Source organism: Acomys minous, assembly GCF_964271855.1.
Source record: "Acomys minous genome assembly, chromosome: 3".
In the NCBI taxonomy this organism is placed as follows: domain Eukaryota; kingdom Metazoa; phylum Chordata; class Mammalia; order Rodentia; family Muridae; genus Acomys; species Acomys minous.
The window spans coordinates 25,429,795-25,573,973 of record NC_140485.1 but is presented as its reverse complement, the minus strand read 5'-3'; the positions used below and the strand labels follow the sequence as shown (position 1 = coordinate 25,573,973).

Here is a 144,179-nt window from a genome sequence, read left to right as displayed (position 1 = left end):
ATTTTTGAGACAGGGTTTCTCTTTGTTAAGCTTGGCTGTCCTGGACTCACTTTGTAGGCCAGGCTGGCCTCAAACTGACAGAGATGCCCCTGCCTCTGCCTCCCAAGTGCGGGCATTAAAGGCGTGCACCACCCTGCCTGCCCCCATCAAAAAGTTATAAACAGGGAAGAACTCCGTCATTTTACCATTACACTGGCTGCTAGGGTAGAGGATGCAGGGCAGGGTGTGTGGGGACAAAAGACCTGAAGTAAGAGAGGCCAGCAAGAAGTCTGAATTTTGTGCTGGTAAAAGGTGTCTAAGACCATATGTCATTAGATGACAGTGGCTCCACAGCCAGATTACAGGGAAAGGTAGAGAGAATTTTGCCTGAAGACACCTGTCCACTGTTTCTACAGTCTTCATGTCGTTTTCCACTTTTCAAAGCAACATTGCAATACTCAAGTGTTTCGACTTATAATCCGTCTGTTATGCCATATGAATGGAAATCATCAAACCCTGCATTATGCAAACATTTTGAATGATATCAAATGTCATCCATCCTACATGCTGTCAGCATTTGTACTGCTGAGTTTTCAGCCTTCCATGCAACCTTAGAAGAGTGTTGAGGTCATATTCCAGGAGAAAAACAAATCACTCTCCGTTTCTCCATATTAAATTTATGCTGTAGTAACAGCAGCTTCAGAATGGGGCTGCAATTTCAAGCTTCACATTGTCTGGAAAACTGAACGTACACCTGCAGAAAACTGCCTGCAGGCAAGATGTCAATTACACGTGGAAGAAATCTTTCGGCCGGGATAGACTGGCCTTTGCCAGCATCATGTCTTAAGCATTCCTTTCACACTGCTGACTCACTCTTCTCTCTGATCCTAGCCAGTGGGAACAGAGAGGTTGGAGGAATATATATATATTTCCCTCTAGCTTTACAGTGTGTTAAGGAAAAAAGGTTTAGGTGAGTTAACTGAGGGAAGTGCAAGTCCTCAATAGGCAGAGCTAATTCACCACATCTCCCCATGCTGAGAGACTCACTAGGCTCCTGCTCTGTCTTTATTTGAGTAATAACTCACTCACACCTACAGGCATGGGGGGGGGGCGGGTCAGAATGAGCTGGAGAGATTCCCATTGGACCGCTCCTTCTGCTGCCAAGTAACCGAGTGCTTTCTTTCCCCCTGCAAGGCAGTGCGTCATTTCTCATCCGGAATATCTGAACCTCATTCAGGGAACTCAAGCATTTTGGTTTTTAACAAATTCTTGTTGGTTCCTACTCTGTACAGAATACTGTTATGTAATGGAAGGTGGTTGCGTTTACAATCAGTAGTTTTGCCAGCCCTATACTGGAAAGATCCCTGTCTCAAGAAAGACTGAATCCATAGCAAGGTCTAAAAGGTCAGGGGTGAAAGGTAAGCCAGATGGTGCAAGCAGCCTCTGGGTTGGAATACCTCCTGTGACATCTGGGTTGAACACAAGTTTGTTGTACACTTGAATGTCGATGGGTGGGATGTGCCTACTTGCTAATGTTTTTTTTTTTTGTCCTCTCAGAAACCCTACAATGTTGTTACTCTTATGACATCACTTCCTGTCATAAGCTTTTGTATAGCACAACAAATAGATTCTCTTTCTTACACCAGTCCCGCTCATATATTTTGAGGTAGGTGTTTTTCATTGGGATGACATCTGTCTTCAAGTTTGAAAGTCCTTTAATTTTTCATGAGGTATAATATGGCCCATATTCCTGGATTTGAAGTGGTGTTTCTCCCTCATAAGGAGTGGGTCTTTGCATTGAAGATTACTCTCAGGTATAGCTAATCTATAGGGGCATAGCTGAATGAGTTTTGGAAAACTATATGTTTTATCTACTCTTTAATTTTGTTGTTTCTGAAACAAGAAAAAAACATAATGTTGCATAAGAATAGAATTATCTGGTGGCACAAAGTTATGTCATATTATATGTAGCCATTCACCATGTGTCTTGACTAGTTTTTATGTCAACTTACTACAAGCTAGTCTCATCTGAGGGAAGGAACTTCTTTAGCGTTAGCTGTAGCGAGTGTGCAGGGGATTTTCTTGATGAGTAATTGATATGGGAGGACCCAATTTTGGATGAGGCCACTTCTAGGCTGGCAGTCCTTGGATCTGTAAGAAAGAAGACTGTACAAGCAATGTTCAGTAAGCTAGTAAGCAGCACGCCTCCGTCTATCTTATATTACATTATGGCCACAGGCCTATTAGGGGCAGGGAGTGGACGGTGGCATTTTAGATGAGAATGATCTCCATATGCTTGTATATTTGAATTCTAGATCCCCAGTTGGTGGAACAATTTGGGAAGGATTAGGAGATGTGGACTTGTAGGAGGAGGTATGTCACTGGGTCTTGAGCTTTAAGGTTCCAAAAGCCCATATAATTCCCAATTAGCTCTCCCTGTCTCTCTGCTTCCTGTTTGTGGGTCAATAGGGATGTACCCTCTCAGCTAAAACAGGAATTATGTCTATTGATTACTGCCATGCTCTTTACCATAATGACCATGGACTCTAACCCTTTACATAGGCCCTCATTAAATGTTTTCTTTTATAAATTGCCTTGGTCTTGGTGCCTCTTCATAGTAACATAAAAGTAACTAATATCCTGGCCCACCATCTAGCTATAACTAAAATTTATAGGACACGGTGTCAAAAAAATAACCAAATAAATATTTTTTTGTGTTCTGTGATTTTTACCTAAATGAACCTTATTCTTGTCTATAAAACAAGCCTCAGTTAGCTAAAAATACTCAAATTATATCAACTCTACTCTCTGACTACAAAGAAACTTAAATTAAGAATAAGTATAAAATATGTTGATAACACAAATGTTATAGCTAGGGTCTTATTGATGTGAAGGGACATCACGGCCATGGAAACTCTTCTAAAGGAGAACATTTACTTGGGGTTGGCTTACAGTTTCAGAGGCTTAGTCCATTAGCATCATGGCGGGAAGAATGGCAGTGAGAGGCAGACATGGTGATGGAGAAGGAGCTGCACTTTCTATATCTGAATCTTCAGGCAGCAGGCAGAGAGCTATCCTAAGCTTCTGCAACCTCAAAGTTAACCCCTTACTAATGCATTTACTTCAGCAAAACCACATTTACTGCAAGAAGGCCACACCTCCTCTAACATGAGCTTATAGAGGTCATTTTTATTCAAACTGTCACAATGAAACTATTTGAAAATTAAGTAAAACTCTTCTAAATATCTTGGTTCAAGTAAGAAATTAAAGGAGCAACTAGAAAATATTTTGAATGAAAAGTGAAGACATATCTACTTATGATACTCAAGCAGTACAGACATTTCTAGCACTAAATATCTATGTAGAGAAAGGAAAAGTGATCAAGTCAGCAACCTCAGTAGGTACCTGAGCAAAATAGAGGAGGAAATTAAACAGTTATACAAAGGAAAAGAAATAGTACTAGTAAGAGTAGAAATCAATCAAACCAACAACCAGAACAGCGAGTAACAGTCAAACGAACAAAAACAGTACAATCCTAACTCTTTAGCAACACATATTAGGGAAGATAGATGGGGAGAGGTGAGAAAGTAGGAGGGGAGAGGGAGAGGGTGCCATGATTAGGAGTAAGAATAAAAGTTTTATAGACTTGAAAGAAATAGCAAGGGGAAACTGTGGACACACAGGTGCCAATAAATTAATTTTAATGAAATCAGTTTCACGGAAGGTCAAACTATTAAAGTATATTTGTTATGAAACAGATTCCCTGAGATTTGGGGATGTAGCTCAGCGGTAGAGCACTTCCCTAGTAGACACAGGGCTCTGAGTCTGATGCCTAACATACATACCTATATATGACCGTAACTGAATTTATGACTAAACACTTCCTACCAATTTCAGATTGTGTACTACTGAATTCACAGACATTGCAGGAAGAATTTGTGTAAAATCTATTCCAACTATCTCACAAAACTAAAGAGGACAGCAAGTTACTAATTCTTTTGTTTTTGTTTTTAACAAAAAGGTAACTTTAATGCAATAATAACCATAATCTGAGGACAAATAAATCCACAACAGACGCTAAAGTTTGATTTTTTTTCTTCTTTGTAGAGAATGGTTTTCTGAAAGCAATAGGACTGTAGATGCTAAAACTTAATTTCTGAACGTCCAGGTGGAACCAGTGTGGAGCAGGCATGGTACCTTCCTGCTGCCTTCTTCACACTCGCCAGGCCAAGGTGAGAGTTCTGTTACCTCAGGATAAGCGTTAGTTTCAGGAGTAGCTGGAAGGCTTGTTTTTTTGAGTCATCTTCTTGTGAGCCCGTAGTATTTTGAACAAACTGGCGATTCACTGTGATCTCCTGGTCCATGGCTTTCAGCCTCCCGTCCAGCTCTATGCATTTTAGCATCTCTCGATTAATGTTATGAAGTGTGGCTGGGTTATTAGATTTTTCAGGGTTATCATGGAAACTGAACATACCATCCTTCTGGTTAATACTTGCAAAATTTTCTCCGTCTTCTATCATGGGTAGAACATATTTTTCTGCCTCCTAAGGTTCAGATAACTGCACACAACTTGCCATATCTTATAACAATAATGTAAAGAAGTTTTGCAAGAATTTTATTTAGTATTTTTGCATCGATGTTCATCAGAGAAATTGGTCTGAAATTCTTTTTCTTTGTTGAAGATTTGGGCACAGGGGTCCCGCTCAAACTAAGGCACCAGCCAAGGACAATACAGGCGGTAAACCTTAAACCCCTACCCAGATCTAGCCAATGGACAGAACATTCTCCACAGTAGAGTGGAGAGTGGGATATTACTTTCTCACATACTCTGGTGCCTCACCTTTGACCATGTCCCTTGGAGGGGGAGACCTGGTGGCACTCAGAGGAAGGACAGCAGGTTACGAAGAAGAGACTTGATACCCTATGAGCATATACAGGGGGAGGTAATCCCCTTCAGGAACAGTCATAGGGGAGGGGAATAAGGGGAAAATGGGAGGGAGGGAAGAATGGGAGGATACAAGGGATGGGATAACCATTGAGATGTAACAAGAATAAATTAATAAAGGAGAAAAAAAATAATGTAAAGAAGGTCTATGTTAGCCCAGGAATGTTCTTCTTATAATGAAATGCCACACATTGCTTCACCAGGCGCATGTTGTTACCTCAAGAGAGCGTTTCCCTATGCTTGTTCACCAGGTTCTGGAGTTCCAGTGGGCTATTGGTTGAATAAAACTGTGCTAATTCACGGCAAGCATTGCTGAGAGGCTTCATAAATCTACCCACAATTTGAGACATGTACCTAGGCAGCTGTTGTACTTTGCCAAGTAATATCAAAGACACTAAAATATACTTTTTTTTAAATAAGATTCCAACATGATATGACTGACTTCCATGACAGGAGTAGTTATAGCCTGCTCATAAAAGTAGAGTGTCCTTTCAAAGTTCTTCAGGCCCATATAGATCATCCCCCCCCCATAATAATAGTAGCACAGGAAGTTTTTTGTATCACAGGCTCTGTTCTCTTTATAGATACCCATCGTGTCTATATCAAGATGTGGAAGGGCAGGTTTAAAGCACTTCGCTAGTAAACGAAGCCGGCGGAGATTATCAGGTGCTGAGGTCAGCTGATTTGTATTCATCTGCATCTTGTCTATGGCTTGCTTAAGGATGCCAATTCCCTGAAGGGGCTGTTTTCTTTACACAAGCGCATTTGGTAGCTGATGGCAAAGCCCAGCAAATGTATCTGTTGCGTATCGAACGAACATGCTCACCATTACAAGTACTGATGGGGGAGGGGAGTAAGGGGAAAATGGGAGGGAGGGAGGAATGGGAGGATACAAGGGATGGGATAACCACTGAGATGTAATATGAATAAATTAATAAAATATATTTTAAAAAAAGAAAAGCTGAACCTGTGAAAATAGTCTTTCGAAGACAGGAACACTGGGCATTGAAAACTTCGCAAACAGAACAGCAAGGATGCCCAAAGAATGTTCTTGAAAATCTAGAGCCCTAAGCACAGTATACAAATAGGACAAGTTCTTTGCAGGGAGTTCTTCTTTCTTGTTGGTCAGTTCACAGAGCTGTGTCATTTGCTCTTGAGCTGAAAGCTATTGGACACTATTCATGAACTGCTCCAGGGCAGATGCCATGTTTCCCTGCTGGTAGCCCAAGCAACAGAGGTAGCTCGCTTCGCTTGGGAAAAGCCTGATGTTCTAGGAGGAGGGTCCCAGTGACCCCAAGCTACTAATTCTTAAGAGCTGATAACCCATAATGATAACCCACATTCTGGAAGAAGAGGAGGTTATTGCACAAGAAAGAAGCCATGAACAATATCTATTGTGAAGATAAATGCAAATTTTATTAAGCATGCTTTAGCAAATCACACCTTGTAATGCCCAGAATAATAATACATCATAATTAAAAAGGCTTTATTCATGAAATGCAAGATTGTTTCACCATTCAGAAATAAATCATGGGAACTTTTATTTCTGTCTCTGACATTTTCATTACGGTCCTTTTGACTAGAAAAAGCTGAACAAACTGAAAAATCAATGGCTTTTCTTGGACTCATCAGAAAACTAAGATTTCATGGCAAACTGCTCCCTTGATATCTGGAGAGACAGGTGAATACAGAGGACCACAGCTGAGAGCACCCTAAATGGAACAGAGGCAGATGGTGCCAGGAGCCAACTGAAACACCACTGAAGTGTCCTGGAAGCTAAAAGCTATTTTGGTTTAGATAGGATGCTTCGGGAGAGATAACTCCAGTGTATTAACTGTCTTGGCTAGGGGAGGGGAAAGGCAGCGTTTTTGGAATGTGACTAGAATATTCTGCACACAGGTCAGTTCAGCAAGGGAGAAGATGTCATTAGAGCCTCACTGGAGATGCAGATATGGACATTGCTCAGTTCCAGTTTCCTTAGCCTTTGATACATATTTGAAGTGTGTGTGTGTGTGTGTGTGTGTGTGTGTGTGTGGAGAGAGAGAGAGAGAGAGAGAGAGAGAGAGAGAGAGAGAGAGAGAGAGAGAGAGAGTTGTGTAGGGGGAGTTCTGTGTGTCTATATATCTGGAGCTAGCCTTATATGCAGTTGGGAACTGCCCAGTGTGGGTGCTGGGTTCTGTGTTCCGGTTCTCCTGAAAAATCAAGCAGTAAGTGCTCTTAAGCTCTGAATCATCACTATAGTCCCCTCTTTGACCCTTTAATTTTATCAAAGAAAGAAAGAAAGAAAAAAATAAAGACAGAAAGAGATGAGAAACACTTTTGAAGGTCAGATTCAGCGGCACAGGCCCTTTTAATGCTAAAACTATATGCTTCTCCTTTCTTCACACACTCTCCAGTGTCTTCTCACAGGTTCAGTTCATGGAACAAGAACCAGGCTCAGCTTCTACTTAAGAAGAGTTTCCAGCGGGAACTGAAGACAGAAGGAGGTCATGTATCCTGACACTGAAACCATAGCAAAAACCAGACAAGGTTTAGGTCAGGGTAACATAAAACCCCATGATAAAGGCCCGTTCACATTTCCATAGGTAATGACAAAGTGCGCTAACGGGCCAGAATAAACACAGTGTGAAGAAACGTCAAATTAGCAAAGATGTTGGTATCATCTAACAGAATCACAAAAAGTAACCATAGCCATAACCATAATATGATAAAAATTCTAATGACTATCATAGGACATAATAATAACAGGTGGGCAATCTAAGGAGAGGTGAAAAGTCTGAGAAAGGATCAGAGGACAAACTCAAAATGAAAGTTTTCAATGGATCCTCAGTTAATTGGGTATAGTAACTGAAAAAAAAAAGCCAGCCATCTTGAAGACAGCCAGGAAAACTCAAGTGCACAAAACACAAAGAAGCACCAAACCCAACCATCCTACACATAGACCTGAAACGTGAAGAAGCAGAAGATAGAGTCCTTTAGGTACAGAGGGGCAGAGGAGAGCAGGCTACCTGTCAGAAACCAGGCAAGCCAAAGTCCTGTCCAGCATCAGCATGCCTCACAAGGAAAAGAACAACCCATCATGGACCAATCAAAGTGGGGACTTCACAGTCAACTGAGCTGTCAACTGGGATCTGCATGACGAGAGAAGAACATCTGAGAAAGAGCAGATAGAATTAAACAGTTTGGCTTCTCTTATCCTATTTTATCTAAGACATATTAATAATAGCAAGGGCATATTGAATAGTTTTAGCACGTGGATAAGTGATTTGGGTTGGGGAATGGCCCAGGAAAGGTACTGTGATTTCAGTGACAGGACCACACCCAAGGCTTACTGGTGACAGCTTGGCAGGATTTCTTTGGGAGAAGCCTTAGTCCAGAGGCTAAAAGGGTCTCTAACTACATGAGGAATGGAGGGGCAGAGGGTGAGGGACAGGGTGACTGTTGTAAGAAGCTTATTCTTGCCTAGGCATTATCAGTTTTAGCCAACAAAGAGTCTCAGAGCCAGGATCCTGGGGGAAAAAAGCCCCATAGCTTGAGTCCTTACAACCACAAGGCTCTGTTTTGCCAACATCTGGCAAACACAGGGCGACGTTTCATGTAATATGCAAAGCAAGTTTCTTTAAGTAGCTAAAAATATACTTGTTTTCAGTATTTATTAAGTAATTGGATGTGTGTTTTTGACCCTGGTGGGCTTTTGAGCAGATGGGTCTCAGCATGCAGTGAACAGTCTGAAGACCGATATGCAAATGCTGCCTTTGACTCACTTATATCACAGTAAGGGATGGAAAGGAGAGCTGGGAGGTCTTTGTCATAATGTGCTCGTACCACCTGTGACGCTGTGTGGTGTTACTGAGTGGACTTAAATAATTTATTAATGTATATAGCAAACATTGAGGCAAACATAATGAAACAGCTTTTATATCAGCATCACTAATATAAACATAATTGACATGCTGAGATAATAGAAAAATAAGTTCTTAGAATATGTTCAATTAAAACCAGGGAAGGCAGAAAAGCAGATGATGAAAGGTAGAAAGATGAAAGGGTGTGCCGGTTACTATTGCATTGCTGAGAGCAAAGATTGATTCTAGGTCATGACTCAGTGAGTTAAATCCTCCATGTCTGGGAGTGTCTGGAGAGACAGCTCTTATCCTAAAAGACATGGGGTGGGGGGTGGAGGCACACACACACACACACACACACACACACACACACACACACACACACACAGAGAGAGAGAGAGAGAGAGAGAGAGAGAGAGGGAGAGAGAGAGAGAGAGACAGAGAGAGAGACAGAGAGAGAGACAGAGAGACAGAGACAGAGACAGAGACAGAGACAGAGACAGAGACAGAGACACAGAAACAGAGACACAGAGAGGCAGAGAGGCAGAAAGATAGAGACAGAGAGTGAGACAGAGAGACAGAGACAGATTGATTGATCCATTGAACCAGGTCTTCAGGTGCAGCCTTCAAAACTATCTCTCATTACTTACTTTCCCCAAATAGGTCCCACTTCTCAAAGTTTCCAGAGTCCCTATGAAGAGTAAAACCAGCTGGGAGCCAAATATGCAAAAATATGAGTTTATGGGGGTGTATTTTAAGTTCTCATCACTGCAAAGCACAACAAATAGAAAGTAGTTACAGATACAGCAGGTGCAGTACCAACCACACTAAGTACTATACATAAGAGAAGTTTATAGTATAAGGGTTTGAAGTATAATTTTGAATAACAAAGTCCTGAATGTTGAAAATACCAAAAATCCAAAGCCTTAATATCTATAATTTCCAAATACTCAAATCCTGAAAACGTAATCCTTCCCCCCTCTCTCTTCCCTCCCTCCCTCCCTCCCTCCCTCCCTCCCTCCTTCCTTTCTTCCCTTTAAATCTCAATCATAGCCCCTCCCACCTCTCCTACTGGGTCTCCCCCTCCTCTCTCTTCCCCTGTTACTCCTCTCCTACTCATTGAAAAAGGGGAGCCTCCCCCACCAACCCACTTGAGCACATCAAGTCACATCAGCACCTAGTGCATCCTTTTCACCTGTATTCTGACAAGGCAGCACTGCAAGGGGGGGAAGTGATCAAAAAGCAGGCAACAGAGTCCATGTCACAGTCAGAACCTTTCCACTTACTTAGGGTACCCACATGAAGACCAAGCTGCCATTGGCTACATCTGTGTTTTGGTCTCTGTACCCTGGTTAGTTGGCTCTGTTGGTCTAATCATGGAGCTCCTGTCCCCTCCCTTCTACCCTTCCATAAGACTTCTACAAGTCTCCTGAGCTCAGCCCAAAGTTTCACTGAGAGCCTCAGCATCTATTTCCAGTCAGCTATGGTGGTGGAACCTCTCAGAGAACGGCTACGGTAGGCTCCTGTTTGCAAGCATAGCAGTGTATCATTAATAGTGTTAGGGGTTAGCCTTCTCTCATGCGGTGGGTCTCAGGTTGGGACAGGCACTAGTTGGGCGTTCCCCCAGTCTCTGCTCTATTTTTATCCATGCACATCTTGTTGGCAGGGTAAATTATAGGCTGAAGTTTTTGTGGGTGGGTTGGCATTCCTCTCCCTCCACTAGGAGTCCTGGTTAGTTAGAGGCTGTCCTCTTCAGTCTCCATGACCCCTGCTACTAGGAGTCTCAGCTAGAGTCACCCCCACATCCTCACAGGAGCCTACCTTGCCATGGGTCTCCAGCTTGTCACAGAGATGCCCTCACCTACAGTTTCTCTTCTCCCTGCAAGCCCTCTGCTCTCCCCTACCCATGCTCTCGTCAGGTCGGGTCTCCACCACTTTGATTTCTCTTTGCGCTCCCTCTCCTACTTGTTCCCTCTCTTTAACTGCTTCTGCTACCTATTTTATTTCTCCTTCTGAATGAAATTTCAGCATCCTCCCTTGGGTCCTCCTTGTTACTTATCTCCTTTGGGTCTGCAAATTGTAGTATAGTTATCTTGTAATATATGGCTAATATCCACTTATAAGTGAGTACATACCATTGTGTCTTTCTAGGTCTTATAATGTTAATAAATAATTCTTGGTATTTGTTTCCACTAGTACTATATTTATTTTAGGAACATAAAAATATGGCAGAACACTGCATAGACTATTTTATATAATTAAGTAATACTAATACTCACATTTTACAATTATATATAAAATAAACAATATATACATACATACATATATATATATATATATATATATATATATATATATATATATATAAACAAAACTCATATAAGTGCTTTCAAATGGATTCAGAAAGAAATAGGTCAAAGTGTAATAGATAAACAGGTGTTACAATTGTTTATGATTGTAATTTAGAACTGCGGTTCTTTGAACAGCCCACCTTATGAAAAAGTGCTCAACAATAATTGATCACATCTGATTAAGCTGACTAACAATAACTGAGATTTTTAAGAAATTTTATCTTTCAAAAACCCAGATATTAAATAGGATATCTATTCACTTACTGAGAAAATTTTCACATCCGTATGTACACAAACAATGCTTGCACATCTATAAAAATGATTATTCACCCTTATGGAGTCTAACTTTTGAAAACTGAATAAAATGAATTAGAATATTTTTAAAGTTCTTACATGATTTATGCCTCTGTTTTGGTAATGATTCCAAGATAAACCGAAAGTATAAACAAGCTGAAAGAGAAATTTAAAAAAGGAACTATTTATTTAAAAAAATGTGTCAGTGAAACTAAAAATTTATTAAAGTTACATAAAATCATCACAGAGCTAGCTTATGGACAATTTCAGGGAGTCAGTGTGTGACCACAGCCTGGACTTCATGACTATTGACTATATTTTGGAGTCTTGCATAAAGATGCGTAGCTATTATCTGTTTTGGGCATGACACTTTGCAGAGACCATGTTCACATTCATTTTCTGCCTGGCATGGCTCTTCCTGGAACTCTTCTACAATTTGCTACACAGCAACATAAACGTTTCCCATTAGAGTTTTTTTTTTTATCTTGTGTGCCATGCTTCCACAATGTTTTGGTCTATGGAAATCCATTTGCAATGCACAAATATCCAGGCTACACATCTGATGGAAACAGTGCCTGTTATTGAAATAGAACACTGTTGAGTGTCTCCTTGCTGCAGTGTCCACATAACTTGTTTTGAAGCAGCCAGAAACCCGGGCAACTTTCTCAGGGCCGTTTATTTGTAGTTAGTTACTCTTCTAAAAATCTTACTGTTTTGTGTTTCACATTTAAAACTGATATATAAAAAATTAAACGCTATACTCATAAAAGGGTTTCCATTACTATTTTGATGTGCACAAGTCCTATATAGTTACGTTAGATACACTGCTAGGCATATTCAAACATTTACCATGACTTTATGGTGTAAATATTGGATTATTTTCTTCCACCTTTGTGAGAATCACATTATACAATTGGCTATATTTCGGAGTCATCATCCATAGTTACCTGTCCAGTGCCACAACAAATCCTCCTGCTCTTACATGCACTCGATGCTCACAATGGTCTTTACACAGTTATGTCTCCCACACCTGAAAACCATCATTCACCTCTCAACGTCTAGATATTAACTATTATGTTCCACAGGTGACTGAAACCATGCAGGACTTGTGTTTCTATGATGTGTTCTGCCAGTGTCCAGAGAAGTTGGGTATAGTTTAGCAGAAAGATAATGGACATTTTGTTTGGTGGAGGTTCGAAAGCAGGCAAGGTTTGAGAGTATATATGGCTGTTAAAGAGATTAACACCTCAGACAATAGGAAAGATGTTCTGAGAGCAAGAGCCTGCCCATCAAGGAAAATTCATTTGAAAGTAAAGAACGTCATTTGAGAATGCCATTGAAGGGATTTTCTGTTCCTGAAAGCAGCTGCCTATGGAAGTGTTTGCCCAGGGTCAGCACACAGAGGTAGATGTCGTCCAAAAGATACAGACACCAAGCTAGCAATAGATCTTGACATCATCATCTACATAGAACAGGCATTAAAGAAGCAAGCTTGAGAGTGTTATAGTTGGTTTCCTATATTGCTATAATAAAACATGGACCAAAGCAACTGGGGAAGGAAAGGGTTTATTTTAGCTTCTAGGAGATAGTCTATTATCATAGGGATCCAGCACTAAATCTCAAGGTATGAGCTTGGAGGTAGGGAACAAAGCAAAAAACACAGAGGAATGCTGTTCACTGGCTACCTTCCAGAGTCATCATCAGCTACCTTTTCCCTCTATGGGGCCATTGGAATAATTAATGAGAACATTAGGAACCCCCTGCTTTGAGTCTTGACCTTGTCCTTTATTCACAGACCTCACCAATAAGCCTCTTCATCTGAAAAGAAATGATCCTGGAGTTAAGTAGGTCTGGTTGGTGGGGTAATGTTAAGACAACTTAATTCAGTGCCTTCATCTTTATCTCCCTTCTTTCGTTCTCTTTCCCTTTCCCCTTGATGGTACAGTCTGTCAAAAAAGAAAGGCGTGAAGACAGTAGCATGACGCAGCCTGTCACATCTCAGCATCCACAGTCAGGAAGCAGTGTGCAGCCGGAAAGCAACGACTACTCATGCTCAGCTCATTTTCTCCCTTTCAATCAGATGGGAACCCCAGATCATAGAATAGTGATACCCACATTTTGGACAGACTTTCCTACCTCAGTTAACTTAATCTAGAATCTCCCTCCTAGGAAGCAGAGGGGTTTGTCTTTCAGATGATTTTAGATCCTGTTTAGGTGGCAATCCGTGTTAGCCATCAAAACACAAATTTTATGTTTGGCAGCTATAGAGATGTATGGTCACTAATTAGGTTAAGTAATTGATATTTGTCTACGGCGTGCAGACAAATCATGTGCAATAACCTAATTCAATGAAGAACACTGACACGAATATAAAGTACATTTGGAAATATAATCCACTTGGGAGGTTTAAATCAGCACGTAGGAAACTATCTGCTGCTCCTGGTTAGATAAGCAGTTTATCCACAGACACAGGTCCCAGAAGAGCTTCATTAGCTGGAGAAGTAGGACAGTGGTGGATAGCCTGACTCCCCAGGAAGAAGAGACTTTTCTGGGAGATTTGCTATTGGATTCGTGTCATGCTCTGAGGTTATTTTCCTGTAGCCATTAGTCCCTGAAACAAAATGATGCCATTTTCATAACAAGAGCAAGATCTGGTGGGGGTGGGGGGAGTAATTCTGTCACTAAGGTAACCTTAAACATGGAAACAAAACTGAAATGAACACTCGTAAAGGAGATGTGTTTGCATTTCACAAGGAATTCTACATTTCCCATGGGTCCCCTAAGCTCAGAAAAGATCTTTAGAGGGAAAAGAAAAGCACTTAATTTTGTTATCCAGTACAAAGACTATATATAATAAAGTAAATCAGTGGGAAAAGGAAGACAAGGTCACTTAAAAGTACATTGGTGATTAAACAGTTTGTATTCAAACAAAAGTGTGACATACTCCTCTACTGATACCCAGAACGAATATTTTTTTTCTGTCAAACTTTTATTCAAAGATAGAATTCAATAATGCATTTTGTGGTCTCATCCTGCATCCTACTACATACTGGAAGATGAGAAAAGAAGCAGTGTTAGAGAATGTTTAGTTCAGCCTTCCTGTTTCACAAATGAAGAAACAGGCCTAGAGATCAGTCTGTGATTGACATGGAAGAAGGATGAGTCTGGCAGTGTGGACGTGACACTGAGCTTACAGTTTCAGGACTGGTCTGGACAGGCTAGGTCACGCTGGGTTGTTTTCTCATAGGATCCAAAGGGCATATCATCAAGATCACTGACTCCACCCTTGAGGTAAGACAGAAGGGACAGAAGAGCCTGGCAAAGGAGCAACAGAAAAGGGAGCAAGCAGTTAAGATGAGCAATGTTCCTGGAAACAGACTCCAAAGCTGGAGGCTATCACAGGATGACAGCCAGTGCCTACAAACAAGAAGGTCAAACACATTGTGGGACTTGGTCCGTGATGTGGAAAGAAGGTTAGCATTGAAGGTTCATATGGGATGCAAAGGACTGTTGCAACAAGACTCATCAACAGCCATTGGACCACTCAGATCTTCCTTTTCTGATATGTAGAACACAACTTCTTGTGGCTGTCACTTTCCACTGGGCGCCTTTTGATGTTAGCATCATCAGATAATGTGATGCTAACCATGTGATAACCAGAGCTGGAAGGTGTGATGGCTTAGTAGACCACAAAGAGAGATTTGTCACCTATCAGACAAATGACCTTAGCCAAAGTACAAAACTTCATAAAATTTATTTTGTTTTTGATTGTTTGTAAAAAATTAAGATGGCAGCATCCCCTATTCAGAGGAGTTGACATGTGAATAATTCCCGTGAGAGTCTCAGACACCCAGAGTGTGTCTTCAGTGAGTAGTGTCTAGTTTAATGCTAGAGTTGCTTCACATGAGTACCCTTTTGTGACTATGTTCTATTTTTGTCTCTTAAGGGGCATTCTGATGCATTTACTAAATATTGAACTTACAGTTTTACTCTGGGAGGGAGGCACTACCTACAAGTCCTAGGGACCTTTACTATATCCGCCTCCATTCAAGGTAATACATTGTAGAAATGTCAGTCTAATCCTAGAGTTGGCATTATCAGCATTGATGGTATTTCTTCTCCAAGAACTGATCTAAGAAGTTCAAAGAATGTAAAAAAAAAAAAAATAATAATACAAGAAAACCCCAACAACAACAACAAGAAGTCAGAAGCTGCTTCCCAGTGAAACATACAAGATACAGCCAACTTCTCACATAAAAACCTCACCAACCCCTGGATAAGAACACATTTATTCCTGGAATAAACAAACATGAAAAAGAGGATTATTGTTCTCTCAGTATGCCAGCCCACATTTTGAAAGCAGGAAACTTAATTAGAAGGTTATTTGCTGATTATCCTAAAACACACCAAACATTTTCAGTTTTCTTGCCTCTATCTCCTTCATCTCAAATTTCTAGACCTGCAGCTTGAGTTGAGAACACAGACACTAATGGTATTTATGAATACCACAGAAGAAATTATTGGATTACAGGAGTCAGACGATATCATTTAAATGGTAATGTACAGGCTTGGTGTAGTATTAAATTAGAGTTGTAAAGTGTTAGATTATTTAATCCAGCTTTTCCCCTTTGAAAGATGAAATCAGAGCAATAAACTTTTTCACTGTAATGGCTTAGGAATTCTTGATATAGAGATAATATTTGTTATATTATAATGTTAGTGCATTTTAAATTTGTTTGTTAGTTTTTTATTACATATTTTTTACATATAAATTTAGTCTATTACACATATATACAATAAGCTACCTGCAGCAAGAAGAACCATGAAACAATAAAAAATTATATAAATGTTACATTCATAGTGTTTTGGCTATTTATATTTGGCAGCCTTGAAGTAAACATCTTTCCTATCTTGGTGAGTTTAAAATTCTGAATGTAAATTAATATCTGTCATATGTCATCTCTATCACTTAAAATATCTATCTAGACCTAAAACCATCTTAAATTTAACCCTTAATCAACTAAGCTTAATTGTAAAACTAAACTATCTGGTCTTCAATGCCCATCAGAGACTTGAGAAGGAATATACAGGGAGTACAGCAGAGCAGCTTCCCAAATGAGAAGATGACAGAGACAGTTCACTGCCTAAACAGTCACCCAAAATTCCCTATAACATTGGAGCATCATCTTCAACCTTTTGGCCCAATATATCTGACAGACATATTTGTGAATCAGGAAATATTGAGGACTTGCTGACCCTGTCTTGGCAGAGATTGGCTGTCGACTCTGTCTGTATCCAAGCTTTCCTGTTTTTAGGCACAACTCTGTTTGTGGTAGAAATGAAGACATTTTGCTCAGTGGCTTGTTTGCCACATTTGAATCCATCTCCATAAAGAGGGTATAAGGTACATGCATGGTTTCTTTGTTGATTGATGTAATGTCTGCAGTAATCACCTGGCTACAACACATCTTCATTTGAGGTGGCCAATGACTGTTGGTTGGGTGTTCAGAAACCATGGCTCTTGTCATGGAATAACAAGTAACAACAGGAAGCATTCTTCAGGCTGTTGGAGTGCATCGGGGGACATCTTTAAACTTCATCCTAACACAAGCTTAAACAGAGATGGATATCTCACAGCAGGCTTCCCCAACCCCAAGGAGAGCAATCTCTGCTAAAAGGAATATTTAGATAAGATCCTGAGGACTTCAAGGCATAGTTGTGTGGCTGTGACCATGAGCTTAGACGAATAATACAAACTCTTTGTACCTAATTTCTATTGTATATAATATAATGTTAAAAATAAAAAACCCTTCCTACAGATAAAAAATTTGAACTGTGAAAACTATGACTCTGGAGAGTGAAAAGGCGAGGCAGGTTCTGAAAGTGCCAGTGACACTGGAAGAAAGAAATGGCATGGTGTGAGTTGCCTGTCCTTTGCTACCTTTAGCTCAAGTGTGGGATGTAATGAACATATATCAGGAAGTTAAAGGGACTGTGGAAAACTGGTTTCCCTAACATCAATAACTAACAGACAGAATTGGAGCAAACACAGTCATTAGAAAGAGTGGGAAGAGTTCTGAAAGAAAAAGAGCCCAAAGAGTTAATGAGAATGTTTCACGTATGCCGCACAGACTGGATTCAGCTTGCAAGGGGACAGCCACTAATAGAACTGATATGATATTTTATTAACCAGGAGAGAATTTTAGTGTGCGTCAGGCCAAAGTTCCTATTAAAGTAACAACAAAAACCTAGATAATATTTGCAGGGCCATGGTATAACCCAGACTTTCTGCAATAGCAATCTTGATATCTAGATTTAAAACAAAATTTTAAAATAAGGAAAAGGCTACCCAGTTACATATTTTGAAGGAAGAAAATAGGGAACAAAGATTTAGACCGTCACATCTAGTAGCTCAGATGCCAGAATTTGTTGACGAAACTTTAAAGCAGCTGCGGCTATCCTCATTGATGTAAAGGAATAGACACTCATACATATTAGAATTATGTAATGTGATGGTACCATTCCAGACCATCTGAGGCTATGTTTTTCAGTGTTTTCTGTGTAGAGAGAGTTTTTGTTCCTCCTAGTGTTTGTAGAATAATTGATAAGCTATAATACCACTTAAGCTATACTTTCTGCTAAATAAATATAGGGTTCCAAGAGTGGGGACTAAGGTTGAATAAATAACACATATCAAAACAGCCTTGCCTTGTACAACAGGAACGCGACTGCATTAGAGCAGGTGATACTGATCTAGGCAGAGTTTTTATAGACATTGTCCACAGGGGCAACTAACTGATAAGGCTGTGTCCTGACGCTTGTTAGGTTATCCTCCTCTTCCTCCTTCTCCTCCTCATCCTCCGGCTCCTCTCTTCTCCTTCCTCCCCATGTATCTCCTCCTCCTACTCCTCTTCCTCAACATAACAATAACTGATAATAATGTTTGTGTGGCCTGCACATTTTGTTATAAAGTTTGGGACAGGTATTCACACGCTGAAGGATCATCCACAGGGGGCCTACATTCACATGAACATTTTCTCTTTGCAGACAGACATAGATTAAAATTGTACACATTTACCACTGTCTCTCCCTAGTCATTTTTCAGCAGCAATCACAATTTTTCAGTAGGAAAACAAGCTTTAGGTTCTGTGAAAGTAACAATGAGCTTTAGGGAGTCCCAGAGCGTTCTCTAGACTGCCTTCTCTGGAAACGTTTCTCAAGAACCAGTTGCTTAGTGATAATTAGTGACTGGGGTGCACCCCGCCTCACATGTCGGTGCTCCATCCTAGTTAGAATGACAGCAGTGTGAACATGAAACTATGTAATTGTGAGGAAGAATAGATCTAATTTCCTCAATGTCATTGCAATATCACCTTTCAGGACTAACAGCACCGAATGATTACACTTATCATTTGGTAATTGTGTTTTTATCCATTCCACACTGGGAGCTGATTTTTAAAAGTGGACATGCAATTAGATTATAAATGAACACACATCAGAAGGCAGCAATATGTCAGCATTAACCCAGCTGCATTTTTAACTAGCGTTAGTGACAGTTTCTGTGGCTTGTCAACACGCATCAATGATGAACATAATCCGGGGCACAGAGCATAGTTTTTGATAATAAAAAAAGAGAGAAACATGACTGAAAATTTCTAAACTCAAGAAGAATGACCTTCCAAAACCAATAGCTTTGCTAGCATTGGGATGTGACTTAAAATCTAGCCATGATAGGGAATAGAGATAAAGTGTCCAGCATTGCTGCGAGAAGCTACTCTGAGAAAGGAAGAGGAGATTGTGTTATCAGAGGAGAGCCTGGCATTCTGGGAAAAAATGGGCACTCCAAAGTACAAATCAGTCATGTCCTATGCTGCTAGAAATATTTCAGGTTAGGAGTGGAAATTTATAAAGCCATCTGCATTTAAACAGCAGTTTCTAAAAGTTAAATATATAGACATGGTGAGATTGGGACGAGAAGTTATAGCAGGAAGACCTCCTGTATACTACTGAACTCTATCCTGTAACAGTAAATTTTAATAAAGACAATTATTTGGTGTCCAGTTGAAGTATTAGCATAGTAACTAAAGGTAAATTTGTAGAGCAGTTCTCTTCCTTGGACTCGGTTGGGAACAACCACAGGATATTTAATTGCGGGTACTTTTTCACATGGGAAAATGATGGGCTGTAATTCTGATTTTTCCTACGCAATGACACATTACTTATCAATCACACCCCTCCTCATTATAATGGTGTGTGCACTCCATGGACTAGAAGGATCTGTCAATAGCTCCCTTTTCATTCCCAGTTTTGTTAATGGAGGCTGATCAAGTGTTCTGTGCTTACATCAGCCTTTGCCAAACACCAACGTCTATGTCGAGTCTTACAGGCTTTTATGAATTCGGCCAGAAAGTTTCAAACAGCCTGTTATTTCATCTCATATGCCAAGTAGATGCTTTGAAGTATAAAGTAAGAATGCTGTACTAGCTACTTTCATGTCAACATGACATGTGGCCAGAGCCATTTGGGAAGAGGAAACCTGAATGGGGACATTGTCCCCATCAGAATGGCCTGTGGCCAAGGCTGTGGTGCATTTCCTTGAGTGATGATTGATGTGAGAGGGCCAATCTTACTGTGGGCATTGCTGTCCCAGGGTTGATGGTCCTGGGTACTACAAGAAAGCAGCTGAATAAGCCATGGGGAGAAAGCAAATACATTCCTCCATGCTCTCTGCTTCAGGTTTTGCCTCTCTGATCCTGCCCTGAGTTCCTGCCCTGGATACCCTGAGTGATGGACTTGTATGCTGAAAGGTGAAATGGACCCTGTCCCCCTCACTTTACTTTTAGTCATGGTTTTCATCACAGAAGTAGAAACCCAGGTAAGACAAATGTCTTCTCTTCCCACAGAACATAGTCTATGGTCCTGGATTGTGTAACCTTGGTACTGCTTGAGGTCAAGGGATGTCAGTCAAAAGGCCATAGTGGGAAGAACAGAGAATGAAGCCTGGAAAGAGCATCCACCCAGATCACACAAGTAGAAACCCCCAAAGAAAATAAAAAGGAAAGCACAAAATGGCAGTTTAAAGAAGTGGTAAAACTAAACGACAGAGATTTAAATGAAAGCTTGAAGCCTTATAGACACTTAAAGTAGATAGAATGAGTCAAGGCACTTATTGAACTTCTGAACACTCTTTCCTTCCTATTAACTTGCTTTAGCACCCAAATGACTGCATTCCAGCTGATTGTATTAATATGGAAAGATTGTAAGATCCAGAGGTTATCACCAAGATATCTAATTTGAAATGGTGTCAGCTCTGTAGGCAAGTTTCACCCATGAAATCTCAACAATACGGGTGCCCAAACAAAACCCAAACAATGACTTCAGTTCAAGTAGGAAGGTGGACAGGGGAAACATCCCATAGTCCCACTTGTAGATGAAGAACTACAATTTATACCTGCTGAGAGGGGGAAAAATAAGACCTCTAGTAGTTATCCAATACCAATGGTTAGCCCTACACACACACACACACACACACACACACAGAGAGAGAGAGAGAGAGAGAGAGAGAGAGAGAGAGAGAGAGAGAGAGAGAGAGAAGCACACATATATATTTACCTCTATCTCTATATACCTACCTATCATCTATCTATGCACTCTATTCTCAATTATCTATCTATCTTTCTATCTATCTATCTATCTATCTATCTATCTATCAATCATCTATCTACTTATCTATCTATCTGAGTAACACTGTAGAAGGAAGGCTAGGAAGTAAGAGATAGAAACTGAGGGAAGGAAAGGAGGATAAGATAATACTGGATTGAAAAGGATCAAAGTATATTATAAATACAAATGGAATCCATTAGTTTATACACTTAATTAGCACTGAGAAAAATACAAAAGAATGGCTTGCTTAATAGATCACTTATTTCTAAAGGATTACATCAATGTTTTTATGGACATGTTAAACAAAAATAGAGACAATAAATATTTACAAGTCATCTTTTAACAACAGATAATGATTTATAAGGTATCCAGGATATGAGATATGATCTTTTTTTTTTTACCATAAACAATGATGTGAGTCTTTCCCACCTCCTAATATTATAGTAAGTTGACATCATCTAGTTTAGCCTATATGCACCAATTAAAAAAGCTTTTTCTTTTCAGTTTCCTAAGTATTCCAAACTCTTTACATACATGCTATGTCTTTATCACAACCTCCATTTTCTTTATATGGCTAATATTGTTTTTGCTAGTTTGTTCCTATCTTTCAGTTTGCAGCTTAAATAATACCTCTTCAGCAGAAAGGCTTCTGGCTTATGCAATGTAAAGTGTGTACTATAAGTCACTGTCTTTTGCAGAATTTAGGTTTTACTTTTCTAGAATGATCAAATATCCTTGTTTTCCCACCTTGAACAGTATTGGATGGACTAGTTTAGTCAGTTTCTCATCTGCTAGAATTTAGCAATGCATGCTTCTGTTTGATTTCTTCTGGAATATCTCTCTCCCATATTAAATCACTTAGGGATGAAGTTGCTGTATTCTTTTTGTTCACATTGCATAGCCTCCATTAAGGTATGTTACTTTCTAGGCATACAGTATGTATTAAAAGAAGGAATAATGAACAAATCAGAAAACTAGCTGCTAGGAGTCAAAAGAAACCTGTATTTGGAACTAGCAATACAAGTATATGAAATTGAAGTTGTGGGTGTGGAGAGCTTCTGGAATTCCAAGGACACATGAAAGCTAACACCGGGTTTTGTTCTTGTCTGTAGGTGGTAGAGAGACTGGACATTGCCAAGAAGGAGCTCAGTGATCACAGATATGAGAATGAGGCTACTTCTAAGTTCATATTATTTTTATTCAAAGGTTCAGGAAATATTTAAAAGGCATTCTTTTGATTATCAATTGTTGGTTTATGAAATCACAATACTCATGTAGCATAGCTAGTTGATATATTCTTCAGAAATACAGACCTGCTAATCCAATTAAATAAGGAAGTTATTTATATAAGAAACTGGAGACTAATGCTTAAATAGTTACCATAAAGAAAACTTACTCATCAATCATCCAGACACACAAATAGTCAATGATTTAGTAATAATATTACATATGAAAGGTATAGGGGAACCATGACTATAACTATCTTGTTATTTGCTCCACCAATTACACTTCTAAATATACAAGAGTTAGAGGTTAATTATATGTGAGAAAATGCTGAATGCAAGAAAACATGAGAGGCTGTGAGTGAAATACAGCCCTTTAAGTTTACAATGAATTACATATCAGACTTTGATTCTTTCCACAGAGCACCGGATGCTAGTGAGTATTTAGTAAGGCTCTAAGAAACCTCAAACATCCCCTGGATATGCAAAGTGTAGCCAACGAAAACAAGATATCCATGCAAAGTGTCTCAAAGCCAAGGTCATTGGGACAATGCTGTGTTGCATTTGAGAACCCAAAGTATTCATGCTAAAAATGTCTGCTGAGGGACTTAGTTGCCATCTTCCTGTGCCATGGTTTCCTATGTTTATAGTTTAAAGAATACCTCTTTAGAAAGGCTTAGCATTTCAGCATCCCAGAAAGGATCGGGAAGGTTGAAAGGGAAATTACCTAGACGGGGAAGTTGAGAGTTATTGTCCAGATGTGATAGGAAACTAAATTCCCTGTGGATTCTGGGAGGTTAAAGATGGTAAAACTTTGTCATGCTAGGCACTCTGGAGTTGAGAGGTCTCAGACGAAAGCAAACCAATGCTTGGCCTCCCAAATAGAAACGTTGAAATGCTAAGAACTCAAAGAAGGAATGCATCTGATGTATCTAAGGAGATCAAGCCATCCATCCCCCACCTTGTGATGTTTCCTGTGCAAATATTTGTGAAGTATTTATGCTCCATAATGGAGTATTTATGAGGACCAGAGCTTGGACAACTCCAGCCAGTAAGACAATCTATGCCACTCTGCTCTTTGTGTATACACCACAAGTTCCCTTTTACAGTTTTAAAATGGCTTTTAAAAAAAATAAATACAAAATACAAAACAAAAACCTTTTATGTATTACCCATTACGTATGTATACCTTTATAATAATAGCACTGAGTATTGCCAAAGAAGTGTAGTTTCAATAGAGTCGAAGTGACCTACAAAGTCTACATTATTTTACATTCTACCCCTTACAGATAACAAAACTTACTGTTCTTTAACACAGATAGTCTTAGCAATAAACACTGTGGTCTCACCCCTATCTTCAGCCCTTGAAGAGTCTAAAACTACAGCCTCAGCATTACTGAACTGAGTACTCAATGTTTTTAAGATGCAGACCAGAAAGAATGGTGAATTCATCCATTAAAATTATTTTATTTCTTTATGTGTCTGGGTGCTTTGCCCGCATGCATGCCTGTGCACGAACTGTGTGCCTAATGCCCGTGGAGGCCGGAAGAGGGTGCTGGATCCCTTGGAACTGGAGTTACAGATGGTTGAGAACTGCCATGTCGATGCTGGGAACTGAAGCCGGATTCCCGGGAAGGGCAGCTCTTAACCACGGAGACTTCTCTCCTGCACAGTTACTCTTACCTTACACCTACATTTGTGGCTAAGATTCATATAACTTCATCATAGTAAAATTACCAAAGCTATGGGTTAGAACTGCCTTAAGTAACTTAAAATATTCAGTGTTTTCCAAAGTTATTTAAACATGGCACATTCATTCTAGCTACTTGTAGCTTATGAAAATACTCCCACAAGGAATGTAGTTGTAAAATGCTGTGATGGTCCAACTTCCTCATCTCAAAGGAAGGAAGTCTGGGTATTGGATGATGTCATATAATTAGTTCACTGTAGATCTTGGAACTTCTAACCCCAGTGCTTCAGTGCTTCCTGTGAAAATCGTTTAACCCTCTACAAATCATTTTGATTTAATCAATCAAAAGCTCCTCAAAGTTAGGTCATTGAAAGATGCACTAGGGGCTTGTAGAGCAATTTGACTGAGCTTACGACTGGTTAATCAAAGCTAAGTGGATTTCTCTGTGAAACACATCAAAATCCACCAGCAGCAGGATTGAAAGTGATTCCATATTTTGTGTCTGGTTTAGAACAACAACAAGAGAAACCCATTCTGAGTAAACTGATTGGCCAATCCTAAGTGGAGCAAAGCTGTGCTGGACCATCCGTGGGATTGCATTTTGACAGCACTGACCATCTGTTTCCATGCTGGGCCAATTCATGTTGTGTCTCGAGATGAGGCCAAAATAAGTTCTGAAAGTGAACACAAACTTTTTTAAAAGCAAGAGGAAAATTAAATTTTCTGATCAGCTGGAGAGACATAGACTTAGTGAAGCTCCACCTGCAAAGCTGTCCTCTGCTGAAATTGAAAAATTGGTTACTTTCATCCTTTCCAGACTGACAATTTCAACAGACAGGAGTAGTCACATAAGCACATCAATTTCAGCCCCCAGAAGCGTGTCTTCTTTGAAACTGACAGAAACTAAAATGACAGAAAGCAGAGTGTCAGCTTCTCCAGAGGCTTCAGGGGGTGACAATATTGACTGGCCTCCTTAGGAGGACTGCCGCTCAGGGACTCTTCTGCCACTGGATGGATGCTTTGGTACCACATCAAACTTATTTCCCTTGGATCCTCAGATGAAGAGTATTTCAGAGGGGCCATGGATGTTCAAGCACAAGCCTTAGAGTCAACTGCTGTAGCTTGCAGTTAATTGGGCGAGCACGAAGTGTGGTGACCACTTCTGAATCACATATAAGAGCTCTGGGACTCCTGTTTAAGCAGGTTGTGAATCATTTAGGATTCTTGGGCCCTTTTGATAAGATGTAAAGTGTTTCTAACTGTGTCTGTCTGTACTACTGAATAACCAAAATACAGTGGCTAGTACCAGTGTAGCTAGGATTTTTCTATGACTCAAAAAGATGTAATCCATTATATTCATTGGGAGCTTTTTCCCCCAAGGATAATTTTTAATTAATTTATTCATATTACATCTCAATTGTTATCCCATCCCTTGTATCCTCCCATTCCTCCCTCCCTCCCATTTTCCCCTTACTCCCCTCCCCTATGACTGTGGCTGAGGGGGACCTCCTCCCCCTGTATATACTCATAGTGTATCAAATCTCTTCTTGATAGACTACTATCCTTCCTCTGAGTGCCACCAGGCCTCCCTATGAAGGGGATGTGGTCAAATATGGGGCACCAGAGTTTGTATGAAAGTCAGTCCCCACTCTCCACTCAACTGTGAAGAACATCCTGCCCATTGGGTAGATCTGGCTAGGGGTTCGAAGATTACTGCATGTATTGTCCTTGGCGGGTGTCATTCATTAGGAGTTTTATTTTGTAGCATATAATATCTAGTTGAAGGATTGTCTTATTTGTTATATGGTTATTCAATATATATATATGTATATATATATATATGTGCCTGTGTATATGTATTAGTATAATTATAGAATTTTCATGTTTTAAAAAAAGGACTTTAGTTTTACTTTTCTTTTCCCTCATCCTTTTCTTTACTCAGCCATCTCATCACTTTCTCCATTTAATCCTCCTGTAATAGTTTCTCCTGTATCATTTTATAACACAAAGTTCTATTTCCTCTTCTTCAGAAGATCTCCTCCCACCTGTACCTTACTAGCTACTTAACCTCTACGGCTATTCTGAATGAAACACATGTATCTAAAGCTTAAAATCTAACATTCTCAAGTCAGAGAGTACATGCAGTGTTTGTCTTTCTGGGTCTGGATTACCTCATTCAGGATGATTATTTCTAGATCCATCCACTAATCTGTGAGTTTCATAATTTCATTTTTCTTAACAGCTGGGAATGCTTATGTTTCTGTTATCAATTTATCAGTTGATGGACATCCTAGCAGTTTCAAGTTTCTGGCTACTATGACTACAGCAACCGTGAACATGGGTGAGCAAGCATCTCTGTAGTAAGATGTAAAGCCCTTTGAGTACATTCCCAAGAGTGGTGTAGGTAGATCTTATGGTGAATCTTCTTTCAGCTTTCTGAAAACCTCTACATTGAATTCCCATCGTGCTTGTACAAGTTTGCACTCCCACCAACAATGAGTAAGTATTACCTTTCCCCTGTATTCTCACCAGCATCTGCTGTCATCTGATTTATTAATTTGGCCATTCTGACTGGGGTGAGGTAAAAATCTCAATGTAGTTTCAATTTATATTTCCCTGATAGCTAAGAATGTTGACTATTTTAAAGATGTTTCTCAGTCATTTGTATTTCATCTTTTGGGAGCTCTTCGTTTAGTTCTGTACCCCATCTATTAATTATATTGTTGATTTTCTTTGTCTTCAGTTTTTGAGTTTTGTATATTCCAATCCTCTGTCTGATGTACCCAGTGTAGAATTTTTTTAGGCATAACAGAAAATATGATGTTTTTTTTTAGAGGGTTCTACCATTGAAAACCCAACTCATATTAAAGGGAGTGAGTCCAGAGATTTGGAAAAATATGAGTGACCACAGTCTGGGAATGGGAATTCAATTTTGTTACTAAATAAAATCTTGTAACATGGAAGTTATCACATGAATTTTTATAGACACAAATGTGTTAAATCAAGACTTTTCAGCATATTGGCGGGAACACTAGGTAGGTATAATTGATCAAAGAAAAAATGTTTTAAATATTACTTGGTGGCCTCCTTCTATTTTAGTTTGGCAGACCCAACAATCTGTTAATACTTACCAAGGCTTTTATCTGATAGTGAAAGAACATTTGGTCAGACACAGGTAGGTGAGGCACAGCTATCAAGGGTATTAAAGACAGCCCAAGATAATCTGTAACTTTCCAATACTCTACACAAACAGTTTTATCAACTAATTAGCCTTGAATAATTTTTACATGGGGATATTTTGTTTTTGTTTGTTTCTCTTAAAACTTCACAATTCTAAAGAAGAGATAAATGAACAGAGAAGTGCTGAAGGTTATTTCCCATATTTTGGATCTTTCTCTTGGTTTTTCTCCCTCTTCTGTATACATTTTATCTCTTTTATTCCTTTATCTTTATTGTCTCATGTAATTGTTTTGTATCTGCAGATGTACTTGTGGGGTGTGCGTGTGCATGTGCGTGTGCGTGTGTGTGTGCGTGTGTGTGCGTGTGTGTGTGTGTGTGTGTGTGTCTAGGCTATAGGTCAATGTCAGGTAGCTTCCTTGATTGCTCTTCACTTTATTTACAGAAACAATCTCTCTACCTCTTGATGAACCCAGAACTTTGTGATTGTCTCATTCTAAATTGCTAGTTCAAGAGAGGGAACCTGTCCACGTCTCCTTAGTGATGCTATTACTGATGACCACCATGTCTGCCTCACTCTTATGTGGATACTGGAGATCTGAACTCTGATCTTCTAACTTCCATGACAAGTGCTTTATCTACTCAGCAATCTCTCAAACCCATCTTGCCTGAAAGATGTACTGACCTACCATGTGAGAAGTATTTTGCTATATGCTTAAGATACAATAGTAACTATGATATACTTACCTATTTCCTCATCTCTTCCATCTCTTTATACTTTAGTCAAAATTTTAGATGCTAAATAAAAATTATTCATAAATGCATTGAAAATCAATATGCATAAAAACATGAAGACCTTTTTGAGACAGAACAACATGTCCTTTGCCTAGATTAGGGGATTAAGACAGCTAGAACTGACTGTTGAACCTGTTAACATGTGTGAACATGAGCTTGATTTACAAGGCTTTAGCATAAATGTCATCTTATCTTAACCTTCTATCCTTTAATGAGAGCTAGCCTTAATTGTTTTAGGTTAGGTGTAAAAAAAAAAAAAAAAAAGAAAATCAACCCAGCCATTTCTTTATCATGGCCTAAGTCAGTAACTAGTCCAGCAGTCTGATTAATTAGTAAAGATCTGGAAAGAGCAAATCTTAGCAATTAAAAAAACTTTTTATTTTGGTTTTTAATTATGTATGGGTATGTATGTTTGAATGTGTACATTTGATTGCAGGTGCCTCAAAGGTCATAGGAAGACGCCAGATAGATCCTCAAGAAGTAAAACAATTGTGAGATCCTCTAGATGCGTGCTTGGAACCAAACTGGCAACTGAAATTAATTTAAGATGTCACTCTATTATAATTTGTTTCTCTTTTGCTGTGATAAAGACAATGGCCAATAAGCAACTCGGAGAGGAAAGGGTTTATTTCATCTTATAGCTTACCTCGTGAATGAGGGTCTGAGTGGGAGCTCAAGACAGGAACCTGGAGTCAGCAACTGAAGCAGAGACCATGCGGATCACTGTTCATGACTTTCTCTCTGTTTTGCTCAACCTGCTTTCTTATGTAACAAAGGACAACCTGACCAGAGTGGTGCTGCCCATGGTGGACAGGGCCCTCCAACATAAGTCATTAGTCAAGAGAATGCTCCCATAGACTTGACTTCAGGCTAATCTGATGGTAGAATTTTCTTTTTTTTATTATTAATTTATTCTTGTTACATCTCAATGGTTATCCCCTCCCTTGTATCCTCCCATTCTTCCCTCCCTCCCATTTTCCCCTATTCCCCTCCCCTATGACTGTTCCTGAGGGGGATTACCTCCCCCTGTATATGCTCATAGGGTATCAAGTCTCTTCTTGGTAACCTGTTGTCCTTCCTCTGAGTGCCATCAGGTCTCCCCCTCCAGGGGACATGGTCAAAGGTGAGGCACCAGAGTATGTGAGAAAGTAATATCCCGCTCTCCACTCTAATGTGGAGAGTGTTCCGTCCATTGTCTAGATCTGGGTAGGGGTTTAAGGTTTACCGCCTGTATTGTCCTTGGCTGGTGCCTTAGTTTGAGCGGGACCCCTGTGCCCAAATCTGCCTGCCATTCACACAAGTGAAGAATTTTCTTAATTGAAGTTCCTTACTCCCAGATGACCTTAGCTCGTGTAAAGTAGACAACCCACTCACCCCCAATAAAAATCTCACCAGCACAGGCAGGTTAATATTAGAGAACTGATATGCAAAACATTTCAACATAGAAAAAGGAGGAGGAGAGAAGAAGAAGGAGGAGGAGGAGGAGAAAGTAAAAGAAGAAAGGAGGAAATAGGGAATGTAAGAGGAGAGAGAGAAGGACAAAAAGGAAAAAGAGGAAACAAAATAAAAGCAAAAAGGAAGAGAAGGGCTGTGAGGTGAGTTAGAAGGGGACGCAGCTGACAGGTGACAAGGCCTGGAGCATATTGCTTGCCATCCTGGATGCTGCCTAAGCTGGCCCACAGATTCGTGCTTTGGCTTCACTCTTTGGCATGCTTTCTTCTAGTGAAGAGGGAAGACTGTATTCTCATGGTGTTTCTGAGACTCTCATTTGTTTGAGAGCTAATTTGTTACCTTGAGAATTATCTTCATCGGTGTCCTCTTCCATCCCCCACACCGAGACCCCATGGCCCTTGGTCGTCTTAATGCATTCACAGCATCTGTAGCCAAATAATTTATTCATGGAATGAAATCACACATCCCAGTGTGGGGCAAAGAAATGTTTACTTGGTCACTCACATTCTGTTAAGCCAAGGTATTGTAGGAAGCACCACTGACAGCTGTGTTTCCCCACCCAACTTTCGGAGTTGTATACTGTAAGCCATTTTATCAGAAAGCCACGGGCAGCAGTCTGTGAGGACGTACAGGGAATCATCTAATGGACAGAAAGTACCTGCTCCGACACATTAATTCCCTTTGCTGTCAGCCTGCATCATTGTAGAGCATGCATGATGGGAAGCAAGGTCCCGTCACACCACAGCACCTGCTGCTCTCCAGCTGCCGCGTGCAATGGCTCCTTTGATTGCCCATTTTTCAGCCTAATGGCTTATTCCTTTCCTCTTTGTAAAGTTTTTACATTTTTTATTGTGATTTTAATCATCATTTAAAAAATGTTCTCATCTCTGTCAGGCAAACAGAGTATACTGATAAAAAAAAGAATGGCGTTATAAATAGTATTCTAATCCCTGTCCAAATTGAGATCACTCCAAAAGCTGCATTTCAGTATTTAGTCTGATAAAGTTGTCATGGCAATAATGTCTCCTGAGAGTCAAAGAGCCATGTGCTTGTCTGATGAAAGGAAATAGCTCAGACAATAAACAAACTGGTAAATATTGGACTTGGGGACTGTAATACTGGCCATATTGTTGTTTTGCTTGGTCTTTGTGTGTGTGTGTGTGTGTGTGTGTGTGTGTGTGTGTGTGTGTGTGTTGCTATGCTTGTTTGGTTATTGGAAATAGCCTGATGATACACACACACACACACACACACACACACACACACACACACACACACACATTTTTATTTTTACTCGAAGATTTATATTGTTAAACATCTCTTGGAATAGATATTGGCAATGTTCCTAAACTGGCCCTTGGATTCTGTCTGAAGCTGTGTTGATTCCGCTGCATTAGTCAGAGCAGTAGATCATTATTGCATATTGAACAGCTGTCAAAATGGCACTAACAATTATCAGAAACATTGCCTTTCATGAAGTTTTAGATTTTGAGCACTTGAGGAGAATTTTCTACAAATCTAAGTCAATAGTGGCATTTTTCCTCAAGTCAAAAAAACAAAATGAGAGCCTTTAATTAACATGAGGGAAATGATAGGTGGGATATATACTCAAATATTTTAAATGAGGAAAGTTACTGTTTTGAAAGCTCAGTCAGAGCCAATCCAACTCCCTAAGACTTAGGCCAAAGGGAGAGCCAGAGTGCACTCTGCTAGAAAATGACTCATAGTATTAGATGGACTCTGGATGTATTCGTTGTTAGTGGTGTGATAAATTATCTCTAGGAAGGAATCCCTATGATCTGTATTTTCATATGTGACATTGAATTAATTGGTGAAGTGTAACTCCAGGATATTGGACTACATGCTTCTCATAGAATAGAAATATATATTAAAGAAGAATATCCCATGAGCTTTGGAATGAAAACAAAAGTAGCATGGGAATCCTGGGAGAAAAGTATGAGGACATACTTCATTAAAGAGGCGTATGTGTGGGTCACATGAGCTGCTAACTACAATCAAGGAGGTGACCTGCAACAGGACCCTATGTAAGCCAGGGCGGTCATCAGCATCAACACAGTCAGACAAGAGGTCTTGGAAGGCAAGACCATGGCCATAAACACATCAGTGTTTGGGCAAGTGTAGCCCAGGTTCTCTAAAAGCCACCCATCTCTTGGGCTGGAGTGTGTCAGATAAAGGAATGTTAAAATGGCCCAAAGCATAGGAATCTCAACACAAACGAATGGCCTTATTCTTGTCCTTGAAAACACCTTACCTTTTTACTCGCTGCATTTTTAGATAGTGTGCGTGATGCTGTAAGAAATGGAAAGAAGTGTTTGTACATGTCTATAAAAGGAGCTGGAGATTACACAAACAAAGCATACACACACACACCACACACACACACACACACACACACACACACACACATACACACACACTCACATGCACACACACAGGACTCAAGGAACTAAGTAAAGGAGAGAGCAAATTAAAGTCCTATGTGTTCAGCCTGGCCTGGTTGATTCTAATATTCTTAGAGTAGAGGGACCAATATTAATATCCTGCCCCATAGGTTTTGACAATCTAAGTAGCATCTGTTGAACTAGATGCAAAAAGGCACAACTAAGTAAGCTAATGGATGGTCAAAGACTGAAGAGCCTGTGATTAAATTGTAAAGATTTTCAAGTGGAATGTGTTGAGTGCAAACTCATCTCTTAAATAACAGGGAGATTGTGGCCCTCGGGAACACACCTTGAGCAGCACATTAGTACCCTCCCTAAATCAGCATAAAGGAAGGAAGAGTGGACGGAGGATGGAGGTAGGGGAGGTAGGGATGGACACGAGGATGTCCTGCTTTCGATTTGGAACTATTTTCATGGACTTACATACTTAGATGTCATGGATTGAAAAATATCATAGGTCCCCTTGCTATAAAGGGATTGACATAAATCCAACAATGGCAAATCCATAGTGCTACTAAGAGAATTTAAGTCATAAAGAACCAGAATATTCTAGCACTAAAAGCACCTTCATTGAAAACAACTTTGTGTTTATTTGCAAGAAATATTTTGTGTCATCTGTGAAGAAAGAGCTTATGATAACTACTCCAAGGATGGTGGTCGCACACTAAAGGCGACGGTAGATGACGAAGACTCCACACACTTATGAAGCCAACGCACGTTCCTTGACAGTGAAGCTGCAAATGACAGTTTTATCTTCTTACTGAACAATGCCTCTCACCTCTTTCTCTACCTATTAAATTCCTCTCAGGTTGATAAGAATGCTTTAGCGAGGAGTAGAGGGTGTGAAAACTGGACACTAATGTGTGCTTCTCACACCTGATCCAGAGCAGCACAGTGTTCTCCTTTGATTCACCGATGCCCCGCCCTCTGTGGTGACCCAGGCATGAGGTCAGTGTAAGTCAGAGCTTTTAGAGGTACACTCTGTGTTACAAAGAAGCTTGGTAGTTAGGGGGATCATACAAAATACTTGCCCTCTACTCTCCCTAACTTTGAAGGTAGCTAGCCTGCACATAACAGATTGGCAAGGCTATATTTTATGTCACAATTTTAAAACATGCTACACAACTGGCAGGGGATAATGGAAAAGGGCACGGATGAGTCCAGTGCAGCACCATGGCAAAGGGCTGCTGGCCGGACAGCTGCAGGCTCTTCTGGATGCTTAACAGAAAGTGACCTCTTGCCTGTTTCCGTCAGATGACAGAAGGGTAAAAGGAAGGAGGCTACTTCTAGCAGAGCATGGGGGGCACGCAGAAATCACAGGTGCATTTCTGTATTAATTATTTAGCCGAATGGCAAACGACACCTCGCCTTTTAGCTATGCTGTTTGTTCTTCACTTGCAGTATGAAAGAGAAGAAAGCACATCGCTGAAGACCTATGCTTTCCTCTCGTGTGCTGTATTGATCTAGGAGCAGTGGCTTGGAGAGCTAGTGGCTTGACCTTGAGCAGATCATTCACCATCAAATTATCTACTGAATTATTAATTGCACCCATACTCACACATCATGCACACACAGTAATTCTGAGAACAGTATAATATTTTTTTAATTAAGGAAAAAGAGGAGGTGACTCAATGGATAAAGGCCTTTGTTGCCCAAACTTGACAGCCTGAGTCCAAACCTCAGAACCTATGTAAAGGTGGGAGAAGTGACTCCCTAAAGCTGCCCTCTGACTTCCACGTGTGCACTGTAGTAACTGTACCCAAAACACATATCATGCACACACGACAATAGTAAAAGTATCCATAAACTGTCAACTTGGCATATTGCATAGCTGCCTTGAGGAGGTTTTCTATTGATTTTTAATTTTTTTTTCACTTTACTCTGAATCTAACAAGCCCACTCTCTTGTCTCCTCCAGGTTCCACCTTCCTTCCACCTTCCACCCTATGCCCCTTCCCTAGTCCTCAGAGAGATGGAGCCCTTCTCCCCTACCAACTGACCCCAGCCTATCAAGTCTCAAGACTGCCTGCATCCTCTTCCTCTGTGGCCTGGTAAGACACCCCACTAGGGGAAAGTGATCAAAGTGCAGGCAACAGAGTCCATGGCAGAGACAGCCCCTGCTCTCCTTATTACTGGATCCATATGGAGACTGAACAGGGCTACATCTGAGCAGGGAGACTAAGTCCTCTCCATGCATGGTTATTGTTTGGTGCATCAGTTTTCACAGCCCACCCCCACCACCTTGGGCTCAGATTTGTCATCTTTGTTGGTCTTCTTCTTCTTATTATTTTTTAGGGATTTTTTTTTATAATTTATTCTTGTTACATCTCAATGGTTATCCCATCCCTTGTATCCTCCCATTCTCCCCTTATTCCCCTCCCCTATGACTGATCCTGAGGTGGATTACCTCCCCCTGTATATGCTCATAGGGTATCAAGTCTCTTCTTGGTAACCTGCTGTCCTTCCTCTGAGTGCCACCAGGTCTCCCCCTCCAGGGGACATGGTCAAATATGAGGCACCGGAGTACATGAGAAAGTCATCTTGTGGAGCTCCTGTCCCCTCCAGGTCCTTCTATTCCCCCCACTTTTCCATAAGACTCCCTGTGCTTTGCCCAAAGTTTGCTGTGAGACTCAGCTTCTGCTTCAATCTCCTGTTGGGTGGAGTCTTTCAGAGGACCTCTATGGTAGGCTCCTGTCCTTTGCGCTCTCTTCAACCACTTTCAGTGTCTGTTCTAGTTGTCCTTCTGAATGAGAGTGAAGCATCCTCCTAGGGCCTTCCTTGTTACTTAGCTTCTTTAGGTCTGTGGATTGTAATATGGTTATCCTGTATTAAACACAAATATCCACTTATTATATATATATATGCTTCTAATGTATATAAGCTAATATCTGCTTATAAATGAAGGTACTATGGGTGTCCTTCTGGTTCTGGGTTACTTCCCTCAGGATGCTCTTTTCCAGCCCCATCCATTTACCTGAAATTTTCATGGTACCCTTGTTTTTGATAACTGAACGGTACTCCATCATGTACATGTATAAGAATTTCTTTATCCATTCTTCTGTTGAGGGACATCTAGGTTGTTTCCAGTTTCTGGCAATTATGAATAATGCAGCTGTGAAAATAGTTGAGCAAATGTCCTTGTTGAACGGTGGAGCATCTTTGGGGTGAATGCCCAGGAATAGTATATCTGGGTCTTGAGGTAGAGATGTGCCTAATATTCTAAGAATGCCCAGATACCCCGATTGATTTCCAAAGTGGTTGTGCAAGTTTGCACTCGCACCAGCAATGGAGGACTATCCCCTTTTCTCCACATCCTTACCAGCAGGTGCTGTCACTTGTGCTTTTGATCTTAGCCATTCTGATAGGTGTAAGATGGAATCTCAGAGTTGTTTTGATTTGCATTTCCCTCAATGACTAAGGATGTGGAGCATTTCTTTAAGTGCTCCTCAGCTATTCAAGATTCCTCTGTTGAGACTTCTGTTTAGCTCTGATAGCAATTTATGCATTTCTTTTGTTTCAGAAGGTAGACACATGGAGTAGTTTAAGCTATCTATTATTAAGACTTAAACCTTGGTGAGAGTTCTTTCTTTACATTGTTGAAACTATTTGGACTTATCAAACTTTAGAATTTGTTTGTTTAAACTTTCCACAAACTTTTAATCACTTCAAAAACTACTAGTCCTGCAACATTCTCTTTATTTCTATCTGAAACTTTAATTAGACACATATCAGCACTTTTTACTCTGTCTTTAGTATTTGTTAATATTTCCTCAAATTTGGTACTGTAAGTGCTGTTGTTCATTCTAAATAACTCATTCAGATCTATATTCCATTGCATTGACAATTTTTATCAGTTGTACCTGATCAATCAATCTGCACATTGTATTTGTTTTATTTCAGTGATTATATTTTTATTTCTAATAGTGTCACTTTACTTTTAGACTTTAAAGATTACCTTCATCTTTCTCTCTGGAGTGTGTGTGTGTGTGTGTGTGTGTGTGTGTGTGTGTGTGTGTGTGTGTGTGTGTGTGTATGTGTGTGTGTTTGACTATTTGTGGGGCCAGAGGACAATTTGCAGGAGACTATTCTTTCTTCTCTCTATATATCATGTATGTTCTGAAGAACAAACTCTTTTAGTCAGTATTGTTGGCAAGCACCTTTACCCTCTAAGGCAACTCACCAGGCCCTTGACGGCTATTTGCTTGATTCTTATAATTTTTTGTTCACCAATTCCAGACTTCCTTCATTTTCAGAGGTATTGCTCATTATTTCTTATATTTTTATAATCTCTCCCTCCCTGACTCTCCCACCTTTTGGAATGAGGGATTGTGATGATTTCTGTTTCTAGTTTCTGGTTGGCAGTTTCTCATAATGTGTTGGGACTCCAGTGTGTAGTCCCTGGAACTGTATCTGTGGGAATTGTGTAAGGACTAGTCTGACATCAAGGGTCTCCAGAGAGGAGTAACCTTTGCTTCTGATGTTGGGTAGGATATTTCTAACATACTTAGCTTTATCGCCTTGAGGATTTCTAACCATAAATATTTTTGAAAATGAGCTTGTAGTTACACATTCTCAAGGGAAATGTGTTTGCCTACTGTCTTGTTATTCCCCACCGAAACACAGTGAGGAAGCATCTTCTTTTCCCTCTTACTCTGATGATAGTGTGCACCTTTGGGCCTCCAGTTTAGTGTGTGGGTTTCCATTGTATTTTTCTCAGGTGGATTTGCACTTTATTTTATCTCTTCCCAATGGAATGGCCCTAGGCAGCTTTCAACTCAGAATTTCAAGGTCACCCAGGATTTGACAGATGCCAGTGGAAAGCAATGCTGGCCAGCTGGGCAGCTGACTTTGTTTTGGTATCTGAATGAGTAAAAAATAAAGTCAAATGTTTACCCACTTCATTCCTCTCAGTGGGGGCGATTATGAGAAGATCTAAGGCGCCTCACACTCTGTTGGCATCAGAAGTTAATCAGTAGTCAGGTCTTAGAGCCATCCATCACTTCACATTATATCAAAAAGGCTCTGTTTAATATCTGCAAGAGTTATTGCAGTAGCAAATAAAAGCCTCCACCCATTCCTTCAGGGTCAGGTACCAGAAGTTATCACCCTGACATGTCGATTATCTTATTTTAAACTTTTTGCTGGGCTAGAAAGATGGATGATCAAAAACCACTTATGTCTTAGATTAGCCACCTGAGTTGGATCCCCCCAGGATCCTGGAAGCAAAGAACCAACTCCAAAATTGTTCTTTGACCTCCACTCACATTTTCCATGGCATACTTGTGCCCTCTACTCCCCACCACACCACCCAAAATCTATTAATACTATAAATAAATTAAAATATAATAATAAAAGTTAAAAATAATATTTTTATAAACAGTCTTAGACTATTTTATACTTGTCAAGTTAAAAGGATCACTCTAATTTATACCATTATCAACAATAATGGCAATTACTCAATATTGGTGTTACTGTTAATTTTTGTATTTTATCAATTTGAAAGTGGAGTTGCTTTTAAAAGCAAAAGTGTTCCACGTATCTTAAAAGTCAGTTGTGATAAGATGATAAAGTTCCAAAATTCTGTTTTCTAAGTTTTTTCCTGCTTTTCCATAAACTTATGGTATTGGAAGCTCTGATGGTTGTGTTGTCAATTTGGCAGAATAGAGAATCATGGGAGAATGGCAAAGTAGAAGGATCCAGAGGGTCCTAGAAGCCTACAAGTAGAACATTATGATAGGCAGATTTGGGCCCAGGGGTCCCACTCAAACTAGGCACCAGACAAGGACAATACAGGCGGTAAACCTTAAACCCCTACCCAGATCTAGACAATGGACAGAACACTCTCCACAGTAGAGTGGAGAGTGGGATATGACTTTCTCACACACTCTGGTGCCTCACCTCTGACCATATCCCCTGGACGGGGAGACCTGATGGCACTCAGAGGAAGGACAGCAGGTTACCAAGAAGAGACTTGATACCCTATGAACATATACAGGAGGAGGTAATCCCCCTCAGGAACAGTCATAGGGGAGGGGAATAAGGGGAAAATGGGAGGGAGGGAAGAATGGGAGGATACAAGGGATGGGATAACCATTGAGATGTAACAAGAATAAATTAATAAAGGAGAAAAACAAAAAACAAAACAAAACAAAACAAAACAAAAAACCAGAATCATCTAGTGCATGGGTCTTTGGGCATGCTTATAGGGGAGAGTTTGGTTATGTTATGAGATACGGAAATACACATGTTTAAAGTATGTTTTATCATAGCTTTGAGAACTTCATATATACACACGACATATTTTTGTCATATTCACAACCCATCATTCTCCCGAACTCCTTTATCTCACTCTCCTTCATTCACCCCTCCCTAATATATGCAATTTTTTAATTTAATAACTCATTAGGTCTAATTTGTGCTCCTAATATAAGCATGTGCATAGGGCCACACTCTAGAACATGGTTGATATACCAGGGGGCCACACCCATGAAGAAAACTGAGGGGAAGACCCATCTCAGTTGTGAACAAGACCATTCCTGGACGGGAGATGCTGGGCTTTACAGAAATGGAGGAAGGGTGGGAGCTAGCTGAGCAGAACCTTGAGCTCATGGGTCTCCCTCTGCTTTCTGGCTTGTGGAAGCAATATGACCCAGTGTGACCAGATGTTTTGAGTACCTGTTCCCTTTATCTCCCTGCTGTGATGGACTGTACCATCCTGCTGTGTACCTCACCCTGCTGTGAGCTAAAATAAAATAAGCCCATCCTTAAATTTTTTTGTGTTCATGGTGTTCTTTTAAAAGTACTTTTACCTGCTTATGTGTATGGGTATTTTTCCTGCATATGTCTGTGTACTATGTTTGCTTGGTGTTCATAAAGACCAGAATAGAATGTTGGAACCTTGGGACAGGAGTTACAGATGAGAGTTGCCATGTAGGTGTTAGGGATCGAACCTGGGTCCTCTGGAAGAGCACCCAGAGCTCTTAAACCACTGAGCTATCTCTCCAGCCCTTTTTAAGGCGTTTGATCTCAGCAACAGAACTGAAACTAACACAGTAGCAAACACAGGGAGGTTAATCTACTGAACTGATGATCAAAATGGTCAATTTGACAGTTGTGCACTATCTGGGTCTTGACAGTTGCTCTGTCCCTCTTCATTCCATTTGTGGAACACACCTTACACTGACAATGTCTTCTGGATCATGGAATGCTGGCCAGTAGCCTACATTATCCTGATTAATTTCCTTTAGTTTATTTATGCTGGGAATAAATCCTGTACTAATCGCTTTAGTTCTTCATTCTTTACATTAACAGAAAAGGAAAGCTATCATTTTCAAAAGCTCTTTTGTACCACTGGGGTGGGGGTGGGGTTGTTTTTGTTGTTATCTGTAAAATCAAAACACTTCATGTGCATAGATGCTAGTCTCAGAGGATAAAAACAGAGCGAGCAATCAAAAACTGCTTTTTAAATAAAAAAAAAAAAAGAAAATAGATATGCTTCTCCTTCTTAAGGATAAATAAAGCTTAAATATATGCCTTATTCCCTGCTGGCAAGCGTGTGTGGCAGCCAGACAAGGTTGTTGCTGTCCTGTTTGCTCCATTAGCATTTGTAGTCTCAGCTTCCCAATATACTGACCCACCCAACATCACCATAAAACTCTCTGCTTGAGACTCAAAGTTAGCTTTCTGGTCAGGGGCCTATTTTTTTTTCTCCATCTCCCACAGCACTGTACCCCCTCCTGATAGGAGGAGTCCTGATGTAGACCTCTGAGAGAGATCCAGTCTGAAGATCTTGATTCCTGATTTTCCCTAAAGTCTCTTGTTTCCCTAAGTTAGCAGCTGACTTCTTGGTTTGCCTTCTTTGTGTCTGTCTGCAGTGAGAGATTCAGTCTGAAGAATGATTCATGGGTTTGCAGCAGATAACAAGAGGGTTGTCATGATGCCTAACACCATTATTTGAAATAACCATTCATTTCTATTTAAATTATTTTTCCAGAACACACCAAAGGGCTTCCTACTGGTATTCTGACATATTAACTTGAAACTTATGACAAGGTATGTAGGAGGTGAAAGACTGAATGAAGCCAAGCCTTGGTGATGCAGCTTGCTTTGAGCCCTTCTTTTGGAGAGGTAGCCTTTACGGTAATGTCACTATTTTGGCATTACCTATGCTCCTAAAATTGCAGATTCTCTGGAGACGGAGAAGAAAGCCCTTCAGGAGCAACTGAAGTGCTTTAGAGAAAAACTAATGTAGAGAAAAACAATGTAAGAACACAAAAAAAATCAGAGCACTATGGCTCCTCCACACAGTACTACTGCCAATGTGATCAAACAAGATACAATCCCTACAAAGAATTTTAAGAAATGATTATATTTAAAAATATCAAAGAGGGCTAAAAAAGATGAACAAGGCATGTCCCAAATTAGTAGCTAGAAAAAAAAAATCATTAAGACAAGAGCAGCAATTAATGAAATGGAAACAAAGAAAAGAATACAAATAATCAATGAGCTAATTACTGGTTCTCTGGAAATTTAAATAAGATTGACAAATGTTCTGACAAACTCATCAGAAGAAAGAGAATACTTCAGCTCAGAAAATAGATGATGAAAAGCAAACACTACAAAAGATAGCAATGAAACTCCAGGAATCATAGGGACCTACCTATTCCACCAGACTGAAAAATCTGTGAAAACAGATGTATTCTACGTGTGTATGAGCCAGTAAGTCAAGTCAAGATGAGATAAGCAATTTAAATAGATCTATACCAAGCAGCAAGATTGATGTCATAATGAAAATTCTCCCTTTTGTAATAAGTTCAGGTAGATATGCTGATGAATTACATCAGATTCTTAAAGGTAAATTAATATTAACCTTTTTCAAGCATTTCCATTAAATAAAAATGAATCCTGTCAAACTATTTTTACAAAGTTTTACCCTGGCATCCAAATAAGATAAAAACATGACAATAAAAGAAAAATATATATTAAGATTCCCAATGAGAATAGATGCAAAACTTTATCATAAAATGTTTCCAAGTTAAACTCATATGGTCACAATGATCTAATTGACTTACTCAAGAGATACAAGTATTTTCAACATAAATTAATAAATATACTATATTACAAGAGTTGACTCAAAAAAGAAATCAAATGATCACAGGAAAGGCTCTTGCCAATGTCAAGTATCCCTTCATGATAAAACTCTGAAGAGATTAAGAGTAAAAAGAAGACATCTTATTGTAAAAACTGCACAGAGAGCTTTTAGAGAGAACATCATACTGAACGGAAAGGAGAAGAAACAAAGCATTCCTGCTAAAATCAGGAGGAAGGCAAAGATACCCACTTTCTCCATCCTTGCGGTGCTTGACACCTTAAAACAGCAGAACACAAATAGAGGAAAAAAGAAGGCAAGGAATTCTCCCTTTCTTCTTGCTATAGGTAGTTTATTTATATATGTATAATAAGATAAATGTACATGTACAAAATAAAAGATGTTTAGTTAATGAAGAAATAAAAATAAAAGAATACTTTCTTTGCAGATGATATGATTCTGTGAATATGATACTCTAAAGACTCTAGAAAAGTCTTCTTGAGATTTGACATGTATTCATCCAACTGGCAGGATAAAAAAAATGATACATTAGTATTTCTGCCATAAAACATCCTGACCAAGAGCCAATGTGAGAAAGAAAAGGTTTATTTGGCTTCTGATTCCAAATTGCTGTTCATCATTGAAGGAAGTCCGGACAGGAACTCAAGCAGAGCAGGAACCTAGAAGCAGGAGCTGATGCAGAGACCGTGGAGAAGTGCTGCTTAATGGCCTCCTCTCCATGGCTTACTCCACCTGACTTTCTTATAGAACCCAAGACAATCAGTCTATGGAGGACCCCACCCACAAAGGACCAGGCCCTCTCATATCAATTACTAATTTAAAAAAATGCCCTTCAAGCTTGCATGCATCCTGATATCAGGGAGCCATTTTCTCAATTGAGGATTCTCTATATGACTACAGCTTGGGTTAAGTTGACATAAAACTAAATAGCACAACAACTTTTCTCTACACAACAACAATGACCCTTTGACCAATAGACACATAAAGACCCTTTAACCTCACTATTCCTCAAAGACACACAAATCAGAACTACACTGAGATCTGCATCCTATTCGGAGTGATAGTCAATTAAAACAAACATGCAAACAAACAACAGCCAACATGGAGGATGAAGGCAAAAGGAAATGCTTATAAACTGCTCGGCAACTCAGTACAGAGGTCCCCAAAGACTATCGAATGATCCAGCTATACCACCCCTGGCTATACTACTCCATCTCTGAGATAATTGCATCCTCCATTTTTTATTGTATCACCATTCAAAACAGTTAAGTTGTGGAAACTACCTAGATGTCCGTCAACGAAGCTGTGTGTATTAGTTACTTTCTGTAGCTGTGATGAAATGCCAGGACCGAAGCAACTCAAGGAAGAAAGAGTGTATTTTGGATTATGGCTCTGGACTGGGACTTAGAAATGAAGAGGGAAAGCATCAAAGCAGGTGCTGGGATCAGGAAGCTGGCTGATCACATTTTGTCATGCAGGAAACCAGGGAAGTATGTGGGAAATGGCATAAAATCTCAAGGTCTTCTTCCCAGTGATGTACATCTAGCAATACTGCAATATTTTTTAATTAGTTGATTTATTTATTCACTTTACATTCCAAGAGTAGCCCCTTCCCTCCTCACCTCCCAGCCCTTCTCTCCCACTCTTTGCCCCTCCCCCTCCCTTAGTCCTCAGATAAGGGGAATCCTCCCGCTCCTGGCTCATCAAGTCTCTTCAGGACTGAGCACATCCTCTTCATCTGTGGCTTGTTGAGGCAGTCCTGCCAGGGGGAAGTGATCAAAAAGCAGGTATGAGAGTCCATGTCAGAGACAGCACCTGCTTTCCTTATACGAGTGGAGCCACATGAAGCATACTGTGTCCATCTCTTATATCTGTGTAGGGGGCCTAGGCCCAGTCTATGAATGGTCATTGATTGGTGCTTCAGTCTCCACAAGACCCCCTGGGGTTAAATTAGTTGGCTCTGATGGTCTTCTTATGGAGTTCCTATCACTTCTATGTCCTTTTGTCCTTCCTCTGACTTCTCCACAAGATTCCACATACTTTGCCCAATGTTTGGCTGTGACTCTCAGCATCTGTTTCAATGGGTTTCTGGGTGGAGCCTTTCAGAGAAAAGGCTCTTATCTGAAAGCATAACAGAGTATCATTAATAGTGGCAGAGGTTGCCTCTCTCCCATGGTTGGGCCAGGCATTTGTTGGACAGGCCCTCAATCTCTGCTCTATCTTTATCCCTACACATCTTGTAGGCAGGGTAAATTTTGGTTCGGAGGTTTTGTGGGTGGGTTGGTGATCTCCCCCCTCCACTAAGAGTCCTGTCTAGTTAGAGGGTGTCCTCTTCAGTCTCCGTGACCCCCATTACTAGGAATCTCAGTTACAGTCACCCCCACGTCCTGCCAGAAACTCCTATTGTAGGTATCCAGCTGATCGTAGAGGTGCCTCCATCCACAGTTTCTCTTCTCTCTGTAGGCCCTCTGTCCTCCTGCTCCAGCTCTCCCCAGGTAATTTTTGACAAAGGAGCCAAAACCAAACAATGAGAAAAAAAGCATCTTCATGCTGCAATGCCTAAAGTTTCCAAAGCATTCACAAACAACACCACTAACTGACAACTAAGTGTCTAAATACTTGAAGCTATGGGGTACATTTAAACCACCACAGCACAGCAACAGAAAATGTAACACACACACACACACACACACACACACACACACACACACACACACACACACATACAAATACACACTAGAATTTTTCAGCCGTAAAGAAGAACCAAGCTGATAAATTTTAAGGAAAATGAATGTAACTAGAGACAATCATACTTAGTGAATTAATCCAAGTCTCAAAAAGATGAATAGCAGATATTTTCTCTTCTATGCTGTTCCTGAATTTTATATGGATATGTAAAATTATGTATGTGTATATGACATCAAAGTAGAGTTAAAAATGTATAGAGGAACAGAGGACCTACTAGGAAGAGGATGATGTGAAGGTTTGGAATGAAATATGCTTAATATATGATATATGCATGAGTGAAATATCCTTATTTAATTTATATCATCAATACATAAATACAATTTAAAATTATGATAAAATTCAATATACATATAAGTATAATAAAAAATATTATGTTCATATATGAAAAGCTACAATAAGCCCATTATTTTATACAACAAATGTTTAAATTAATCAAGGAAAGGAACAACCCAATTGTAACTGGAACACTAACTTCCTTATTTATTTATTTATTTATTTATTTATTTATTTATTTTATATTATGTTTCTAGTTTAACATATGCATTTATATTATTGCACACAAATAAAATAAGTTCATTTTATTTCTACAACAGGAAGAACCATGAAACAATCAGGAATTATATAAATGTTACATTCATAGTGATTTGGCTGTTTGTATTTGGCAAACTTGAAGTAAACATCTTTCCTATCTTATTGAGTAAAAAATTCTGAATATAAGACCCAGCTATTCCACTCCTTGGAATATACCCAGAAATGTTTCACCACACAACAAGGACATATGCTCAACCATGTTCATAGCAGCCTTATTCATAATAGCCAGAACCTGGAAACATCCTAACTGTCCCTCAGTTGAAGAATGGATAAAGAAACTGTGGTACATTTATACTGTGGAATACTACTCAGGTATTAAAAACAAGGAAATCTCTAAATTTGTGGACAAATGGATGGGACTAAAAATGATCATACTGAGTGAGTTAACTCAGAAGCAGAAAGACTCACATGGTATATACTCACTTATAATTGGGCACTAGCCCAAGGGGTATGTCCCACGAAAGTCTTCACGTACCAGGAGATTGGGATAGATATGAGGACATCCTACTGAGATTCTAGGTAAGAGAAATATAGGAGATGGGGAAATAGAAGGACCCAGAGGGTCCTAGAAACCTATAAGAAGAACATCATGATGGATGTACTGAGGCCCAAGGGGGAGTCTGCTCAAACTATTGCACTAACCAAGGACAATACAAGTAGTGAACATCGAACCCATACTCTGATCTACCCATGGACAGGACAATCTCCACAGTTATGTGGAGAGCGGGGACTAACTCTGACATGAACTCTGGTGCTCCATATTTAACCACCTCCCCTTGGTGGGGAGGCCTGGTGGCACTCAAAGAAAGAATAAGCAGGCTACCAAGATGAGACTTGATAGCCTATGACAATATAGTGGGGGAGGCAGTCACCCTGGGTCATAGACCTAGGGGAGGGAAATAGGATGAAAGCAGGAGGGAGGGAGGAATCGGAGGATACAAGTGATAGGATAACAATTGAGCTGTAACCTGAATAAATTAATGAAATAAAATTGTTTAAAAATTAAAAAAGGAAAATAAATATCTATCATATCTCATCTCTAATAACTTAAAACATCTATCTAAATCTAAAGACATCTTAACCCCTAACCAACTAAGCTTAATTGAAAGACTAAACTATCTGGTCTTCAACCTCATCAGAGACATGAGAAGGAATAAAACTTAATTACTTGAGTGAACTGGAAGCGCAGGTTAGCAGCTTCCAAAATAAAAAAAGTGACTGAGACAGTTTACTGCCGTAATAGTCACCCAAAACTCTATTTAACACTGGAGCATCATCTTCAGCCTTTTAGCCCAATATATCTGATAGACATATTTGTGAAACAGGAAATATTAAGGACTTGTGTACCCTGTCTTGACAGAGTTCGTCTGTTGATTCTGCCTGCATCCAAGCTTGCCCATGTTTAGGCAGAATTCTGTCTATGGCAGAAACAAGGACATTTGAAGCTATCTCCATAAGGAGGTTCTTTGATGATCATCATCTTTGAGATAGTTTGGGTGTTGCCAGAAGTTAACTTTTCTTGTTGTCAAAGAATCTTTAGAATAATAAAACCATCTTTAAATGCCGTATTCTGTAGGTCTCTGAGGCTTTTGAAGAGCTTATTTAACTATTTTACCTTATATATCTATAAAATTGTATCTATCTGTTAGGCCTAGTATACATATTCTTGTGATAAAATTAGACTAGTGTTTGATAAGAGCATGATTTGTTCAATTAACAATTAGCTTGTATTACTTAATTATCCGAAATAGGCTGCAGCACCACTTTCAAGATATTGGAAGTAAACCTTGTATTATAATTGAGTTGGATGGGAATAATACCTCATATTAGAGTAGAATATATATATATATATATATATATATATATATATATATATATATAGTGTATGAATAACAACCTTAGAATTGAATTCTATACTAATGTATCAAAATTATACTTATTTTGTATCAATATACAAAATTCTATGCCAATGAATTAAAAATAACCTTATTTGTGAGTAACAAGTAAGGCCTTGAGTTAAGGAGTAGATTCAATAATCTGCCTTTTGATCTATCACCCTTCTACTTTTCTATGTCCCCCTTTATTTCTTTTCAGCTCCTATCTCCTTACCTATGAAAGAAAGATAAAGGAAAAGGGAGACGTCCCTGAGTCCAACCTAGTTTTCTCTCTGTATAAGACCAACAATAACTTATAACCAACTCCCAATGAAAATAAGCCATCTGTAGCCCAAAAGAGCAAACAGAAACCTACCCAACCCCCCTTAGATGAAAGTCAGGTTTGACCAATACTATATAGAGGGGCATCTGCATCTCAAGAAGGAAATGTGGAGTTTGAAACATTCGTAGAATTGCTTTATTTGCTGATAGCCCTTTGCCCCTTAGGCTCATCACTGACTGTGTCTTGATTGTTACAATGTATCACAGTCAGGAATGAAGTTATCACTTTACATCAACCCCTGAGAACATGGGAAGGTACAGTAACAAACTGCAGCATCAGAAAGCGCAGACACAGAGTCCCTGCAGGTCCTAGCTGACTTCTGGATGATGGCACTTGGCATGCAGCTCCTGTAGTTGTGCTGTAATTGGGTGGATTAAGAGGGACAACTGGATCTCCAACTTGACTCATGTCAGCTAGTTTCCATCGCCTCTTCCCAGGATTGTGGACATTCATCACTCTTTCCTAATTTTAATTTAATTTTTGAAGAGGGTGAACTATTTTCTAAGAAGCGTACAACATGGAGGAAGGATATTCAGATTTTAACATCTTTCCTGTATGAAAGCTCATAGAATACTCCACGTAGAGCCACGAAAGGAGGCTTTAACACATCAAAATCCCCACCTGCGGTTCTTCACAGCTATGCGAGCTGGAGGCATTCCTTCCTTTGTAAATGAGAGAGGTCTCTCAAGTGTTCCATCAGTTTCCTGTAGTCAGAAGTATGGTCACAGCAGCCACTTCTTATTGGAGGAGCCTGTTCATAGGAAACTATGCTGAGAGCAACTTAAGGTACTTTGTTTTACAAAGGCCATTATGGCATTAGTTAGCTTTCTCAAAAGAAATTATTATCTTTTTAGGCATTTGGAAAAACTTGCATCTAAAACTTATACTACTTTCATATTAAGAAAAGGGCCTGAGATCACAGGCTCTTCTCATTTTCCCCCCAAAGCAACGACACCGCACTTAGAATGTTCTGATGAAAAGTGATGCAGCTTCAAAGGCTGTCAAGCTGAAGGCGTGACCTAGTGAAAATATCCCCTTCTAGGATGCAAAGGGAAGCATTTGAAGATAGACCATATAGTTACAACCCTCTGCCCTCCACCTCATCATTTATTTCACACACAAAAAAATGCTTTTCATCTTAACTGTCAGAAAAATACAAGGTCCTAGTTTTACCTCTGTCCTCCAGAGTTTAGTCTCAATATTGGAATCAGAAAGTTCTTTTCAAAATATTAAATTGGATCTTGTTAAAGTCCTCCAAGGATTTTTTTTTTTCACTTCAGATAAAAAGTCAAGGTCTCAGGAAAACCAAACATGACCAAGATACCTGCGGATTCTCTTACTCATCGCCCCTGCCCCCAGATTGTGCATTGTGTTATAGACAAGATTCTTCTGTGTGTCCCACTGCTGGGGTCACCCTAGCTGCAGGTGGCTGCAAAGTCAGTGCCTTCTCCTGCACATGGCACCAATACCGGCCAGCGCTGATCATACATACCATGAGGACAAGCCTTCCTCCTACTCCATCTTCTTCCTTTCCTTTCAGGGATGATGTCCTCTGTGATACTTGTCACCTTCTGGTTTACTGTACATTTCGATAATTTATCTTAAATTTGTCCTTGCCTGGAAGCTCTGTAGAGGCATAGACTTGCTTAAGTTAGTAACTGAATAGAACCCCGGGTCTGGAAAGCAGTGGCTGATGCACTGAAGGCATTGAATGGCTATTTTCAGAATTAATAAAAGACAGAAGCTTTTAAAGCACATGATGAGTAACATATGAATATTTTACACTCTTGGACAAAATGATGCCTTTATAAAGCAAGGTGAACCACACAGGGGATTTTAGTCAACAAACAAACAACACACACACACACACACACACACACACACACACACACACACACAAAAGCAAGAAAACACTTTTGTTAATGGTAAAAAAAAAAACTAAACAAGAAGAAATGCTCATGTTTATCAATAAAGGGTTTGTGAAATGACTGAGGCCTAAGACCAAGGGGCGTTTGCCATCCTTAGCAAGCATTTCATAGCAAGCTGCTCTTCTCAAGTTATGAGCAATGACCACATCAGGTTTTATCCTTTCTTTTTTTTTGTTTTTTTCTTCTTTATTAATTTATTCTTGTTACATCTCAATGGTTATCCCATCCCTTGTATTCTCCCATTCTTCCCTCCCTCCCATTTTCCCCTTATTCCCCTCCCCTATGACTGTTCCTGAGGGGGATTACCTCCCCCTGTATATGTTCATAGGGTATCAAGTCTCTTCTTGGTAACCTGCTGTCTTTCCTCTGAGTGCCACCAGGTCTCCCAGAATGGTTAAGATAAAAAATTCATGCTGGTGAGGATGTGGGGAGAGAGGAACACTCATTCATTGCTGGTGGGAATGCAAACTAGTACAACCACTTTGGAAATCTATCTGGTGCTATCTCAGAAAAATGGGAATAGGGCTTCCTCAAGACCCAGCTATTCCACTCCTTGGAATATACCCAGAAGATGCTCCAGCACACAACAAGAAAATTTGCTCAACCATGTTCATAGCAGCCTTATTCATAATAGCCAGAACATGGAAACAGCCTAAGTGTCCCTCAATAGAAGAATGGATAAAGAAACTGTGGTACATATACACTATGGAATACTATTCAGCTATCCTTTCTTATAGTAGGTAGAAATTGCCAAGAGGCATGCTGGCTTTCTTCATCATGCAGTGGCACACATAAGAGGATTGCACAGAAAACAGAGAGGGGCAGTTAAGAACTCCAGATCAGGCCAGCCCTACTTCTTTGGTTTGCAAGGGACTGTGCCTGTCTTCTGCCTCTGATTGCTGCCACCTGAGACCCACAGAGACTGACTCACAATATCCAATTTTTACAAAAAAAAAAAAATTCACTCCATCAGCCGAAGTGACTTCTGGAAAGGTAGTGAAACTGGTCCCTGCTCTGGACTTTGCATTTCCCTTTCCTGGAAAAATGATGCTCTCTGTTAAGAATCTGTGCATTTACAGTAAACTATTTTAAGTGGCAAGTAATAAGGAGTCCATTGGGTCATCCTTCCTGGGTGCTTTTACCTGCAGAGTATGCTGGCATAAGGAGACACAAGGATCCTTGGGTTTGCACCCTAACCCAGCTCTCTCCTCACCACCCTCACAGACATGAAGACCATGATGCTTGGGTGTTGCTTCCCTCATTCTCAAAGCTTTATGAGCCTCTTAGGAACCCCACAGTCTCTTCTTATACCTTGCTTCCAAATGCGTCATAATCTAGGCTACTTCTTTCTTCAAACTAAAGTGCCCTGGGTATAGTTCCCCTGCTCCTCACTATCAAAAGAGGAACTGATAACACAGAAGTGAAGATGAGATGGGGCACACTGATGCCAGTGACATCCTGTAAGGACTCTCTTGCATTTAGAAATCAGGCACATTCTTTTTTTTTTTCCCCTTTGTGAAAGCTTTCTTTCTTTCTCTCTTCTTTAACTGTTCTAAAAATGCTAATAAGACAAGTTTCAAAAATTGACAGTAATGGAGAACGTGAACGTTTCAATGATAGCTAAAAAGAAAAAAAATATTTCACTCGTCTTAATCTTGCTGGGGAAAAGAAAAAAAAGTGAGCAAAAAAATGTGAGACAGCTGGCAACGGAAGCTTTGGGATCCCCAAACCCTTTCCTTTGTTCTCCCAAATGAACAAAGTGTAAACTTCTGCTCCTAGAAAGTCGATCTGAAGTCCAGGATGACTTTTCAAACTGAAACCTTAAGAGACTTTTAAAACTATAGCTTCCCCTCAGCAAGGTCGCTCCCTAAAGTGGAAATTCTTTTCAGGGTAATGATGTGATCATGCGGCAAGACAGAAAAAAAAAGGAGACTGGCATGGCCAGGCTAAGTTCCTAGCTGTTTCACTGCCATGCTAGCTGCAAAGAGAAACATTGGACTCTTTTCCCCCTACAAGCCATAGAGTTTACTTTTTTTTTGCCCATGTGGACATTCTCTGTATGTCACCTGCTGAAGTGATAGCATGTGCAAACCTTCATTGGTAGATAGTTGGCTATGCCTTGGGTCCTGGAAAACCAAATTCCAGGTACCGAGGGGATGCAATGTATTGGGAGCTTGTCAACTCCAGGAAGGCTCAGCTAGCATCACACTCTTAGAATCTAGCTTGAGTTATGTTAAATGGCATTGAATCTCCTGTCTCTTTGTTCTTAACAAATACTAACACAAATATGTGTCAGCACATAAATAACACTGCAACACACCAGCACTTTAGGTTACTTTGGTATTGTTATCTGTCAGTTGCCACATGCATGTTCTAAATCCCTTGTTATACCCTATATTTCCAGATTTAGTGTTTCCTACCCTGGCACATAAATAAGAGGCAGGAGCAGTGGGCAGCTTTGCTCGGAGCAGTGAGTGGCAGTGTCTGGAAACCAAGCAATGAGTGAAGGAAAAATTAGAATAACAATTTTGTAGGCTAATGGACAGAGAAGATGAAGAGATGCTAGAAAGCTAAGCAAGTCCAAATCAAAGGCAGGTTCAAAGTTTTATCAGAACAAGGTAATGTGATAGCCGACCATGGGAAGTCCTGCCAGCCCTTTGCCACAGCTGACTCTCTAGCCCTATAGCATAGAGGATGTTTACCTGCTATGGGCTGGAGAGATGGCTCAGAGGTAAGAGCACTGGCTGCTGTTCCAAAGGTCCTGAGTTCAATTCCCAGCAACTACACGGTGACTCACAACCATCTATGTTGAGATCTGGTGCTCTCTTCTGGTGAGTAGGCACATATGCAGGCAGAGTATTGCACACCTAATACGTAAATAAATCTTAAAACAAACAAACAAACAAAACTATCTTTGATAAGCACACATTTTATTGTTCGTGTCTGTGTCGTGTCTCAGGTGAACCACAAATGCCGGCTCCATTACACTGCAAAATGGCCTTTAGCAAATTTCTTAACCTCTGCTCTTCCTGCCCTCTCTATAATGAGAGCTTCATGAAGTATGAATAAATGAGGGGGTAAGACAATGTTACTATGTTTCATTTTATCTTGTAGATGGGCATTAAGGATCCAATTCATCTTCCACTTCCCAGAGTCAATAATTATTAAATGTTTGCTAAGAAATAGTGAATTCCTTTTGAGAGTGTATGCAGAATGCTTAGGTTTTAAGCGTGGTTTATGGCTAGGTATACCATCTTGTAGAAAATACTTAGATTAGGTGCCAAATTTCTTAGGATTAGAAAAAAATCTTGATTAAGTGACTGGGAAGATAGAAGGATGTAACAGTGGAGGCGTAACCATTTTTAGGGTGATGTCAGTGTATCTTGTCTCTTGCTTTGTCCATCCTTTCTGGGATAAGAACCTTTTACCTAATGTCTAGACCTACTTGATAAGATTTTATTTCAACAAAGAAGAAAGGGAGGTGGGGAGAGAAGGAGGGAGAGAGAGAGACGGAGGGATGGAGCAAGGGAGGGAAGAAGCAAGAAGCAGTCAGTTAAACTGTTATAGCGTGTTTGTTGGCTGGATGCAACTGCCCAGGATGCTTGGCCCATGTGGTCTCTTTCAGCAGTGACTTCACTATGGTTACAGAGAATCCTGAGTTATCAGCTCTGGGGGAGGTGCCCTGGCTTCTAAAGTGCCATGACATTCCTCCAGACAATGTTCACTTTTCCAGATGGTGCAGCGGCATGCACTCTATGCTCTGTAGGAATTTACCTGAGTGGGAGACAGAGTGAAGCCTCTAGGCCAGAGGAGAGTGGAAGACACTGGGCTCTAGCTTTAACACTTCCAAATTTAAGTGGCCCTGGCTATTCATAATCGAAAGAGTTAGAGTAAAAAGCAGGGAATAAAAAGCTTCATTGGGGACCTGTATTTGTGTTTCCTGCAATAGAGCTGCAATATCAGAAAGATGTATGGCTGAATTCTGAATTCAGAAGAAGAGTAAATGCGACCTGTTATTCATTGCAGCATGAATTTGTGACCCACAGAACTTCATAGAAACTGTGAGATTTGTATGTCTCTTTTTATTCAGAGAAGATGTATATTGTTTAAATGATAGGTGTTAGATAGAGACAAGCTGAGCGGGTTGGAATCCCAGCTGTGATCCTTGCTTGCTGGTAGAGTTAGTTGCCTGAGTCTTCTGTCCTTTCCATCAGGAGAGAATGGATGACAATGGCTGGTGACCCAGTAAGCATTGTCTTTCAACTCTAATCAGATAAAGCTCACCTTGGTTTCTCTAGAGGTGGATGATGCGGGAAGCTAATGGTGAATTTCTGTAACATTGTCAATTAACGATTTAACAAATTAGGATGGAAATGACACGGGTGCCTTAAAGTTTGCAATTTTCTGTGCATTTCCCCCTAATTGATCCCCGCAGTGATTGTGAGAAAGACTCTCGTCCTTTTTTGTCCTTTTGTAGATGAGGCATTTTGGCTTACAGAGAGGAGTTGACTGTTCAAGGTTGCACAGGGAGTCAGCAGCAGCACGGAGACCTGCTCCGATTCCTACATCAACGCGCACACACCTTTAGCACACAGGAGATAAACATTCTTATAATTAGACTATTGGCATATTATAAATAGTGTAACTAATTTATCAGGGAAAAGCTAAGGGATCTCAAAACAACACTGCGGGTCCCTGAAGTATTATCAAGCGAGCCTGCACGTGACTGCTATTCAATCACTGTTCACTCTTGCTCCCTAGCCACTCCTTAGCTAGAGATTCCAGGGCATGTTTTGCACAGATCCAAGCCAAGCTAGACAACTGCCTGGGGGGGGGGGGGAGGAGGCTTCTAGAAATACTTGCTTGGAGACAGCATTCAAGGTTTTAAACGGTAGATGTCGTGGTATGACTAGATGGCCCCCACAGATTCATGTGTTTGACTGCTTGGCCACGGGGAGTGACACTAATGGGGGGTGTGGCTTTGTTGGAGTAGGCGTGGCCTTGTTGGAGGAAATGTGTCACTGTGGAGGCAGCCTTTGAGGTCTTACAGGGTCAAGCTATGCCCTGTGAGTCTCCTTCTGCTGCCTGTCTATCAAGGTGTAGAAGTCTCAGCTCCTTCTCCAGCACCATGTCTGCCTACATGCCGCCATGTTTCTCGCCATGATGACAATGGGCTAGAAGTCTAAAGCTGTAAGGCAGTCCCAACTCCATGTTTTCCTTTATAAGAGCTGCCTTGGTTATGCTGTCTGTTTACAATAGAAACCCTACCTAAGCCAGTGGACAAGACAAATTATAGAGTTAAAGGACTTAATTATGTCTTATCTTGAGGACGTGAGCATATAGTCATACCAAATCCTGTGCCGACTCCTTTGGTCCAGCCAAGAACTTCACCTACATACGATGGTTTGGAAACCCTAGTGCCATCTGAAGGATTTACTTATTTCTCCCAAAAGCGTCCCATACTTCCTCTTTGCTTTTTTCTTTATTAGACCATTCAAGAGGCATTTCCGCAGCCATCAGTGGTTTGAATGCTAACCACAGCTTTTCAGATCAGCCTCAAATTTACCTTCTTAGCTAGAGACCATATTTATGGTACCTGCTTCTGCCTCCCCATCTCGGAGAGCTGCTTTTCTATATGACTTGAGCTGCTTTCAGCTTTAACTGCTACACATTTTCTTTTCATAGACACACTTAGTTCTTTCTACAGAGCCATCTTTTTTTCCATGTGAGCTAGGAGCATACACTTTCTTCTTTATATTCTTCACAGAACATCAAATTATGCCCTGCAGTGACTAGCAGCACCACATGGGCGATTAATTCATTACATATTAAAAGATTAATTGCACATACATAGCAACTATGTGCCTGGTTTAAATTAGAAAACCAAAACACCTCATTCAGCAAAAATAAAGATTCAGAGAATGATAAAGAACCTATACTGAGTATGTTTTTTCTCTTAATTTCTTAGTGCTTCTTCTGGTATTCTATATCTGAACCCTACCCCTTGTTTGAGGACCTCTAGGTAGCCATGCTACAGGAGGGTATGTGAGATATTGTCAGGTGGCACTGTTACCTAATAAATAATAACACAAATGATGAATTACTTTGTATTATCTCCTTCCCAGGATGATCATTCAAAAAGAAAACTACAGGAAAGGGCAGAAAGGGAAATACTATTGTCACTTTTCTCTCACATTCCTCCTCAAGTACAATACAATGCCATAGCTTAACTTGCTGTAAGTATATAACCCCTCAAAACCTTATATTGGATATTATTTCTGTGAATCAGAGTGAATGTGGCTGGCTTGGTGGACAAAGTGTTTCCTGGATCATCACAAAGACAAGAGTTTGAGCCTCTGGAACTTCATGTAAAAACCGAGCATGGTGCCTGCCTATAATCTTAACCCTCAGAAGGCAAAGCCAAGGGACCCCACCCCCCAGGGCAAACTGGTTAGTTGCAGGGGGTGCATCTGGAAAACTTTAAGTTCAGCAAGAGATCCTGACTCAAGAAATTTGTGTGTGGTGGTGACTTGGTGGTGGTAGTAACAGTCATCACATTAGTGCTTAAAATAGCAAAGCTTTAAAAATGTAAGCCACCACATTATAGAGACAACTGTTTCTTCCACTGCTTCTTCATTAATCTGAGAAACAGCACACACAACAGTGGGTGGCTACAGGAAAGGTGGATGGCGTGACCAGGCAAAGAAGTGCAGCAGTATCCACCTGTATACTGTGTAGAACTTTGGAGAAACACAGAGCGTTGAACTTCAGATCTGTAGAAGAAGTGGACTCTGACACCAGAAGTTAGATAATGTAGCAAGAAAAGAGACTACAAACCTTACAGTGGTGCTATAAAGAGAAAAGAAAACCCCAGCGACACCCAGCAGTGTGCAGTCTTGCTGCAAAAAAAATATGGCTTGAGATGAGGCATCTACCATCTGCACAGAAAGGGATCCTGTAGAAAAGACCCCGAGATTCCCACAGCATTCACTGGTGCTATGGTATCATCTTGAGAGCGGTCTTACAGTCAAGTCTTTCAGTCACAGGAAGCAGAACCTTGTGGATTTCTATGTCCCCAAGCCCCCAGTCCTCTCTCCTCTCTAATAGCTAAATAAACAATCGTCCTGAGAATCACTGCGGGTTCAGGAATCACTTGTGGTGTGGGTGTCCACTGGGGATGTTGGCCTGAGTGATGGAAAGTCTGGGCCGTGTTGAAGGGGGAAATTGAGGGTGTACAAGTGGGAGCTGCAACGCAAGCTCCATAAATGGGGCAGGCATATTTGTGAGTAAATAGGTGTGGAGCCAAGTGACTTAGAAGGGTAGACTCGCTGACTTCATACCATCCCTCCAGTAGAAGCTGGGGTAGAGGAGGGAGTGGGGCTTACTAAAAGCCAGAAAAGAGCTGACCTATTCCAAGACCCTAGGATAAATAACTGCTAATCATAATTATTATTATATATCCAATAATACACACACACACACACACACACACACACACACACACACACACACACACACACAGAAAAGGTGTCCTTTAAAACTCATGAGTAAAGACCTTCTAAGAAAAGCTCAAATTAATATCAGGAATAACAGGAGAGTGTTTATTCTCTTACTCAGTATAGTCACAAGTAGGTCTAACCTGCAGCTTGAAGGCATGTGGCCGAATATAAGTATGTATGTGGCCTAACCCAAGATCATAAACTTAAAATATTATGTAACATTGAAAAAATGCTCCAGCAGCACAAACTCTCAAATGTGTACTTTGTCGATGACAAGGTTCTATCATTATATCAAAACGTCGGATACCTCTAAGCAGTGCTTGAAGTGTTAGCTAAAGCAAGAAGGCAAGAAAAGGAAATATAGGGAATACAAATGTGAAAGGAAGAAGTGAATTTATCACTGTAATAAAAAGACACACTCCTATACTTACATGGTAATACCCTATAGAAGACTACTACTTTAAGCACTTTAAGCAAAGTAACAAAACACAAAATCCACATTCAAAAACCAGTGGTTTTTCTACACACCAGTAATGAACTCACCAAAACAGACGTTAGAAAAACAATCTTGCTCACAGCAATCTCAAAAGGAAAATAGAGGGAAGAAGCAAAAACAAAAGTCACAACTTAGGAGACTGAAGTTTGGGAGGAAGGTTGCTACAGGGTTGAGTATAGTGTGGTCTACGTAGGGCAATCATATCTTTGAAAGCAAATGAGCAAACAAAAATACCATTGTGACAATGACCTTTTGGGGGAATGGAAGAATGCTTATTCACTGCTCATAGGAATGTAAATTAGTCCAGATGTGATAGAAACCAGTGTAGATGTTTCTTACAAAACTAAAAATAGAACTCCCATATGAACCAACCCTTGGGTAGATAGCCAGAAGAGGTCACTAATTACATAGCTGCATACTCATGTTTATCCTGACACAATTTTATTTTTTAAATATAATTTATTAATTTATTCATATTACATTTCAATTGTTATCCCATCTCTTGTATCCTCCCATTCCTCCCTCCCTCCCATTTTCCCCTTACTCCCCTCCCCTATGGCTGTGACTGAGGGGGACCTCCTCCCTCTGTATATGCTCATAGAGTATCAACCTGACACAATTTTAAATTGCCAGGCTGTGGAATCAGCCTAGGCACCGAAGGGATGAAAGTAACTACTCTTTAACAATCTAATATTTAACATTTTTATTTGTAAAAGTCTGGCATTGTAACATTTAGACATTGAAATGGTTGAATTCAAATAAATCTACCACATAAGAAGTATGTTTGAAAATGTTTGAGTTGACCTTTTATTTGTGCCTCCCAACTCGTCTTTCTACCTCAGGGTTGCGCTACAAAGGGCTTGCGATCTCTAACCCACCCAGGCAGATTGTCCCAAGAGGCTCCCATACTTGTGTGCTATTTTTATATTTAATCCTAGCTCTAGTCTGGCGCCATCTGAATTTGTAAGACTATCCAACTCTGTTTAAATTGTTATTCTCCAAACATGGTATCTATGGCCAAGGCCTTTTGGAAATCATCAAACACAAGAATAGAGTCCTGTATGTACAATGAACATCTGTAAAAGGGGCCTCAGGGAGCAAACTAGTTCCTTCCGGCTCCACTTTATAAATTAGGCAAGTGGCCTTCATCAGACATGCGCTTCTGCCAATTCCTTGCCCATGAACGGCTGACCCCACAAATGTGGGAAGTGAATTACTCTTCCTCCTAAGCCACTTAGTCTATCAGAGTTCTTTATAGAAGGTCCAAGATAGGACTCAGTCATGGTTATCCTTGGAAATAAGGCTCTCTGGGACTCTGTGAAGAGAGGTGACTGTCTTACTGGGAATTCTCCTTTTACAGGTCAGTAAGAACTTATTTTTTTTATATTTAATACATTCCACTTCCTGAATTACACGTTTAGTCCAGTGTAATAACAAAACAACAAAACCTGGAGGCTGGATGGATGACTCATGGATTAAAGCATTTGCTATTCTTCCAGAGGAAAAAGAGTTCAATTCCCAGCAGCCACATCAGCAACCCACAACTGCCTTTAACTCCATCTCCGGGGGGATCTAAGGCATTCATCTGGATTCTTCACACATCTCACTCATGTGCACACTGCCCCCAAAACATACATATACAATAAAAAAATAGAAACAATAAAATAAGTCTTTAAACATTACAGACCAGTCAAAGCACCTATAAATAAAAAGAACTAGAAGGAGGGAAAATGATTTTACTTAGAGTGTCCAGAAAAATCAAACCTTTTTTTTCCATTTTTATCGTGACTATTTAATACTTAATAGTTATACAGTACTAGCTCAAGTTTCACTTTACATTTTTATTATTTTGTTATGTTTGCTAGTAGAATGTTCTTTGTACACTATCCTTTTATTGCTTACAATATTTTCTTTTTTTTTCCTTTTTTAAAAATTAATTTATTCTTGTTACATCTCAATGGTTATCCCATTCCTTGTATCCTCCCATTCTTCCCCCCTCCCATTTTCCCCTTATTCCCCTCCCCTATAACTGTTCCTGAGGGGGATTACCTCCCCCTGTATATATGCTCATAGGGTATCAAGTCTCTTCTTGGTAACCTGCTGTCCTTCCTCTGAGTGCCACCAGGTCTCCCCCTCCAGGGGACATGGTCAAAGGTGAAGCACCAGAGTATGTGAGAAAGTCATATCCCACTCTCTACTCTACTGTGGAGAATGTTCTGACCATTGGCTAGGTCTTTTAAAAACTGTGAGATCTGGGGAAAAGTCTAAATCTGAAGTGTCTCCTAATGATATCACATAGTTGCATGAAGGAGGAAGTCTTCCTGTCTAATAACTACAGGTTATCCAGGCGAGGAAACCAGGAAACACCATCATCACCACCACCATCACCACCAAGACACACAACACACACACACACACACACACACACACACACACACACACACACACACACACCACAGCCAAAATGTAAGAAGTGCGTGTAAGTAGTCATAGTAAGCATTTTGTGAGGAAGTGGCCCCAGAGTTGTGAGAAATGTATGCTCCACATTTCCTGGTCCAGCCTCAACTCCACAGGCACCTAGAATAAGGAACTGCTTACTCAAGACTTCATGGCCTGTTTGTGCTGGACTGAATGAAAACAGTCCCCACAAGCTCATAGGGAATGGCACTATTAGGAGGTGTGGCCCTGCTGGAGAAAGTATGTTACTGGGGATGGACTTTGAGCTCTCAAGTGCTCAAGCCAGGCCCAGTGACACTCTTCCTTTAACAAGGCCACACTTGCTCCAATAAGGCCACATCTGTTAATAGTGAAACTCCCCACGAATCGTCCGGGAACTAAACATAATCTACACAAGAAAAATAGAAGAATGCTTTCTGGTATATAGCTTAAGCTACTGGCTGAGGATGGTCAGCTGACCCTTCCCACTTCATGTTAAGACATGCCCCACTCTGCCTTGTAGACACACTGGGAAGGTGGACAGCCACCCAGGCTTTCCACTGCCTGCTGAACTGTGTCCCTAGATCTTTGCTCACGAATTCCTTTAAGGAAGAGACTGCAAAGTAGATAAAGCTTACTGCTAACATAGCCTCCCTCTTCTGCACATATATGAAATAAGTGCATTGCTTTTTTTTTTTCCTATTCAAGGAGTTTATGGAAAAATACTGCAGAAAGCTAGCTAGTGAGGGAGAAAAACACACTGCCAAAGTTAATGGTTCATGGAGTCCTGAAGTGGAAAGTAGGCAGCTAGACAGCCTTAACCTGTCAGAGATTCGTCTTGACTTTGCCTTAGGAGTTGGTTCTACTGTGCCCTTCCCTATGCCGTGTACTGCTGAAGCTATGGGCTGGCCGTTGGCTTTCCTGCCTGCCCCTCAGGTGGCTTTGCTTGCTGCTATTTTGTTGTTTGAGGACCTTTATCAGGGATGCAAGGTCAGGGTGAAGGTCTGAACACTTTCTAAGATGTGAAGAAGTTTGAAGGAAAAGGCTGTCAGTCAGTGGGCTCAGCCATGTAAGAAGACCCATACACAGTGGTGTGTGTGTGTGTGTGTGTGTGTGTGTGTGTGTGTGTGTGTGTGGTGTGTAGTAAGGGGGAAATGAGAAAACTGCTGCAGTTTCCCCACTTTCTTCTTGGACTCCGTCCTTGTGGCCACCTGGCACTATCCTTTACCACACTTGTTATTCTAATAGCCAGAATTTGGAAACAACCTAAATGTCTCTCAACCAAAGAAGGGATAAGGAAGCTGTGGTACATTTACACAATGTACTCAGCTAAAAACAAAGAAATCTCGATATTTGCAGGCAAATGGATGGAACTAGAAACAGTCATTTTGAGTGAGATAACCAAGACCCAGAAAGACACACATGGTATATACTCACTTATAAGTGGATATTAGCCCAATGTAGATGTCCTCTGAGAGACTCCACCCAGTGTGGGATCAGGACAGATGCTGGTACTAGCTCCTGGGCTCCAGGTGGAGTTCTGAGAGTGGCATGGAAGAATGCCCAGTAGTGCTGGCACACGCTTTTACTCCCAGCACTTGGGAGGCAGAGGCAGGTGGATCTCTGTGAGTTCAAGGCCAGCCTGGTCTACAAAGTGAGTTCAGGACAGCCAAGACTACACAGAAAGACCCTGTTACAAAAAAAAAAAAAAGAATGGGGGTCTGGAAGAACCCAAGGGGTCCAGGAGTCCCACAAGGAGACCATCAAAGCTGATAAATCTGGACCCAGGGGGCCGTGCACAAACTGTTGCCCCAACCAAAGATAATGCATGCAGTAAGCTTAGACCCCCTGTTCAGATCCAGCTAATGGACAGCTCATTCTCCAAGGTTGTGGGGACAGAGGGACTCCCTTTGACATGAACTCTGGTGCCCATGATTTGATCACTTCCCCTTGGTGGGGATGCAGGGCAGCACACGGAGGAAGGGGAAGCAGGCTATCCAGATGAGACCTGATATGCTGTAGTCATATGGTGGGGGAAGAGGTCCCCTTCTGTCAGAGGTCTAGGGGAGGGGAATAGGGCAAAAGAGGGAGGGAGGAGGGAACAAGAAAACATACAATTGAGAGGACAGCAATCTAGATGTAATCCGATTAAATTATAATAAATTAAAATTTTAAAAAAGAACTTCAAATTGTGCATCTATCCAACTGCCATTTCCTTTATTCCCTTAAAAATATCATATTCAGTTGCATTTTCATGTTAAGTGACATTTAGGGCCTGTGACTTTGGATAATCTCTTATCTACTGGAAGAAAGCATGTGGATTCTCAAATGAACGATGAAGCCAATAGCCATAAGTAGCACTTACTGTCTGCTGGGCACTCTACTAAGCATTTTATCTATGATGTAGCTTTTATTTTTAATCTTCATTTTACAAAGATCAGAAAGGGCGAGTTTCTGGGAACATCTAGTAACTGCAGAATAAAATTTCAGTGTGATGTTCCACACTAATTCTTCCCCTACTTACTTGGCCCCGCCCCCAAGGTCTTCTTCTCTGAAGCTGTTTGTCCCTCAGTACCTAATTGTTACGTCAGCCTGTCAGCCCCCTCCAGGCTTCTAGCTATACATTCTTTCTCTAAGTACTTAGCTTCAGTTTGTTACTGTCTCCATCAACACAGCACACGGAGATATTTTTTAATGTGGCTCCGTAGTCAGCTTTTTCATCTGTAGAACGGGATTACAATACATTTTATCTTCTGTGAATATTAGGAGGGGAATCAAGAAAGAAAATATGTGTAGATGTTTTTGCAAAGTCCCTAGTAGAACCGTTAGCAAAAATAGCGTGGAAGCAATATTAGTCACATTTACTGACTATGAACAGTGGAACGGAAATAGCTAAATAACTTGCCGTGGGAAATGCCACTAGTACCTCATAGGCTTGCTGAGAGAGATGGTGGTGACAAATACTTAGAACACAGTTTCCCTTCCATCACCTGTTCACATAGCTAGGTCTACCTCACCTTCCTGTTTCTGTTTGGTGGTATGCTGTACTTTCAATTCATCTGAACAGTAGAGATGAGTCGTATTTCCTGCCACATCATTCTCCTGCTCATCCCGTGTTCATCAGCACTATTAGAATTGGAGTAGAATAGCATAGTTTAGAGAAGGAAGGTGAGGTGGCTTTCAACAGCTCCCTGGTTGCTGAGTCAGTCAGAGGACAGTCCAGAGGCAGGGACGGGATTTGAGAACTATGTTTAGTTAGATGGCAGAGGAGCCATGGCACCTGGGTTCTCCAACTGGTTTGTCCTGCTAATGCTGAATCTCCTATGTCTAGATTCCATGAAAGCTCATGTCTCTCTCAACTCTGATCAATCTCAACCTCCTCCTCCTCCTTCTCCTCCTCTCTTTTCTTCTTCTTCTTCTTCTTCTTCTTCTTCTTCTTCTTCTTCTTCTTCTTCTTCTTTCTTCTTCTTCTTCTGCAGCAGTAGCAGCAGCAGCTAAGCAGCATTTTCTCTACTTGGTCCCTTGTCTTGTGTACCAGTAGGTTCCACTCACAACTCCATAGTTTTCTTTTTAAGTTCCCCACCTTGCTGACCTAGGCTGTCGCTCATCTTTCTTCTGTTTCTGTGTGGTCTGGGAAAGGCTGTACATAATACTTTACACCCTTGAGCACAATGGCTGTTCCGTAAACAGTTGCCAGAATGAGATTTATTCCTGCCCAGCAGGACCATCCCATGTGTGAGTGGAAGAGGTCACAGCAGGCAAGACTTGGGGTAAAGCCATGCAGAGTAGGAATGAGCAAGATAGAGTGCTGTATTCCACTTGCTTTGGTAAGGACATCCTGGGCAATGCTCTACATGACTTTAACTGATGTGTGTTCCTGGAAGGGGTCTAGAATAAGGTAGGTTTTGCCTGAGGAGAGCCTTTGTTTTCACCTTTAAAATAACAAACAACCTTTTCATGTGAAAAAGAAAAAAATGGCATTGCTTTATATAAACTTTTTAAGAGATTAAAAAATACTTTCTTATTCATATGCACACAGCTGCTCATATAGTCCTTGGTAGCTTCAAGGCAAGAGGAAGTCGGAATAACAGAGTTAAAATATGATGCAATGCCTAATTTAAAAAAAATACGAATTTGAAGTTGCTAGAACTCTTCCAGCAGAGGAGAGAAAACACAAGAGGGGAGGAAAGGTAGTGTGAAGTCACACAGAGAATTGAAGGGATCTTGTGTGCTACAAGAAACAAGAAGCACGGAGGGGTCTGGAGGGAGGGATGCTGGGCCAGCATCTGTGATGGAGCAGTGGTGGAGTCAGGAGAGCAATCACGGGATATCGAGCAGGGCTTGGATATTATTTCCAAGGATTGGACTGTTGCTAGTTAGAGGAAATACACTTGGCAAATATTTAGTGAACACCCACTGTGCACAAGCGCGGGAAGTATTATCCATAGCCTTTTCTGGCGCTCAGAGAAACGGAAGAAAGATGAGAGACAACCTAGATCAGCGAGGTGGATAATTTAACCTAATGTGTTGAAGCAAAGAAAACGATGATTCGCTGTGTGGGACGACCTAGTGGTACACAAGAGAAGGAACCAAGCAAAGTTAGGAGGGAGTGCTAACGCTGAATAGGATGAAACAGGTCGGAGTTGAGGAGAGAGACATGCCTTTTCATGGGATCTGAACACAGCAGATCCAGCATTAGTAGGACAAGCCTATTGGAGAGCACTGTTGTATGGGCAGGCCAATTGAGAAACGCAGCTGTTACTTGACTCGGCTTGTCTCACCCACCCAAAACTTCCAACACCTGGGTCAGCTCCATAGAAGCCGCCAACTGAGGAGCAGAGGAGGGTGAGACTTGCAGAACATGAAGGGAAGGGAGATTTCTCCCTCGGGTGGACAGGGTGGCGGGGCTGCACCTAGACACAGCCATTGTCCTCTGCGCACCAGTGCAGGGGAGGAGGGTTGCCTGAGGCTGAAGAACAGACCAACAAGCACTAGACACAAGGCGGGATCTCTGTTTTGTTCTGGGCTTTTCTGGGGATGTTTCTTGAAAACTGGTTAGAAGATTTTTTAAAAACAAATTGCAATGTATCGTTTAATATTGTCTACAATATGACCAGCTTTTAGCTCACAGCTTGCTTATGCTTTACAGTCTGACAAAGGCACTCTTCAGATTTGTTGGAATCACCGGGAATGCTGCTGCAATACAAGCCATTAGGACCACCCTCCGACATTTATATTCGGCTGAACTAGAGTGGAGCCAAGGGAACCGGATCTCTCGCAATTCTTCCGGCTAGGCTGCAGGCACCGGTTAGCCAAATGGGTTTCTCTTTCATCCTTAAAACATGCCCCAGAGTTTCCCCTCCTTGGCGCTTTTGTGATTTTCAGTGTTAGAAGCAAAATTCCGTTAGTGCTGTTCGCCTTCTGTATATGAAAGAAAACGGTAAAAGGGAGGTAGATGTCCGGTTGACTGTGCTGGTTTGATCTAGCTTCCCAAAGGTGTTCCATCCCTAGGGACCATCAGGATCAGCCAAGCGCACATGTGAACGCTGTACTGACAGATGCCATGAGAGGGCAGCAGAGAGCTTTTCTCTGCTGGCCAGAGAAATCCGACCTAGCTGGAGAATCCTTGGCCGATGCTGAAGGAGGAAATGTTTGAACCTTTAATGGGGAGCAAAGGAAGTATCAGTTGTCTTTGTTTCAGAGATAGCTGAAATCAGAGTCTTTAACTCAAACGAGAAAATAAGAGCAGTAGGAGTTTGGACAAGGAGGTTCGGTTTTAAACAGGAGCAATGGACATATGTTCTGAGATGCTGATGGAAACCTCCAACAGCAAGCCAGTTTGTGGGGTAAAACTGGGTGGGTCTTATAACTGCTCCCGAGACCCATACTACGGAGAGACTTTTGTCTAGATTCAAACCCAAATCAAGAACAAAAACTTTATCTTAAAGCTGAGCAAGTTCTTGCAACCTAGAGAAGCATGTGAGCAGGATACAAAAGGAACCAGGTGAGAGGCAGGAGAGTTCTGGGAGCTGCTGACATCACTGACAGAAGCAGTCTAGGAAAGCTGGTGCCCTCACCTCTACGACCAGGTCCTAGAAGGCCAAGGCGGACACAGGATGCTGTGTGGGTTGAAACACACAGGAAGTCCTTTGCAAATAAGCACAGGACCACAAACGTTTACTACAGCTGGTAGCGGCACACCTGGAGGCAGAAAGACCTCAAGGTAAGTTGGCAAAAGTTTGAGAATTCCACACCGCTTTGTTGTTGGCAGTGCTGATTTGATGCTGCTTTAGACTAGCACTTCCAGAATGTTCTCTGGCATCTTGCTGCTTCTGGTGTGGGTGCAGACTTAAGCCTCCACCTCACTGGGGAACTTATTACAGTGCTGAATCTTGGGTCCTGCCTCAGACCTACAGAATCAGAATTTGCATTTTAACAAGATCCCCAGGTGATTCATATGCATACCATGCATATTAAAGTTTGAAAAATTCTAGGCTAGCATCCAGTCCAGATAGGATCTGATGCCACTGAGGTTACAGAAGATTAATAAGGACACTTTGGAACAACGAAGTGAAGGCAAAGAGATGTGTTTGAGTGACATTAAGTGACTATGTTGCTAATATGTATATTTGTGGGGTTCTTTTTTGTTTATCCTATTTAATTTCTCATAGTTACGTACAAAAATCAACGGATCAATGTCTTTTTCTCAGAGACCCATAAGTAGAGAAAGCTGTGTCCTATTTCAATTTGAAAGAGCATGTGGATGAAAATTGACATTTTTCCAAACAAACAAACAAACAAACAAACAAAAAACCAAAACTCTTTGAAAAGTTGTCACTTTTGTGCTCTGACTCATTTCTCCCAAAAGTATGTTATTTGTTTCTATTTATTCTTCTTTTTCTTTTCTGTATTTGAAAAAAAATGTGTTCTGATAAAGCTTTCCCCCTCTTTCAACCCTTTCTCCCAGATCCTAACCCATCCACCTTCACATCCTCTCTCTCTTTCCCTTAAAAAGAAGAAGAAGAAGAAGAAGAAGAAGAAGAAGAAGAAGAAGAAGAAGAAGAAGAAGAAGAAAGAAAGAAAAGAATGGCCCTCATAGGCTCACGTGTTTGGTGTTTGGGTCTATTTGCTCCTCAGCTGAAGGTGATATTTTGGGAAGGCTGCGGAACCTTTAGGAGGTGGAACCTTACTGGAAGAGATAAATGCCTTGGGAGTGGGCTTTGGGGTCTTATAGCCCAGCACTATTTCCTGCTTGCCCCTTGCCTCCTGCCTATGGAAGCGATGTGACTGATTGGCCTCCTGACCCTGCCTCTGTGCTTTCCATGCCACCATGACTATGTCCCCTCAGACTGTAGGCTCAAGTAAACCCTCCCATCTTGTAAAGTTATTTTTGTCACAGTAATGAGGAACACAACTAATACACTTACTGAATACATTATATTCTTAGAACCCATTAGTACCCACATTACAAAACAGTTTGTGCCTCCATTAGTTTTTTTTTTTAATCAGTGTTTAAAAATAATTTACTAACTCAATAGCTTACAGCAGCATAATTTTATTTTCCTATAGTTTTGGATGTACAAAATCAACTTCACTGGACTACAGTGATAGCATCAGCAGGCCATCTTTATGGAATGTTGTGGGAGAAACCTGTTCCTTTTCTCTTTAGCTTTGGTAGGCCTGGTGCTACCCTCGATGCCTTTCATGGCTCCTGGCCCATTCCCACAATCTTGAGGTCAGTGGTTTAGGATCTGTCTTCAGACATGCAGTGCCAAACATCCTTTTGCCTGTAAGAATATCTGTGTTCATACATGAAGCAAACTACATACTGAACACTGTCCCTATTTCAAAAGCTTAGTTCAGTCACATTTGGAAAAAGCACTTTTTCCATATGAGACAACATTGCCAGAGTCCAAAGATAAGGACCCAGGCACTGTTCAGTAGCCATTATTTAGCCTATCATAAATTTTGAACTATAATGTTCATTAGCAAATTATAAAATATGCTTTCTCACTGACTAAAAGAGTGTAATTTGGGGCTCGGGCAATGGCTCAGTGGTAAAAAAACAAACAAACAAACAAGTAATGCTCTTCCAGAGAACCCGAGTTTAGTTTTACTTCAGTTCCCAGCACCCACTTCAGGCAGCTCGCACCCCCTTTCACTCCATCTCCAGGGCATCCAGGTTCCTTTTATGGCTTCCGTGGGTACCTACGATCTCTTGCACACCTCCTCATATGCAAATGCTGGTATATCTATAGCTATTGGGCTTTCTGGATCTTGAAAAACAGCTTAGAAATGATCTAGTCCACTCTTGTTTACCTACATGAGTGATTAAATCTCAAAAGACAGTAGTAGCATGCCCAGAGCCACAGTTTCATTTATTATTTAGTCAATTAAAACTCGTAGCACAGTTACCATGTACCAAGATTATAAAATAATATGAGAAAGGAGGAAATCAAGAATGGTGACCATGGATTTAAGAGGTAGGTACCGTAATATTTACACTAGAAACCAGGTCTCCCGAATTCAGTCACAAATGCTCTGTACGTTACAAAGGAGGTTTATATGCCTGGTGCTATTAATTCATTACTGATAAAGCAGAAATAGCATTGTGCACATGTGCACATTAGAAACACAGAAATTCAGACTCTCTGGATTTCAGGCTGGAAGGAAGTTTGCTCCTTTCTCTAGAGGGAAGCTCTCCTATGGTTCCATGGTGACCCATGGCTAGCCAGGTCTTCTGCAGAGCAGCAGAGAGGCAGCAAGGTAGCTCCCTGAACTTCTTTGGGCATCCTCAGGGAGATCTGTTGCAGCTGATGGATAGGTCTGCAGGCAGGGTGAAGGGAGCACTTCTCTCACGTGGGGCACCAATTTGCCTGAGCTGGAAAAACCATACTGTCTATTCCCCAGAGGGTCTGAGGTGGAAAAAATGATGCCATTAACTCTCTCCATATGCATTCTATACATATTTTTGAATGTGTGCCTGTCAACCTGACGCTTGCTACTATATGAAACACATTCAAAATAATTTCTTTGTAGCTCTCAGAATAAAATGCTTGGGTACAATATGATCATGGTGACAAAAAGCTATAAAGCTCTGAATCATCTTTCTTATGTTAATCCCGTCATCTCAAGCTTAAGTGAGGAATATACATATATTTCAAAATACTTCAGATATAAAGCATTTCCTTAGGGCTTGTTTTTCTAAGCTCAATGGAAATTAAAAATCTTGTCACAGTAACAAAATGACATCATTGGGAAGATATGAAAATCAAATTATTAGCTTGGTCTAGGGGTGGATAATGCAGACTTCCCTGTTTTTTAATTTTTTTTTGGAGGGGGGGGGAGAGGATGTTGGCTACCTAGTTTGCTTTCTACCACCATTGGAAGGCTCATTCCCAGAAAGAAATATGGCTGGCCTTTCCTCAGCACAGATGAAAACTGTGATGGCTTGCTGGAACTGTGCTCTGCAGACCTTGGTTAAACATGGCAGGATTGCAGCATGAGGTGGAAGAAGAGGATCTGGTTTTCCATCCTGACACAAATGCTCCGAATGTGTCTCTTTTAGTATGGCCATCCTCTGACCACCTCACCCTACTCACAACTTGTCCCGTCTCCTAGGTGAGAAAACATCTAGTTTTCTTCTCTCAGCCTAGTCTCTTATCTCATCACAAACTACTCCGACATCTTTTAGGTCCCTTTGCTTTCATTTTAGTTGCCTGCTTTGTATGTCAATACTAGTAGAGTTTGTTAGCTATAGAAATCTGAATTCTCCAGGAGGCCTCGTAAATTTCCTTAAGTAGGAGAAGCCTCAAAAGTTAAACCAACCTGGAAAAGAAAATCTAAATATATTACCTATCTACCTCAAAGGAAAAAAAAAATGACTAGAAGACCAATTTTCAGAATATTAATGCTAGCTGAGCCATGTGATTCTTGTGTGTGCTTCTCTAGCTTACAAGTGTATTGTTAGCAGAAATAAGGAACCGGGAAGAAAATGTCAGAGCATTGTGTTTTCCTCTCTATAGCTGTAGGGAAGAATGTAGAAAGATTCCTCTTGGTCATTGCAATGGGCCAGGATCAGATAGGTATGTACAAGAAGTTTCTTGGGTTAAATAGAACTTGATTCAGTAAATAAGATGACCCAGGGCCAGCCCTAATTAAGGTTATCATGCATTAATGCCCATAAATGGCTAAATGGATCCTCCATCACGCTTTAGACTAATTACATTTGATTAAGGGGGTTCCTTAAAAGCTGTTCTTTCACAGGGAAATTTAAATGACTGCTGGCTTCCATTGACTGATGGGGAAGGGTCACCCGATAAATTGATTAGGCAGTGCAGCATTGCAACTTTGGGATTCCAGTTGTGCAGGACCCCTGGAGCCCTGTTTCATAAATCCGAGACCTTGGAAGGTGATTACAATATTCTGTTGCTATTTTTGTGCTGAAGGCTCTCTGTGTGAAGTAGTGACCATTTTATTCCACACCAATTGGTGAATTTACTGCTCATCTGTTTTTTTTTTTTTCTTACATTTTCAAAGGTGTCCTTCTCAACCATGAGGGCATTTCCTCCCTTGGGTTTGATCTAAATGATACTACTTTATAGTTTTATGCCTATGTAATGAGTGGCAGGAGATGGTGGAAATGGCTGAAAAGCAACCAGGCTAAATTATTAGCTGAGATTGGGTATATTCAGCGTGTTAGGGATCTAGATGGGTAGAACTGTAGTGGAAAATTTGGTTTCAATAAAAATTCAGTTATGTTATGTCAATATGTTTTTGTTTGAATCCCAAGTGTGGGATATAGGATTGATTTTAGTTTGTCCGCAGCTGATAATTGCCTCTTATGGCTCAGAGAGGGGCGTGGTCTTTGCCAGCTACAGTTAGTTTAATGCTGAGATTCTGAGAGGGTATAAATATCAGAGCTCAGAGAGAGTAAGGACACTATGAAGGAGTCTTGAAGGAGATGGTCAGAGTGATTGCTGTTGCTGGTTTATTGGACTGCTAGATATCCTGCCAACTATGCCATAAAGGACATTAGGATGAAACATAGATTATTGAATCTACCAGTCTCAAACATTTTACACTGGTATGGGTTGTTGCATATTGATAGAAATTTAAGATTATTTTGTTCAACTCTTGCTTAATGTATTGTACATGTACAACTCATTTATTGTATATTGATAGGAATATAAGATTATTTTGTTCAATTTCTGATTAATGTATTGTGCATATACAACTCATTTAGAAATGTGAATTTCTACTCTCACGAAAGCTAGCTGTTGCAAACTGTTCAGGATGATTGGAGATTCAAGTTAGTAGTTAGTCACCTATAAATAAACTTACGTGCAATGCTTGTCTGTTTAAATATACTGAGATAGATAGGTGGTCTTCAAGTACTTCAGAGATCTACACAATATGACATTCAAAGTTGTTTTAATAATAAAAGGCTTTTCTGACAGAGAGAGATACATTCTCTCCTGGCAGCACCCCTAATCTACTTAAAAGATAATAATGAGCATCAAAGAAACAAATGTAGCAAGATAGCCACTGGACAAAAATAAATAAATAAATAAATAAATAAATAAATAAATAAATAAATAAATAAAAACCTGTCCTTATTTCAACTGCTCACAGCTGACTGTCCAAACTGTTGACAGTCAGGACACTTGGAAATTGACTGTCCAACTTTGCAGAGACTACACAGGCCAGTCCTTCAAAAGTCTTGCTTCACAGAAAAGTCTGTCAGATATTCTGGGATGGTAGGTGGAAGACTGGATGTCCCAGTGACACAGAAGGGCTGCTGGTAGTGGTCCAGGCAGTCAGCTGTCTCAGTCATGTCTACAGTTCTTCGAGCCGATTGCTCTACACTTCCTACATACTTATGTAACATTATTTCCTTCTCCAGTCTCTGATGGGATTGAAAGCTAGATAGTCATAGTCCTACTACAATTAAGATTAGTTGTTTAGGAATTAAGACAATGTGTTAGGTCTAAAATGGTGGTTTTAGTTTGCTAATTGTAAGTTATGATAAGAAAGTGATTTAGGTACAGATTTTTGAGCTTACCATTGATAGAATAGATAGTGCAATACTTTTCCAAGATTTCCAAATATAAATAGGCTGGACATTGTAAATGTAATTCTTACCTGATAATTATTGTAATTATTGTTATTGTATATAGTTTGTTAATGTTACAGAAAAAAAAGCTATTTTTAAACAAAAAGGGGGACATGTAGTGGAAGTTTTGTTTTGTTTTGAAAAATTCCATTATATAAATGTGTTTTTCAAAATCCCAAGTGTGGGATATGGAGCTGTTTTCAGTTTGTCCATAGCTAATAACTGCCTCATGCAGCTTGGGGAGGGGTGTCATCTTTGCTAGCTGCAGTTAGTTTACTTCTGAGATCTCTGAGAGGGTATAGATACCAGAGACCAGAGAAAAAGGACGCTTTGAAGGAGACTTCGAGGAGATGGTCAGAGGAGGAAGAAAGCTGCTTGTTTGTGCGGCTGCTGTGTTTGCTGTTGTTGGTTTGGTGCACTGCTAGATATTCTGATGACTGATATTGGTATTGCTCCAAAGAACTTGATGACCTAAACAGCAGGACATTGCTAAGAAGGACTCTGTCCCTTCTCCCCACTAACCTTCTATCTTATCTGTTGTTGGAGGTTGGTGGAAGGAAGGTAGAGGTTTAAGTAGCCCCATTGGAATAGTCAACAAAAATAACACCAACACTGAATTCTTAGAAATGGCAAATAAAATGAGAGTATACTATCATTGAAGTCTGTAACTAATCAGTCAGGATTTTTTTTTTTGAGAAAAAAAAACTTATTTCAGAATAATCTTTTAGTGTAAAATGTTTCATATATGTTTGTATACATGAATGCAAGTATATATCTCTTCCAAATCATTTCAAAAGTAAATGTAAACTTCAATCCAATAAAGATGAAATAAAGATGATAACCTTGTGGATATAAAAAGGGAAAAGGAGAAGGAGAGGGAGAAGAGATGGAGAAACATGGGGACAGAGACAGAGACTTTTGTGTACTTTAGGTAGATTCTCACTGTGTATCCAGGCTTCTCTAAAGTTCTCTTCTTGCTTTAGTATCTTAAGTGCTAGGTTAAGGATATGCCTTGCCTTGTCTACCTGCTGTGTAGATTGTAATCTGGTCTTAGTCTTTATTTCTCTAGAGCAGTGGTTCTCAACCTGTGGTCAGAACTCCTTTGGGGATTTAACAACCCTTTTACAGAACTCTTCTGAGACCACTGGGAAATCAGATATTTGCATTGCAATTCATAACAGTAGCAAAATTACAGTTATGAATTAGCAACAGAAGTAGTTTTATGGGTGGGGGTCACCACAACATGAGGGACTGTACTAAAGGGTCACAGCATTAGGAAGGTTGAGAACCACTGCTCTACAGCTTTTGGCCTAGCTGTTCTCACCTGTGCAGCCCAGGAAGATAAAAACAGAGAAAGCAAGCGGCACAGCATCAGAGCTCATAGAAACACAAGTGTGAGGTCACAAATCCCGAGGAAAGATGGGTTGGAAAAAAAGACTATCCACCCAACGTGCTCCTCAGGGAAGGAGTCAACATAAGGTTTCTTCAACAGGGGAAGAGAATTGTCTTTGATTTAGGAAGAGAATCACCTCCATGCATGTGCTTGGATGTTGGCTTCTCCACAAAGTAGCTACATGACCTTTGAAGAGGGCGCTGCATTTTCCATGGGCAGACTGACGTTCAGCAGTCCGTTCCTCAAACACTGTTAAAAGAAATCAATAAGCTAATGAATGTAAAAGGCTTAGAACCATGCCTGACTCGTCGCATGCAATAAATGTTAGCTCTTATTACTTTTGTGCCCTTTATCTTTAACTGACATTTTGTCAAAACTTTCTTTAGAAAGGTCAGCTGTTGGTATTAGGAATTTTCTCTTAAAGCTGCATTGTGTCACTCCCCTCTCATCTGCCCTGAGTTTATGCTGCAATCCCAGGTCTTGTTTCCCATTTTGAGATTTCCTGTGTGACTTTAAAACATTCCAAGTATGATATTTTTCCAAACTTCAAGCAAGCCCTTGCTATTAGAAAAAATAATGAAGGTAAATATTTGCCACATTTGAAGCACCATGATTTCTGTGGGTTAATATTTTACATGAAGTTTTGCATCTAATCCTCCAAGCTGACAGGCCAGACTCTTCCAAGGGTTAACCCTGAGGGCTGTATTTTGTGTCCTTCTGGGAAGGGTGCCCTTTCTACTGAATCCATCAACCTAGATCTATCTTCCCAGCATCCCCTTTCAGTTGGCTTATGTACTTTAAACTTCTTTAATCTTTCCTGCTTTATTATCTTTTCTATTCTATCTTATCTAGTCTGAATTTTTAGTTTGCTCTTTCATCTTGTTGATTTTGTAGCATGTTATCACCTTTTATCTAAATTGTATGGATTTGCTTTGTATGTGGGTTTCAGTTTTGTACGTAGTTTGTCTTTACTGGCAAGAGAAAGACTAGGCAGCTGAGGGCAGTGGCTGAGCCAGTCCAGAAACAACAACTGGGCTGGCTCTTTGTCCTTTTCAACATATAATCAAATAGCCTTTAAGTTTTATACTGCAAGTTTGTTCCTTTTTCCCCTAAAATGAAATTTCTACTTAAAATATATCAAGTTACTTGAATAGCTTCATCTCTGGATTTCATTTTCTCTTATTTTACCCTCTCCCTAGTATAATATTTGTTTCCAAAAAAGTCATTTTGAGTCAGAATAGTGCTATCGCCCATGGTATAACTCAAACGTTTTAATTGCTTCCCAGTTAAAATCTACAGTATCTTTTTAAAAAGTCATTAGATATTGACTAGGACTTTCCCACAATGCACAGGTGATCAGGAGAAAACTGGGCAAAATAAACCCGCAGGCCATGTTTGATGGTCATCTGACTTCTTGAGTGTTCTTCATCCTTTCCAAGGGTCTCTGCCTCAAGACAATCTGCACTGTCATTCTCCATGCACTGTGGTAAGGAAGGAATCCTTCTCTCCATGTGAAGTGTGTGTACTTGAGTTTCCCTTTCCACTCAGTCTCAGGCACATGGTTCCTTCTTTAATTATTATAGTACAAAAGTATTCATGCATGTGCCTCTGTCTCTCTCTCTCTCTGTCTGTCTCTGTCTCTCTCTCTCTGTCCTTTAGTATTTGTTGTTGCTTATGTCATATGTCTAGGGGTGACAACATGGGACTGGCTAACCTATCAGGAGATAAGAGAAAAATAATCCTTCCTCTCTCAGCAAAAATTGATTGCCTAAAGCATTTCTTCATTCACCTTTTCTTGAAACACATTGCTCTTCTCAAGTGTCTGAAATGTCTCCCACCACCCATGGAATAAAACCTCTACTTGTCAGCTCAGGATTCAATGGCCCTGGGCTGTCCTCAGCATCATCCTACAAATATGTCTCTTTCATTAAATGAAGCGGCCAAATGGAAGAATTGACCTTCTTCACTTATGGCTCAGATATTCCCATGGCTATTTCTGTGTCCATATTCCTTGTGGGTCTCTTCAAATGCAGACTTGTTCCATTTGTCAATGTCTACAGCACATCATCTTGAAATTAATTTTCCTACCGTGACTTCCCTATGTGAAAATAACTAGTATTTCCACGATCTTCTCTGAAGAAATGCTATGTGTGGAATGAAGTTAGGCTTTGTTTAGATGGACCAGGGTTCAGATGCTAGCTCTGCTATGTTATATCATATCTGGCCTGGGGTAAGATATCTAGCTTTTCCTTTCCCTGTAGCCCTGGGCTTCTTGTATGCAGGCAAGTGCTTCATCACTTAGTTACATATCCAGTCCTAACTTTTAAAACTCTGTTGTAAATCTCTCACATGAAAATTAGGCAACCTAACTAGGCAGGGTTAATGTCAAGGACAAACCAGGAAATAAGACATTCTGACATTTCTTAGAAATCTTGGGGGAAAAAATCCATGAAGCTATGAATTATAATTTAAAGAGAAAAAAGGAAGGGAGGGGCCTCTGTCATGAAAGTTAGGGACACATACACACACACACACAGACACATACACACACACACATACACACACACACACACACACACACACACACACACACACACACACACACACATATATATATATATATATATATATATATATATATATATAGAGAGAGAGAGAGAGAGAGAGACAGACAGACAGACAGACAGAGACAGAGAGAGAAACACACACAGAAAGAAACAGACGGAAACAGAGAGGCTGAGAGACAAAGACAAAAGACAGAGCTTCAACTCTCAACTCTCACTTGATTCCCATGGCTTTTCTTGTGTTTCTGTCTTCATTTTAGAACATTTTAACACAAGGAACTGGACAGCTTTGTATTGTGTCTGAGGAATGCTGAAGTTGTCCTAGGCAGATTGTCATAGGCAGAAGAGATAAAGGCAGGAGACGTGTTCCCCAGCAGCCTAGGGACCTCAATCCTGGCCAAATCAGGATTGAACTTGAAGACAAAACTTTCAGGACTAGACAGTGTAAACCAGAAATGGAGTTTAAATCCTTCCCTCCCTTCCTCCCTCTCTCTCTCTCTCTCTCTCTCTCTCTCTCTCTCTCTCTCTCTCTCGCTCTTTCTCTCTCATTCTCTTTCTCTCTGTCTCTTCATATCCATCTATGTATTTAGTGTACATGTATGCACACGTGTGTATATATGTGTAGTGTGTGTGTGTGTGTGTGTGTGTGTGTGTGTGTGTTGTGTAGGTCAGATGACAGCCTAGGTCTCAGCTTTCTCCCAATACCTCGGGTTTCACGTCCATGCCTACACATTTCAATTCATAAAATCATCTCACAGTCTAATATTTTAATACAGGCTTAAGTACAGGCTTAAGAGAAAGACAAGATCTTGTAAGAAAATAAGATGGCTGAAAGTGTGGGCATGGGCACGGGCTTTTATTTACAGTCCTCCTATCTAGGATGCTGATGGGTTTGAAGCTATTATCTTTGAAGTTAGAGTAAGGACCCCAATGAGACCACCAGATAGCTCACTGGGGCTCCTGGCAGGATGGCAAATCTCTAGATTCAAAGAAACAGGCTCTCAACTGAAAACAAAGTTAACAGTTTTGTTTGAGAAATGTAGAAATGATCTGAAGGAATGAAGAATGCCCCGCCCCAGGTCATAGACATTCAGACATGAGGCCTGGCTCATTTAGATTGTAAAACAAAACAGCTGTAGTTAAAAAGCAATATATTCCTGGGCCAGCAGCCTTTCCACAAATGTTGTGGCTTGTGCTGTTCCTCAGCTGGTGATAGATGTCATCCATGTCCCCACAAACGTCTTTTCCTTTCAAACCTGCCTCAGGACCATATTGAAAACAAATTAGTTTTCATCATTGTTATTTTGTAATCATAGTTATTTGCATCTGGAGTACTTTCTATATATAAAAATATATATATTACTGTATATATATAATACTATATATACATATATATTACAGTTTCTGAGATATCTGGGATAAATTGAAACTATGTGGCAGTAAATCCTTCCAACACTTAGAAGCTTCTGCAAGGATGTCAAGTTTGAGGTCAGCCGAGGCTACACGGGGGAATCCCTGTCTCAAATCCAACAACAAAATTCCAAAAAAAAAATTATGTTAAAGCAGTCTTGGAAACGTGTTAAGTCAGTAAGCAATTTTTAACACGTGCAAGGAATTGAGAAAAGCGTGCTTCCTAAGGCAGATAAAGAAAGGACACAAGTTAACAGCAGGCTGTGAAATAGACACATTTACCAGCTCAAGGAAATAAGGATAATTTTTTACCTGATTATGCCAGTTTTAGCACGGGAGCTGTGTCATCAAAGGGATCCAGCAGCAAGGCGCAAATTGAGGAGCAGAGCCCTCCCAGCCAGCACAGCTGCCTGGAGGCAGGAAGGCATGGGGAAGATTGGAGTCGCGTTTCAAGTAAAGACTATTTTTACAACAAAAATCACACCTCTCTTGGATCTGTCCATGTTACTGCCACTTGACTAAACAGGTTGGAAAGGACAGCAGCAGACTGTGAAAAGCATTTATTCCTTGCTGGACATATTAAAGGAATGCAGATTTCTTTAGTTTTCTCCAATAGGAAGTAGAGGACCAGACAGACTCCCAGCTTCCTTAGCAAAGAGAAAAGGACTGGGGAGCTGAGAGAAGAGAGAACCGAGCACAGGGATGCAATGGTACAGGCAGTGCCTGTGTGGGGGAAAGTGTGGCTCATGAAAGGTCACTTTAATGTAATATATGCTATATATGTATATATAATATCTCTGTTATATGTGCATATATTTGATGTATGTGTGTAGAGAGTGCAAAGTAGATTAATGAAAGCTATTTAGTGACATATGCATATGATGATGAAATTTTCATTTCATAGTAATCTTAAATACTTTACTATTTACAGACCAGGTATTATTTTGATTCCAGTGATACAGAAATTATAGCTCATGGTGGTTTAGTATATTAACTAGGCCAGTTCTAAGTGGTGCTGACCTGGGCAGAGCTCTGAGATCATTTTCATGGTACTCTGTAGCGCATAGAAGCATCCCGTAGTTTTAAACTATGTGAATTTTACTGTTTTCATATTTTCAGGAATGCTTCTCTTGAACACTCATGGCTTCATTACTGTTATGTGGGTTGGGTTATTGAATGATTGTGTCTAAATTGCATATGTTGTCTATAACTACACTATGTTTAATTTTTGCTTTTCACAGGAGTCTCATTCATGTAAAAGGTAAAGTCCCTAAGCTGTCCTTTGCACTGGATGGCAGAAACACCCAAGGGATCGGTTTTGGCTAGGCTCCTGAGACTTTGGAGTTTTCAATGGGCTCAAACACAGTCCACACAATAATAAGCAATGCAGCAGTTGTCCCTGCAGTATGCTGTGCTGAATTTTAAGGACTGAAAGTGTTGCTTCTGGTTATGCACTGTGCTAGCTCAGCAGTCCCTAGCTGGTGCTAGATGGAAACACCCATAAATCTGTAGCCAGACAGCAGTGAAAAGGGCCAGCAAGGGGAGGGCAGGAGCGGGCAAGGAAGCTGTGTGGAGAATCAGGAGAGTAGCCAAGACTCTTGGGAGAAAACTAGCTGGCCTGTGGGACCCACGAGGACAGTGCTGCCCTGTGTGCATCTTTGTGTCCCTTGATTGGCAGAGTGGATGGGTGCCTCTGGACCTGCTGTTTGGTTTCTGTGCCCCTAGCTTTAGGCAAATTGTTTTTGAGTGGAGTCACACCCTTCGTACACATACCAATGAAGCGAACATATGATATATACTTCAAAAATTGAATAATTCATTCTTTTTAGGATTGGTGTCATTAATTTTAATGCTTGTCTCTGATAGAACAAACATCCTTCATCTTCATTACACTGAAAGGCAGTTCTTCCAACCGCTCTCAAAAACACGTATCCATTTATGTTTTCAATTTACTTTGTGCTATTTTTCAAAAAGTCAGGTCAAGACCTAATTTCTAAAGCAATCTTAACAGTGTTTTATTGTTCGCCAGTGACTTATATGATTAAGGAATCCATCAGGATTTTCTTTGTTGTTGTTTTTTTCTGTAGCCTCGGTGCCAATGTCTCATTCTCTGTGCTTTGCAGTTCAGCATCTTGAATAAAAATTCCTGACAAGAAATGGGTATTATACTTTAGCCAATGGCAGCTCCATTCCAACAGTGACATAATTTCTTAGAATTTGTGCTTTCTTATTGCAAACTTCAATCATTTAAATATCAACGGCATTCAAATCCTTGCCATATACCATCTCCCTGTGATAGAAGGTATTGTGACTTCTTTCAAGGGAAGCAGTAGAACCTAATGTTCAGTCTCAAAAAAAAATCCCAATGGTTTATCAAAGCATAAAGGGAGCAGAGCGGTTGATAAAGGAGTTATTAGGTTACTGAGCAGACATATCTCTAGGATCATTACAGAAGTCACTAGATGGGAGGAAGGAAGACAAAGCATGGCAGAGCCATAGATCGCTCAGCTTTAGATGCCTATAAAGAGCAATTCAGTTCAAGACACATGAAATAAAAAAAAATGTTTAGGTCCCCAGTTTACTGGCTTCTACGGGTTTGACTGCAGGTGGAGGAAGGAAGGAAGGCCCTTTCAAGGACAGGAAATAGAAAAAGGAATTCTCCTGAAAATGAATGGCATCATCTACTAGGGGTGATGGTGGCATCAGGACAGGTAGAATAAGGAATGGCTGTTGCGCTGTCCTAGGTAGAGTCCATGTCCTAAAGCAACAGTGATTTAGAAAATGCCGAGAATGTTCCCCCAGCGAACAGACTGCTGTGACTGGTGGGTTGAGCAGACCTCGAGACCTGCTGAATACACCCAGAGTTTTTCTGGGCTATTGTTCTAGATCATATAATTAAATCACCAACACACTTATGAAATAAATAGTTTCAAACATTCCAAAGTTTCTGCAAATGAAACATAGCCCATATAATTTTAAGTCAACAGTTAACTACCAGAACTGCCATTCATGTGGATAGCTGTTGGTTTGAAATAATTGTATGCTTAAGATAAAAAGACCCAGGGAGAAAGGTTGAGTGTTAAATATATCTATCAGCAATTATAATTTGGTCATGCATTTTATAATACATTTTAGATGAAATAAATTAAGAGGGTTTGCCTATAATGAGTAGAAAATCTTACAAATAAAAAAGTAAATTGGGGAGATAAATATTTAGTATTTAAATGCAAGTCCAGTTAGTTACATAGGGATATTAATTTAGAAAATCTATCAAATATGTTTGCTTTTCATTCAGATATTCATTTACCTATGCATTAATTTGTTTTTCAAATTGTTTAATGAATGTTTCAGGTAGTAGATGTGAATATATAACTTGGAAATTTATACTTTATTGGAAAAATACAACCAGTAAAATATGAAGAAGAACTATTTCTGCAATTATTTTTTTTTGAGACAGGGTTTCTTTGTGTAGACTTGAATCTCCTGGACTTGTTTTGTAGACCAGGCTGGCCTCAAACTCAGAGAGCTGCCTGCCTCTGTCTCACTGAGTGCTGATGAAAGGTATGTGCCACCACGCCCAGCTGCAGTTAGAATTTTTTCAACATTGTTTTTTATTTTGTTCATTTTAAAAGCACTTAAAACATTTTGCACAAAGTCAGCTCTGCTTCTCATCTGGGATTTCTTCTTGTTTGTTTGTTTGTTTCATAAAAACCCATTTTAGTAGTCAGGTGTATTCTGCAAAATAACAATTAAAAGCATAGTATATTAGATAGATGAACCAGTAACACTATTATTACAAGCTGGTATATGGTGTTTGCGTTATAGAGTGTCTAGGAGCACACTAAGTCTCTTTATCACATCATAAATTCAAGCACAAAGTAAGGGAATAACAATCAGTTTGTAATCTGAATAAATTATTAAAAAATTTAAGACTAGGTCTAAGGCTTCAGATAGGGCAAAGGAAGGATTCAATATTAGGGGAAAGAAGATTGAAAATATGCCACAAAACGTTCCAGTCAATGATGGACCACAGATAAATGGTCCCATGAAAATTTAAGAAATGAAAAATTCCCTATTGGCTATTGACATTGTAGCCATAAATGTCATAGCATAATCTGTTACTTTTGTACTTGAATTTATGATGCAATTAAATTTTTAAAAAGAGATTTACGTGCCATTGGGATGGCTCAGTGGGTAAGGGTAACCTACTGTGTCTACTATGAATCCTGTTGACGTAAGATCAGGATCCAGGAACCTTATGTTAATCGGAGAAAACTAAGTTCCACAGGCTGTGCTCTGACTTCCACATACATACTCCAGAATGAGGGTGCTTCTCCATCATGCACTACCTACCTTCATACATACATACATACATACCAACTAAGTAAGTAATTAAGTTAAAAACAAAACTTTGTGATTGAGGGTATCTAAGTGTCCAGAACAACAACAAAAAAGATGGCCATAAAACTATGTGACTTATTCAGAGTGCAGAAAACACCCCATTACTTTATAAGAAGAAACACTATTTTCTTCCTGGACATTGGTTTGAGTTATGAGTCTTGACTGCATCTTTCCAGTAGTGTAGTGATAGGGTGAGGTGTTGGTAAATACCATTAACTACATAAATGTGGTAAATATGATACTAATTTATGCAAAAGCGAAAGGAATACAAAGAATAAACTGGAAGCTGCATCTTCCTCTCCTCACACCAGCTTCAGTGGTGGTTGTAATAAAGTTAAACATGTGGCTAAAGTTAAGTCTCAGTGATAGGGAATATTTGGGCAGCCTGATGATTTGTGTGCTGCTCAATCAAATGACCTACTGTTCAAGGGTGTGTGTGCGCATGCGCGTGCATGCATGCATGCAAACACATGCATGTGTGTATAGCAGTATACCCACTGTGCACTAGAAGCCATCAGAGCCCAGAAATACCACTTCACTTCTATTTCTATATCTTGTGCAGAAAACAGTGGACAACCAAGCAGACACCTAGCTGGCATCTGTGTGTACCTCTGTTGTTATCCATACTTGGCTTTGCTAGCCATTTCCCCAGACAGACAAGATACCAAGTTTTTGTAATATGGTTGGAGATGTTATATCCTCTATTAGCAGCTTAGCACTTAATTACCGAGATATTAACTTAGCTTATAGGAAATATAAAAGGAGGAAGGACATAGTTAATGCATATGCAAATTTGTTGACATAAAAACAAAGAGGGAGTTTTTACATTGCGGCTGTTACTTCTGTCACTGTTGACATGATCATAGTCATATCTTCCAGTATCCTTTTCGTGTTCCTTTTACTCTTAGCAAGTACCACAGAACACAGTGGTTGCTTCTCTGGATGAGTGGTCTGAGCTTTCATTCCAGTAAAGTATAAGCCATTAACAGTCTAATTGTGTATGGATTGATATAATTCTCTGTTACCTTTTATCATAGGAAATATGTTATTACAATGGTCTACGGTTCATTGCCAAAGGCAACAGTCTAACTTTGCCCTTCAAAGTCAACATCAATCAGGTTGTCTGATAAGGAAACTTCTATCTTAGATTATTGATTCATTGGTGAGAGGAGCCCAGCGTGGCCTTAGGGCAGCATCAGAATCCAGTTTTAATGAAAATGTGTCTGTGCTCTGTAGATAGAATCTGTTCTCAAGAGCTACAGTTTCTCAGGAGACACAGACCTAGGGGGTTTGGTAAAGATGGTTTTCTTCCTCCTTTCTAAGGGTGAGATGAGCCACCATATTTTAACCTTCAACTTCTAGAGGAATGATGGAATGAATTTGACATATTGCTCCATAACATGATGGATTTACAATTGATATATATTAAAGTGAATTGACTTTGGTGGACATTATGATGGAATTCTGCAGATGTGTACACCTCCCTACATTTAAGCAGTGTACAGTTCCCACCACTTTCATTTCCTGAGACGTTCTCTCATGCATCTTTCCTGCCAACTCCTTTGACCCTTGACACAGAGCACCAATCAACTTTATGTCAACATAGATTACAGCTGCATTTTCTATAATTTGTTAGAAATAGATCATAGATTATTTATTGTTTTGTATATGGCCTTTCCCACTGAGGATCATTCATCAAAGCTAATAGTTCATGGTCTTTATGTTACATCCAGAGTCCATTTTCATTTCAGTATTTCTCTGTGCTCACACGTAGTACATGTGCCTTTTTCTTTTACTTCATTGGCATCTATGATTGTACTTATCCCATGCTTCATTGTGTCATAAGTAAATATTCAGGGTTGGGAATTCTGAACCATCAATTCATTTAGTTTTATAAGAGACTGCGGTTTCTTTCTACAGCAGTGTGTTATTTATCACTCCTGCAAAAGTAAAGAGCATCTCTGTTGTTCCTTATCTTTACCAGACTTGTTGTGAATCTCCCTCATTTTATCCATCTTAATGGGTAAACAGTGTACAGCCACTGTGGTTTAGTTTTGCATTTTTCTAGTCATCAATCAGATTGACCATATCTCATTGTGCTTACCACTTGAGTATTTTCTTTTAAGTGTCAGCTTAACTATTTTGTTCATTTAAAATTAGTCTGTTTTCATACTGAAGTACAATAATTTATTCATTTTATGTATGAGTCCTTTGTCATCTATATGGATTGTGATTATTTTTCCAATTTTTGGATTTCTTAATTTTAAGAGTATAAAATTCAAAAGCAGAAATTTTCAATGTTCTTGAATTTTATCAAATTTGTTATCTTTTTATTCCTTATTTAACTAATTTTTCTTTTCTGGTACTGCAAGGACTTCACCGCCCTCCCAAAGTGTTAGGACTTCTTTGTATTATCATTCTCTTAGAAAACTTTTATGCCCATAATGAGATAAAGATTTGCATTTGTTTTGTTTTGTTTGTTTGTTTTCTAAAAATGTGATCATTATAGCAGTTATACATCTTGTTGCTGGGAAAGTAGCCAACGAAAGTTGCTTAAGATAGGAAGGGCTTATTTTTGGCTTACAGTTCTAGGGCAGACAGTCCATTGATCACGGCTGGGCAAGCATGGAAGCAGAAGTGTGAAGTGGACCCTCCCATGACATCTACATTCAGAAAGCAAGAGGAATGCTGGTTTTCAGCTCACTTTCTTCTGTGTTTTAGCCTGAGACCCATGGGGCCCATGAGATAGTACTGCATATGTTCATAGTGAATCTTGCTTTTTTATTTCAGCCTTCTGGAAATGTAGTCATAGCTAGAGGTGTTTTAGGTAAACATAACTTCCAGTTGTATTTCAGCACCATATGTCAAAAAAGTTTTCTTCCATTTTTTTGTGTATTACTATCAGCTAGCCTCAACATTATCCTTACCATAAATGTCTTCTGTTTTAGTTTTGAACTTATTTCATCTTTGAATTTAAAGTACATTTCTTTATGTAGGCAAAATGCAACGAGGCTAGTTTAATAATACTTGTCTCTTAATTTGAACATTTAATGTGACAATTAAAATAAGAATAACATTTACAAACATACAACATAAAAATCTAAAAATTAAAGAACTTAGGTATGATTATAAAATGAAGTCTGTAATATAAGACCTATAAGCTATTATTGAGAAAAATACAAGTAAGGAAATAAGTAGAAAACTGTGAGTGTGCATGTAATACAATTCAGCCAAAATCAAGTGCATGCGTATGTGTGCATGTGACTGTGTGTGTACTTAAAGCACACAATTTCAAAGTGGATTTTTTTTTAGTTAATTTTTGAAGGTAGGGTTACTATTGCTGTGATGAAACACTATGACCAAAATCAACTTGGGAAGGAAAGGGTTTATTTGGCTTACAGTTCTACATCACAGTTCATCATCAAAGGAAGTCAGGACAGGAACTCTAACAAGGCAGGAACCTGAAGGCAGGAGCTAATGCAGAGGCCATGAAAGAATGCTGCTTACTGGCTTGCTCCACATGGCTTGCTCAGCCTGCTTCTTTATATAACCCAAGAGTGGCCCCATAAAGCTGTTAAGCTTCCCTCTTAAACTTCACAAGCCAGGACCCCATTGTCTGCACTGTCCCCAATATTCTTATAGCCTGAGCTTCTACAGAATAGCTAACTGAGCTCTCAACACTTGATGGCTTTTCTAGCCTAAAGTTCCAAAGTCCAATACAGCATGATGTCTGATGATGTCTGTGACAGCAGTACCCAGTTATCTTGATATCAAATTCTATCATAGTTAGGGTTATTATTTCTGTGATAAAACAACATCATAACCAAAGCCAGCTTGGGCAGAAAAGTTGTTTATTTGGTTTGACCATTCATAGAAACCATACCTCCACTATAACTTGACAGCTATATAACGGATTTGAAATCTGGACACAGTTTTGTCAGATTCATGGGCCTATGTTATTTCTAGTGCATATTTCATTTCTATATCTCCATCTTATTCTTAAATATTGCCTACTTGTAGCTTTTTGAATGAAACATGGAGCTGGATCAGTTGGTTTGGGCCCATTGCATTGGGCTTGGGTAAATTCCTTCTGAGTGCTTTATGCTTCCAGCTAAGTAGGTGTAATGACAAGATCAAGTTTACATTTTACGCTAAGCTTCTAACACCAGCCTTTGTCAGGATCCCAATCCTCCCAGAATCATTTGATGGAGAAATTACGAATGACACCAACAGACATGAGAAAGATGGGTAATATCTGTAACTTGAACACATTTTTTTTTTAAATCGGCTCCCACACGGAACAGGGTGGGCCCTTCCTAGCATGTTTAGCTAATAGATGAAGATGGCTGAATGGGATGAAGAAATGGCATCCTATTGTGAAGCTAATATGCAGGGATATAAGTGAAACAGTAGCACACACAACAGCTCTAAACATGAGGGGAATGTAAGAAGAAAATTAAACCCCACAACAGGACATGAAGAAGTAGATGAGCTGAGCCCATATGAGATTGAGGAGGCAGCCCAGGCTTTCTTAAGAAGCCCTTACCAAGCAATAACTAGCGATTTAAGAAAACCCCAGACTGATGGAAATGTAGTAAAGGTTCATATCTCTGAGACTAAATAAATTCTGAAAGGTAGAATGATTTATTCACGTGGAGAGAAGCATGTGCTTTCTATGGACATGAGTGATGTCAGCCCGTTATTTCTTCCCTTCAAAGTATTATCTGATTCATAATAATACCTGTAAGATTTGAGCACAAGGATTAGCTTCCAACAGTCCCTTACCTCTGAGTGTACTGTTTGTGGAGCAACCCATCATAAGACGCCTATAAAACAGGAACTGCGTTGGACTATGCTGAGATCTGCAGTGGCGAAACATTAATGGCAAAGACCTAAGAGCATTACAGAAGGCTTCAGGCAGCCTCATTCCAATAAATTGTAGGAAAGCATTTTTAATTCTTTATTATTTGCTCCTGTGCAACTACTGCTCAGGTCTGAGCACCCCTAGAAGGCAGGTGTTCCCCATACGTTAGCTCATTAGTCTGTCAGCTTCAATGTTGGGACAATCCCACATTAGCAGGAGATTTAAGAAGCAGGACGGCATAAGTAGGAGGAGTTAGGCATGGGAACATCAGTGCAGAGCCCTGTAATGGATATGATGCCACTCTTACTCCTGTTATGCCGTCAGGCAACTTGCAGAGCTGTGCTTGGATTCACGTTGAGACTCCTCTATCCTGTATAACTGTGAGCTAAGAACAAGTGGGTAATAGTGAAAAAACTGCTAGCTCCTGCCAGGAACTGCCTATTATAGAAACACAGGGAGGATTTGGGGTCGGTCCCCAGCAAAGCAATCAATATTAGTGGTAACTCCTTGATTGTTCTTCTCCTTAAGCAGTGGAGGAATAACGTAAGTCCTGACATGAGTAGTAAAGGAGAAAGACAGGGGATTAGGACATGACTTCTTGAGAACTCCGGTCTCTAAGTGAGAAACCAGAAACATGATGTTTTGCATTCCTCTATGTAGAGTCCTCTGCAAAGCTCCTTATGCACAGAAGGTATTCCTGCACCTCTTTACTGTTTGAGAGCATAAGGAGGAGGTGCAGCAAGCCCTAGGAATGCAATGGAAGTGGAGCAATCTGAGAGCCTATGGGCTGGAAAGCTTTATGACTTTCCCACCCATATAGGACAATAATAATGGTAATCTTGAGACTCTGAAAAACCCTAAAGTGCTTTATGAATCATTAATGGATAATTAAATTATTTTCAGTATAGTTTAGGTTTGAGGCTATTATTGAATTTTAGGGCTAGACAATTGGCTATTCACACATGATATACATTATATATTGCTAGTAACAAACAGTGATGAGCTACCATACACCATGCCCTGATTATTTGTAAATAAAATTAGAGTAACAGATAAACATTTGCTCCCAGAAACATCTGTACAAGAATCACTTATGCATATTGAGTAATCACCCTGACTTCTAATGGGAACTGAGAGCAGCCAAGTAGGGGCTCAGGCAAAATGGGTATGCAAAAAGACAGGTACATGCTACAGAAAGCACGGAGGTAATTTCATGCATAGGAGATGTGGAGAGAGGAGGGAGCCTTTCAGAAAAAGAGATGAGCTAGTTTTGAAACACAAGTGTGAGCTTACTCATAATCACCATTTGTGTGTGTGTGTGTGTGTGTGTGTGTGTGTGTGTGTGTGTGTGTGTGTGTTGGTATGGTGAATGAATAGAAATGGAATTAAGGAAGAAAAAGAAGATTCCAGAAATAGATTGCCTTAAAACTTACCAGGACAAAATATTTTTATACTTCAAAATACTAATTTGGGTCTATTCAGGTTGTCAAAAGTCCTGAAGGTACATGGCTTGAATTTGTTTGCAAGGCATGCTAGGTTAGGAAGCTCCAGAAATGATGCATCATACACAACTGGATGCCTAAGATTTGTCTGGCAAAGGGGCATCGTAAAGATGTTGAGAAGATAAGAAACTGGTCATTTTTTTTAGAATTCAGTGTAATCCATTCTCTTTTCACTATTCCTGGGAACCCATCCACTGTAATGTTGGATGTTAGCCTCATGGTTGTAACTCCCATGCGGTATCAGAGGAAGTCATCAATTAGTGATGAAGTTTGTACTTTCTGAGATTGTCTATCATTGGATAGCGATGTGTGACTTAAGGCAAGTGCAGCTTTAGCCGCCAAATATGAAGACATGTCCACTAAACTATTAAAGATATAAGGCATTTATGTCACTACCAAGCATACACTTTACTCAACAATGCTAAGTTGCCGTGTGTCTACCAATAGGACTTTTTTTTTTTTTCACTAAGGATATATGTGGATCTATTTGCATTTTGGCTATCCTCGTTACTACCAAAGAGAGCCCTCAAACTCACATGGCTGACTGAGCACAGGACCTGGGTCATTGTTTAGCTATATTCTATTTGATTCCCCTGTTGACTATATCTCCAGTATGCTCAGCAGTGTGTATCCACATTGTTTTCATAGCACGTGGTAGAAATATGAGCTTGTGAATATTTTATATGAATGAACACTCAATAAAGGCGATGCAGGAATTTAATTGTAAGTGCGGCATTAAAGCCATAAACTCCAATACAAAACAGTTGGGAACCAGGGAGCAAAAGGTAACATGCTGCAGGTCGGGCTTGGTTGTTTACATTACTTGAGAGGTGCTTCCTTTATTCACAAAGCACAAAGCTTGGAGAAGGCAGCTTTCCTACAGCCATCCTTTATTGCTTTTGAACATCCTCTAACCTCACCTATTTTGTCTTCCCCTCCTTGAACAAAAACAGAACAACATTATGTCAAAGAAAGGAGACAGTTCTCTCTATTTCATGAAGCAATCTGAACATCCTTTGGCTTTTATCCCATTGAAAAGGAGAGGTGACGTACTCTGGAAAGCTGCCTAAAGGATGCAGTCACTTTATTTTATGGGAGAAAAAGCGGGTAGGCATTGATGGATGGAGGATAAAAACGTCTGGAAGAATATCCAGGTGATAGAAGTGACAGGCAATAAGGGTTCAAGGCAGTGGAAGTCATGGAAAAGGACCAACGTTGCTCGCATAGTCACTCAGTAAAAATGTCAGCAAGCCGACTTTACAAAAATACTACCCAAGTATGTAATTGATATCATGGAAGCAGTCTAGACCAGCCTACCATGACTATTACCACTTGTCTACAGGGTAGGTCGAAGAGAATATGAACACGAAGAGCTATAAGGGAATGAGACTGTAGAGGCTGTATATGAAAACATAACAGGCTTTTAACCAAAATTCCCAAATTATGCTTCTTTTTAATGCTCTATTGTCTAACCAGCTGGATCTTTATTTAATTTTTTTTTAATCTGCTGTCTTATTCAAATTTTAGGAATGTAAGATTTTTCCTTTTTAGTGACTAATTTGGTTCTTTTCTATAAAGTAAAAGCCAGCAGGAACTGGTGCTGTGCACACATGGAGACACACTATAACTGACATAGTGGAGCAGGAAGCATAGCCTGCACCACCAGACACAGCACTTCTCTGAAGAAGCACCACAGGGGCGTGACCCTGTTCCTAGGGAGATGTGAACAAACATCTACTCAGACCAGACAGGGAACTGGTGACAGAGACAGGCCAAAGAATAGATAGCCCCGATGTCCAACTTTGAACTAATATGCTTTATTTTGGCTACTTCGAGGAGTGTGAGTGATGGGTCATCTGGAGGAATATGAGTGAGGAGAAATGACCCAAAGACAGCTGCATTATCATGGACTCACCTTGCATGAGTGACAGCTCATGAAAGCTGGACCTGGACCATACTGCACAGTCGGCCGGCAGTTCAACAGGTTAGAAAGTGTCCTTTCCAGGTGCCTCAGCTATGCTGAGCCTCTTCCACGCAGCTTGGCTGGTCTCCTAGGCAGCTTCGTTGGTCTCCGCATCTTCTGGGATGCAGAAAAATTTCTCATCAGTCTTTACTGTTTATGCACTCTTTGGGAGGAAGGGATTTATGCATCTGGCTTGTTTCAGGGACTTCCTGAAGCTATTTTGAGTTGTTTACTTCCTGACTTAAGGAGGTTCTGGTACTATTTCCCCTATAGAACTTCCGGTTGTTTCACCTCCCTATAAACATCCCATCTTAAGAAGTTTTTCCCTTCAAGATGGTAGGATTTTATGGAAGTGTGTAATCACTGTGAAACTGCACCACAATGGGACCATTAGGATATAAAAGCAGAGGATTAGGGCATGTTCACTGACCTCCTATGGCCTCAGCTCAAGAGTAAATGTTCCATTGTCTCCTAGTCTGTTGTATGATGAGTGATTAACTGAGGTATTATTCTTTTCCTAATTTTAATTTTTAAAATTGAAATATAATTACATAATTTCCCCTTTTTAATTTTTCTTCCTCTAAACTCTCTTACATCACTCCCTTTCCTTTCGAATTCATGGCTTCTTTTTCTTTAATTCCTATTGCTACATATATGTATAAACACATACTTATGCACCCATACCCTACCGAATCTGTTTGTTCTTATTTATTCTTAATGAAGCAAGATTTTGATATATTTCTCAATAGAAAGGAAACTTAAAGGCAAAACCTTATTAACAAGCAAGCCACCTATGTGGTAAATTGTTAAAATAATCATTTCTAAGTATCTGAAAGTAACTTAAATTTCAGAAGTTCAAGAAAGTTTTTACTACCAGAAAGGCTCTTCTTCTTTAAAATGTGTTAACGTACAAAAACATTTGTGTCATCTTACTTTTCATGTTTAGGATTAGAATTATAGCCCACACAAGAAGGTAACTGCAGGTACGTGCATATGTGTGCTGCTTCTGTCTGGAGTTTTCACTGTGAAGGAGAAGTTAGGCAGGTCAGCGTTTTGTTTTTTCCAATGTCAAGTAATCAGACACAACAATTTATGTGTGCATGAAAAGTTCAGAAACTAGATACTGTCTGCCAGGGTCCAGCCCTGGGGGAGGTCAGACCCTGAAGAAGGGTAGATGGAAGAGCGGCAAGGGAGGAGTGAGTCAGACACAGGGATCTGGAGCAGCTTCATAGCCTGACTGACTGGCAGTCAGAGTGCTTCATTATTTGTACAGAACTCAGTAGTCAGGGATAGAGGCATGTTGTTCCAAAACATAGGTCATATCATTGTTGTCCCTGGAACATGTGTTTAAACTTCTGCTTGGTCATAAAGTTTAGCCATCTTTGATAAACCGTGACAGAACAGAATTACCTATTACAATCATTTTTCTTCATCAACTCAAGTTTTAACAATATTGCAGTTTCAAGGGCATATTTTGCCAAAGCATGGCAGCCTGTTCTCAGGCTGGTTTCAAGGGCACTAGACAGAAAGAAACTCTGCAAGCCACCCTGGACAAATTTTCATGTCCCAAGCAGTGTATTATTAACTTTTAATAAGAAATTATGGAAATGGTCATTAGGTAATCTTCAGGCCAAAGCTACTGCAGTTATTATTTGATTTCTGGCATACTAAAATGATTACATTTTATATATTTGTAGAACATATTTATATGCCTAGTCTTGGTATGCTGTTGTTCCTTGGTCATACAACACCACAATGGCCATTTATGAGTTCACCTTTTCTAAGAAAGAGAGGTCTTAATATCTTATTCTTTTTATCATTTATCCATACCATTCTTTGTCCATCAATATAAGAACGAGGCCTTTACTTTGGTCTGCTGCTAATTTAGTATTGTTTACCTCTATAAGTTTACTTTGTTTTGATTGTCTTGTTCTTGAATAAGGAATATCCAGGGGCAGATATGCCAAAGAGCATCTGTGAGTCAGAGCCTCATAAGGAGGTCTCTGGAATAATTATTGACTCACAACCTCCAAGGCATAAGGAAGGCCTTCAAGTCGGGCCAGATAAGGATATCTCACTAAAAGAGGGAAAGGCAGTGTGGTCAGGACATTCCTGAGGAAGCTTAGAAGCAGTGCTCCTGGGAGAGGGTGTAAATAATTCATAAGAAATTTTCCATCAATCCAACATCCCAAAGTTGTACAAATAATAAAAGCCCCCAAGCATGCCATATATAGAGGTCTAGGCCATAAAGTGGAGGACCATACCACATCGATTGCATCACTCAGCTTAGCTTTGCTGGAGCTTGGTCAAACAACTGTGCTGCCTTTATGACTTTCACAGTTCTCATTAGATATAGCTGTGACGATTGTCAGTCTTTCCATTAGTAAATGCCTGTCTACCAACCTAGTAGATTTGGAGAAAATAATATAATTGATAAAAGGCTGATATCTAAAACCTCATAAGTAACTTAACTCTATACCAAGAAAAAATGACCCAGTTAAAAATGGGCAAATTTCTGAACAGAAATTTTTCATAAGAAGAGATAGAGAAGGCCACCACCTGTGGGACTACTCAACTTTGCTTATTGTTAGGGAAGTGCAAGTTAAAACTGTAATGAGTTGTCATCTCATGTCTGTGGAATGGTGAGTCTCTAAAGCATGTGTTGTCCAAGAGGGAGAGAAGAGTTCTGAGGTGCTGTTTGTAGAAGTGTAAATTAGTGACAGTGTGGGAAGCAGTTTGAAGATCTTTACATACTTCAACATGGAACTTCCATGTTATCCAGAAACCATACATACATACATACATACATGTTCAAAGCTTGTGAAATCAGTCTGGGCATGGTGGCACACACCTGCATCCCACGATTGGAGGCAGGAGGATTACCACAAGGTTAAAGTCAGCCAGAGATGTCTAGGTAAACCAGAGATACAGAGTAAGACTCTGTCTCATTAAAAAAAAATTGAAGGGAAAAGGAAAAGAAAAATGAAGCCTATGTTTTGGAGAAATGTCTTTACTTTCGTAATAACTGATGCGCTTCTTCACTGGGGCAAAGATGACAGTAGCCATTGACTAGAGAAAAATATGACGTGATGTAATGCCACTTGTCCTTTACAAAGAAGAAAGTTCTGTCTCTTGTAACAGCAACTGTAAGACCGGAGGGCATATGCTGAGCGAAGTAAGCCAGGCCCTAAGGACGAATACCGTGTCATCTGACTTACACCTGCAACCCCAGAATGTTCCCTTTATAAAAATCAGAAAGCAGCAGCTAGAGTAGTGTGAGTAGAAGGGGATGTCTGTCGTTGTTTCCCTGTCTGGAGTAAGTAGATGTTTGCTCACACTTCCCCAGGAAGCCTGTCTCAGGGTGCTGGAGACAAACCCACTAGCGTGAGTTACCCTGGGGAGCAATGAAGAGCCGCTCAGCTGATAACCTTCCATGGGCTGCGGTCTTGGGGTGAGTGAAAAGGAGAAAGAGAGCTGAGCCCTACCATTCATCGCTCTTGGCTTCCTGACTGAGTGCCGGTAGGAGCAGTTACCTCAAGCCCTGTCTGCCATGACTTCCCTTCTGTGGGGAAATGTACCCTCAAATGTTGAGGCAAAATTCACCTTTCCTTGCTTCAGTTGCTGTTTTCAGGACGTTTTATTACAGCAACAGGGAAAAATAGCTAACCCTGAGCACATGGATGCTCTTAGTTAAATTCTTTCATGAAGACTGGAGTTAGGGTGGGAGCAATGGCTCAGCCTTTGAGAGCACTTGCTAGTCTTAATGGAGACCCAGGTTTGCTTCTCAGCACCCACAAGGTGACTCACAGCCACATGGAACTCCATTCCCAGGAGGTTTGATGCCCTTTTCTGGACTCCATGAGCACCAGGCACCCAGGTAGCACAGCTGCTCACACAGACACATAAAATAAGTAAAGTATTTGTTACAAGATTAAAATGAAGTATATTTTTCCCAAGGGAATGTTTACAGAAACCCATGAAAGAATTTCTTGGGTGTAACTTTTATGATGTGAGAAATCTACATAAGGAAATTTGCCCTGTGTCCAAAATCATGAAGGGAGACTCCTGTTAAAATCCCATATAATTTCTGCTATGAATCTGTTTTTTTCCTGAGAATCAACCTGAGACACCTTCAGTGAGCGGGCAGGCTTCTCAGGACAGGGACTTAACTATGATGGAACAAAATCGGGAGCTTTTGGTCTTTGTGTGCAATCCATCTTATTCATAAGGAGAGAGGAAGCTGCTTGCTTACCTCACAGTTTCTTCTTCAAGATCCAGTATTTAGACTGAGGTGAATGTGTGGAGAGAGGTGGCATGGGGCTGAGGGTGCGATCTGGAAGGCATCTGTATAAAATGGAGTTTGAGATGACATTTGTCAAACTACAAATGAATTTCCTGAGACAGGGGCCATGTTCAGGGGTAGGTCTTTATTCGGCCTGCCTTCTTTCCCATCTCCTGCACCCCAGTTATTCAGCAAGAACCTGGGACCTACAGCATCAGGAGAAGCTTACCGCTGACATGACACAGACAGTGCTTTCTTAGGGTCTTTCATGAGGACAGCTGGTCATCTGAGGTGATGAGTTCTTCATTTCCTGAAATCCTCAAAGCAAAGACAGCTTTGTTGCAACTTTTTTTTTCTTTTATGAAACACTGTAGGCAAAGAAATATTATTGCTGACTTTGGATCTAAATATATTCTACATTTTGAATGGAAATTGATGACAATTCTATTTTGAGCTGAGAATTCATTTCCGGCCCTACAAAAAAGTGACACTTTTTGATTCACTTTATATGGAACCAAAGGAATTGTCCTTAGTATTTGCAAGCTGTTTTTGTCCCTTTCTTTTCCTTTTTTTTTAAAAAAATTCATGGTCTGATGAAAATGACTTAGAGAGTTGGAGATGTGAGAAGAATTTGGGTCTTTATCTTTGACTCCATGTGACACTTGGGAAACAACTTAAACTTTCCTGGGCTTACTTCCTCCACCTGTGAAGTAAGGAAAAAGAGTGTGTTAACTTACTGCTAACACTTTGAACAGTCTCTTTCTCACAAGGGAGAAGACTCTGACAACGTGGCTAGTGTGTAGGAAATTTGGTTAATGTTTTATGTAAACTGAAGTTTCAGAGGCACTAATCACTTTAAGGAACATTTATAAATGTTTGTTTAAAAAAAAATAACAAGCTCTCTTTTCCAGGTCTTAAAATCTGTCCATGTTACAAACAATTGGCTCTAGCCATGACACTACTTTACCAGTCATGTTCTTCACAGGGTAGATGTGTCGGTATTTCTGAAGTATTGATAACCTACGATTAGCTTCCTACTTAGTTCCAGGCTATGGGCTACCTTTTTCTGATGGTTTTTGGTTTCAAAATATAACATGATAACCAAACATACACCAAAACATGAATTCTATTAGCAGTTACTCAGTATAGAAACAAGAGACTGAGATGTCCCTACCTGCAGTTTCTCTTCCCTGTGCAAGCTCTCTGGCCTCCTCCTAATACCCACTACCCTGTGCTCTCACCAGGGCTGATATCCACCCTTATTTCTCTCTGCTTTCCCTCTCCTATTTTATTCCTACTCTTCAACCACTACCTCTGTCTATTCTATTTTCCCTTCTGAGTGAGATTTAAGCATCCTCCCTTGGGTTCCTCTTTGTTACTTAATCTTTGGGTCTGTGCGATGTAGTATGTTTATCCTGTACTATATGGCTAAAATATGCTTATAATTGAGTACATATTATGTGTTTCTTGGTTACCTCACTCAGGATGCTCTTTTCTAGATCCATCAATTTGCCTGTAAATTTCATGATCTCCTTGTTCTTAATAGCTGAATAGTATTCCATTGTGTAAATGTATCACAGTTTCTTTATCCATTCTTCAGTTGAGGGACATTTAGGTTGTTTCCAGATTCTGGCAATTATGAATAAAGCCTCTATGAACACAGTTGAGCAAGTGTCCTTGTTGTATGGTGGAGACCCTTTTGGGTCCAAGAGTGGTATAGTTGGGTCTTGAGGTAGCACTATTCCCAATTTTGTAAGAAAGTGCCAGATTGATTTCCAAAGTGGTTGTACAAGTTTGCACTCCTACCAGCAATGGAGGAGTGTTCCCCTTTCTGCAAATCCTCTCCATCATGTGCTGGTACTTGAGGTTTTGATCTTAGCCATTCTGACAGGTATAAAATGAAATCTCAGAGTCGTTTTGATTTGCATTTCTGTGATGACTAAGGATGTTGAACATTTCTTTAAGTATTTCTCAGCCATTTGATATTCCACTGTTGAGAATTTTCTGTTTATCTTTGTTCCCCATTATTAAATGGACTATTTGGTTGGTGGTGTTTAATTTTTTGAGTTCTCTATATATTTTGGATGTTAGCCCTTTGTAGCCAATGGGCACCTCAGGCTTCATGTGGGTCCTCTAGCAATGGGAGTGGGAGCTGTCTCTGACTTGGACTCTGTTGCCTGCCTTTTGATCACTCTCCCTGGCAGAACTGTGTTGCCAGACCACAGGGGAAGAGGAAATGCTCAGTCCTCGTGCAACTTGATGAGTTGGGGGATGAGAAGGGGGCTCCCCTTTTCTGAGGAATAGGAGAGGGGGAAGAGGGAGGGTGGGACTGGGAGGAGAAGCTGGAGGGAGCTAAGACTGGGATATAAAGTAAAAAACAAACAAACAAACAAACAAACCAGATACAGTGCTCTCAGTGATACTGCTCAGTGGGCAAATGAGCTTGCGACTAAGTGACCTGAGTGAGTTCAGTTCTCAGAAAGCATATAAAGAATTGGAGAACTGACTGATTTCTCTACATTGCCCTCTGACCTTCATGCATGCACACACATGCACACGCACACACACACGCGCACACACACACACACGCACACATGCACAGACACACAAGTTAGAAAAACTGATAAAATGTGTACATTCAATGGTAGTTTTATGATATCTATGCTTTTTTAATTTTAGAAATGAGCGATTCCACATGTCCCTTAAATAGAAAGCTTATTGTTCCAGCCATAAGGAATCCCAGGTTTGTATAGTTGTAAAGAATACATCTGTCACAAAGACAGGGCACACTCTGTTCTCTAGCCATGAAATAAAAACATTTCAGTTGTTAGTCAGATCCTCGGGAACAGGAGGGGGGCTTAGCATGCAGCATGTGGCTTTGACTCTTCCAAGCAAACCTTTTTTGATGCCCAGTGCGTGAAAGAAAAGCCTGTGCTTATTTCTGCAATTGTACAGTAGCAATTACGTACTGAATCCAAAGAGGTTTATTTCTGTACACTTTCATTTCATGGTAATCAGATTTGAGCACGTGATGGATTCTGCTCTTCTGCATATCCTTCCACTGTGTTCCTAGGTTGGAGTTGTGGCTAACTTTGGCTCTCCTACTTAAACCATGGCAGCAAAGCAGCTTCAAGAATTTTTACCCCTCCCAAAGCCACTCACCAAGTAGATGACAGTCATTTAAAATACAATGACACCTCAGTGGGTGCACATCTGGGGGTGCTCTTGGAGTTTGGTTTAATAGAAAAACTTTGCAGGTTTCACAATGCACTACTATGTGGCAGAATTACTGTTTCAGTTCCTTAAATGCCTCCCTGAGTTAGGATGACCGCCCCTGGGCCCAGTCTTTGCATGCGAGGCTCTTGGTCCAATCCTTGTCACTGAAAACAAACAATCACCAGGAAAAATGTCTCAGTATGACTGTGCTTTACACTGTGGTCCAGCACTGATATTTTAAATTTTAACTTTAGACTCCCCTTAGACACAGCTCATGATGTGTGAAGCTGGCTCATGGCATGTTGGCTTCTATTTAGTCCACAATACCAACACCACATGTGTGTGTGTTTAGTTTTACTATTTATAGACATACCCAGAATAATTTGATATTGGGTCTAACATCGAGGTATTCAGACCATTTACTGGTTCATACTATTAGGTATAAAACATTGTTCAGCAGAAAGGTTTACGACACCCATGTCCACACAGATGAAGGGGTCTCAGCCTCAGAGAATCTCTTCCAAGAAACAAGCAAGGTATAGACATAGAAGTGAATAGGGAAGACAAGAGACAAAGAAAATTCCCAAAATCAAATATCAAAACCAAAATCAAAGGTGAAGAATAAAAGCCAGGCATGGTGACAAACACCTGCCAAGCCATTATGAAGGAAGCTCTAGGACAGAGGCTGTATATTCCAGGACAGACTGGATCACACAGGAAGGACCCGAAGAAACATGAGCCGAATCAGCAGAGATGACACCTTAGAAGTGTTCCTGACACTGGGAGCCAGAGACAGGAGGGCTCTGGGTCTCACCAGCCAGGCAGTCCAGCCAATTTAGCAAAGACTCTTTCTCAAAAAACAAGGTGAAACAGTTGAGGAAGACATTTGTAGTTGGTTTCTGGCCTCCAAATGTCCACGCACACATGTATGTATACACACACACACACACACACACACACACACACACACACACACACCAGGAAATAAAAAAAGTAGTTTTATAATCTTCATCTCTACAAAGCTTTATAAACCTATCCTTTATGTGTGTTTGCATAGCTATAATTTGAAGAAAACTTAATAAAAAGTTTGGTTTCTTATGAAAAGTTGCCACCGCCTTCATAATTAGTAAGGTTTACTTCACGATCGTAATTCGGAGAGCACATGAAAAATATTAAACATAAACTTTAAAAGGCATCCCCTAAAAGCCCTGTGTCTCACCGTTCTGCACCCTGCACATCATAGGGGTCTTACTCTAGGCAGCATCTGAAGGCTGGACCACCCTTCATGCCTTCATAGCAGGGTGCTCATATAATAACTGTGCCCGTAATGACTCTTCCATCATCAGCCACTCTTCATATTAGTCCTGTTGCAGAAAGTGGGCTCAGTCACAGATTGAGTTAAGTAAAATGAGGACAGGCTAAGTGAACAGACAGGAGATTCTTGTCAGGCTAAGCCAAGTAGCATTCAGCCTAGCATTTCCATGATGGTGATTCTGAAGCTTGCCCAGGCCAGCAGGCAGCCCCGAGGAAATTCTTTTCTTTCCTTCTCAAAGATGTTTCTCAGTGTTGTTTCTTTACCCTGTGACTAATAAAGTACACGTATCTATCAAATTATTGAAAACAAAAATGTACATTGGCCAACTAAAATTATAATTAAAATTGCAAAAAGCTTCTGTGTAAATAGCGCCAACATTTCTAGGGACCAATCCAGAGAGAACAGACACACCATGATTTGGATTTGATGAGTAATTTTCCTAGGCCGTGTGGCACAAAAAAATATCATCCAACACAGACCTTCCTCTGATTTCCACTTAGGTCTAATGGTTGAATAATCATGGCTCATAAGTTTATCTCCGAGAGCAGTCCCAGCAGACAGTTTATTAGTAGATTGCGCAGGCTGCAGGGCTGTCATCTGCGGTTATAGCGATTGTCTGTTTTAAATACCACAGCTGTTGGTGTTTTTATTTATTTATTCATGATTTCATTCCTGCCTCACCCACATTTCTGATGCTCAAAGGCAGGCTATTTTCCTTTTCTCTTTGAATTGTGAAAGGCCACTGTGACAGCCTTTAGCCGGGGCTGTGGAGTGTCACACAGGGTCCCATGGTGCTGAACAAAAAGCCATGTCTTCCTGAGTCAGGCAGAGCTCTTTATGAGAGCAGAGCCTGCTGTTGGGCTCTTTCTCCGGCAATGAGTGGCAGGCATGAATGGGACCCTATTGGGGCGCTGCGCCAGTAAGACCCCTCTTCATGTGTTTCTTGGCCATGAGAGTAGACCCCCCCCATGAGAAATGCAAATGCCCAGGCCTTCTCTCTGCTCCACAGCCAGGCAGCACTGTGAATAGACATAGGAAGCTCTGTCACGAGCAGCTTCTAAATTCAGCTGAGGAGAGAGTTTGCTCACAATGCATAGCATCTTCATTGAGTTGGAGGGGGATAAGATTGCGCTGAGCAGATGAAATGATTTCATTTGTCTTCAGAAAGGCATGGTGACTCAGGGTGGCTATAGGATATAAAAATAACGTTCAAGGCCGAGGCCAACATTCCTGGTCTCTTGACTCCTGATTCAGCTCCATCACGGCTCTCGATGTCTTGTCATTTCAGCATAAGCTGGAAAAGGCATGCTACTGCTGCTACCGGAGAGCTGATTTTGGGAAACCTGGACATGTCCTGACTATCAAAAGCCTGCTTTTTTCAGGTGAGGAAATATGCCCTGCTCCCAACATTCCTTAAGCAAATAAAACATCACCCTTCCTGAAAAGTCAGGAGAAAGACGGTGTTTTATACTTTATGAGTTAAGCTCAGGCTCCAGACTTGTGGTCACATGGTGAGAACACACACACACACACACACACACACACACACACACACACATTCACTTTGAAAAGTAAATCATTAATCTCAGTTATTTCCTATGTGAGGACTCAGAACCATTGCCAGAAGGTGGAAAAAAGCATAAGAATGATGGCTCAGGAAATAAAGATGCTTGCCAGGCAAGCCTGGTGACCCAAGTTCAATCCTGTTGAACCTATGTAAAGGGGGAAAGGAGAGAGCGAACTCCACAACGTGGTCCTCTGGCCTCTGTAGACATAATACTGCATGTCCTCCACTGTCATTAATGAAGAAAAGAAACTAGCACTATCTCATCCCTTTCTTAGTTTCTCCAAAGTCTCCAGAATTAATCTATCACTTTCTTGTACTGATGAGAGGAAGCCATACCCGATGGAGACACTGGTCCTCTTCACTCTATCAACAATTTTTTGGCCCCTCTGTTCTTTATTGAGCACACTGGTAAAACAGCCACGAGGGCCAGCAAGCTGCTTAACGGTGGGGGCTGGGACTGTGGACGATTATAATTTCACTGACACTTCGCTGATCTCTTTCTCAAAAAACAGGAGAATTATAGCAATATAAGCAGAGACAAACTCACATGCCTACCCAAGACACAGACCCTGAAATTAGGTTGAAATCAGAACATGATATGTTTTATGAGCAGGTGAGGCGACCTTTACAGCATCTGTGACAAATGAGTTCAACATCATTATCACTCCTCACGCGTATTGGTTAGTGCATTTCAGATTCTGCCCCATTTCAAAGCTCTGGGAGATTATATGCTGTATGCTGATTTGGTAACTTATGGCCAAAACAGTCATGTTGTTGCCATCATAGTAACACACACACACACACACACACACACACACACACACACACACACACACGGATGCGCATACACTCACACAGACAGACATATACAAAGACATACACACACACAAACACACACACACACACACCACTCACACAGATGCACATATACACTCATACAGACACAAATGCATATATACACATATAAAGAAAGATATATGAACATCCATCCATCCATATGCACATAATGATAAACATATATAAGCATACAGATAAACCCATAAATACATATATGCACATATACTGATGCACACACAGACACTCATGCACATATGGACCCATATACACACATGCCTACATGAAAACACATATACAAGAATATACATTCATACTTACATACATACATACATACATACATACATACATATAAACATACCACATACATCCACATGGGTGCACACATATACACACAGATGCAGATTACACTTGGAGATACACATGCACACATATACATACTTATGCACATATCAGTAACACACACATTATTAATGTGATTAATCATGGATATTGTTTTATTGTAAACTGCTTTGCTCAGAAATGCTTATCAAATTTTTGGCACTCAATGCTGCATGCCTACTACTCAATGATGAGCAATGTTTATACATTTAAACTATTTGTTGGATCTATTATCTAATCTTGTTGGTTACACTTTAATATATTTAGCATCTGACTAATTTTCATCATAGGAATGTGTATTCCCCAAAATTGTGACAGCCAGTCACTCCTCAAGATCTCTGTATTGGCTGCAAACACCAGAAAGCCTGGTGCCCGCAAGGCAGCCAATGTAAGCTCCAAACATCGAAGCTGCATTCACTAGAGGGAAGTTCTCTGTAAAGGCTCACCGGGAGCTGTGCAACATGGTTGTCCCTAGCTGTGTCTCCTTCTTTTCTTTCTTTTATTGCTATAGTGACCCTGACCTGGATTGAGTTTTGGACGTGTCAGGTGAGTTTGAACCTTAGGGTCAGCAGCCTGTTTCTCTGCTTGCAATTCTTGGAGGTCAGATGTCTTCGTGGACGACATTGCTAGTTCTTTGAAGTTTATGGTCAAATGTCCTTTCACACAATCACCCTGCTTACCCTTGAAGCCGGTTTCCCCTTTCAACTCCCCTTCTCTCTGACTCTACTTTTCAGTCTCATCTCTCATCTCCTACCATCGTAATCCACTATAATTAGAGTGTAAATTCTACGAGAACAACAACAACAAAAAATCGTTCTGTGACTGATTTCACAACTTACAAGTAACGCTCAGAAATCTGTGCTAAATAAGAAAATGTCTATTGTGTGCCAAAACCTATTATGTTCCTCAAACTGCCAAGACACGTATTTTCTTACAAGTTTAGTCAAAGAGACATGCAGTTAACAGGAAAATAAACCCAACCCATAAACAGCCATGGACAATCCCACAGAAAGACAATCAAGTAAAATTTAGCAATTGCTTTGTACGTGGCATTTCGTGAGCTACTGTGCACTCTTACGTCCCTGCCATTAAACAGGTACCGTAATGTAGCTGCATCTGTACTTTATCATCTCTGAGGAACACCTGAACTTCCTGTATCCCTCACCAGACAGACTGTGTGATGGCTGCCAGGGATATCCTGATATACTTTTCTGTGTCTCATTATAACCTTCAGAATTTAGTATATATTCTTTCTGTTTTGTCTCACAGCAATAGAGGCTACGGTAGATTTTGTAAATTCAGGTAGTGGTTCTGAGAGACTGCTACACGCTGCTGCTGTCAGCGCCAGCTTGCACCCTCCTGTTCACTTTTCTTTCTTTCAATTTCAGCCCAGCATTTTGGGCCACTCTCTCACAGTAAGGTCAAATCCTGCAATAGTTTCTAAGAGTGGAAAAGGCTTGCCTTGTCTCAGGCTTCACAGGGCTCTACCATGCCTGCCCCACCCCCACCCCAAAGTAATCTTAACAGGGGTTTTGTTTCCTTACCGCACAGTTAGCTGCCCTGTGGACGCTGAACCCCCCTTCCTTCAATTACATGGGACGCTTATCCTTTTAGCAATTATTTAGCATAACAGCCCCCCCCCCATCTGTAAAACATATAAAGATGAGATTTGTAGTCTAGAAGGGGTGCCAGTGTCAACCTTTCCAGGGGAATGCTGTGTGGGGCTTCTGTGCACATCCATGCATGTGTTTCATTTAAAATAAATGCTCATTTTAGAGGAGAGTTAGATTTAATGGTAAGCCTGACTCATAGGGCTTATAAAATGTCCTAAACAATTTTCCCCCATATTAATCTTGCTGTTGCTGAGATTAGCCCCAGGGGGTGGCTCCCACCTGGTAAGCCTAACATTTTGCATTATTAGGGGACATATCACTATTAACGAATCAATATTGATGTATTATTATTAACTAAGGTTCATATAGGCGGCATGCAATTCTCTCTCTTCACCACATCTCTCTCTCTCTCTCTCTCTCTCTCTCTCTTTTTTTTTCTTCTGTTTCAGGATCCCAAGGCTACAGGAGTTGTCACATCTCCTTTGGTTCAGGTTGGCTGGGATTTTTCTTGATTTGAATGGCAATGGCAGGTTTGAGAATACTGTTGAGATACTTTAGTGACTGCCTATCCGCTGGCATCTATTTGTTTCCGTGGTTAGGTTATTGGGCTGAGATTTGGGGTGTGGGGCAAGAAGACCCTGGACGTGAAGTGCAATTGGCGTCATTTTTCACACGCATGCATGCTAGTACCCTGGCTTACTGCTGGCATCTACTTTAACTGCCTCCACGGGGGGTGGGGTGGGGTGCGGTGGTTGACCCTCAGTTTCCCCACCACTGCAACTCACTGATGTTTTTGAACTCATTCCTGACCAAATGGACCCTGCAGACATTTTCTTGTCCCTTCTGTTCTGAGGCAGAAGTAGCCAGGAAACCACAATAAGCCCGACTTCCGCTGTGCTGTCTGCGTAGCTGGACTCCGCCATTGAGGAGCTGGGTTAGGTCTTGGTGTGCTAGGGACCACGTGCTTATTGCTAACCCCTCTGTGGGAGCCTGGTTACCAGGCTGTCATTAAACGCGCCTCCTCTGCTGCACACTGTTTTCTCCAAGCCCGTTCTTTAGATTTGGGCTTCGTCTCCCACAGGGAGTGAATCATTTAGGGCTACTCAAGTGTATATGGGTTTAGGGCTGACTACTTGGTATTAGGTAGACAATTACAGAGCTCACCCCCGGGGAAGGTTGATTTTCCTTCTCTAGGCAGTCATAAATTGTCGGTAGTTCTTCATGTCGTAGCGGGGCCTTGTGAGACCTCCACCACCGATGTTAATACGGCAACTAATGTCACCATTCGGATCTTCCCATGACCGCACTTGCGATGTCTTATCTAGAAGACACAATCTTGCAGCAGACAGATCTCACAGTTCCCCTCTCTTTCCAAAATGTTTCCCAAGCCTCACGAGTAGTTTTGTGTTGTGAAAGGGAAGCCTATGTCATGTAGTTCTCTGCATTTTGGCCAGTTGTGGCTTTCTGTGATGGTCTCCTGCTGCGAAAAGAAGCTTCTTTAATGAAGGGTGAACACTGCACATATCAGTGGGCGTAAGTTAGAAGTTATTCCTGTTCAAGGCAGTGGGAGTGTGAGGTTCTTCTCTAGGTCCCATGGCCTCCACCACTAGCAATGGTCTCGGTGGGCAGGACTAGGCATGTATTCCCTCATATTGAGTGAGTGGACCTTACGTTTAATTAGACAGCTGTTGATTTACTAACAAACTTCATTTTATAATAGATCAATGGAACTCGAATATGAGCTGATGTGATTATTTTTTTTTCCAGGCAGTTTCTGAATAATATGATTGAGTGCCCTAGAACACAAGGTAATGTAATTAATAACACATGCTCACTCTTTCAAATCAAACCTCTGAGAGGAAGGCTTTCGAATGCCTGGCAGGGTTTTCAATGTAATTCATGTTGCTCTGATCTTAACTTTTGTTGAAGGGTGACTCATTTTAAGGACGGTATTGAACTAAGAAATAGAGAATGTGAGTACTATCCATAAGGAATGAGAGAATAAGAATAATGTAATCAGAGGGCAGAGGACAGAGAATTGTCCTCACTGGGGATTTTGAGTGAGGGTGAGCCTGAAGAGAATTTTAATGAGAATTCCAACCTCTCTATATGGAACTGTGGGGCAGTTACCTTTGTGTAACTCACTTTTGCCTCCACCAAGGAAAAGACAGTGCATCTTGACTCAGTCATTGAGAGGATACAATAGTCTATGGGATGCTGTAATCTGTGTGTGTTTTATTTTTAATTTGTAATAATTTATTCAGATTACATCTGGATTTTTATCCACTCACTTGTGTCTTCCCATTCCCCTCTTCCTCTTTCACCCTAGACCTCTGACAGAACAGGATATGACCACAGCCTATCAGGTCTAATCGGGATAGCCTGTTTCCCTTTCCTCTGAGTACCAGTAGCCCCCTCCCACACCCCTGCCAAGGGGAAGTGGTCAAATAGGGGGCACTAGAGTTCATGTCAGAGGCAATCCCCCCTCTCTCTCCCCACAGCTGTAGAGAATGAGCTGTCTATTGGCTAGATCTGAATAAGAGGTCTGCGTTTACTGCATGTCTTGTCCATGGTTGGTGTATCAGTTTGGGCAAATCCCTTGGGTCCAGATCGACCAGCCTTGATGGTCTTCTTGTGGGGGATCCTGGACACTCTGGGAATTCTATCTTCCCATTCTTTCATAGTCTTCTTATCTGGTGTCCAATAGCAAATGGAAAGATCTCCCTTGTCCATGGATCAGGAAAATCAACATAGTAAAAATGGCCATCTTACCGAAAGCAATTTACAGATTCAGTGCAATTCCTATCAAAATACCTACACAATATTTTGAAGACCTTGAAAGATCAATTCTCAACTTCATATGAAAAAAAAAAACACAAGAAAACCTAGAGTAGCTAAAATAATTCTGTACAATAAAAGATCCTCGGGAGGAATCGCCATCTGTGATCTCCAGCTATACTATAATGCAACAGTAATGAAAATAGCATGGCTGGTTGATCAACGGAATCAAGTAGAAGACCCAGAAATAAATACACACGCCTATGGACACTTGATTTTTTACAAAGAAGCCAAATCCATACAATGGAAAAAAGATAATACCCTCAACAAATGGTGTTGGGCTAACTGCATCTCTACATAGAGAAAGTTACAAGTAGATCCATATTTATGACCATGCGCAAAACTCAAGTGCAGGTGGATTAAAGACCTCAACATAAAACCAGATACACTAAATCTGTTTAAAGAAAACGTGGAGGTGCTGTAATTTGTTATCACTTCTGGGATGGACCCTAGCCAAGAAAGAAAAGCAACATAGATTGCTAACAAAGGACCCTGAAATAGGTGGAACAAAGGAATTGCCAGGGTGTAGACAAAAAGTGACCTCTGTGTTTTAGTTGGTATCAGATGCCATCTATCCATGCTAATCAAATTTCCTGAAACTCAGCCTCATACTCCTTTACTTAACCTTCATAATTGATATGAGAAGTGTAATGGACAGACTGTTGTCCTTTCTCTTACCCTGTCCTGGTGGCCAAGTCATTTGCTCCACATTATTGTATACCAACTAACAGGAGTGATGGGAGACACTCCACTGAGCTTCTGAAGATGGTGTCTGTGGACCTGGCATGCCACCTTCAACTAATGGAATAGTCACACCAATAACCTGTGTCTGTAGTCACACCAGTAGATGAAGACGTATTTTTACTCTGCTGTAATAAGTTGCTTTTTTGATGTGGGGGTGAGTACTTTCAGGTCCTTTTTGTCCCTGCATCAAATATTTACTATTTGGAAAATAACCTATTGAAGGGTATTATGTGATAACTTCAAGTTGGTTGGCAACACAGAATTGAAAATTGTAATAATAATAATAATAATAATAATAATAATAATAATAATAATAATGTTTACTTCTTATTCTCCCCTCATATCCTAGGGTGTTTTAATATATGGATAAAATAATGATGGTGAAAATCCCTGCTTTCTTCACCACTTTAGATAACTACTTAGGTACTTCAACCAGGGAATGCACAAGATAGCTAGTTTTGTTTTTGTTGTTTGTTTTTTGGTTTTGGGTTTGTTTGTTTGTTTTACTGTCAACTCAACCAACATTTCCCCATTCGTACACCATTCTTGGCTTTCACTTCTGTTGCTATCCTCTTTCAAAGTGTGACCTAAGTTTTTTCTTGGATTGTTCTCTTGAGGCAGCATTGTGCAATGCTTTGTTTCTTCTTTCACTCACTGAAAGGCACTTGCTACTTTCCTCTTCCTCATCTGTGTTTGAGCTTTCTTCCTCCTTATCCCGGTTCCTCCCTCTCCCTGAGAAATAACAGAAGTACAGCACTGCCACTGGCAACATTAGATGAGGTAACCCAGCAGCTCTACCATGTTTAGCACATATTAAAACTAAACATTTCTAGGAAAACAGTCGAGTTTTAAATGTGAATATCTTTTCAACTCTTTCACATTATTCTTTTCTTTAATAAACATTTGTTAAGCATGCACTATGTTGCAAACTTTATGTGTGATGGAATACAACAGATTATCTGGAATAAAGAAAAATAATGATGATTGGAAAGGTATGACTCATTCACAGAGTTTACAGTGAATCAAGATACACCATTGAGTTAATAAAAGAAGTTCAAAGAAAATAGACATTACCACTAAACTACCTATTAATTTTAAGATACCTTCTGGTTTTAGTGATATGAAAATATGTAGCTTGCACAAATACGGTGTAATGATTGTTCCACTCCAAGTTGTAAGAATGGTCAATTCCTAAAGCTAAGTTCTTTGGCGTTCACTGTTATAATCTCTAGAAACTTTCTCTTCAGCTGCCCTTATGGGCTGCGTTCAACCTTGAAGTTTCCTTGCTTCAACTCTAGCCATGTATTGTGCTGCCTATGTGGTAGGCTTGGCCTGACACTGAAGGGGAAAGAGGTGCAGTCTAGAGATGGAGGCAGCTTGATACATTTGCATAATCACCAGGCCATGTCTTCCATCAGATCCTCTCAGAGTTACCAGGAGAGTTGTGATGATCATTTTTGGCTGCACTCAGCAAACAGGAACAGATACGGAGGAACTGATCATTATTCTGCAATCTCCTCCTTTCTTTCCTCGCCCTCTCTCAAGGTGCTAAGCATATCCAAGTCCTCTGTTCGTATTTTGTATTGTTTTCAAAAAAAATTATTCGTCCGTTCCTTCTAAATATTTCCCTACCCTGGTGATTAAAAACAGAGGTGAGTGAATGCCAAAGAGAGAATGTTTGGGTTTTCCTAAGGGAAGGCAAGAAATCACAAGACCGTGAAGGTGTATTTATGCATTATGGATTTCATTCATGACTTCATGATTGCTGTGCTAATCTGAGCTCGTGGCTGTGCACCCTGTTGGGTAAGCAGACCGGGGGTAACTACTGCATGTTCTCCTTGATCATAAGACGAGTGGATCTCTTTGAATCCTCTAACACAGATGTAAAGGCTAATTTTGAGTTCCAGCAGAGCCAACCGCAAGCGTATAAAAGCTACTGTAATTCTATTTTACTGCACGTTCCCCCAGATGCTTGAGCCATACTTCCCAGCAAATATTTTGCATAGTAAGTCTAGGACCACTGGTTGAGTTCTGGAAAATCAATTCTCTAAGAATTTGCAAGACATTTAAAGTTGATATCCTTGCCTGCATTGAAGTAGTAAGTATGTAAAGTGCAGAACTGAGTGTTGATATTATAATTAGCCCCATAACACAGGGGATGGAAAGGTAGCTCAGAGGGTATCAGCACTGGCTGCTCTTCCAGAGAACCCAAGTTTAATTCCCAACACCCACATGGGAACTCAAAACTAATTGCAACTCAAGCTCCAAGGGAATCTGGCGCCCGTTTCTTGATCCTCTGGATACTCCACGGACATGACTCATACGCATAATGCAGGCAAAACACTCACACACATGAAATAAAAATAAATAAATAATTTTTAAAAAGAGAGAAAAGTAAGCTTAGCTTGCACATATCACCTGGACTTGGAGTTACTAATCTGGAATCATGAAATTTCACCTAAGTTTACTAATATTTATTGTAGATATTTTTAAAAATTGGGATAATAGAATAGTCCTTTTATTTATTTTGTTAGAATACCCATGTTGGGGGAACTGAGCTGATAGGTCTGGCACAAGATACTTTACAACAGATTTCTTAACTTCTTAATATTCATTTCATATATCATTATAAAGTCCGTGTAAGTGGGAAAGTTTTATATATATATATATATATATGTTCAGGGCAGTGATTTTGTAGATCTAAATTGTGCTTTAATTTTTCAATTATCCAAGGATACATAATCATTGATCTATATCTTTTGATAATGTCATTTTAGAGTTTCTAAGACTATCTAAATTTAGAATGATATATTGTCTTTTCAGTTTTCAGAAACATGCATAGTGAAAGAGTCCATGATGGTTTGGCTGTGATTTCGATTTAGAGACCATTGTCTGTGTAAATTTCAATAACTATTCTATCTGAAACCCGAAGTATTTTAAAAGCCCAGAGGACATCAGAAACAGAATGTGACTTAGACTGAGAGTCAAGATATTTTTCAGAAGCAAACCATTTATGTGGATTTATGAAATACATCTGAATCTTAGGATTATTTAAAAACCATCAAGACTCTTTAGAGTAGCTGTGTTTAACATGTTAAATATTTGAGACTTTGGCAATTAGTTTTGAAGAAAGGTAGATTTGGAGATAAGTCAGTGCTTAAGGTGGAAGTGCCAGCTATTCCGTAGTGGCATCCCTGCTTTGTATCACAATGTACTAATGCTTATTAACTGTTCAAAAGAGACTTAATACAGCTGTGTATATCTCACTGCTAGATATTTCCCACATTCCTCTTGTGCAATGGAGTCATTTTTAATCACCCCTTTGCTTGTGTCACTATATACTATGTTACACACCCTGCCGTAGCTTCTGAGAAATTATTGAGGACAATTGGTATTTCTTGCAAGTTTTGGGTTTGGCAAGCAAATGAGTGCAACTTTGTTCTTCTCACAGACTATGTCTGCAATTTGGATAATGGTCCACATGATGGGTATGATTATACCCATAGTTAACTGAGATTATTGTAAGGACATAAAAATTTCCCCATTTATAATTTTATATGTAGAACAACAAAATTGCATGTTCAAATGAAAAATTGTAATCAAGAACCAATCAGTAATGAAAAACAATACTGATTGTTAGACAGGGCTAGAAAAAAATATCTACTAAGTATAATTGAACATCCTCTTCTTGTATTATCATTGTTAATAATCACTGCTTAAGATAATTCTGGTTTTACTTCTTATATTTGGTGAGATAATTAATCCTAAAAATTCCTAGAGTAAAAAGCCACTTTGAGAAGATGAAACTTTAATACTTCAAGGCTTTCTTATGATTTTCTTACTGTTAATCATCTCATTGTGCAAGTTAATATTCAGTTCTTGTAACTTCTTTTTTTCCTCCAGGGGCAAGAATCTATGAAGATGCCCTAGCTCATACACACTAATTGTGGTAAAGTATAAACTAACCGGAAACCCACCTAGTCTACAGTGACATTCTCTGTACTTTGACCAGTTGTCAGTCTCTATGTTAACTGATGCATTCTGCACAAAGGAGCTTCTGTGATGGAAATTGAGAGTCGTACTAACCTATGGTATAAAGATAAATTTAATGGCAATTTACCTCTATGTCCATTTGGCAAAATCACAGTTCTCCACTAGAGCAGCTGACCTCCCAAGCTGTGAGTTCCTGGCTGGGTTTCAGAGAACACAGAATAAGGAGTGAAAAACGTTTGTTAGAGCAAGAAATTGAGAGGACTGCTTGTGTATCAGGGTCTTCTGAACATGAAGCTATGTTATAATAGAGCGTTTATGAGACAAGCACTGATGTCAAATTGCCTTTGCTTAAGATCCGAGTCCTTAAATTGTGAGTTGTATAACCTCCGAAATGTTGCTTATCCTCTTATGGTCTCAGTTTCTTATAAACTAGTCGTCATGAAAGCTTAGCTTGTCTTGGTAATCCATTAAGTGATGCAGATAAAATTCTTGCAATACACACCTGCTCTTTAGTAAACACTAGCCAATACTATCTTTTTGCTTGTTTGTTTGTTTTGTTGATACAGGGTTTCTCTGTGTAGCCTTGGCTGTCCTAGACTTGCTTTGTAGGCCAGGCTGGCCACAAACTCACAGCGATCCACTTGCCTCTGCCTCCCGAGTGCTTGTGTTATTTCTCAGTGCCCTACAATGAATACTGTATATGGGTAAATGAGTCAGTCAATAACCTGGGGATCTAAGATGTAGTGTGAAATCTGAAGGCCAGGGAGATTGAAGAATGGAAACAGCAGTGTTTTCAGTGTTAAGACCAAAGTATGTAAAACTCAACAGCTCTATTAGAAATGCCCCAAGAGAACCTCCTTCTTGTGGGGAGGTCAAGTTTGTTGTATTTTGCTTGTCAAATGGATAAAGCCTTTCTACACTTAAGAGGGAATATTCTGTGTTCAGTCTATCAATTTCAGTGTTAATCTCATTGAAAACTACCTCCTACAAATACTCAAAACCAAATCCAGTAAAATATTTTAGCACTCTGTGGATCAGTCCAATGACACATGATATTAGCCATATTCTTTGTAGATTTATAATCATATGTATTATTTGATATGATATCTTATTTACATACACATGTGTAATGGATACAGTCTTTTTTTTAGAAGTGAAAAGTGGAAAATGTTATTAACAATAAGAAAAGCACTACATAAAATTTTATGAAATATAGCATAAGTAATCAATACATAAAAATGAAAAAAAAGAACAGTTTTTTTTTTTTTTTGCTCACCTTTGGGAATAACAAAAGGTTCTCCACCCTTGCCATATCCATTATTTTACTGACAATTGTAACCAAAGCAATATGTCAAGAAAAGTAAGTTAACAGTATAATTGGAAAATGAAAAAATATCAGAGTTATAGACAATATAGAAATTTACAGACATATTCTAGCACAACTAAATGAATTTTGTACCATTTCCAGATGCAACTTATTATATAAAAATTACTTGTTTCTGTCTACTGAAATAATAATTAAATAAGAAACCAAGAGAGTTCAGCTTCATTATTGGCAATACTAACCAGAATAAAATTTCTAGTTATACACAAATAAGAGAAGTATAAATCATAAATGCTGAAAACTAAAGGCACTGAAGAAAACCTCAAGGCATGTAAAGAGAGACGAGGGCTTACAAATGAAGTTAGGGCAGGGTCACATAGCTCCATATTTATGGAGGATACACTTTTTTATATATACATTTTATTATAACATTAACTACATGGTAATCAACACCATATAATATATACACGATCAACTCCCATTTTCTGTCTGCATGGCTGGGTACTATCGGCATTTACCTGCTTTATCTATGCATGGGGGAAAATAACAACCATTATATTCAATTGTTGTGAAGATTAGACAAGATAGCACCTAAAGTGGTTGTCATCTAATAAACATTTTTAGTATTTTAAAGCATAATAATAATAATAATAATAATAGTAATAGTAATAATAATAATAATAATAATAATAATAATAATAATAATAATAATAATAATAATAAAAATAAACAAAATAGTAATATACAAAAATTCTGTCATGATTATTTTAAATTCAGGGTTTAATTTCCTCTTCTAATGAAATGTGTCTGCTACTTCCCTATTTTCTTTTTTAAAGATTTATTTTTATTTTTAGTTAGATGTTACCTAAGATTAATAAGAGAAAGAAGATTGTTTAATACTTAATACTGTATTAATGGAAATTAAAGCCAAATGTTTTCATGGCCTGTTGTATGGACACCTAATTTTCCATTAATTTGAATAAAAAAAGAACAGTTTCTATGTAAGTGAATCACCCCAAGGCACGCCATCGAAAAGGACTAACACATTCAACAGACTCTGTGTGCGGGAATGCGCACATGAGTGAGTTCATATGCCCACGGAGGCCAGGAAAGCGCGCCGTGTCCCCTTCAGCTAGAGTTACAGGTTGCTGTGGGCCACCTGAACTCTAAAAGTAGAATGCACTTCTAACCGTTGAGGTGGTTCTTCTGCCCTAACTTTATTGCTTTATTAGCTGGATTCATATACTTCTATATAGTCTTTAACATAGCTTAAAATTGAAATTCTCTGTGTAAGGGATTCTCAGTCTCAATGGTTTTAAATGTTCTTAACTATGCAGTTTAATCATCACTACCGTCTTTATCATCATAACCACCATCATCCTGAACACCCCTCCTATCATCACCATCGTCATCACTATGATCTCTTCCACCATCATTATCATCCTGGGCAATATACTGTAAATTCTACTTGTTAAATGGATACAGGAATCAGAAATGAAGTTATATTTTCTACATATTCAAAAAGAGGAAAAATAACTCACAAATTATCAATGTACTCAACATCCGAGTTTTGTTTTATTCGATTCATATCAATATGACTGCCTATTAATTACTTAAGACTAATAAGAGAAAGAAGAATGCTTGATGCTTAATGATGTATTAATGCGAATTAAAGCCAAATGTTCTTATGGCATGTAGTAGGAACAACCAAGTTTCCATTAGTTCAAATAAACAAGAGTAGTGTGTAAGTAAATCACCCCAAGGCACACATTAGATAAGGGATAAAGCGCTCAGCAGACTGTCACAGTAACTAATGACATCCTTTGTTTTGAGTGGAGAAGCAGTTTCAACAAACACAGAATCTATCATGTTCACTTTTGCTGATTTGAATTGCTTGAGTTTATTATTTGAACTTATTTTGTGAACCACTTTTAGGAATTGTACACAAAATAATAAGCGTAACAATACTTAAGATAACATTTCAATATACAAATATTTAGGAACAATTCTAATAAAATAACTTCTGGCTAGGATTTTATGAGTCTTGTTTTCTTTTCTGAAAAGAGAATGTCTTACTTGCAGGTGTATGAGAACCAGAGGGCCCAAGTACTTATTCAGTAGAGATTTATCTGAGAACACCTTGTTAGTGTGGTGATTTGGGTTTGTGCATCTTCAGAAACATCAGCGCAACATGCCAAAGCCAAGCACTTGGAAGGTAATCTATAAGGCAGGCTGCAGTCCAGCTGGGACGCTCACTGTGAGTGATAGACTCTATTTTTAGTACTAATTTATTTGGCATGCAGATGGAGAGCTTTCATGGGAACAACACAATGACTCATGTCCTGCACTTCCCAGCTCTTCTGAGAGCTGCCATGTGAGGGTGCACATGTGCTGGCCCGAGACAGTTGGTAATTGCCTGTTCCCCTTTCTCTTCCTCCATTTGTGAGAACTCTCTTGAATAAATAATGAGTGGCCTCTTTTTTTCTCTACCCCAACAACTTAGACTCATAATTAGAATTTGCTACTTCTTTTAATACATTCAATTATCTGCTGATTCAAGCATCTTTAGGTCAGATGCATTAGAAAACAGCTAATTATGCCCTTTCCCGTGGGTAAAAAAAATCTTTAAATTTAATTAAAAGACCTTAACTCAACTCCTTCACATTAGGGTCTACTTCCCAATGGATTTTTTACAGGGTGACTTAAAGAGCTAAACTCAACATTAAAATTAGCAATGGTTATTATGTGTTGCTTCTTATTTAAGATAGAAACATTTTTGGTTAATGAATACTTCCATTCCTCTTGTTTCCTCTCAGTCATATCCTCTCATTAATTTTCTTTTTAAATGATTTCTTTTATTCTTTTGAGATTATAATATAATCACATCATTTCCCCTTGTTCTTCCATCCAAGGTTTCCCATATAACCAACCCTCCTTGCTCGTTCAAGATTATGGCCTCTTATTTTCATTTTTAAAGCATAGAACTGAGAAATCTTGCTTTCCAGTTTTAAAGTTTTTAACTTTTTATATTGTGTGCCAAAAAAGCATCTGAGTATCTGTCCTTTTTCAGATTCAGTATTCTTCTTGACACACTAATATGGGCAAAGAGTGGCGAAAAACATGTTAAAAGAAGAGAAGAGATGCTAAATTGTACCTCTGGACCATGTAGGTTCAACATATGAGGTGTTCTGGCTTTTATGAGAGAAAGTCACAAAAGTAAATTTCTATTTCCCCTTTCTAAATTGGAGTATTGGGATGAAGCTAGTTTCTGTGATTTGGTTTCTTCCAGGAAATAAAGAAAGCCGAGGCGTATCATGTGCCTTTCCTACAGCTTCAGGATTTCACTCTTATTATGTTTTCAGAAGAATTTTGGTTTTGTTGTTGTTGTTTTATTAATAGTGGGACTTACACAAATAGAAAAATCTGGACATTGAAGGGAAGGAAGCATCTGGAAAGGAACAGATATTTTTTCTTATATGAGTATCCACCAACCCCCTTTCTCTGCCACCCCATCCTTTCCTCATAGCCAACCTCAATTCCTTTTTTTCCTTCTCCCCTTCTTGTCTGCTTCTCATACTTATTTTCCTTGTTCAGTTAAGTACATTTAGAAGATGATCACTTACAGGCACAACATACCAATACCTCAAGACATCTGTGAGGCCCCAACCCTGTCTCACTCTTCCTCTTGCAATCTTGAGTAAGAGTCATTGGGAAATAATAATATTGATCATTCTTTCTGCTTCCAGGAGTAGGCCAATAGGAACCATTTTTATACAGAGGAATGACCTTAGAAGAGTGGTCATTTAGGAAGAAACATTGGGAAGCAAGAAGGAGAAGGCAGCACCTCTGATGGGCTAGAGAGCAACTATGGAGACAGCTTTAACGGTGGTAGCATTTCAGGAGATAAATTAACCAACAATAAACTAGGTATATAAAATGAAGCCAGAGAACTGTTTTTAGTTTTCAGGATGGATTAGCAAAGAGAATGGAAGTCAGGAGTGTGATAAAGAGAGTAAATTGGGTAGAAGAGAATTTCAACTTTAGTCCCATTGCCATTCATGTTATAAAGCTATTTATGGGTGGGTGGAAATGAACAAATAGGGGACATTTTGGGAAACTAATTAAATTGAGCAACAAAAAAAAAATACAAAACCACTTTAAGGACCTCCTGAAATCTTGTCATTAGTTTCTTTGAAGTGAGCTATAATTTGTTTCACCACTTGCTTTTTCTGATCAGAAAGTACTAATGTGCACACATTTAAATCCTTGTCTATTTTCTTGGGCATGTGGGTGAACGCTGTCACTCAGATGATTTACAAAAACTTAAAGATTTTATTAGATAAGGTTTTGGAATATATGTGTGTAGGGGAAACATGTGAGCAATAAATGACATACGTTAAAACAAAAAAACATGAAAGAAGGGAAGTGTGTCAAAGTGTGCTTCCACAGGGGTAGACTCTTGTGACCATACAGGGGTGGTGGCAGGTGAGGGGATAGACATAGACATATCTACGGATACACTGTTTTTTCATTTTCACTTTTTAGTGATTACCTTCCAACATAAATACTGTGTGTGATAAAGCAGCTATCCCATGGGTGGTCCAATAGCCTCTGTAGAGTGAAAATAGAATACATATACTTCCTCAGTCCGAGATGCTAGATTTTTTTGAGTCAATTAAAGTATGAATTTCACATTAATGATATAATAGAAATGTCAAAAATTATGCTAACTAAGGAATTAGTCACATTTCATTGTGCTCTCTGTCTCTCTGTCACATTGTATGTGTGTGTGCATGCAGGCATGTGTGTATGCATGCTTTGAGGAGGAAAGAGATATGACAGATACACACACACACACACACACACACACACACAGAGAGAGAGAGAGAGAGAGAGAGAGAGAGAGAGAGAGAGAGAGAGAGAGAGAGAAATGCAGAGACAGAGACAAGAGAATGAATTGGGAAATGAGTGTCCAAAAAGAATTGATTTCCTGATAGGATTTTCTATCTAGAAATCTGAGAACTGCAACCAAGGAAGTGAAGGCACTGCTCCAGCAGGAAAAAAGAGAAACTCCTATGATACAGGTCAAACAATCAAAAACATGAAATCAACTATTGCTGGTGAATTCTATAATTAGAAAGATGCAGGATGGCCCTTCATACTGTATTTCAGGGATTTCGTCAAAAGCATTTTTTAATGAAAAATAAAAGTGAACCCCAGGAACCATTAGAAGGATGGGCTACTTTCTCAAAAGCCAAGAGCTTTGAACTAGGATGCTTATTTTTCTTAGATTGTGGTTTGATTCAAGAGATCAGCTCACACTCCTTACTTCATTTATTGTGTTAATTATGTATTTCATCAAAATTCAAAAGGGGAGAGACAAAACTCATACCCCAAGAATGGAGTCATTTGAGAGAAACAATATTTACTACTAAGGCATTCTTAATGTTTGGATATGACCTGCATCACAAAGGGAAGGTGAGCTGCCACCTCAGAGACACAGGAGACCTGGAACTTCCCATCTCTTCATTCAGTAACTGTGGAATAAATTAATGCTAGACATTTTAGTGAGGCATATTGAGGGAATCTGTGGAAGAAAAGCTCAGTGACACCGTGTAGTTCCCAATGTGTGAGGTCAATTACTGTTCTTCACATAACTGTTGGAGGCCAATGTCTTGGCTTACCATAAAGTCAGAGTTTCAACGTCAGCATCAGTAGTCCAGTCTAAATCTCTTCTAGTTCTTATCCATCATGTTTTCAGAAAGCCACTGTCCTTTTCAAACCTTTTGATGAATACAGGGAAGTGATATGAGAAATCTCAGCTGATCAGATTGCATCAGCCAGCTTGGGCACCCCTTTTCCTAGCTGCTACTGGTGTGTAAGTTGCACACTTATGATCTAGCTGGGAGCTGGGTGAGACCAGAGCAAGTAGTATATGGTGTCAACTTTATTGTCTTCCCTAGCTATTTGGCATGTTTTCTTATTCTTGAATGAATTGCAAGAATTTTGCCATATTTCAAGTTAATTTATGATGCAAAAACTCTTAAAATTGGCTCCAATTTATTGAGTTATGTTTATTCATGTCAAAATTCATAGAAATTTATAACAATTAGTAGTGTCACAGCCTATAAAGCATGGATGAGCAACAAAGATGAAATAAACACATTTCACCCCTTAGGATTCCAATGACTTGTTTGCATCTAAATGTTATATACTAGGTGTCATAATATGCATTTGTGGCAGCTAAATATTGAGACAGAAATGATAAACTATCTGAAAATATTTAGGATAAATCACCACACCAGAAAATGTGATAGTTGAGTAAGGTATAGAAAACCATCATCTCATTAGGCAGAAAAGGAATAGAAGGCATTGCAAAAAATAACATGGGGGTGTGAGGTAGTGTTTTCAAATAATGGTAAGGATATCAGTGAAGGTATGCATAATTTCGTATGTAGAGGAAAATGATACAGAAAGTTTGAAATGTAGTCCAGATCTAGATGAAGAAAGTCCTTAGTTGTCATGCTAAAGGTTAAACAACAGTGACATTTTCTTCTTTTTTTTTCCTTTATTAATTTATTCTTGTTACATCTCAATGGTTATCCCATCCCTTGTATCCTCCCATTCTTTCCTCCCTCCCATTTTCCCCTTATTCCCCTACCCTATGACTGTTCCTGAGGGGGATTACCTCCCCCTGTATATGCTCATAGGGTATCAAGTCTCTTCTTGGTAACCTGCTGTCCTTCCTCTGAGTGCCACCAGGTTTCCCCCTCCAGGGGACATGGTCAAAGGTGAGGCACCAGAGTATGTGAGAAAGTCATATCCCACTCTCCACTCTACCGTGGAGAATGTTCTGTCCATTGGCTAGATCTGGGTAGGGGTTTAAGGTTTACCGCCTGTATTGTCCTTGGCTGGTGCCTTAGTTTGAGCAGGACTCCTGGGCCCAAATCTGCCTATCATAATGTTCTACTTGTACTACTTGTTCTATTGGGACTCTAGATGAGAGAAGCATGGGAGAATGGCAAAGTAGAAGGATCCAGAGGGTCCTAGAAACCTACGGTGACATTTTCTTAATAGTTGCTTTTTTTTTTTTTTGTAGTTTTCACTCTCATGTGAGTATATGATACAAGACATCTAATGCATTTTTATTCATCTCATTGGCAGGAAAGCAAGCTTTCACCCAGGCTGTAGTAACTTCCAGAAAGAAATTCTCTCATTCCCTAGTAGGATTAATTTTGCACATTCTTTCTACTGGAAATGAATATTTCACATTTTATTTATTAGATTTTCTGGGAAGAAAAGATAAATCTGATCATGAATTTTAAAAAGTTGAATTTTATATTTATATGGCACAATCTGAAAGAAAATATCAAGTTGAATTGAGGGCAAGGTGCAATTCTCTTTTTCCTTGTTGCAGTATTTTAGTACAGCCACAATTTCTTCATTATTGTACAGAAATGTAAACCATAAGCTTCTGATTTTGACCTGGTCATTTTCTCATGTTGTTTGCTCTGACTTTGTAGAGACAAGCTCTTCCCCAAACTTTCACTTCCAAATCTAGTATTCTACTTTTCAGGCTTCACAGCAAATCCTGGCTCATCTGTGAGATGGACCAGAGACTCCAGACTAAAGGTTTAAAACAAAACATGAGGAAGTAAAGGATTAAGAGTATTCTCAGCAAAATCCAGTTAGACAACAGAGAAGATCTGCAGCAAAAAGGAAGAGGCTACACCAAGTTCCAGCACCATCTTGGCCCTGTATGGTTCTCTGGAGTGTGAATTGGTCTCTAATTGGTCTTACCACTGTGCCACAAAGCTGAGCTTTCAGACTGTCTCATGGATCATCGTTGGCTATTGCTTCTTCCCAGGACGGAGATTTTGGCAGTGCCAACTCTGTGTGTCTGTGTCTGTAAGCAAAGTGGATCAAGTATCATGTAGCTGAAGGCCAGTCCTGCAGAGACTGTTACAGATGGAGTGTAGAGGAGCAGAGTGCAGACTCGTTGTGGATATACACACAGAATGCTGTACAGTGAAGAAGACCTGGATGATTCAATTACCATGCTCAACAGAATACAGCATTCTTTTTCTGCTCACACCATAGAGGTGTGCTCTCTAAAATCTCTCTGTGAGCTGCTAAGATGGCATAGCAGGTGAAGACCCTTGTCACTAAGTCTGAAACCCACTTGATTCCTGGCACCCACATGTTGGAAGAAGAGAACCTACTCCTGTGAGATGTCCTCTGGCCATACATGCTCTATTGAACACACACACACACACACACACACACACACACACACACACACACACCTGAAAATACTGTATAAATTATTCTCTGTGCCTGTCAAGATGGGAACCACATTTCTTTTAAGTATCATCTGTTGATGTTTAGTTGTCATCATGTAAGTATAGATTAAAGCAGTTTCCTCTAGTGTTCTTGGTTCTCCAGGATCAATTTTAAACCAGTTCACCTTCTTGAGATTCTTCCCCAAATGGAAAATAAACTGAAGTGGAAGAAGAATATTCTCAAGACAACCATTCACTGCTCATTTTGCTTCTAATGGGAAGTTATGTTACTCCTCAGTCTGTAATCACTCCTAGAGTCCATGGGTAAAAGAGGGTATTTCCATCCATCCAACTGACGATCTGGAGGGATGGAGGATGGTTTACTCAGCTGATGGTGAAGAGTCAAGGGACTCTTGGTGACTCCTAAGTGCCATTTGCTAGCATAGAGGCTACTCCAATGTAGTTGCTATCTCAAGTAATGTTTGGGAACTTGCCCATTGAAGACATCTTAGACTATGTAGGAGAAAATGGATAGCTATCCATGAGGTGACTGGTCCTTCCGTTCTCTGTTTTGTTGTGGACAGTCAGAATCTGAAGTAAGAGTTTCCTGAAAAATAAAGTTGTGAAACTACTTTACTAAAACCCTCTCAGTGTACACTTGTGGGCTCAAATTGATACTATTGAGTGTTTTAGGAAATTAAAATGTAAAGTTAATACATTAATGCATGGATTTCTTTCTGTGTTCGTATCACTTTATTCTTTTCTAAAGAAAAATTAAAATATGGAAAATATTATAATAATATAATTTTCCATTTTTTCTGTTGCCAAGATTAAGACAAAGTCAATAGCTTTGTTCTGTGGCCTGAGAAGCAAACAACTGGTCAAGAGCATCCAGGTGTTTGCTGACCACAGACTTCTATATTCCCTTTTAACTAATTTCCTCACCTTGATGTTTTATGTGTTGGAGATTTGAGGTACTGCCTTTGCAGTCTACATTCCAACAGTTTCCGTTGTATTACTGAAGGAGGTCTCCTGGAACCATCTGATGTCTTGTGTTAAATCTGCCTTATCAATCATCAAATTTAAAGGAAGAGGCAGGACTGCACACCAATGTGATACTTCACAACTTTTAATCTCTGTGCTTCTTTCTCTCTGCTATCAGCATGCATTCTATCATAAATTTATGTGTTTAATGTGAGGAACCAGAATATCGGAAACAAGTTGCAAGTCTTACAAACTACGAGATTTCGAATTGAAGTTTCCCACGTAATTTTAAGCCACTTAGAGGAAATTGTCACTTCTGTACTCAGTAGACCGACCTTAAAGCTGTATGATTAGCACAATTGATATGCTGCATGCTTCACAAGCATCAGGATCTGAGTTCGGATCTCCCAAGTCCATTTTAAAGCTTAGTAGAGGCCTGTATGTAACCTCAGTGCTCATGCGGATCTCTGGAGCAGATTAATCAGTCAATATAGCCAATCAGCAAGCTCGAGGGTGCTCAAGGTTCAGGGTGAGGTGCTGTCTCAATGAATGGGGTAGGTAATAACAGAGGAAGATAGCTGGTTTTGATCCACATGCATGTGTTGTTGACTTGCACACACACCTGCACATGTTCATCACACAGGTGTGCACATACACGCATATTCCCTCTCTCTCTCTCTCTCTCTCTCTCTCTCTCTCTCTCTCTCTCTCTAATTTATCTATCTTCTATCTATTATCTATCTATCTATCTATCTATCTATCTATCTATCTATCTACCTACCTACCTATCTATCCATCTATCAGTTCTGTGACACTAAAGAATCCTGACTAATGCAGGAGGAATATTTTATTTATCTTTTAAGCATAGACTAGTTGCTTCATTTATCATGAAACAAGTTATTATCAATTCCTGTAGGATTAGCTCCAGCTATAAGTCTAGGGACACAACTATTCCTACAGAGCCCATGCTCGGTGATTGGCTGTGGAGATCAATATAAAAGCTTGGCCACTTTGGCCCACAACTGGACAATACTGACGACTATGCTCATAAATTCCTTGTATGGTTGATCTCATTCTTTCAGCCTCTGTCATCATTTGACTACCTTCTCTGATCAGCATTGTAGATTTCTAATAAATGTTCTCCATTCCAAACTCCATCTTAGCACATACTTGTAGACAACTGAACCTATGATACAGTGTGTAAATCGGGCTGTAATATCTTTTTCCAATCAACTTCTTTAAAAATTCATCTATTGGTAAAACTTAAAGGAGTACTGACCACAGGCAAGACTAATTGTACTGGGTCAAAAGCCATCAGCTTATACAATGTAATTTTGGTTTTAGAAATGCCACATCTAGGTCTTCTTTATATCAGTTTTAGATGATGATGATGACGACGATGACAATGATGACTTTAGTGTATGGTTTATACTCAGTTTACAATGATTTCTGAGAATATAACAATCAACTCAGAAGAAAGTGGTGCTTAGTTATGACTAATATCTAGCTCTAAAATAAATCTGGTACCTTTCCCAATTGCTCATGAGTTGACTTTTAAGCTCAGAAGATCTTTTTTTGGAAAGTCTTGTGAACATCACCCCTTATTTCAGATATAGTCAAGTCTTTCAAAGACATAAGTGAAATCAATTCACTCTATTAGAGAAGTTCAAATTCTACCTGCATAAATCTTGTAAAAACAAAGCATTCTTCAAAGTGCAAAGATTTCTTTTTTTTTTTTAAAGCAGACAATTATCCATGACAGGACCTTTCTTACTGTTGCATGTTGACATAGAATGTTACATGTTGTCACAATGCAAAACATAACCAGATGAAGATGACCATAGCAGGTAAGATGGCTCTTCTGAGTAGCTTGGGGTAGCATCGGCAGAGCAACCAGGTGGGAAATCAATCAAGGTGGAGAAGCAATGTTCAGGGTGGGCAATGCAAGGCTTATTCACAGTACTGAATGTTTTGAAGTCAGCCTTGAGTCTCATCTGATGACCAGTCATTCTGTGTTGTCTTTGGGAAAATATAACCTGCTAAAATATGGTTTTGTTTTTGTATGTTTGCTTAGTAGTAATGAAAGTCTTTGGAAAGAAACTACAATGGGTATAAATGAATGCTTTCTTCTCGCTTAATAAGTTGTATTTAGAAATATTTGTGGCAAAATCACAGATTTTTTCCAAGGCAGAAAAAGAAATTGAAAGGATCCTTCCTCTATTATATACATACCGTCCAACTGCAATCCTTGTGTGGTTATTTGAAAGGAGGTTGTGTGTGCCTTTGCTGTCTTATGGTGAGTCACACTGTTTAAGAATTGTGGGCTCTGCACTCAGACCTCCAGAATCGACTCTGATCAAGTTACTTAACCTTTCTGAACTCCAGTTTCGTAGGAAGAATCATGAAGAACATACATCTCCAGGTAGTGAAGCTATTGTAGGTACAGAGACAGAGCTAGTAAAGCAACCAATAAATTGCAGTGCTAAGAAAATCATTCAATGAGCTATTATTTTGCTATTATGCTGCCCCCCCCAAATACGAAGAAAATCATAGCATACAAAGATGGTGGGCTTGCTTTGATTCTTTTCTTAGTCCTGTTCCTCATGATCTTGACTAAGTTGTTTCTTCCCATGACTCAGAATAATGGAAAACCATGGCTAAGTGCACGTCCTGATTACAGAGCTAATAGAAACTCCATTCTCTATGCCATCAAATCATTACATTTATGTATTCATTTAACACTGCTAAATCCGGAGCGATGGTTAATGTCTATAGCAGAGAAGAACCATTAGTAAATTTGTGAGTTTTAATACCACTCAGCTTTATTGACAGAAATAATTGGACAGAGTGTAAGTAATTGATTCAAATTAATTCAGTAGATGCCAGATGTATGGGGCCTATCTGGGCCAGACAGCTAGGCATGTGCCCTACCCAACTCTACTGCTTACTGGTAACCAAGAATCATGGTTAGAATAACAATAGGGTAGTGATTTCTTTTTACTTTGCTCTGCTTTCTGGAGTTAGTTTTGTAAAGAATTAGCTTTGGGATATTATTAATGACTCATATGTATAAATGGCTTCTGTGGTTAATGAGATTCATGAAATATAGTTTGCATTTTTACAGCGTTAAGCAGAATAACTTACTGAAAGCCTGCTCAAAAACTATTTAATTATTTATAGTTGAATTCCAAGAGAGCCAGAGTAGTGCTGTCCAGTAGAAATTCTGCCTGAGTCATATGTCTACTAAGGTTTTTCCAGAAGTCACACTAATAGATACATTTACTTTAACAATACAGTTTCTTAACATATTCTCATTTTAATGTATGATCTGTATAAAAATTGAGACATTTTACATTTTCTTCCACACTGTGTCCAAAATCTAGTGTTACTATAAGCTAACAGCACCCTAACTTCACCTGTGGATATTTTATGTGTTTGGTGGCTGGGAAAGAAGAGTGGCTACCACATGACAGGCAAAAGATAGACTGCAGTATCTCTCTGAGTTTGTTGTTTTTCCTGGGGACATGTGAATGGATTATATTCTGCATAGTTTAAGAATCAATAATCTATGGAGAGGAATGCAAGAGGAAGGATGGCTGGAAACTGCTATGAGGCTGTAACCCGAGCAAACCCAACGCTTGTATGTTCACTGTTGTGGATATTAACTGAACATTACAAATGTCTCTTGTATACCAATGTGCAGGAGCAGAGTGACACTCGACAGGATTGAAGATGAGAGGCCAATAGGAAGCTAGATCTGCAACACTAGCAAGACATGGAGAGGACTGGATGCTACTTGGAGCAAGAGTGTGCTGAGCCAAGGAGCCATCTCCAGGCAAGGTTTAGCTATCTAAATACAAGAAGCCCAAAGCAGTTCCCTTTGCACTTAGTCTCTACTGAAGGGAACACTAGAAAAGAAAGGAATCTCTATCCAGAGTCATTTTTCAGCATTTCTATGGAGTTCAATAGAGGAGGGCTATCGGGAAGGCACTCTGGGCTTTACATCTCACACTCATCTGGTCTTGAACCCTTAGGGATTTCTTTGCTTTCATCATGAAGAGATGCAGCCTCAGGTATTTCCCCAGCACCCTATAGTACTCCAATGACTGACTTAGCCCTAAATTTTATTTCCTGAGAAAGAGAGTTCAGTGTTCACTTCTCAAAGCACATGAAGTACTCACAGTTTCAAGACCTTAGAGGCTTCATCTGCGAAGACTGAAACAGGCTCACACACTCCAGGGGTTTCTAATGCGAACACTTCTCTGTTTCAAACTTTGAAAAATTTTAACCTTTTTAAAAGTAATCTATTTTTTATCTTATGTGCATCAGTGTTTTACCTGCATGTATATCTGTGTGAGAGTGTCAGATCTTGGAGTTACAGACAGTGGTGAACTGTCATGTGGATGCTGGGAATGGAACCTGGGGCCTCTGGAAAAGCAGTAAATGCTCTCAACCACTGAGCCATCTCTCCCACAAATTTAGCAAGACTGAATCTTTTTCTCAACATGTATTCAAGGAACTTGGGCTTAGACTTGAAGATGGGAGTAGAAGGAATGAAGTGAGCAGAATCGTAATCTGTGTAATTGCACTGCTATGGACGGGAACACTGATGGCGCTAGATTTAATTATTCTTCCCTCTAGCCTTATTTCCCTCCTGAAGATCAATATGATCATCTTCTTAAACAGCAACAATCTAAACATAAGCTTAATCATGTGCTGCCATCCCAGTGTTTATGGACTCTGTCAAAGACATAGCCTATTATAATTATTTTCTCAATCATTCACCATGAAAGAAACACTCCAGGCAACAATAAAACCCAACTTAATCACTAGAAACAATATCAATTCAACAAATGGATCTTATTAGATGGCCATTTAGGAAAAAAAGTAAAGCTCATTTCCCAATATTCTAATTGTCTGCTAAATTTCAAATTGTGTTTACACACAGAAATTGAGCTATTGGCATACTTTATATGAATATTTAAGTGAAAAGTGTCATGAAGATTGTTATTAAAACCAATTCCCAATGCAACATCTGCAAATGTCTGTCAAAAATCAAGATTAGTTTATTAATTTAATTTTTGAAAGCACAACTGTGTATTAGTATTACAAATGAGTGTGTAAACCAAATATAGATAATAGTAAATATATTACAATGTTAGGAGATAATGAATTGTTAGAAAATTAACAGTTTAGGTACCGCGCAAAAGCTCTTCAGATATAAAAGTTTTGAGATCAAGTACTAAATAAAGAATTGTGGCAGGAAAATCCCACCCAGAGACGCACTCCTCACACCTTTGTCTTACAACATGATCTTGTAGCACATATAGTGCCGAATTCAGATGTGTTTGTATCAGTTACAAAATAGGGCCTTGAGAGATGACTCAGTTGGTCACATCACTTGCGGCTCTTGCAGAAGATACAGGTTTTGTTCCCAGCACACATATACTGCCTTGGAACCATTCATAACTTCAGTTCCAGAATATTCAGTGCCCTCTTCTGACCTCTAAGGGCCCTAGGCATATACATAGTATACCTGCATAAATTCACGCAAAACATAAAATAAAATAAAAAAAATCATTTAAAAAATTAAAGCAGTTATCTAATCTTACATAACTATCACATGCAGCAATGCCATGCTATTGCTGGGAATTGGTAGCTTATGCAAACATGCTTCTGTATGTACATGTGTGTTTATATATGTCTTCTTGTTTGCTTTCTTATGTAGAAATGAAGTTATGTTTGTATGATGAGTTTTTTTTATTTATTCACTTTACATCCCAATGGTAGCTCCCTCCCTTGTTTCCTCCCTCATTCCTCCTCCCTCCCTCTCCTAGTCCTTAGGAAGGAGGAGCTCTCCTCCCCTATCATCTGACCTCAGCCTATTGAGTCATGTCTGGACTGCCTGGGTCGGCTTCCTCTACGGCCTGGCAAAGCTGCCTGCCAGGGGGAAGTAATCAATGAGTGGGCAGTAGAGTCCATGTTAGAGGTAGCTCCTACTCCACATATTATGGCACCCACATGGAGACCGTGCTACCTATCCACTACACCTGAGCAGAGGGTCGAGGTTCTTACCATGCACCGTGCTTGGTTGGTGCATTAGTCTCTGCAATACCCTCTCCCCTCTGCCCAGATTTGTTGGCACCATTGGTCTCCTGTGGAGCTTCCATGCCCTCCAGGTCCTTCTATTCCCCAACTCTTCCATAAAACTCCCTGCGCTCCCCCCCCACAAAGTTTTGCTGTGTGCCTTAGCATCTGCTTGGATGCTCTGCTGGGTGGAGGCTTTCAGAGGATCTCTATGGTAGGCTTCCTTCCTGTTCCTTCTCTTTAGTTGTTTCTCATATCTATTCTATTTGTCCTTCTAAATGAGAATTAATCATTCTTCCTAGGGTCCTCCTTGTTATTTAATTTCTTTAGGTCTGTGTATTGTAGTGTGATTATCTTGTATTATTTGACTAATATCTGCTTATAAGTGAGTATATACCATGTATGTCTTTCTGACTCTAGGTTACCTCACTCAGGATGATCAGAGTTCCATCCATGTGCCTGAAAATTTCAAGACTTCCTGGTTTTTGATAGCTGAGTAGTATTCCATTGTGTAAATGTACTACAGTTTCTTGATCTATTTCTTCAGTTGAGGGACATCTAGGTTGTTTCCAGATTCTGGCTATTATGGAAAAAGCTGCTATGGTGTATTATCATTTGCATATATACCCAGGAGTGGTATAGCTGGGTCTCAAGGAAGCACTATTCCCAATTTTCTGAGTAAGTGCCAGATTGATTTCCAAAGTGGTTGTACAAGCTTGTACTCCTATCTATAAATAAAATGAATAAATTTCTCAGGAGGAAAGACAACATGTTTGGTAAGAGTAGAGCTGCTAATGTAATAGCAAGAATCTTGTTTCAAAAATTATCTTTAAATTCCTATAAATCCATTATAACATTAGGTCCAATTCTGAGTTCCTTTTGAAAGTGATGAGAAAAGTTCAGATTAAAATGATATGAGAAGCTGTAAAGAATGCCAGGTGTTGACCTTCTTCCATGTACACCAGGCAAAGATGTTCTCCCTTCCCTAGCTGCTTCTCACGTCAGTTAGTACATTCCTCTCCATCAAGAAACTTTTTAATTTTGTGAGGCATTATTTGCCAATTGTTGGTCTTGTTTTCTGTGCTTCCAGGCTGTTATTCAGAATATTCTTACCTATAATATATTCAAAATGTACTTTCCACTTTTTCCTCTAGAAATTTCACAGTTTCAAGTCTGACAACATTGCATTTTTTGACCCACTTGAACTTAGTTTTTGTGCAGGATGAAAGAGAAGGCTTGCATGTCATTTCTCTATGTAATGATATCCAGCTTTCCTGGCATTGTTTGTTGAAGATGTTGTCTTTTTACAATCTGTATCTCTGGCATCTTTGTCAAAAAGAGGCAGTTGTAGGTGCCTGGACTTATCCCTGGGTCCTCAGTTCTGTTCAGTTGATTAGTGTGTCTGTTTCTGTGCTAGTACCCCTTGTTTTATTATTACATCTCTGTTATATAGCTTGAAATCAGGAGTGATCAGTTTGTTTCTGTCTATCTATTTATCTATCCATCCATCTATCTATCTATCCATTGGATCTGAAGGGTATTTTGTGCTTCCATATGAATTTTAAGATCTTTCTTTTAGTTTCTGAAAATATTTTCTTAGAAATTTTTATTGGGATTGTGTTGAATCTCTAGACTGATTTTGGTACAGTGGTTATTTTCACCATTTTGATCATACCAGCCCATGAGCATGGGAAGTCTTTGTATCTTCTGATGTCACCTTCAGTTTCTTTCTTTGGTGTTTTAAAGTTGTAAGTATAGTAATCTTTCAGTTCCTTTATTAAGTTTACCTCATTTTTATTTGTTTTGGAGGCTGCAAAGCACTAAGCCACTGACTATTCCTGATCCTAAAGCATTCAGTCTGCAAACATACATTTATCAAGCAACATATATATGCTGCTTTCAACATTCATGACTGATAGTTATTGTAAGGGTCACTTTTGACCCATTTTCAGTTGTTAACAAATTATTATAATACATATACATCCATATGTATTACTTTTTAGGTCAAAGAAACGTAATATTACATAGCTTCACAGTATATCTATGCTTTACCTTAGGTTTTAAAAGCTGATAACATGGGAAATGCAAAGCAAGTAAGGCTGGGTGTTACATTGTTCACTTAAAGACAGGTCAAACACACAGGCTGTGTACACAGAAGAACATTAGTCTTAAGTTGTAAATTAAAATTATTACCTCAGCTGTGACAGAAGTTCCAGTATCTTCAAATATAAGAGATACTTTCATAAAATTGTATATATATGTATACAAATAAGTACAACAACTATATTAAAGAATACATTTTCAATCTGGGAGTGTGGCTGTGGGAGATGTTGGAAGAGAAGACAGAGACAGATGTGATGTAGATGACATACTGATGTGTGATTAAAATTATTAAAACAAAATAGTTAATATCTGGAAATTTCCACAGCCTCCCCCTGTTGTAGAAAATATAAAAGTATCTAATAAGGTTTATTGTTAAATTAGTCTATAATTATTTTGGCGGTATTATCTAATCTGCTATCATAATCAATAAAGACATGGACACCTGTTGTATTTTAGAAGAGCCTCATTTTACCTGACACTGGACAGATATTAACCCTCTAAACGATCCTTATCACTCCCCAGCCTCCACCCTTGGCCATCTGCTTTAATTATTCTTACCTGGGATCGCCCCTCCATCCATGTGCTTTTTCACACTAACGCATCACAACCTCTTCTTTCTCCTCCTATATCTCTCTCCCCTCTTCTCTCTCTGCCTGGTGGTCCTTTGACCCCAGGTCTGAGAACCTCAAACTCTGCCCCCCTCTCTTCTGCCAAATTGTAAGCTTCAACAGTTTTTAATAACCAATCATCTTTAAATAGGTAGAACAAGGTTTACACAAGGACAAGTGTATGTGAGAATAGGCACCAACTAGATTTCAGAGGCCAGTAATTAGCATCAGAATACATAGCACCTGACCAACACCAACAACCCCCTCTCTGCAAAAAAAGGAAACCAAGAATGAAAGCATTCTGTTTAACAAAGCTGATTGTGAGCCCAAGGAAAAGTACAACTACAGATCTAAGATCCTATCTGCTATGTCCTTAAACCATGCCTCTCTGAGAGTATCACACACACACACACACACACACACACACATACACACACACACACACACACACACACACACACACACACACACACAATTGAAAATATGGAGAGGACTGATGTAAATGGATTCTATAGCAATTAAATATTTCCACTGAGCAAAATGCAAATGATTGTGAAGCCTGAGATTTATCATTAATGTCATTTAGCTTATGTTCTTGCTCTTGACTGTTTTTTCCATCTGTTTTTGTCTTTGAAACATGTTGTAACATTCAAGGCCTTTACTGCGCACAACACTTTTTTCTTCCACGCATCCCCTGCAAATGTGACAGTCCTGTATCACTGAATCCTTGAGAGACTTGTCTTCTAGACTCATTCATCATGTGTCTGTGCCACTTCAGGAATCTTAAATAATTTTAGTCTTTTGAGTTGAGTCTATCATTTTATTCCAGAAAACAAAAAAACAAAAAAAAAAAAACCAAAAAAAAAAACCTCTGCGTTGATGAGCAAACAAAAGAAAAACAAACAAAAAAAAGCAAAACCCACCACCAACAACAGCAAAAAAAAAAAAAAAAAAAGAAAGAAAGAAAAAGAAAAAGAAAAAAAGCCAAAAGAACAACAAAACAAAACAAAACATTTCTTCAGTTTCATAAACCTACAAATATATAACATAGAAAGTAAATCCACCTTCAAAATTCTGTGTCATGGAAGATACACATGGGCTTCAAGATGAGCTTATAACTCTAACCCAATACTGCATAACATAGAAATATCTTGCACCTTATTTTTCCTTCTATTAAAAAAAAATACCCAGATGTATTTAACAAAGGATATCTCCAAATAGTTACTAGAATCACAGAAACTGTAAGACAGTACTCCATATTAAATATTCTGATAGTTATATTTTATTATAAATCCTCAAACTTTCCCCTTTATTGGGGTATAAATTAGAAAAAAATAAGAGCCGGCAAAATGGCTCAGTGGGTAATGATGTCTCTGCCACGTGATAGAAGGGGAAGACAGAACACACACACACACACACACACACACACACACACACACACACACACACACACACTTTAAATGTATATGCTATTAATGAAGGTTAGGTCTGGTGGTGTTTGCTTCTTATTTATTTATTTAACACTTGGCTTTGGTTGAAGGAAAACCCTGAATTTTAGCATTCCTTGGTTCCCGGGGTGAATGCTATCACCATGCCTGATTTCCAGCTCCCAGTGAGATAGTGTGGCAGATTCATGGCTGCCCACCTTTATCCAACATTGCACAATAACTTCTTACATGCAAATAACCTCCAAATTATAGATGGCAGATGTGTAGGGTCACCGAACACTTTGTGGGAGCTGATTCTCTGCTTCCACCAAATGGGTCCCTGTTTTTCAACTCAAGTCATTGACTTTGTGGCAAATGTTTTGTCCATTGAGCTGTCTTTCTGGCCCTTCTAATATATCACTTGCTCTCTGAGAAAATTTTGAGAGTGCTAATCCCCTCCCCTCTGTCTCTGTCTGTCTGTCTGTCTGTCTGTCTGTCTGTCTTCATCTCTCTTTCAAACTTCAACTCTTTTGCCTTTCCCCCAAAAGAAACATAAGCACAAAAGCAAGGGTACCAAATAAGAATGTTTTCCTCCTGACCCAGAGCCCAGGATCCCCTTCCAGAAGAATATTTACCCACTAGCTTCTTCCAGATTCCTATGCGCATTAAGAGAATGGTAAATTCAAACTCACACACATCTATGCATGCAAGAATAGTCTGTGCCTTGTTTTCTCCAAACAGTATGTGTCAGAAATTACCACTGAAGTCTATGCAGAGGCACCTCATCCTTTGATCTGGGTGCATAAACCTTCGCTCTAGGCACACACCAACATCTATTTCAACACTCATGTTAAAACTTCTGGTTTTCAGTGCTGCTTTTCTCGATAATTCCCAGACAGCTTTGCAAACAAACTGGAGTGCATGGTGTGAAGTGATGTCAGCACAACAATTTTAGGAAAGGGAGGTCATCTAGTCAGTAATTTCTTCATTCACACTATGAAGAACTGTTCTGAGAATTTAATGCAGTACAGTAGTTAGTACAGAGGCTCACATGGCTAACTTAGGCACGGTAGAGAGGTTTTGGTTCTTAACACCTTCCTGGCAAAGCAAGACCCAGCAGCTTCTAGGTGATGCTGAAATGGAGATGCAGGCACCGGCTGTTGGGAGAGCACATGCTCTGTGGCAGGCCTGTGGTGCGTGGGACAATCAAGAAGGAAGTAGAAGGTGTGTTCCACAGCAGGTCTTTTCCTCCACATGACCTGTGTCAGGGGTGTGATGAGTGAGACAATAAAGAAGGAGGAAGGGGGTGAGTTATGACATGTATTTCCCCCCTTAAACACGAGACCGTGGCCACGACGGAGATGGTTTTACTAAACCCAGTCGGCAGGTTCTAATAACTGGTCTCATTCATACAACTTCATTACTATTCATCAGCTCAGTGATCAGTTTCATTCTTCTCAGAAAATCCATAGGACCAGAACCAGATTCATCTTCATTTGATTACTCTGGTGTATTTAGTGTAAGCATTTATAACAAAAGAAGATAATTCTTTTTGCTTATTTATTACTGAATTCAGAACATTAAACTACCTCCTCTGATGAGCAAAACCCAACAGACTGGAACTAGCACATTCTTTTGCATGCCCAGAGCCTAAGCCTTCGGTGTTAAAGCTGATACATTGACTGGGTTGTATCACTCACGCCAGAACAGGGGCCTCCAGAATCCAACATTTAAATTATTTTTTTAAATGGTCTCCTTTTATAAGCAGCAATTTTCTGTATGTTAGTAGAACTGCTTCTTCCCTGCTGAGTGCTTAAAGTTCCCACATTGAAGAAAGGCTGCAGACCCACTGCGACTTTTCATTTTCACATATTGGATTGCTTTTCTAGCATCTCCTTAGCATTCAAAGACCACGAGGCTCTGAAATCCCAGGGACTCTGCGTCCTACCCCTGGAGTAATCACGAAAGGCAAAGAAGCCACCGGAATTAGTTACTTATGCTTCTACCCTCGCTCATGTCATGACAATAGACTCAAATGCCACATCCACGGTCTTCAGTTTTCCCGCATTGAAGTCCTTCAGTCCCTCCACAGTGAGCCCACATGGAGACTGAGCATCTCCACGGCTGCCCCTCCATGGTGTGCAGGCAAGGTGCCCACTTCCCTCTGCACTTTCAGCAGCTCAACAGAACATCAGGATCCAGATCCAGTTTAAGGGCCTGTCAGCAAGTTGCTCCTGCTAGGAAGGAGGCTGTTAAGGACATTTTGTGAAAGTGCTTGTGTCTAACTAATTGGGTACTTCTCGGTAGAAATCATTGAGAGCAGAGCTAGGCAGCTGGCAGAACAGTGAGGCCACAGGTTGTGGGAGGCGGGAAGTGTGCTACTGGCTGGAAGGTAATCTCTTTTCTTGTTCTCAGCCAATCTGAATACCTCTCAAATCCCCTGTCACATTTCCATGGCTCCCATCCTCATTCTCATAACAGTGACCAAGCCAAAAGAATGTCTTTCACCAAAGCTGACGATGCTCACACACAGACAGTGAGTGATTCAGAGTCTCGGATTGCAGGCCTTCTCAGAGAAATGCTTGCTGATGCCTCTCCAGCTGGAACAGTGTTATGTAGGTTTCCTAGGTCTGACTCTAATGCATCCTCTCTCTTACATGGCAGAGTGCTGGGGAAACACGATGGCCTTGACTCTAGCTTGTGCTCTGTTCTTTTCTGTTGTGAGGCGATGGAGCAGGGGACAGGATTATTCGTCTCTCCAGAACCCAAGTTCCCATACCATCCCTTTGCCTAGTGCTTTTTCCTCTAGGTTGCTCCCCTGTGTTTTCATGTTTTTAATTCTTTTCAACAACTCTGCCTGCACACATGCAGCAGGACCATACATACTTTTCTTTTTTAAAATATATTCTATTAATTTATTCATATTACATCTCAATTGTTATCCCATCCCTTGTATCCTCTCATTCCTCCCTCCCTCCCATTTTCCCCTTATTCCCCTCCCCTATGAGTGTGACTGAGGGGGGGCGTCCTCCCGCTGTATATGCTCATAGGGTATCAAGTCTCTTCTTGGTAGCCTGCTATCCTTCCTCTGAGTGCCACCAGGCCTCCCTATCCAGGGAATGTGGTCAAATATGAGGCACCAGAGTTTGTGTAAAAGTCAGACCCCACTCTCCACTCAGTTGTGGAGAACGTCCTGTCCATTGGCTAGATCTGTGTAGGGGTTCATAGCCCTGATTAGCTCAGCAAATGTGTGGAATGAGTGATCTCCTTGCATCTCCTCCACAGTACTATCTACACTCTACTTGCTTGTTCTTTGCCTCTTTCTACCTTGTTCCTGCCACTCTGCTCCTCTGCGTGACCAACGGGCTAATTCTATTACCTTGTTTGTCACTCCCCAACACTTAATAGTTTAGAACCTAACTCCACAGCCCACTTCCTTTTGACTGTGTTTGGAACTTCTGCAAAAGCTGCTTTCACCCGAGACACTAGTGACTTTTTGCTTTGTGGACCATAGAGACTCCCTGTTGATCATCTAGCCATTCACTGTAACCAACCCCAGGCTATCTGACAATCCCCCCCTGGGTTTGGGAACACAGACCTCTTCTCGGTTTTCTTCTTGCTTCTGTGGTAAATTTTCCCATGGTTTATTATTTCCCCCTTGATCATTACAATGCTGATACTCTTCAGGGTATACTCTAGGTCTTTATGTGACTCTCTTTTCTGAATGTCCAGTTATCATATATATAGTTATTTCTCCAAAATATATAGCCCCAAAATTGAGTTCTCTTATACCCAAACAATGCAGATTTAACTGCCCACTGGACACCATCCTCACCATAACCTCAAACTGCCTTCTTTCTATCAACCATCAAATTTGCTTAAGCAGCATGTGTGCATGAGGACATACACATGCATACACACACGCGTGCACACACACACACACACACACACACACACACACACACACACACACACACAGAGTTTTGTGTTTGTTACACATGGCAATGATCTGACGACTGTGACTACTTGACCCTTCTCGCCTGCGCTCTCAGGTGGTTCTGAACGCCTCAGCTCTACTCTCTTCATCCTTTCACAGTTCTCAGTCCACACTGATGCGATTCAACTCCTGGGTCTGCAGACCCCATTTGCCTGTGTTATATTCCTTCTCTGTTCCTACACTGCAGCTAGAAATTTCAATAAAATTAATATCTAAATGTTCTCAGCTTAAAACCGATGAGAAGCCGCCCCTGTGAGATTCTCTGGCCACAACCCAAACTCACAAAGTCCCTTAGGCTCAGAATACTGGGTCCTATATCATCTAGTGCTCTTTCTTAGAATTCCCCAGCTTGTGTTTTCTGTTCACTTGTCTCTTACTGCTTTTATGCTTTATGGAAACTCTTCAATTCCCTGCCCCTTCTGCTAGCACTTACAGGCCATTTTTCTGCCTGCACCTTTTCCTGACCATGTAGTAGGTGATGCTTTTTTATCTTTTCTGATGTCATAATCTGCCTTCCTTTTTCTAAGACAGCAGCTGCTAAGAACTGGTAACTCCACTTGCCTACTTCTCACAGCGCTGTCAGTGCTCTAAAACAGAAAGAAGCCTTGTGCCTTTGCCTTGTCCTATGCTTGTTACCCAGGTACCCACCATGCCTCCACAGAATAGGTTTTCCAGAACAACTTGCTGAATAAATGACTCCCTCAGCCCTGTCCCATTTCCTGTAATTCAGCTGCATGCTGAGCTTCCCTAATTGTTTCTAGCCAGTACCTTCATTTCAATACACTGCAAACTAAGCTCAACTTCCTCCAAGTCTCCACACTTTCCTGTCTCTCCATGGCAACACTATTGTTCCAGTCCCTGGGGCTCCCCAACCCTGGCATCCTCCCTGACTCTTTTCTCTCCCTTGCCAGGCATATCCAGTGAACTGTCAAATCTGTAGATTCTGCTCCCGCAAAGTCTCCGATCATTTCCTTGTTTTACTCTCTCTGCCATAACCTGAAAGTAGAGGATTTGTTATATTTTAGCTACATGATGAAAATACTGAATCTCGAGTTTGTTGCCAATAACCTCCACTATAGCCCACTGTTAATTCCCAGAGTGGACAGTTTTAATTGTATCATTTCCTTCTTAGAGACCAGTAAAGACTCCCTGTTTTCTATTTAGTTAAAAAACATATACTATAACAGTTAGGGGCTTCATTTACATATGGTCCTAATGTAGCTGTTTGCGGTTAACTTTTACAATTCTAAGATATGATGCTTTAGCCAAACAGCACTATTTTCAAGCATTAATTATGTCCACAATCTTGGTTAACATCTGCCAATGGGGCTGGCCCCTCTGCTCACCCTCCTTCCCTTTATGAAAATCCTCCTCATGTGTCTAGATCATCACAGACCATCAAACTTTGCTAAAGTAAATGTGATCTCTTCTACTTTATTTATCTTGCATGGTACCACGACACTGGTCAGTTCTTCCTCTTTATTATGATCATGTGACTCTAACTGCAAATAATGCTTTCCTTTTGATAAATTTATTGATCTTACAACTGATATCCTCCTTCTCTGTTACCAATCCATCCTAGCACCAAAAGTCAGCTCACTGTAAGATTAGCAGAAAAACACCCAAGTGTCAAGAGATGGAGACAGGGAACAAGGTATATTGAAGTGAAGTACTTGCTAGAAGCAGAAATGGCCAGTGTGCAGCTGAATGACACAACATAGAATAGAACTAAGATGTTGAATGTCCATGAGTGCACAGACGTACACACACACACACACACACACACACACACACACACACACACACACACGCGCATGCACGCACACATACACATCTCATAACACACACGACCTCCTCGGCTTCTTCCTGAAGACACAGAGGCACTTGGCTCTGCTTTCCTGCTTTCCTTGCATATACTTGCTCAGGCAACAGACACTAACACATCAGTCATGGTTTACATTCCCATAACATTTCAGATATATATATATATATAGATAGATATAGATATAGATATAGATATAGATATAGATATAGATACAGATATATTCCACTTCACATTCATAGATCTGGTCTGACTAGAACCAGAGGCACTGCAGGATGAGTGGCTTGCTCTCCTTCTTCTGTGAGGCTCTCTCCCAGAACTGTAAACTGAGTGAAGAGTCTACCTCCAGCTATCAGCAGTGTCTTTGTTTTCCAAAGGTTTCAGGCAACCATTGGGCAGTTTTGGAAAACTCTGCCCTTTCCAGGTAGGGTTCATATTCGCTTTTCCAGATGAAGCTGCCAGTCACGCTGGGTCTTCAGAATGGTAGGAGTTGGTCTCAATCTGAACAAAAGGTAGGCCATGCCTGACTTGCTCCCCTGGGAGAACAAACACAGCCATGTTTACCCTCACCAGGGCACATTCGGAAGCTGAAAAAAGGATAGGCTGTATTCATCCCTTCCTGTGTAGAGTAATGAGCAGCCCAGCTGGGGTGGCTTCTGGACTGACAAAGAAACAGGCAAAAGTTTGGCAAGTCTCTGGGAGACTTAGCAACAAAATTCACTTCCCCCATCTTATTTTCCACCCACTTGGAATGAAGCTTGCCTCCAAACAGCATGAGACCCCTGGGAACTTCTTGCACCCTTTCAACAAATCAGCTGGATGAGGGGTGATGACTCAGTCTCCTTTGCCCTCCAGAGTCACTGCCAGCTCTGGCTAAAGCAGTCCTAGTGTCTTAAAAGGAACTATTTACCTCAGGTTCCCTCCCAGACTCCAGTCAGTCTCGCTGAGTGTCCAAGTACCATCAAAGTGTGTGTGTGTGTGTGTGTGTGTGTGTGTGTGTGTGTGTGTGTGTGTGTGTGTTTGTACTGTGCTTCACTGCTCTTCAGCAAATATCTTTTTGACTGCCTGTGTGTGGAAATGTGCCCACTTATAAATGGGTGTCTCCTGCCAAGAAGAAAAGCTCAGTGCCAACGAAAGAATTCTCCTTCTTCCTTCCTTTTTGGTAATTTTTTTTGGGGGGTGGTTCAGGGAATAAATTAAGACTAGATCTGCCCAGCTATAAACTGGTTCTGCTGCCTCTTAACCATCAAAGTCTGTTAATTAAGTTGCAAAGCATTACTTTACGTGTGGTTCAGAAGAAAAAAAATGTGAACACGCACACACACACACACACACACACACACACACACACACACACACACACACATCACTTATCTGTTTGGAAAAAAATGTTTCTGTTAACTCTGTGTTGGTCTGTAGTTTCTCCTGACTTGTATTGGAGTAATAGGGCTGCAGGCAAGTTGGGGTCCAGAGACACATCATTGCATGATGTACGAGAGAAGTGAGAGAAGGCATCTGGCAATATTGCCTTTTTTTGGGGGGGGGTGTCAAAAATAGAGGGCCAGTGATTCTGCTCAGAGACAACTGAATCATGAGGTCAGAGGTTATTAGTCTATCCAGTCTTATGATCTATAGCTGATAATTAACTTCTCCTGGATAGAGAAGCAAGAGAGAGAAGAGTGGTCTTGCTCGTGCCTCTCTCAGAGTTTAATTTCCTTGATGCCTTGTTCAATTCGCTAACATTGCTTCCTCAGCATTTCCATTATTTATTCCTCACTATCTCACTCATTTTTACCACCGTTTCTCCAGCTTCTTGTTTACCCTAGTCGTGTTATTACTGTTTTCTTTGTCTCCCGCCTCTGCAGAAGCTGTTAGTGAAGACTGGCTTATCAACAACTGCCTTCTTCCTTGAAGAAATGCTGAATTAAATTGTAGAGATAAAAATCTTTTGCGTTCTTTTAAGTTTTAATATTAAGGCCCTAGCTTAATTCTATTTATTTTTGTTTCTGCAGTTTGATTTGGCTCTTAGAGGAACACAGAGCGAAAAGAAATAATATCTTTTCCACGTTTATTTCCAATTTCTTGCTTCCTATTTTATTCAAAGCTTCAAAAATTAGGTGGATGTTTTTGAAACATTTTTTTCTATGTTTCCCACCAAGTTTAAGAATAAAATTAATGTCAATATACAGGCCTCTGAGATATTTAGAAGACATATTTCTGAATATTAATGGAAAGAGATCTGTTTTGGTTTTTTAATCACCGTAAGGATGAATAGCGCAGCTAACTTCATAAGCTTCCAATGTATTCTGAAAAGAACGAATGTGTCTGCAATAGGAGTAAAAGATTACATGAAGACATTGCAGAGTGTGTTTTGGGGGTAAGCCATCGTTCCTCCGAACCCATCAGGCTGCCCTCCCATTGCTCTGAGACAGCAGGATTATGGGACACTGCATGCAGCTCTGCCTGTGTATAGAGGTTTCATGGGCCCCGTGGTTGCTTATACAGCTCTGTCTGTGGAGAAAGTAACACGTGCCACCCACCTTTTGCCTTCCAGTTCATTACACTGTTCTGTCTAGATGGCCTTTCTCAGGAGTTGGGTGAAAGGCTAGAACTCATAACATGTGCCAAAACACTGGAGAAGGTGCGTGTTTGTCTGCTCAGCACCTGTTGCTAAGCTGAGAGCTTGCTGACCGTAAAGCATATCTCACTTGTGTCCGTAGTCCAGAGTGTAGCCTGGAGCTTGGGGAAGGGCGGAACCACAACGGATGCAACCTAACAACAACAGTGTGTGGAAGTGGAGAAAGAAATGGGCGATGGTGAAAGAAGATGCACTCAAAAAAAAAAAAAAAGACATAAAGCCTCTTTGTAGAATCTGTGAAGATGTTTTTAATTAAATTATAAGTGTAAAACTTTTCTCTCTCTCTTTTCCTCCTCCCAGCTACCCCCACTCACCCTCTCATGCCCTCCAATTGATAACACTCTTTTCTTTGTGTATTACGATAAAGCATAATCTTAGCAAAAAGTTGCACTGATTTTGATTCTTGTCTCCTCCTGAATGGAACATCTGGTTGGATGTCTGTTGTTCTAGAAACGAAGGTAAAGAATAAGCTTGTCTGTGGAAGACGGTGCCCTTCGTATCCCAGTGTCTGGAAGGCATGTGTGCATTGTCCTGGCTGTAAAGGGAGGAGGGTTGGAAGATGCGCTTGTCTCTCTCACCTCCTGGAATGTGTTTCCTACTCTCCTTCAGCACTTCCCTTCTTCTGTGGTCACGTCTATGTTTTTATTGACACTCTAAAACATCTTAAATACTACTTCAATTTTCCACACTGTACTTCCTTATATCCCTACTTCTTCTCTTATTCATTTACTATAATCTGAATTGTCAAGGACCAATTCAATTCCTTTTCTGCAAGTAGATTAATTTAAGACTTTTACCGTAATCTAAGCCCAGTATCTTCTCAACAGCTGAGACGTGGCTGCCTATACTCCCCAGCCAGCGTGAGTCCAGACTATCTAAATGGCTATTTCATTGTATCCTTGGATGTTTTTACATCAGAGAAAAATAAATAGCCTTTGTAAGCTTGTTTTCTCTTACTGTTTCTCTGGGGCACTCTTCTCTGCCATGGCTACTGTCACAAATATTATTTCTGATTTTTACCTTTCTCAGCCAAATTATCTTGGCCCTTTAGACATTTCAATGTCTCAAACAGATGCTTCATAGTATTACTTGGTGACTGGATACAATTTTCAGAAATTATTTATGGAAGTGGATGAAAATAGAGTATTATACCTTATGAAGCTTTTCACAGGAGGCACACTTGATAGCGTGAGCATTTAGACAAATGGGCAGATGAATGCAGCAATGTTCTCATTCCTGTCTTAGCTAGAAGAGGAACAGATGGCAGCTAAGATGCACAAGACGCTGGTAAGGCAGACCTCCTTGTGCCCAGTGATGCTGGACTGAATCACCTTTGACCTTAACAATCTCTATGGACAACACAGATTTGTCTTGGTGGTTTTGTTTTTTGTTTGTTTGTTTTTCTGTTCTTATTTTTTCTGTTGGGGCTAAGGAGGGCCTGAAGGTGGGAGGGTGGGCCTGGGAGGAATGGGAATCAAGTGTGATCTGGGTGCATTGTATGAAATTCCCAAATCATTAATAAAACAAATTATTTTGGGGGAAAATCTGTGTGTGTGTGTGTGTGTGTGTGTGTGTGTGTGTGTGTGTGTGTGTGTGTGTGTGTACATTTCACAGTGTATGTGTTCTCAGAGGACAAATTTGTGAAGTGAGATCTCTCTTTGCACCTTTATGTGTGCTCCAGGGATAAAAATGAAGTGACCAAGCTTGAGCAACAAATGCCTTTTGCCTGCTGAGATATCTTTCTCACACAGCCTCTGACTCTTGCTAGTCATTCACGTTCCCACTCTCCACAAGCACAATACATTTTTTTCTCACTCTTTCACAGTTTCAGTAGGTGGCTGGTATTTCCAGGTATTATATGTTCTTCTCACTGGTCCCTTGGAGAGGAGGGTAGACTTTTCATGCACTAACGTTTTCAACACTACTGATAGGCATGCTTGCTACCACAAAGGTCCGTAAAAACACTCACTACACTACACTATTTCTACTTTTGCCTAAAACCCATAGTAGGCACACCCAATTGCCAGGAAATCTTATATATCTTGTGATCCAAGCTGTGTACAGAGCAGATGCTCACTAAACATTTCCTCCGGTTGAAGATCAGCATGTTTAAATCTACTTACACTTTTAACATCAGGCGCTATATTTCTTGAAGTTGCATGGGTAGAGGCTGTACTTTTCAGGAGCGGAAATGTTTGCTATGTTTGGTGCACATAAAATATTTCCTCATTTAATCGTTTCAAGGAAGTAATGAGCTGTTGTTTTATTTGCTACCATTTGTTGATCGTTTATCTTCCCGACACACACTACGCCCTTTCTCTTTTTTTATTAACATATATTAATTATACAGAACAATGACTTTCATTATGCTAGTTTCATACTTGAATATAATGTGCGTTAATCATGCACCTTGTTATGATTTGAAAGGGAGGCTCACGTGTTTAGCTGCTTGGCCCAGCCAGTTTGGAGAAACTGTGGGATACACTGAGACATGGGGTCTTAGAATATAGAGTGGGTTACTACCCTGGAGTGAGTTATTGAATGGGAGGGTTGAAGCTTATGCCCACTCCTAGTTTCAGTCTGCAATCCCTTTTTCCTGATCAGCCAAAATACAAAGAGCTGCAGCCTCCATCCCCCACCAGCACTCCTGGCCCCATAGCTATCTGTTAGAACAGACTGAAAAGTCTCCAAAGTGTGAGCCAACAACGCCCTCCTTCCCTTGCGTTGTTTCTGTCAGGTATGACACAACAGTCAGATAACTACCTGGCTCCCTCCCTCCGTCATCTTCTCCTGATGTCCTCTGCCCTGCTGATTTTTTCCCCCTGATTCCTATTTTCTGTTAGTTCCCTCTTTCTTGTCATCTCTCTTACTCTAAATATAAATTGAACATATGAGAGAAAATGTGATATTTGTCTTTCTAAATCTATCTCATTTTACTTATACATTTCACCCATTTCCGCGCAGATAGCATAATTTTCATTTTTCCTTGTAGATGAATAATGCTTCATTGTATGAGTGTACCTGTTTTTCTTTATTCACCTGGGTTGGCCCCATGACTTGGCTAGTATGAGTAGGTGTGCGAAAGCACGGCATACATTACTGTTGCATGTCTATGTGCATATTCATTTCTAATTCCAGTATATACTGGATTTGCTTCCTCTGGGTCTGTGCCCGGGCCTGTTATATCTGGATTATGTGAAAGCTCCACTTTTAGCTTGTTGGGAACCTCTATGCTGATTTTTTTATAGTGTCACAACTAACGCAGCTTCCCACCAATAGCGTGCATGTTTCTTTCTTATGCCCCTCTGTCCTCTATCCTTATTCCACCAAGATTTGCTCAACTTTCTGCCGTCCGTTCCACTAGCATTTGTTGTTGCTCATTTTATTGATAGCAATATTGCTATCAATATCGGTAGAGGTTTTAAACTTTTTATTTATTTGTTCTCTGTGTGTGCATAGCTTGTGCACGTGCATGGATGCATGAGTGCCAAGACTTCTATGTGTCAATCAGAGACTGGCTGGCAGGTGTTGATTCTTTTGGGTCCTGGGGTCATTGGGTTTCACAGCAAGTGCCTTAATCTGCTGTGCCATCTTGCTTGCCCCTAATGCAGTTTTGATATAACTTTCCTTCAGGACTAAGGATGTTAAATGGTTTGTGTGTGTGTGTGTGTGTGTGTGTGTGTGTGTGTGTGTGTATGTGTGTGTGTGCATTTACTGGACATTTTCACTTCATTCAAAACCTATCAGTTCTATTCATGTGTCCATTTATTGACTGAATTCTTTATTCTTTTATATTAGTTTTTAAAAATACTAATTAGCACCTCATAAAAACAGTCGGGTCATGAAACTCTGAAGAGCAGCCTTGCATATGAACGTAGCATTACTGTCGGATGCTTCTTCCTCTTCTTTAAAAAATATTTATTCGCATTACATGCTGATTTTTATCCCCTCATTCTTAACTTCTCACTTCCACTCTCCCTCCCTCTTCTGCCCTTTTCCCCTCCCCTAGACCTCTTACGGGGGGGGGGGGGGGAGAGGAGACAGGGCTGAGGCTCCTCCATCACTGTCTGACCTCAGCCTATCAGTTCTCATCAGAATAGCCTGCCTCCTCTTCCTCTGTGTGCCCATCAGGTTCCCTGCTAAGGGGCAGTGATCAAATCCCAGGCACCTGAGTTTGTGTCAGAGGCAGTTCCCGAGTCCACCCGCCTCCTTGGAGAATTAGTTATCCATCTGCTAGACCAAACAGGAGGTCTAGGTCCTCTGCTTGCAATGCCCTTGGTTGGTGCATCAGTTGGTGCAGGTTACCCTGGCTACAGACCTTCCAGGCTTGATGGACTCCTTGTGGATGTCCTCATCCCTCTAGTTGTTTCCATTCTCCGACTCTCCCATGCAACTCTCAGTGCTTCACTCCGAGTCCAGCTGTGAGTCCCAGGATCTGCCCTGATCCCCTGCCGGTTGAGTCTGTCAGAGGACATCTATGTTGGCCTAATGTCAGCTTATAAGTGAGTATATACCATGCATGTCTTTCCAGGTATGGGTTACCTCACTCAGGATGTTTTTGTCTAGTTCCATCCCTTTGCCTGTAAATTTCAACATTTCCTTGTTTTTGATAGCTGAATAGTACTCCATTGTGTAAGTGTACCACAGTTTCTTTATCGATTCTTCAGCTGAGGGACATCTAGGTTGTTTCTAGATTCTGGCTATTATGAACAAAGCTGCTATAAAAATAGTTGAGCAAATGTCCTTGTATTTTGAAGCATCTTTCAGGTATATGCCTAGGAGTGGTATAGCTTTCTGAGAAAGTGCCATATTGATTTCCAAAGTGGTTACACAAGTTTGTACTCTCACCAGCAATAAAGGAGTGTTCCCCTTTCTCCACATCCTCACTAGCATGTGCTATCACTTCAGTTTTTGATTTTAGCCATTCTGATGGGTGTAAGATAGAATCTGAGAGTTGTTCTGATTTGCATTTCTTTGAAGACTAAGGAAGTTGAGTAAACACTTTAAGTGTTTCTC

The 144,179-nt window shown here is 40.1% G+C and overlaps 2 long non-coding RNA genes and 1 pseudogene across 4 annotated transcripts; 1 reads left to right on the top strand and 2 right to left on the bottom strand.

Moving 5' to 3' along the window:
* Positions 1 to 4,246: 4,246 nt before the first annotated feature.
* Positions 4,247 to 6,131, bottom strand: LOC311593743 (COP9 signalosome complex subunit 3-like; annotated as a pseudogene). Its single transcript has 3 exons — positions 5,875 to 6,131; positions 5,226 to 5,761; positions 4,247 to 4,558 (listed from the first exon to the last, which is right to left on the bottom strand). The product of its transcript is annotated as a COP9 signalosome complex subunit 3-like (transcript).
* Positions 6,132 to 42,658: 36,527 nt separating this feature from the next.
* Positions 42,659 to 77,009, bottom strand: LOC311593420. The gene is made up of 3 exons (XR_014777705.1): positions 76,691 to 77,009; positions 72,541 to 72,653; positions 42,659 to 43,102 (listed from the first exon to the last, which is right to left on the bottom strand). It is a non-coding gene; the product is annotated as an uncharacterized lncRNA (long non-coding RNA).
* A 22,198-nt stretch (positions 77,010 to 99,207) lies between these two features.
* Positions 99,208 to 122,273, top strand: LOC311593419. 2 transcript variants are annotated; one of them, XR_014777703.1, is made up of 6 exons: positions 99,208 to 99,303; positions 101,215 to 101,249; positions 102,766 to 102,807; positions 104,084 to 104,124; positions 109,802 to 109,847; positions 122,227 to 122,273. It is a non-coding gene; the product is annotated as an uncharacterized lncRNA (long non-coding RNA). The 2 variants fall into 2 exon arrangements; XR_014777704.1 differs by lacking the exon at positions 122,227 to 122,273 and having other exon boundaries at positions 109,802 to 110,769.
* Positions 122,274 to 144,179: the final 21,906 nt, after the last annotated feature.